The sequence below is a fragment of the Dromiciops gliroides genome, chromosome 1 (genome assembly GCF_019393635.1).
Source record: "Dromiciops gliroides isolate mDroGli1 chromosome 1, mDroGli1.pri, whole genome shotgun sequence".
In the NCBI taxonomy this organism is placed as follows: Eukaryota; Metazoa; Chordata; class Mammalia; order Microbiotheria; family Microbiotheriidae; genus Dromiciops; species Dromiciops gliroides.
In genome coordinates, this window is record NC_057861.1 from 59,518,695 (window position 1) to 59,662,873 (window position 144,179).

At 39.6% G+C, this 144,179-nt stretch overlaps 8 protein-coding genes and 1 pseudogene across 8 annotated transcripts; 3 read left to right on the forward strand and 6 right to left on the reverse strand.

The window, feature by feature from the left end:
* Nucleotides 1-376: 376 nt before the first annotated feature.
* Nucleotides 377-1,318, reverse strand: LOC122735018 (olfactory receptor 1361-like). The gene has a single exon (XM_043976261.1). It carries the CDS (start codon nt 1,316-1,318, stop codon nt 377-379), a length of 942 nt encoding a protein of 313 aa, XP_043832196.1.
* Nucleotides 1,319-28,296: 26,978 nt separating this feature from the next.
* LOC122745097 (olfactory receptor 1361-like) lies at nt 28,297-29,244 on the reverse strand. The gene has a single exon (XM_043990402.1). The coding sequence runs from the start codon at nt 29,242-29,244 to the stop codon at nt 28,297-28,299; it is 948 nt and encodes a 315-aa protein (XP_043846337.1).
* Nucleotides 29,245-43,219: 13,975 nt separating this feature from the next.
* Nucleotides 43,220-44,161, reverse strand: LOC122736103 (olfactory receptor 1361-like). The gene has a single exon (XM_043978124.1). The coding sequence runs from the start codon at nt 44,159-44,161 to the stop codon at nt 43,220-43,222; it is 942 nt and encodes a 313-aa protein (XP_043834059.1).
* A 5,713-nt stretch (nt 44,162-49,874) lies between these two features.
* Nucleotides 49,875-53,801, reverse strand: LOC122736569 (olfactory receptor 1361-like; the record flags this gene model as incomplete). Its single annotated transcript, XM_043978895.1, is given in 3 exon segments — nt 49,875-49,896; nt 53,052-53,566; nt 53,568-53,801. Coding segments are annotated over 3 exon segments (771 nt in total), but the record flags the coding sequence as incomplete, so codon positions are not given.
* Nucleotides 53,802-65,533: 11,732 nt separating this feature from the next.
* On the forward strand, nt 65,534-66,475 carry LOC122734941 (olfactory receptor 1361-like). The gene has a single exon (XM_043976136.1). It carries the CDS (start codon nt 65,534-65,536, stop codon nt 66,473-66,475), a length of 942 nt encoding a protein of 313 aa, XP_043832071.1.
* Nucleotides 66,476-83,883: 17,408 nt separating this feature from the next.
* On the forward strand, nt 83,884-84,825 carry LOC122736192 (olfactory receptor 1361-like). Its single transcript, XM_043978281.1, has one exon. The coding sequence runs from the start codon at nt 83,884-83,886 to the stop codon at nt 84,823-84,825; it is 942 nt and encodes a 313-aa protein (XP_043834216.1).
* A 12,292-nt stretch (nt 84,826-97,117) lies between these two features.
* Nucleotides 97,118-101,625, reverse strand: LOC122745113 (annotated as a pseudogene).
* Nucleotides 101,626-101,695: 70 nt separating this feature from the next.
* LOC122734914 (olfactory receptor 1361-like) lies at nt 101,696-102,637 on the reverse strand. Its single transcript, XM_043976083.1, has one exon. It carries the CDS (start codon nt 102,635-102,637, stop codon nt 101,696-101,698), a length of 942 nt encoding a protein of 313 aa, XP_043832018.1.
* A 21,407-nt stretch (nt 102,638-124,044) lies between these two features.
* Nucleotides 124,045-124,992, forward strand: LOC122736737 (olfactory receptor 10H1-like). The gene is given in 1 exon segment (XM_043979122.1): nt 124,045-124,992. A coding segment is annotated over 1 exon segment (945 nt). The 5' UTR covers nt 124,045-124,047.
* Nucleotides 124,993-144,179: the final 19,187 nt, after the last annotated feature.

Sequence of the window (144,179 nt, forward strand, 5' to 3'; positions counted from 1 at the left end):
GGGCTAAGTTCAAACAATGCCAAAAAAGTTTCCCCACAATTCTCATAATTGAATAAAATTTTCTCACAAGACAGAAATTGGACTAGACCCATAATTAAATAGAGAACTGAGCTAGATACAGAATTGAGGTACAAGATGGAGTCAGTTTGGTTTACTCAATCCCCACAATTCCCTCAGTAGAAAAGCACTAGAACAAGGAATCATGATAACTGGTTCAGTGCTCTACCCATCATGTCACATTGCAACCTGTTCAGGTCAAGAGGGGAACAGACTGACTTCATGTGACACTAGGGAAGACTCATTGGCAAGCTTCTCCCACAGCATTGGGACTGTTGTCTCAGATGAGGGTGCTTAAGCCAAGGAGGATATCTCACAGTCACAGAGACAGGCCTGGTTTCCTGGTGAGGAGCATCCTCAGCGCTCCTTTCATGTCCTTGTTCCTTAGGCTATAGATGAAAGGGTTCATCATGGGGGTGACCACAGTGTACATCACAGCTGCAGCAGTGTCCTCTTGGACTGTGTGGGTGGATGTGGGGCTGAAGTACACTCCAATGAGTGTTCCATAGAACAGAGACACCACAGTGAGGTGGGAACCACAGGTGGAGAAAGCTTTCTGCTTCCCACTGGTGGATGGGATCCTCAGCACCGCCATGAAGATGCGTGTGTAGGAGATCAGAATGCCAATGAATGGGGTGATAATTGGCAGTGCTCCCACTGTGTAGACCATCAGGTCATTGATGAAGGTGTCTGAGCAGGCTAACTTCAGCAGGGGACTCAGGTCACAGAAGAAATGAGGGATTTCATTGTGGCCACAGAATGAGAGTCGGGTCAGCAAGACAGTATGTGTGAGAGCATTAACAAAGGCTGAGAACCAAGACATTGAAAGCATAAGGACACAGACCCTTGGTGTCATGACTGTGCTGTAGTGGAGTGGGGCACAGATAGCCACATAGCGGTCATAAGCCATGGTGGTGAGGATGAAACTGTCTATTCCAGCAAACCAGATGAAAAAGAACACTTGTGTCAGGCACCCAGAATATGGAATCATCTTATTCCCAGACACATGATTTGCCAGCATTTTGGGTACAGTGGTGGATGTAAAGCAGATGTCAACCAGGGACAAGTTGCTTAGGAAGAAGTACATGGGAGTGTGGAGGTGAGAGTCAGTTCTGATGGCCAGTATGATGAGCAGGTTCCCCAGCCCTGTGATCAGGTACATGAGCAGGAATACCAGGAACAGGAGTCTCTCCTGTTCTGGCTGGTCTGAAAGGCCCAGGAGGATGAACTCAGAGATTCTAGAATAATTTCCTCCTTCCATTGGTCTATTGGGAAGTACATGTGGGAAGGAGATAAAAAAAAGAATTTAAAGCGTTCAACTGAAAAATGTTCTCATGAATGAGATGTCAGTTTTAATTCATTAAGTTTCAATCAATGAATCAATAAGCATTTATTAAGCACCTATTATGTGCCAGGTACCTAGGATACAAAAACAAAAAATGAAAGTGTCTTTGCTGTCAAGGAATTTACTTGGCTTTAGGGGAGACAAATTGTTCATAATGTGCATGTATGTTTATGTAGATGAATAAAAATCAATGTAGGGATTTCATTTAATATAAGGTAGTTTGGGAGGTGGGGCTTTAAAAGTTGGAGGTTCAGTAAATGTTTTGGGTAGAAGGTGTAGAGCAAGGTCTTGAAAGAAGTGAATGATTCTATGAGGCAAAGGTGAGGAGAGAGTGCATTCCAGGCTGCTGTGGACACAGAGATGGGAAATTGAGAGCCTTGATGCAAGAGAAGGCCAATTAGGCTGGATTGTTGAAACTAGAAAGGGGAGTAATGTGTGATGATGCTGGAAAGACAGGTTTAGGTCAAGTTGTGAAGGTCTTTGTTTGTCAAACAGAGGGTTTATATTTTATCTTAGTATAAGAGGTATGGGGTATACTCAGTTTGGGAGGTAGCTAGGTAGCTAGGTAGCTCAAGTGGATGGAACACTGGGCCTGGAGTCAGGAAGACCTGAGTTCAAATCCAGCATCAGATATTCACTAGCTGTGTTACCCTGGGCAATTCACTTAACCTCTATTTGCCCTAATCCACTGGAGAAGGAAATGGCAAACCACTCCAGTACCTTTGCCAAGAAAAGCCCATATACAGTATTGATGTGCTATGGCCCATGGAGTTATGAAGAGTTAGACATGACTGAACAATAACAGATTTCTCCTTCCTGGGGGGAATGGACATACAAAGCATGTCTGGTTCCAGTTCATGCAGGAGAGTGGGAAAATATGAAATATCACTTCTTATATTTTGAGATCTAAAATATACAGGAAATTGCTAGTAATATATGTAACAAAAAGGGCCACGCTCCATATTACAAGCTGTAAACAAAAAAGTTTTTAGAAGTATTATAACCCATCAATGAATGCATGAAAACTAGCTCTAAATCAATAAAAGGAATAGAAATGCAAATAAAATTAACTCACACTCCGAAAATTGGCAGAGCTGAGTAAAAACAGTCATGGTCTATGCTGGAGAAGCTGTGGGAAAATAGGCATGTGGAAGCATTGTGAGCAGGGCTGTGTTTGTTTTCAATTTGGAATTATGCAAGAAAAAAGGGTAAGAGAAAGGGTGAGGTTATGAAGAGCCTTGGATGCCAAACAAAGGAGTTTGCATATGTTACTGGCTGTAATAAGGAGCCACTGCAGTTCATTGAGTAGGGAGATGTCAAAAATCACCTTGGTGAGAATAGTGCACATACCAGCAGCCTAGATTTGTGCATGACATAACTAATTGCTTTTCTTTATCCAAAGCTAAGATTCACTCTGGAGGGGTGATTTCAGAAGTGATTGTGGTATAAAGACAAAAGGTCAATATGGATGTTTTTTTTCAAAAAGTTGCTTTAAGGGAACATTTTATGATGTTTACCACGGGCACACAAAATGCTAGTTAAAGCTCTGCTGGCTCTCAAATGTTCAGTGAGCAGAGAGCATGCTCTGACAATTTCAAGATAGAAAAGCTTCAATTATAGGTCAGGTAATGTGATATATGTATGTTGTCTAGGGGACTAGATAATTTGAGTTTAAATAGTCTCTTCACTAGGTTGGTCATAGGATGCTGAAGATCATCTCTGAAGTTAGGCATGGATTGTGATCAGTGGAGGAAGTGTAACATACAGGAAACGACAATGCCCCAAAGCATTATAGTATATCAAGACACACACACACACACACATCAAGTCATTCACTGAGCATTTATTAAGTGATGACGATGTCTATGGTGCTGTGCTTAGTGGTAGGAATACAAGGAAAGGCAAAAAATAGTCCCTGACCTCCAGGAGCTCCAAGTCTAATGGGAGAGACAATATGCAAACAACTATATACAAACGAAGTATAGGCAGGGAAAACTGGAAGTAGACTTAGAGGGAAGGCACTATGGAGAAGAGTTAATATAAGGCAAAAAGAATAAAAGTAGTAGTGAGGATTAGTAAACCATGGGACAGAACAGCCCAAAAGCAAGCCAGTAAATAAGCCTATTGCCTCAGATGTCTATGGTAACATACAAAGTATGGCTAGTAGGAAAGATGAACTAGACATTCTGATGCTAGGATGCAAATTTGAAATCATAAGTATCTCTGAGACTTGGTAGGGTGGGTCCCATTGCTAAAATGTGACTTTGTAAAGGTATAATCTTACACAAAAGGAAAAAAGAAATAAGAGGTTAGTGGTATACACACACAACACATTACACACACACACACACATATACAATACATCCTTACATACATACATACACATATACAACCAAATGCTATCCACCATGTTTCCTCTACTTGGGTCTGAAATTTCCTCATATAAGTATATGTATATACAAGTATACAAGTATATAAGTATATATATATATATATATATATATATATGTAGAGGAAACATGGTGGATAGCATTTGGTTAAGCATCAGTGATGAAAGGGACACAATATTGTGGTTATATGCTATGGAACATCTTTGCAGAAAGATGAAATAGGTGAAGAGTTTGGAAAACTCATTATAAACTTGTTTAGGAGGCATAAAATATGTATATACACTCACACATGTTATAATGGTAATATTTTAACTTAAACCTATGGAGAAAACCTTAAAAATGTGGGGTGTGGTTTGCAATTTTGAACCTGATTACAATCACCAAGGAAGTAGAAATGATGGAAAATTTGAGAGAATGTGTGACCATCCTAATTTATAATTTGTGAGAATGAATGATAGGTAAGGTAGGCAATGTATGATGTATACCCTTGATTTTGGAAAAGCAACTTTCAAAAGGTTCATTAAGAATATGGTTTGTATCTCGTGGCCTAAAATCCTATTGGGCAAGGAGAAATAGGAAGATCTAAGGAATAAAATTCTTAAGGTTCAAATAGTTCTGATGAGATAGAAATGAAGTAGTTGTCTGAAGAGACCAAAAATGGTTCACTGAGAATACACCAACCACCTCAGATTTTTAAAAACTCTGGTCAGAACAGGGGCAGGAAATGGAGATTGAATATAAAAATATGCCTCAGTTCCTTAAGCTTTTTTGTTAGGAATGCTAGAGCTTAGAATGAGTTGAGCATAGTGGTATCAATCAATACTGAAAAAGACTTTTGAAGGTCTTTTTTGGAAAAGTCAAAAGAAGGGATGCTACTCATGGTGGATGGAATGATGAAAATGAATGATGGAGAGAAGGAAGAATTAATGAAATCTTGTTGGACTTTTTTCTTTTTCTGCCAAATTGCATGACCTTTAGACAAAGAATTAGTTCTATAGGCTAGAACCAGCATCCTTAAAATGGAGCTAAAAGTCAAGCAAAATGAGGGAATGGTTAGGGAGCATCTGGCTGCCCTTAGTCAATTCTCTAGTGACCAGATCAGGATGAACTACATCCCAGGGTCCCCAAATTCATAGGAGATATGATTATTGAACTGCTGGTATTGATCTTTGAGAGATTATGGAGAATGAGAGAGTCCTGTGGCAACAGGACTGGGTAAAGAAAAATGTTCTGCTTATCAAATAAAGAAGACAGATTTTTGAACACTAAAGGATTTTGACCTTGAACTTTGATTACTCACCAAATTCTTAGGCATGATTGAAGAGATAGTTTATGGACATTCTGGAAGGGCAATAGTGATCATTTAGAGTTAGCATAACTTCATGAACAACACAAATCAGACAAAGCTCTTTTAATTTTTTTATCTTATTAATAGCATTCAAAAAGTTTCTCTTGCTATCATGGTGGACACCAAGGAGTAATGTTGGCTAGATGATTATATAACATCACACTCTAGTTTTAGATGCGATGAGCTCCCAATCATTGGAGTTATTAAAGTGGAAGTGACTCAGTAAAGTTTATCTTTTAAGATTTCAACTTTTCAGAGTTTTTTGAATCTTCATCCTGTCATCAACATATATGCTATTCAAACACTTTCGAGGAGGGAAAGGGTAAAAGAAGATAGAAAATAAAATAAATATCATGGGGAATGAATAGGATAGAAGGAAACACAGCAATAGTAACTGGGAAAAAATCTGAAGCAAAGGCAAGAGCAATGGAAGAAGAAGAAGAAGAAGAAGAAGAAGAAGAAGAAGAAGAAGAAGAAGAAGAAGATGATGATGATGATGATAGCACTTACTTTGCTAGGCTATTGTGAAGAAAATTCTTTGTCAGGTATATGGTACTATATAAATGTAAGCTATTGTTGTTGCAATAATCAACCTCATGAGTGTGTTGCAAGGAAATATCCCTTTAAAGTACCATATAAATGTAGTTTACTATAAAAAAAAAGATGAGCAGGATGCTATCAGAAAAACCTGGAAAGACTTACATGAGCTGATGCAAAGTGAAATGTACTGTATACAATAACAGCAATATTGTTAGATGATCTGCGAATGACAGTTATTTTCAGCAAATACAATGATCCAAGATGACTCTGAAGGACTTATGAAAAATGCAATCAATCTACAGAGAAATACCTGATGGTATCTGAATACAGATGGAAGTATATTTTATTGTTGTTAATTTCTTTTTCTAAAGTTTTTTGGTCTGCTATGTTTTTCATGACTTCACATGTATAACATATTGAATTGCTTGAGTTTTTAAGGGGTGATAGAGAGGAAGGAAGAGAATTTGGAACACAAAGTTTTAAACATTGATGTTACAATTTGTAACATGTAGTATGTAAGGTGGGGAAAATTCTAAATAAATAAATATTTAAAACACATACGCTATTCTCTGGAGTGTCTTATCCCCCAATCTGATAAGTGTGTCATCTATGGCTTCACTCAACCATTGATAAAAATGTTGAGCAGACAAGAAACAAGGACAGAGGACTTATTTTCAGGTTTGTTATAGAGAGGACTCCTACTAAGGGATAAATTAGACTCCATGATCTCTTTGGGATCCTTCCCCTCTGAGTTTCTAATAGTGACCCCCATATTGATAGGGAAGGACCTTGATTTCTTAGAATGGATAATTACTTGTATGGACATTGGAGGAAGGGGCTGGGTTATGACTTTTAAAAAAAAATTTTTTGTTTTTGTTTTTTGGCAGGGCAATGGGGGTTAAGTGACTTGCCCAGGGTCACATAGCTAGTAAGTGTCAAGTGTCTGAGGCCGGATTTGAACTCAGGTATTCCTGAATCCAGGGCCAGTGTTTATCTACTGCGCCACCTAGCCGCCCCCTGGGTTATGACTTTTAATTACAGTTTTTTTTTTTTTTTTGCAGGGCAATGAGGGTTAAGTGACTTGCCTAGGGTCACACAGCTAGTAAGTGTTGAGTGTCTGAGGCTGCATTTGAACTCAGGCCCTCCTGAATTCAGGGCCAGTGCTTTATCCACTACACCACCTAGCTGCCCCTGGGTTATGACTTTTAATGTCTCTCACATCTCTGAGAAGCTTTAATAATATCATTATTATCATCATGGTAGCTGACTCCAATACAATACTTAGACATTAGCAACATATTTCACATCCTGAGGTTCTATGAAATATCTATGAGAGATCTTTTTTCATTTGGTCCTCACAACAACCCCATGGTTAGTACACTTGTATTAATATAGGTATTGTTATCCTCGTTTTACTAAAGAAGAAACTTACACTAAAAGATAAAGTGATTTTATCTTTAACATAATGTTTCTTTTTTTTTAAAACAGTGTATTTATTTTTTCACATTAACATTTTTTTTTTTGTATCCTGGAATTTTTTAGAAGTAAGGCGAAGTCTACAGATCCTTCTCACAAGGTTTTAAAATTGATCAAATAATGGAATGAAATGCTAAATTTCATTTAGAGGTTGGTGAAAATAAAGATGTGATTTTTTTCCTGTTCAAGCTTACAGACTTGAAATCTATCCATGGACCCCTAGGTTAAAAACCCCTGCTATAAACACCTCTTCCTTTCTCTACTCACACACATAGCATCTATGGTTCAGACTCTCAACACTTCTTCCCTGGACTGTTGCAATAGCTTCCTAACTGGTCTCTCTGCCTCCAGTTTTTACCCTCTCTAATCCATTCTACGAACAGCTGCCAAATTATTATTCCTAAAATGTCCATCTGTTCATATCGCTCTCTTCCTCAAAAACAATCAACAGCTCTCTATTTCCCCTATGACACAGCCCCCCATTTCTGGGGAAATTATATGGGGGAAGAAGTCTAAGTCCAGATTTGAACTCATGTTGTCCTGATTCCAGACCCAGGGCTCTATCCACTGCATCACCAGCTGCCTCTGTTATGTGATCAATAACTCTCTTAGGATTTGAATTCATTCTTATCAGTCCAAAGTCTAGTATTCTATTCATTACACTATGTCAACTATTTTTAGATCTTTGGAGTTGGAATGGTGGCACCCTTCATTGCTTTCCCCATGATCATAGACACAAGACACTTAATTATTGGATTGACTAAAGATATGTTGGAAAAGGGAGCAGGGCATAGATAATCCTAAATAAAAATTAGAAAGGACAATTTACCTCTTCCTATCCAGTAATTGTATTCTTCTTTAAAGCTTCAGATTTGGGAAATAAAGGCAATGTTGTGGAGTGGAAAGAGCATTGGCATGTCATTCAAGAGATTTGGGTTCCAGCCCCAAATCTTCCCGTAGTGGGTGGTGTGACCTAGATCAATTCATTTTTGCACCTAACTGAGATGCTTTAATGAGTTGGTCTCTAAGGTTCTTTCCATGTCTGATATTCTATTATGTAAGTTCCTATCCACCTTTGCTCTTCCAGCTCTAGGAGATTTTTGTTCTAAAGTCCTTTCAATCGCATTAGAGATCAACGTTTTCCATACTTGGTGTTCTTCCCTCTGCCTTTTCTTTAATTGGTTCCCTCTTTTGGGTTTCCCATTCTCGATTCTTGGGCCTCCTTCAGCTCTGGTAGTCTGTGTTTTCAGATGCCACCTATCTCTGTTCTTTGTTCTAAAGTCCCTCCCAGATCTAAATCCTTTGACCTTTTGTACTGTTCCATCATAGAACATTTCACCCCATTTCTCCAACTAACAACTAAATTCCTGACACATTGAATTTCATGTCACTGGTCTCCTTGTGGTCAAGCCAGGTCTAGATCCGATATGTTCAGAATGCCTTTGGATTCTCAATAGGGATGGCAATAGTTCATTATCACTTTCCTTCTATGGAAATATTCCTTTCTTTTATCAGCATAAGAGAGGGACAAGCTGAATTTGGCATTTTCATGTTTTTAGAAAGTATCATATTCCTTCATAAGGAAATTAACAGCAAAGCACACATATTAAAAAAATTTTCATGTCATATTTATTGGCCTCATTGCTTTTCCTGACACATATGATTCTCCTTATCCTCTCTTTGGGGGCAGCTAGGTGGCACAGTGGATAATGTGCTGGGCCTGGAGTCAGGAAGACTCATCTTACTGAGTTCACATCTGGCCTCAGACACTTACTAGCTGGGTGACCCTGGGCAAGTCACTTAACCCTCAGTGCCCCACCAAAAAAAAAATCTGTATACTAAAGTCTTTCCAAAATCTGAAATTCTGTCTCCTATTTCATAAGATCCTTCTTGAACATATTATGTTCTAAGATCCTTTCTAGCCCTATGCACCTCTGATGTTTGAGATTTTAAATTCTCTTTGATGGTGAACATTTTATATTCCTCACAACACTACCTTTTGCGATATTTCTCCCTTGAAATAAACAGAAAGTGCCTTCTGTAGATCTTCCTACTTGGCTGTTGCATCTGGAGCTTTTGTTCTGCTCCTGAGAGACTCGGCTATGTTTCCTCACCTGGTCTCCTTCTCACAGCTGAGAGTTTCAGTCAGGGAGCCAGCTCAAGCTGCGAGTTCTTGCAGGTGAAAGAGGTCTTGAGATTTTGGATGAGGTTGTGTACATGAGAACAGGATTCATTTCTGTGTCCAAGGAAGGGTATATGAAGATCATTGTAGGTGCTTTCATAGGAAGTCCCTGGACCCTAGCCTCTAATTCCCTGAGCTCCTTGTTAGAGAAAAGCACCAAATAATTGTCCATTCTCTAAGCTAGCCCCTCAGCACTGGGGCTTGTTTGAGAGAAAAAGTTGGCCCAAGTTCAATTTATTTTCACAATGCTGCAATGTTAGAAATATTGAGATCTCTTTGTATTTCTAGCTCATTTCTAGGGAAGAAACATTAGATTTCAGAGGACAGAACATAATCACTGGCTAAGGAATGTTTTGTGGCTACTCTTCTATATTAGTGCTTCCATTTATTCCTTTCGTTGTCTGTGCAGTATTGATTTTCTCTTGGTTCATTCCTTTAGCAGCTCCAAGCAGGTGTGGCCAGTCAATGTTGTCCTCTATGGCTCTTTCCCACTGTCCTCTATCGATTCCATGAGTCATGATTCTTGTACTTCTTAAAATTTTCCAGAAGGTGGCAATAGTTCCTTTCCCCGGGAGACTAGATCTCAATCTCTGGATTCCATGGCAATCTGTCTGGATTTAAAATGCAGCTTCTGCCAATGAATGCCTCTTCTCTTGTGTTAAAGTTCCTGTGGCACTTGAGTTCAAATGCACAAGTTCTTCAGGGATGATGTAGGGTCTAAGGGAAACAATGTCTCCTAGCATCTTTCAAGTATTCTCTCTTCCCAGTTCTGTTTAGGTTTGTGCGGTCATCAATGTTTGGTGTCTGCTGTGTGGTCTGTAAATTAAAAGTTTCACCACAAATATGAAGACTGACTCAGTAGCTCATCTGCAGATTTGGCTTTTTTCTTATAAACAGATGAATTTCCAGTTGTGCTGTTTTGCCTGCGTTCATCCACATCAAATGATTATCAGAGTTGTGTGAATTGTGTGAATGCTTGGTGAAAAACACAACCACTGCGGAAATATTCAGGCTTAAATACCTTATTTTTCACTCTCTTGGGTTTTCCTGGAACAAATGGGTCAACATTGGTACTGGAGGTACAAAATCAATGGTGGATAAACCTGGTAAGTCTTAGCATGAATCAAGGCAGTGTCACCAAATTATATCAGTGGTCATAGTATTCTTCACCATCATGTACTTCTAGAAAAAAGGAAGTTTTGTTTAATAATGTCCTTGATGAAGCAATAAAAATGATTAATTTTATTAAATCTTGATCCTTGGGTACGCATCTTTTTAATATCCTGTGTGATAAAATGGGAAGTATGCATAAAGCATTTTTTTTTTTTAGTGAGGCAATTGGGGTTAAGTGACTTGCCCAGGGTCACACAGCTAGTAAGTGTTAAGTGTCTGAGGTCGGATTTGAACTCAGATACTCCTGACTCCAGGGCCAGTGCTCTATCCACTGCACCACCTAGCTGCCCCCATAAAGAACTTTTGCTATATGCACAAGTATGAGGGCTCTCTTGAGGAAAATCACTTGTGTCATTGGTTAAGTTGCAAGAAGAATGAGGCGCTTTCCCCATGGATGCCATTGATACCTGGAAGAATAACTTGGCAGAACAACTATGGTTACCCAGACTTGGGTATTTGGTACACATTTTCTCAAAAATGAATAAAATATACTTATCACTTCAAGGAAGATACGGAGAGTAATGGATCGAGAGCTGGGCTTGGAGTCAGGAAGGCCTGAGTTCAAATCTTCAACTCTTGGGCCATTTTAGAAGGAAAAGGGGAGGATGGGGTGGAGTGAATGGGTGCAAGATCAGTCCTCTTCCATCCATAGCTCCTACTTCATCAGAAGATACACAATAAATATGCTACTTTGAAAAAGAACTGAAGTTTGTGGAAGTGGGCGTTGGAAGGGTTCTATCTTGTGAGGATAAGGATGGAGTGCTGTTTTATTTTTGCTTATGCAGTTATATGGGTCCACATAGGTCTGTCTAGATGTAGCTCACAAGGAGGTAAGAACAGACATCTCCAGCATCTTTTCCCTCTACCATTCTCTAAGGGAGACTTTAATTCCTGCAAGGAAGGGAAGCAGGAGGTTGAAGCCAGAGGATGTCCACTCTCCTCTCATCAGAGAGAGGGTAGAATTATATCTATCGGATTCCTTGAATATTATTAGTCTGTGGGAAGTAACTTTCAGGTTCAAACTAAACTCTTGGTTGCTATGGAATGAGTGTCCCTACATGTCTTCCCAGAATCTTTCTCCCTTCATGGACCTGGAGAGAAGTTCATGTGTCTTTGCTCTTGATGCTGTAAACCAGAAGAGTTTGGATCTCTCTTTTCTCCTTGCATGGGGCCACATGTTTGTTGAATGTGAATGTTTAGTTTGGAGAGGATAAGTCTATGATTGGTGCAATAATAGTCTGTACCATACATCTTTGTCACTCTCATGTCCTGTCTCTTCTGACAATGACATAGTGTATTTTTACATTATCTATCTTTTATTTTATTTTCATTAATTTTGTTTAATATTTACTAATTACATTTTTTAAATTATGAAAGTATTTTATTATTTTTGAGTTACATGTAGAGATAGTTTTTGTTTTTTTTTTTTTTGGTGAGGCAATTGGGGTTAAGTGACTTGGTCAGGCCCAGGGTCACACAGCTAGTGTTAAGTGTCTGAGGCTGGATTTGAACTCAGGTCCTCCTGACTCCAGGACCAGCTCTCTATCCACTGTGCCACCTAGCTGCCCCCATGAAGGTTTTTTTTTTTAAAGAAAAAGAGATAAAAAATTAGCAAAGTCAATCAATACATCAAAATTATCTGATATATGCCACGTTATACACCCATTGACCTACCACCTTAATAAAGGAGTGTGTGTTTGTGGGATGTGTCCTTCTATGTCTTCTTGGAGTTGATCTTGTTTTATGTAACTTCTCAGATTCCATTTTGGATTATTTTGAAGTTGTTGTTCTTTCCATTTACATTGTTGTAGCAATTTCAATACTGTTTTCTATTTTTCTTTTTTTTAGTGAGGCAATTGGGGTTAAGTGACTTGCCCAGGGTCACATAGCTAGTAAGTGTTAAGTGTCTGAGGCTGGATTTGAACTCAGGTCCTCCTGACTCCAGGGCTGGTGATCTATCCACTGTACCACCTAGCTGCCCCTCAATACTGTTTTCTTAACTCATTTCACTATGTATCAGTTCATGTAAGTTGTTTCAGGCATCTTTGTATTTTTTGTTTCTTCCAGAATAGTAATATGCCATTATATTCATGTCCCACTATTTGTTTATCCAGTACATGGTACATACAGTACCTGTAAGAAGGTAATTTAAAAGATACATGTTAATTGGTGCTATAGAAGGGATTTATTCTCCAATAGAAATTAGATTCTATGATCTCTGAAGTCCATTCAATTGAAGATATTCTGTGATTTTTCTTTCTCTTTTTTTTTTCTTTTTCCCTGTGGGGCAATGAGGGTTAAATAACTTGCCCAGGGTCACACAGCTAGAGGCCAGATTTGAACTCAGGTCCTCCTGAATCCAGGGCTGGTGCTTTATTCACTGCACCACCTAGGTGCCCCCTGTGATTTTTCTAAATGGGGACCTAGAACACTGAAATTATTCATATTCATACAGTTAAGGAGTGACCAAGGAAACATTTGAATGTAGGCCATAGAGTAATAAAATTTCAGAGATGAAAGGGACCTAGTTTCTCCACTGAATTTTAAAATAATTTAAATTTCTTTGGTTGATCTTATGTTTTATATCACCTTAATTTCTGGTTGTATCTCTACCTCTTCTACTCATTGAGCTGTCCCTTGAAACAAAGGGAGAAACCCAAATGTTTCATTCTGCTTCTAGCTCTGTTTCTGGCCCTCAGGACTTTGCCACAATGCCTCAACTGCCCTCTCACCCTGAAGCTTCCCTCAGCACCTGGGGCCTTCTTGCCCTGGAAGATAACTCTGCTCTTGCCATCCTCCTCCCATTTGCAAGTACCTCCTAGGATCTTGGCCTGTTGGCTAGACTTCACTCCCTTTCCAGTTGCACTTCTGACTCTCAGAATTTTGTCACCATTCCCCCAAGCAGATATATTACCTGACACCCTCAACACCCTTTTGGCTCTCTTTTGTCCTGTTGTGTGTAAAATATATGTGGTTGCCCTATTTCTGTCCCAAGCGTAGGAAAAATTAGCTGGGGTTTATCATATATTTGCTACTTAGAAATTAGAGGGGCATTAAGCATTTATTAAAGTATATTAAATATTAGTAAAGACATCGTGCATGACTCTGAAAGATAGAAAAGCCTAGCTAGGAAATAGAAGAGAGAGAAGAGAGAAAATGGGGAACCCTAGTGGGCTGTGTCTGCTCTCACCAAGTCCCCTGGCCAAAAAAAAAAAAAGAGATCGGCTAGTGTAAGCTCTCTGAGGGAAGGGACAGAGTCTGCCCTAACACACTGCTTAAAGCTAATTGGTTAGCATCATTCAAATCTATTGGTTCATTAGATTTGAGAGTGGTTTGGAGCAGTCATGCTGATTTCAGAGCCCAGAGAACAGATCCCCTGGTGGGAACAAGGCTTTCAGGTGGGTGTGGTTTTGAGTGAGGTAATTTCCTGACTTTGGGCTGGCCTTAAGAAAGGTCAGGCCAGGGTCTCTCAGTAGGGGGCCTCTGGGAGTCCCCAAACCCCATTATTTTCTCACAGACCTTTGTCTTCCCACACGAACACTGAAATTGTACATTTTTTGGCTTGCTTTAATAGTGATTTTGCTTTCAAAAATGTGTTGAGGAAACCATAAGGAAAGGGGGGTATATGATTCTGAATCTAATTATAACCAACATTGAGAAAATGTGTTTTGAGGTTCCAAAGGGTTCATAAAGAAGGCGGTTTGTATCCCAGAGTTAAAATGTTGTAGGGCAAGGAGGAATGGGAAGTTTTCAAGAATGAATTTTTTGTTTTTGTTTTTGTTTGGGCAGAGCAATGAGGGTTAAGTGACTTGCCCAGGGTCACACAGCTAGTGTCAATTGTCTGAGGCCAGATTTGAACTCAGGTCCTCCTGAATCCAGGGCCAGTGCTTTATCCATTGCACCACCTAGCTGCCCCCAAGAATGAAATTCTTAAAACACGAACAGTTGTGATGAGAAAGAGAAGATATAATTGTCTAAAGAAACCAAGAAAAGGTACAATGGGAATACAGTGGCCACCATAGATTTTAGAAATATCTTTTCAGAAGATGAAAACAAGGGCAAGTAATGGAAGATGAACAAAAATGTGTGCCCTAGTTCCATGAAAATACTTTATCAGGAGTACTAGAGCTTAGAATGATTTGAGCATGGTGGTGACATCCAATAACAGTTATTCAGTCATTTCAGTAATGTCCAACTTGTTTCTGTTCCATTTAGAGTTTACTTGGCAATGATACTGGAGTAGTTAGTTTGCCATTTCCTTCTCCAGCTCATTTTAGAGGTGAGAAAACAAAAGCAAACAGGGTTAAGGGACCTGATCAGAGTCACACAGCTAATAAGTCTCTAAGGCTGGATTAGAATTCAGGTCTTCCTTACTCTTGGACTAGCACTCTATCCACCGTGCAACCTAGCTGCCCCCCAAAATGAAAAAGGACTTTTAAACTCTTTTTGGAGAAAAAGGAAGACAAAATAAATGATAGGATGGTCATTCGGGGTAGATGGAATAATGAAAATGCACCAAAAAAGAAAGGACTCATGAAATCTTACTTTACTATTGTTTTCTCTATGAAACTGTATGAATGGTCATTAGACAGGGAGCAAGTGTAGAAGACTAGAACAAGTGTGTTTACTATGGAGCTGAAATTCAAGGAAAGTGAGGGGTCGGTAAGAGAGCACCTGGCTGCCTTTAGTGAATTCTCCACTGAACTGGCCTGGATGAACTACATGCCAGAGTTCTGAAGGTTCTAGAAAATGTGACTGTTGAGCCACTGGCAGTGGTCTTTGAGAGAAAGTGGTCTTTTGGAGAAAGGGGGAGGTGCCACAGGACTGGATAAAGAAAAATGACCTGTTTGTCCAATAAAGGAAGAGGATAGATTCTGAACACAATAGGATGCTGACTTTGACTTTGATTCTTGGGCACATTTTTGAAGGCATGATTAAAGGGATGATTTATGACCCTTTAGGAGAAGAGTCAGTGATCATCAAGAGTCAGCCTTACTTGATGAAGAACAGCTCATATCAAATTAAGGTTATTTCATCTTTTGATAGCATTGCAGGGGTGGTAGATCAGGCCACTGTTGTATTCTTGAAATACCTAGGTTTTTAGTGCCTCCTTTATCCACAGTCTCTCATACTATTATTGTGGTCACCAAGCCGAGGTGTGGGAAAGAGAAAAATTAGATGCAGTTGACTGCCATAGATTTGGTGGGTTCCCCATCTCTGGGGTTCTTTAAATGGAGGTGGCATGGCCCCTTATGAGGAAGTTACATGGGGCATCTAAGTGTGGGTGACACTATATAGCCCTGGAGACTCCTTCCAACTCTGAGATTCTGTGATATTGGTTCAGTAAAATGTGGCACCCAGAAAGAACGCAATAGACTCCATGTATGGTTTAACAATGGTAAAAGGCAGTGCCATTCCTTCCTTTGTTCTGGACCTCGTGGTTCTATTTGTGATTCATTAGCTTGTTTTGGGGTTGATTAATATTGAGCTGTTGTTGGTTGTTCATTCATCTTAGTCATGTCTGACTCTACTGTTCATGACCCCATTTGGGGTTTACTTGGCAAAGATACTGGGGTGGTTTGTCATTTCCTTCTCTAGCTCATTTTACAGAGGAGGAAACTGAGTCCAACAGGGTTAAATAACTTGCCTGGGGTCACATAGCTGCTAAGTGTCTGAGGCTATATTTAAACTAAATAAGATGAATCTTCTTGACTCCAGGCCTGGCACTCTATCCACTGTGCCACCTAGCGGTCCAATACTGGGCTAGCAGTTGACTAATTTCCTATCTTTTTTTTTTTCTTGAGAAACTTCTGTTTGGACACATCTGTGTTAGTACAATTGTTTTTTTGGAAAAAAATATGATTTTATATGGATTACTCATAAATTTCTAGTTTACTACTATATTTCTTTACTACTAGTACTATTAAATCACTAGTAAATTTCTTTTCATTAGATTCTATCTTTTTAAATGTTTTTTGAAACCTGATTTTGTCATCAACATATATGCTATTTCTCCAAAACTCCCTGATATGATTACATTCATAAACATACTATTTCTGAGGTGAGCCTGTGAAAATTCTCAGGTTGGAGAGATAGAGGGTCTTGTGTGAGAAATAACAAAGTAGCCAGTATCATCAGATTGCAGAGTATTGAGGGGTGAGAAAGGTATAAGAAGACAGAGAAGGTAGGAACAGATTGTCTAATGAAGGTTATGAAGTCAAACAAGATTTCGTATTTGATTCTAGGGGCAATAGGGAGCCGCCATAGTTTATCAAATTGGAGACAGGGGTGACATGGTCAGAAGTATGCTAAAGGAGGATCAGTTTGATAGCTGAATGGAGGATGGACTGGAGGGAGGAGAGACTTGTGGCAGGGAGACCCACCAGTTGGTTACTTTTATTGTTATTGTTTTTGTGCTTGTTTGTTTGCTTGTTTTTTTCAGGGCAATGGGGGTTAAGTGACTTGCCCAAGGTCACACAGCTAGTAAGTGTCAAGTGTCCGAGGCTGGATTTGAATTCAAGTACTCCTGAATCCAGGGCCGGTGCTTTATCCACTGTGCCACCTAGCTGCCCCTTACTTTTAGCCCTTTGCAACTTTGATATTCTATGTTCCAAGTTACCTTTGAGCACAAACATTTTATATGCTAAGATCTCCTCTAGCCAGTTTATATACTAAGTCCTTTCTGTTTTGGAATTTGAAATTCTCTTGTGACCTCTTTCTTCCTCCTCCTCCTCTTCCTCTTCCTCCTCCTGTGGGAAGGTTTCCTTCTTTCTCCAGTCTTCCCATTTCCAGACTCCCTTCCCCAATCTACCATCCTGGCTCTAGAGATCCCTGAGTTAGTCCACACATTATCTCCTCCCTCCATGCTCTATCTCTTTATTTATTTTATTTTCCAGTTACATGTAAGGGTAGTTTTCAACATGCATTTTCATAAGATTTAGAGTTCCAAATTTTTCTCCCTCCCTCCCTCCCTCCCTCCCTCCGTTTCCTCCCCCTCCACAAGATTGAACCAGGTTATATATGTACAATACACAAGTATTCTTTTTTTTATCAGTTCTTTCTATAGGGGTACATACTAAGCTTTCTCATTAGTTCCTTGGGATTGTCCTGGATCACTGCACTGCTGAGAGTAAAGTCATTCACAATTGTTCATTGAACAATACTGCTGTCACTATACACAATGTCCTTCCAGCTCTGCTCACTTCACCATACATCAATGTTCATTAGTCTTTCCAGGTTTTTCAGGGATCATACTGTTTGTCATTTCCTGTAGCACAAGACCATTTCACTACAATCATATAGCACAGCTTTTTCCATCATTCCTTAATTGATGGACATTCCCTTGATTCTCAATTCTTAGCCTCCACCAAGAGTTGCTATAAATTTTTCTTGTACAATTCCCCCCCCTTTTCTCTTTTTCATGATTACTATTGTAAACTGTTTCCCTTCCATCCTATTCCCTTCCCCATGATATTTATTCTATTATTCATCTTCTTTCATCCTATCCCTCTTCAAAAAGGATTTGTTTCTGACTATTCCCTCCCCTACTCTGCCCTTCCTTCTTTTGCCCCTCTCTCTTTATTCCCTTCCCCTCCTATTTTCCTGCAGGGTTAGAGAGATTACTCCACCCAATTGAGTGTGTACATTATTCCCTCCTTGAGCCAATTCTAATGAGATTGAGGTCTTTGAGCCTATTCTGATGAGTGTTAGGCTCATTTACTGCCCAGATTAAATAGATTACTACACCCAGTTGGGTGTGTCTGCTAGTCCCTCCTTGAGGCAGCTCTGATGAGTTTAAGGTCTTTGAGCCTTTTCTGATGGGTGTAAAATTCATTTACTGCCCTGATCCTCTCCCCTCTCTTCTCACACTCCATAAGCCTTTTCCTGTTTCTTTCATGTAGGATTTCACCTCTGCCCTTCCCCCTCCCCCAGTGCATTCACTTCAACCCTCAATATAACCCTAAAGATGTCATCACCTAGCTAAGTGACACAGCGGACAAAGCATCATCCCTGGACCCAGGGGAATCCCAGCCAAAACCTGGCCTCAGACACAAGCCCACTGTACGACCCCAGGTATGTCTCCCAGCTCCAAATTTTTATGGTTCTCTAGGGTCTTGTATTTGAAAGTCAAATTTGCCATTCAGTTCAGGTCTTTTCATCACAAATATCTGAAAATCTTCTTTTTCATTAAAGTCCCATTTTTTTACTCTGAAAGATTATGCTGAGTTTTGCTGGGTAGGTGATTCTTGGTTGTAATCCCATTTCCTTTGCCCTTTGGAATATAATATTCCATGCCCTCTAGTCCTTTAATGTAGAAGCTACTAGATCTTGTGCTATCCTGACTGGGACTCCACAGTACTTGAATTCTTTCTTTTTGGCAGCTTGCAATATTTTCTCCTTGTCCTGAAAGCTCTGGAATTTGGCTATAATATTCCTAGGAGTTTTCCTTTTGGGATCTCTTTCTGGAGGTGATCTTCTAGAATTTCAGGGCAATTTTCCCTGAGAATATCTTGGAAGATGGTGTCTAAGCTCTTTCCTTGATCATGGTTTTCAGGTAGACCAATAATTTTCAAATTATCTCTCCTGGACCTATTTTCCAGGTCAGCAGTTTTTCCCAGAAGATATTTCACATTGCCCTCTATTTTTTTATTCATTTGGATTTGCTTTATTGTGTCTTGGTTTCTCATAAAGTCACTGGCTTCCATTTGTTCAATCCTAATTCTTAGGCAATTATTTTCATCAGAGAGCTTTTGTACCTCCTTTTCCACTTGGCCAATTTGACTTTTCAAGCTGTTGACTTTTTTCTCATGTCTTTCCTGCATCACCCTCATTTCTCTTTCCATTTTTTCCTCTACCTCTCTAACTTTATCTTCAAAATCCTTTTTGAGCACCTCTATGGCCTGAGACCAATTCATATTTTTCTTGGAAGTTTTAGATATAGGGGCCCTGATGTTGACATCTTCCTCTGAGAGTTCCCCTTGGTCTTGTTACTGAAGAAACTTTCTATGGTCCTCACCTTTCTCTGTCTGCTCATCTTGCCTTTCTTTTACTAGACTTTTAACTCCTTAAAGTGGGACACTGTTTCCAGGCTGCAGTATCCCAAGCTTAAGAAGTCCCAGGTGGTATGATTTAAGGAGAATCAGGTTCTTCCCTTGCCTGGCCTGTTTCCTGGTCCTAGATGACCCCAGACCAACTTGCTAATCAACCAGCTTTGTGTTTTGTGCTTGTCAGCTCTGATGAGCCTGTGCCCCTCCCCCACCTGGGCCACTGCTACTCAAGCCTACTTCCTGGTTCTCAGCAGGGGTGTAAAATCCAAGTTCTGCCTTGGCACCCACATAGACCCCTGTAGTCTCTCCCCTTCCCAGGGCTCAGCCCACTCACCAGACTGTGAGCTTTGTTCCAGACAACACCGGTGCTTCAGCTGATTCAGAGGCTCTGGGGGTCTCCTTCTCTGGTGAGGCCTTCCTGGGACTGGATCTGTGTCAGGGTGACTGTAGGGTTGGGCTCGACTCCTGTATCAGCACAGCAGATCCCTCCTTCTGACCTTCCAAGCTGTTCTTGGTTAGAAGATGATTTTAGCACATTCTTCTGTGAGTTTTGTTGCTCTGGGCATTTTCCTATGATGTTATTTGGATGTTTTTTGGAGCGATTGTGTCATGAGTTTGGAAGCTCACTGCCTTTCCTCTGCCATCTTGGCTCCACCCCGGAAGTCTCCCCCTCCATGCTCTATCAATGGCCAGTAACTTGGCTACCTCTGCCAACAGTTTCCTCTTCAGTGGCCACCAGAAAAGCAAGGGAAACTTACTGGATGAAGAGGTGGTAAGTATGGGGAATTCTTACTCTTGTGGGTAGTTGAAGATTAAAGACCTTACAGAGTAAAAATCCAGGGCTAAAACTTTCTTTAAAGCCAATATACTCAGCAGAAAGAACCCATTTTTAAATGGAATGTGACTTTGGGATGAGAATTTTAGGTCATAAGCTCTGAGGAAGAATCAGGATTTCTGGTGCAGTAGGGAGAGTTCTAGACTTGAAGACAGGAAGATTTTGAGATCAAATCCTGCTTCAGACACTTACCAGCTGTGTGACCCTGGGAAAATCACTTAAATTGTCTGTACCTCAGTTGCTTCATCTGTAAAATGGGGATAATAGCACCTACCCTACAATTTTGTTGTAAGGATCAAATGAGCTAACATGTAAAGCGCTTTGTAAACCTTAAAATGTGATATAAATACTATCTCTTATAATTATTTAACTCAGATGACTTTGTTTACCAAAAACTGAAGATTTGAGATTTACATCACTTTGAGATGGAAGGAATGTCTCCTATTCCTAGATGGAAAAATCAAGGCCGTCAGTGGTCCTTCCTTTGCTGGGGTCTTCTACATCTGCTTCTACAAATCAGAAGCCTCTAGACAGAACTATTACTACCATACAAATACATAGGTAAAAGACCCTAAATCTGACTCATGTTCTTGAAAACAATACTCCCATTTGTGAATTCCTTGTGATGATTGACTATTCAGAATAATAAATAAGTAAAATTGAGTTGGAGAGAAACGATTCCATCAAGAGAATTATGTAAGAACCAGAAGTTGGAGAATATGTATTTCAGTCCCACAGTGAGCAGATGCGTTAGAAAGCATTGATATTAACTCATAGAACAAAAGAAACGTGGCTGACCATGGGTATAGGAGGAAAAAGAAAAAAATTCTTCCTTCTTCTGAATGACAATTTAATTTTAATCTGTTTGAAAGGAACCTTTAAATGCATTTTTCTTTATTGCACAGTTAACTCCTATATTGCGAATATCCTTTCCCCCCCATTCTAAATCCAAGCTGACTCTGTAGCTTTCAGCATGCTGTGAGCACTGACTTGAAATATCACTTTCCAATCAGAGATCTTTGGCTGTCCCTTAACCCCCCAGTGCCCTCAGTCTAACACTTTGGTAGCTCAACAGAAACCAGAGGCAAATATATTTGTGCCCCAACAAAGCTTCATGCAGGAAATCAATTGAACCACTAAGAGTTCTAATGAAGCACATGCTTGATTCTTGAAGAGCCTAATCAATCTTTAATTCTGATTGGTTAACCCAATTGGGGTTCAACTCAAGCTGAAAATGCTAGAATATTAACAACTCAAGGTTAAGTAGTTATTAGTTTGTCTGAACCCACCATTAGGAATAATTACATCTTAGACTTCCAAGCCCTCATGTTGAAATGGATCAGAACCCTGTTTACTCAGTACACGTGCTTGAACTTACAGACTTGAAGGTAAAATGAAACTCGGTAACAATAAGAGATTTTTTTTTTAATTATAAAAATATTTTTGTGGTACCTTTAAGGACTCTAGAAAATGCGCAATAGATTAGAATTACATTTTATTGTTTTCACTTTGAAAACTGAAGGTTAACATGAATCTTTATACCTGTACACATGTATATTTAATAAGAAAGTTGTTTTTGAAACTAATTGTCTTGGTCTAAAAGTTTGCCACTTTGCATAAATTAGTGCTATTCAAGAGAAGTGTTTGTTGGTTAGTTTTACATTTGTGCCTCCTTTTGCTACATAAACTTTTCATCTAGACAGAAGGGGGCAGTTGTTCTATAACAATGACTTTGAAATATTGGAGAATGAGGAAAAGCTTTTAACTATGTTCAAATAATAATGAGGCTTGTGGACCAAAGTGTGCATATTTTTTTTGTTTGTTTTATTATTTTTCTTTTTCTTGTTCTTTTTTTTTTTTTTTAAAGATTTGGGGAACTTCCAAGTTGGAATTTTGGAAGCTTCGTTGGTTGCATATATGATGTACAGCTATCAGCTATGTACAGTGCACAATAATACATAAAATGTGTTTGGTTTACTTATTTTAGCAAGTGATGTTTAATTCCAATCATTCCTCATGTTGCATTTTTTCATCACTTAGTACAACGCTTGTGAACAACCTGCGGTATGTTTGAAAACACAGAAAAAATCTCAACTTTATGAACCTCCCATAGAACTAAAGTGGTATAAAAAAATGGAATGAGACTGCCCTCCTGAGTTTGTTGGGTGCAAGAAGTTATTTAGCAGAAATATTGGTTGAGGGTTGGCCAAGTGATATTAATGACAAATCACCAGTTATAATCAAAAGATGTATAACTAGTGATACCTCATTGGATCTTTTGGACATCTTTATTGAATATTGGGCGATCTAAAAATCTGTCTGATGGGAACTGAGAAAAAGAATTAAGTATTAAATTTGATCTCCTTTTAGTTAACATCTTTAATCATTTATTGTGACCCTTCCCTCACACACGAAGATTTTACCTCTTCCCACTGTGTTTCCTGAAAGAACTTTGTAAAACTTAACTCTGAAGTTACTTTTATTTTTTGTCTGTCAGTCATTTAAATGACTTTGTTACTATATGCAGTAATTTTAGCTGACACGCGTTCATAATTAAGAAATTATTGCTTATTTCAAATTTTCTATTGTGTACTTTCATAGCAAACATGCAAATCTAGCCAAACATACCAGTTAGAGATGCTTTGAAGAATTTGGATATTTTATTCTGTGGTTAGTAGTCTTTTTAAAAAAAAATTATTTTTGCAGGGCAATGAGGGTTAAGTGACTTGCCCAGGGTCACACAGCTAGTAAGTGTCAAGTGTCTCATTCCAGATTTGAACTCGGGTCCTCCTGAATCCAGGGCCGGTGCTTTATCCACTGCACCACCTAGCTGTCCCTATGATCATCATTCTTTTTTTTTTTTTTAAGCAACAAACATTTATTTTATTTTTTCTAGTTACATGTAAGGGAGTTTTCAACATTCCTTTTCATAAGATTTAGAGTTCCAAATTTTTCTCCCTCCCTCCCTCCCTTTCCTCCCCCCTCCACAAGATTGAACCAGGTTATATATGTACAATACACAAGTATTCTTTTTATCAGGTCTTTCTATGGGGATGGATAGTAAGCTTCGTCATTAGTCCCTTGGGATTGTCTTAGATCATTGCATTGCTGAGAGTAGTTAAGTCATTCACAATTGCTCATTGAACAATACTGCTGTATGACCATCATTCTTGCAACAAGCCGCTGATTCCTCTTTTCCTCATCTTTTTTTTTTTTTTTGGTAAAGCAACTGGGGTTAAGTGACTTGCCCAGGGTCACACAGCTAGTAAGTGTTAAGTGTCTGAGGCCAGATTTGAACTCAGGTACTCCTGAATCCAGGGCTGGTGCTTTATCCACTGCGCCACCTAGCTCCCCCTCTTTTCCTCATCTTAATTCCCTGGTGAACTAGTGTGACTCTACACTGTTCTTTTCTCTTGAGTCTTGGCCCACTTATCATATTATAAATTTTATCCTGCCAAGTCTGCCCCTACTTGAAATTATTTTATTATTTCTTTTTTAGTGAGGCAATTGGGGTTAAGTGACTTGCCCAGGGTCACACAGCTAGTAAGTGTTAAGTGTCTGAGGCTGGATTTGAACTCAGGTACTCCTGACTCCAGGGCTGGTGCTTTATCCACTGCGCCACCTAGCTGCCCCCTCTTTTCCTCATCTTAATTCCCTGGTGAACTAGTGTGACTCTACACTGTTCTTTTCTCTTGAGTCTTGGCCCACTTATCATATTATAAATTTTATCCTGCCAAGTCTGCCCCTACTTGAAATTATTTTATTATTTTTTTTTTTAGTGAGGCAATTGGGGTTAAGTGACTTGCCCAGGGTCACACAGCTAGTAAGTGTTAAGTGTCTGAGGCTGGATTTGAACTCAGGTACTCCTGACTCCAGGGCCTGTGCTCTATCCACTGCACCACCTAGCTGCCCCCCTACTTGAAATTATTAATAAAGTTGCAAGATAAGAAATAAACCCACATACATCATCAGCATTTCTATGTATTACCAACAAAGTCCCACAGCAAGAGATAGAAAGAGAAATTCCATTAAAAATAACTGTAAAGAGGGGCAGCTAGGTGGCACAGTGAATAAAGTACTGACCTTGGATTCAGGAGGACTTGAGTTCAAATACAGCCTCAAACACTTAACACTTACTAACTGGGCAAGTCACTTAACCCTCATTGCCCCACAAAAACAAACAAGCAAACCCAAAAAACTGTGCAGAATACTTGGGAGTATACCTGCTAAGACAAACCCAGGAACTATATGAGCACAACTATAAAACACTTCTCACACAAATAAAGTCAGATCTAAACAACTGAAAAAATAAGACTTGCTCATGAGTAGGCCAAGACAATATAATAAAAATGACACTCCTACCTAAATCAATCTATTTGTTCAGTGCCATACCAATAAACTATCAAAAATTATTTTATATATGCATCCCCTTATTTTAGCTCTATGTGTGTCTCTCTGTTTAAAGTGGGTTTCTTGTAAACAACATATTGTTGTGTGGTAAAATTTATTTGTGGTAAAGATTAATATTCCCATGTTTAGCTAACTCATTTGGGAGGGGCCACACCTGGCCCACCCCAAGGTTACATATGCTACTGAACTGAGAAGGAGAACTCTCCATAGGCAGTTTTTGAAGGACCTCCCCTTTTGGGGAAGGAAAGATTGAATGCTCCCTGAAGAGAGGGGGAGGGTTGCTTCCAGAATGCTAGACTTCTTCCGGAACGCGAGCTCGCTTTCAGGTCTCTCTGTCTGGCAATTCCCCTTGCGGTGTCGTGTTCTGTCTTGGTGTGGTGTGAGCAACTGTAGACTGTCTGGGGTTGATGAGTTAATTACGGAAAACCCTAAATTCCTTTGAACTAGCTTAATTGGAAATGGTCTGGGGTTGCATAGGTTAAGTTTAGAGTTAAGAGCATTTATCTGTATTTCTATTTTCCTATTTCTTTATCTTTGATTTTTATTAGTTTCACCTTTGTTGTTTAATTAATTCCCAAGTAATAAAATCTGATCCTTTTGTCAACTAAAGATTAGAGGCTGCTTTCTTATTGGCCTGGGAGAAATATCTAAAAAGGGCAGTTCAGAGGGGAGGGAGAACCTAAAAGGTCCCTCATATTTCCAGGACCCCAATATTAAGGTGAGTCACCCAAATGCTCCATATATAAAATTTTGGCCCTCATAGTTGGATTCTGGTTTCTAAGCTATTCTACTACCTAATTCTGTTTTACAGGTGAATTCATTCCATTGCCATTCCCAGTTATTATTAACTGTGTATTTCTGTCATCTTATTTTTATTCTATTTATCCTTCTCTCTCTCTTTTTTACCATGTCTTTTCTCAAAAGTCTCTTCATCTGGGCACTGCTTCCCTTAATCTGCCTTCTCTTTTATTATTGCCCCTTCTTTCTCTTATACCTTTTTTTCCCTTCTACTTCTCTGTTGGATAAGATAGGTTTCTTTACCTGAGTGTTCATTCTTTGAACTAATTCAGATGAGAGTGAGGTTCAAATGTCCCCTCCTATATTTCCACCTTTTTAGTAAAAGTTTTTTCTTGTATACCTCTTTTATATGAGATATTTCCCCACATTCTTCCTCTCTCTTCTTCCTTCTTCCAGTGCATTCTTCTTTCTCATCTATCCATTTTTTTTAGATTATCTCAACATAATAGATTAACTCCCATGTCCTCTCTCTGGGTAGACTCCTTATACCTTCCCTAATAATTGATAAAATACTTAGGAGTTACATGTACTAGTTTCCCTTATAGCAATGTAAAGAATTCAATATTATTAAAGACCTTATGATTTCTCTTTCAAGTTTGCCTTTTTATGCTTCTTTTGAGTCATATTTGAAAGTAAAATTTTCAATTTAGTTCTGGTCTTTTCCTCAAGAATGCTTGAGGGCAGCTAGGTGGCGCAGTGAATAGAGCACTGGCTCTGAATTCAGGAGGACCTGAGTTCAAATACGGCCTCAGACACTTGACACTCATTAGCTGTGTGACCCTGGGCAAGTCACTTAACCCCAATTGCCTCACATAAAAATAAAATAAAATAAAATAAAATAAAAAAGTCACTTGGTTCAGCTTCCTCATTGGGGCAGCTAGGTGGCGCAGTGGATAGAGCACCAGCCCTGGAATCAGGAGGACCTGAGTTCAAATCCGGCCTCAGACACTTGACACTTACTAGCTGTGGGCAAGTCACTTAATCCCAATCACCTCACCAAAAAAAAAAAAAAAAAAGAAAAAAAAAAGAAGTCATTGAAAAAAAAAAAGAATGCTTGAAAGTCTTCTATTTCATTAAATGTTCATTTTCTGCGCCCCCCCCCCCCAAGGATTATACTCAATTTTTCTGGGTAGGTTATTTTTAGTTGTAATCTTAGCTCCTTTGCCTTCTGAAATGTCATATTTCAAGATCTCTGCTTCTTTAAGTTGGTAGCTGCTAAATCTTGTGTGATTCTGATTATGGCTCTATAATATTCAAATGGTTTCTTTCTGGATTTTTAAAGTATTTTCCTCTTTGACTTGGAAGCTCTGTAATTTGGCTACAATATTCCCGGGAATTTCATTTTGGATTCTCAGGAGTTGATTGGTGGATTCTTTCAATTTCTATTTTATTCTTTCCTTCTAGGATACTGGGACAGTTTGCCTTTATGCTTTCCTGAAATATAATGTTAGGCTTTTTCCTTTGATCATGGCTTTTGGCCAGTCCAATAATTCTTAAATTGTGGGGGAAGCTAGGTGGCACAGTGGATAAAGCACCAGCCTTGGATTCAGGAGGACCTGAGTTCAAATCTGGCCTCAGACACTTGACACTTACTAGCTGTGTGACCTGGGCAAGTCATTTAACCCTCATTGCCTTGGGAGGGGAGAAGCTTGTTGATTGATTAAATATGTAGAGAGGATTGCTCCTCCAGTAGGAGTTATATTAAATGGTCCCTGAAGTCAATTCAAATGAGAATATTCTGTGATTCTAGGTGGTGAAGGGAATGCATGAACCTATTTTGTGGAATCATAGAATGCCAGAACTGAAGAGAATCTTGAATCTAGTCTAGACCTTTTATTTTATTTCCCTTTACATTTTGCTGATTTCTTTGGTTTTACCTCACATTCATTTCTGAGTATATCTTTCCCTCTTCTCTTACCCATTGAGTCATCTCTCGAACAAAGAAAAAAAAAAGAGAAAAAACCTTAGCAAAACCCAATATTTCCTATAGAACATATGATATTCCACACACATATTTCCCCGGCTCTGCAAAGAAGAGAGGGTGGCACATTTCTTAACTCTTCTCTTGTGCCAAACTCCATTGTTATAATTACAGAGCATTCAGTTTTATTATTTCCTTCTTTTTGTTTATATAATTGTAGTTATTGTGTATGTTGTTCTGCAGGTTCTGCTTTATTCACACCTCATTAGTTCCTATAAGTCTTTCCAAACTTGTATGAATTCCTTATTGTCATATTTTATTAGAAAGAACTAGCTAAAGAACTAGTTTCAAAACTAGGAAGATCAGAGTTCAAGTCCCATCTCTGATGCATTCTGGGTATGTGACTCCAGGGGGGGGTCCCTTCATCTTTCCATGCTTTAGCCAACTCTCTCATTCTATAAGCTGCAGGACTTACTGAACTTGTGGGGCTCTATTTTGTACCCCCAGAGTAGTTGCTTTTCATTTTACAGATGAGGAGCATGAGGCTTAGAAAGATTAATCAATTTGTTCAGCTAGGAAGTGGTAGAACCAGGAGAAGCAAAATGCCTGATAAAGAATCCGGTGTTGTTTCCATCCCACCACATTATCACTGGTGCGAGGAGAAAGATGAGCATTTGACTCCATTCATTGAACTTCTAAGAAGTCTTACTGTGAATCTATGCATTCACTGGGGTTGTTGTCTGAGATACAGGCACCTAAACGCAGAAGGATGTTTCACAGCCACAAAGAGAGGTCTGGTTTCCTGGTGAGGAGCATCCTAAGGGCTCCCTTCATGTCATTGTTCCTTAGGCTGTAGATAAAAGGGTTCAGCATGGGGGTGACCACTGTGTACATCACAGCTACCGCTGTGTCCTTTTGTGCTGTGTGGGTGGATGTGGGACTGAAGTACACTCCGATGATTGTCCCATAGAAGAGACAGACCACAGTGAGGTGGGAGCCACAGGTGGAAAAAGCTTTCCTCTTTCCACCAGCAGATGGGATCCTCAGCACAGCCACGAAAATGTGAATGTAGGAGATCAGGATGCCAATGAAGGGCACGACGGCTGTCAGTCCTCCCACTGTGTAGATCAGCAAGTCGTTGATGAAGGTGTCTGAACAGGCCAACTTTATCAGGGCACTGAGATCACAGAAGAAGTGGTGGATTTCATTGTGGCCACAGAAGGAAAGCTGGCTCAGGGCTGTAGTGTGTATAAGGGAATTAATGCATGTCCAGATCCAGGACACTGCTACCAGGAACACACAGACCCTTGGAGTTATGATCATGGAATAGTGTAGTGGGGCACAGATAGCCACATAACGGTCATAGGCCATGGAGGCCAGGAGGACACTGTCAGTTCCTATAAGCCAACTGAAGAAGAATGTTTGTGTTAAGCACCTGCCGTAAGGGATTGCTTTGATCTTAGATATGTGATTTACCAACATCTTAGGGATGGTGGTGGATGTGAAGCAGATGTCAACCAGGGACAAGTTGCTGAGGAAGAAGTACATGGGAGTATGAAGGTGAGAGTCGATTCTAATGGCCAGAATAATGAGCAGGTTCCCCAGCACTGTGATCAGGTACATAAGCATGAAGAAGAAGAACAGGAACCTCTCCTGCTCTGGATCATTTGAAAGGCCTAGGAGGATGAACTCAGAGACTCCAGACTCATTTCTCTGTTCCATGGGTCTATTGGGAAGCACATGTGGAAGAGAGACAAAACACACATTTTAAAAAGTCCATTTGGGGCAGCTAGGTGGCACAGTGGATGAAGCACTGGCTTTGGATTCAGGAGGACCCGAGTTCAAATCTGACCTCAGACGCTTGACACTAGCTGTGTGACCCTGGGCAAGTCACTTAACCCTCATTGCCTCACACAAAAAAAAAGTGCATTCAAAGTTGATCCAAATGGTTTTACAGGAATAAAATTAGTGAAGACAGAATTAAAAGAGAAATGGGATAGTGGGAAAAGAAAATATCACTGCTAATCATCTGAAACCCAACATTTTCAGGAAATGTACAGAGATGTACAACAAGAGGTATACCCTCCAGAAAATAAGGGGCCAAATGATGGAAACAGATAGTTTTCTGAACAAGAGTTGCAAAGTATAAATGACCACATGAAAACATGCTCCAAATCACTAATAATAGTAATAGAAATATAAATATAAATGAAAAGAACCCTGAAGTTTTACCTCCCATACTGATAATAGGGAAAGAAAGTTAAAGACAGGAACAGTTAGTCCTGGGGGACTTTGGTAAGTTAGGTATGCTGATGCACAGTTAGACCTGTGGACTGATATAAATACTTTGTTTTTCAATTTGGAATTGAGAAAAAGTGAAAAAACCCCTGTCCATATCCTTTATCCTAGAGATCCTGATCCAATGTGTGTATCCCCAAGTAAGTCAAAGACACCAATAAAAGTCCAATAGATTCAGAGATTTTTTAATAGCATCTTTTGTAAAATGAGGATAATAATAGCATCTACCTTACACTTATCAGATTGGCTAATATGGCAAAAAAGGAAAACAATAAATGTTGGAGAAGCCGTGGAAAAATTGGAACACTAATGCATTGTTGGTGGAGTTGTGATCTAATCCAGCCATTCTGGAGAGCAATTTGGAAGTATGCCCAAAGGGCTATAAAGCTGTGCATACCCTTTGACCCAGCAATACCACTATTAGGTCTTTTCCCCAAAGAGATCATAAAAAAGGGAAGAGGACCCACATGTACAAGAATATTTATAGCTGCTCTCTTTGTGGTGGCAAAGAATTGGAAATCGAGGAAATGCCCATCAATTGGGGGATGGCTGAACAAATTGTGGTATATGAATGTAATGGAATACTATTGTGCTGTAAGAAATGATGATCAGGCAGATTTCAAAAAAACCTGGAAAGACTTAAGTGGACTGATGCTGAGTGAAGTGAGCAGAACCAGGAGAACATTGTACACAGTAACAGCAACACTGTAATGATCAACTGTAATAGACTTAGCTCTTCTTAGCAGTGCAATAATCCAAGACAATTTCAAAGAATTCATGATGAAAAATGTTCTCCACATCCAGAAAAAAGAACTGTGGATTCTGAATGCAGATTGAACCATAGTGTTTCTACTTTTGTTTTTGTTGTTTTGAGATTTTTTTCCTTTTGTTCTGATTCTTTCACAACATGACTAATGCAGAAATATGTTTAATGTGATTGTACATATATAATCTATATCAGATTGCTTTCTGTCTTGGGGAGGGGGAAGGGAAGGGAAGGGAGGGAGAAAAATTTGGAACTCAAAATCTTATGAAAACTAATGTTGAAAATTATCTTTACATATAACTGGAAAGTAATAAAATATTTTATTTAATAAAAAAATAAAATGAATATTCCACCTTTCCATCAGATAGAACTGGTAAACTAGCAAAATATCAAATATTGTGCCAGCATCTATCCCTTAAGGGATACAGAGTACATAGTGACACCATGATTGTGGAAGCTTGGGGAGGTTGGGACCCAGATAATGAGTCTATGTTGTCCAGACTAACATCCAGGCCAAAGTCTGGAGGAGAAAATTAATGAGGTGGAACAATTAAGTAGAACAGGGTCATATACAACTAACATCACAGGAATAAGACAGTAAATGGACTGAATATATATGAATGAAAATATATTCTATACTATTTATAATGGCAGAGAATAACCACTTTGATTTCTTTAGAGAACCTAGTATCTGTTTACCTTATGGCTATTATAATGATTATTTTTATATGCTATTGCTATTATTATTATTAATATTTTTGGTGAGGCAATTGGGGTTAAGTGACTTGCCCAGGGTCACACAGCTAGTAAGGTGCTATTGCTATTATAAAATTGATATTGACTAATGACATATTATTATATATGTTTTTATATTTGTTCACTTTTTAATTTTAGACAGAATGAGAATTTATGAATAGAATGATTATGATGTAGAGACTGTAATATATATATATATATTTAATATATTTTAAAATGTTACTTGAAAAGTGTCTACCAAGCCAGACACCAGAGAGAGTAGTAAATGTGAGACGGGAAGAATTAGAGCAATAGAGAGGACCAATGATTCATAGGAGAGAATATACAGGAAGGGATCCAATAGTTAAACATATGCTCTCAGGTGACTATGAAATTACATAAAGAGTTGAACTAGAGGTCCTAATGCTCGGATGCAAATTTGAAATCAGAAGTATCATTGAGACTTGGTCAGGGGAGACTCAAGGCTAAAATATAGCTTTGAAAAGAAATTCCTTACTTAAAAGAAAAGAAGATACAAAGGATTGGTGGAGTAACCCGGTATATTCAGACAATATACTTATGTGAAGAAATCAAGGAGCTTTTGGGTTACTTGTTGACTTGTTGTAACAGGATTTCATAGTTACAAGGAATCTCAGGGGCCAGATAGAATCAGCTGTATTTGAGCAGAAATGCCCTCTATGGGGCAGGTAGGTGGCATAGTGTATAGAGCACTGGCCCTGGAGTCAGGAGGACCTGAGTTCAAATCCGGTCTCAGACACTTAACACTTACTAGCTGTGTGACCCTAGGCAAGTCACTTAACCCCAATTGCCTCACCACCCCCCCCCGCCAAAAAAAAAAAAAAGAAAAAAGAAGAAAGAAATGCCCTCTATAATATTCTCAGAAATGATCACACTACCCCCACTTAAAGACCTCCAGAGATAAGGAACTCACCATATTCTAGGGAAGCAACTACACTGCGCTTTCATCTAACTTACATATCTCCTTGCTGTTCAGTGGTTAAAAGCATGAGAGATTTTCACAAATGCTTTGCTAAAATCTGGGTGCATTAAGTCTGTAGCAATTGCAGCTAGGTGGGGTAGTGAAGAGAGTGCTGAACTTTGAGTTCAAATTTGACCTCAGAGGCTTAGTTAGTTGTATGATTTGGGGCAATTCACTTAACCCTTGTTTGCCTTAGTTTCCTCATTTGTAAATAATGATAATAATAGGGACAGCTAGGTGGTGCAGTGGATAAAGCACTGGCCCTGGATTCAGGAGGACCTGAGTTCAAATCCAACCTCAGACACTTGACATTTACTAGCTGTGTGACCCTGGGCAAGTCACTTAACCCTTATTGCCCACAAAAAATAAAAAAAATAATGATAATAATAGCACCTACCTCCTACGGTTGTTGTGAGGATCAAATAAGACAATTGTAAAGTGCTTGGCACATATGATTAGCATTATTTAAATGTTAGCTATTATTATTATCATCTATATGCCTAGTAATCCTAGAAAAAATGAGATCATCCCTTTAACTATGTATTTGTGACTGTCCAGGAATCAAAGTCAAGGTCAGTATGGGGTTTGGAATCTCTTCCTTTATTTGATTTTTTTTTTTTTTTTTTGCGGGGCAATGGGGGTTAAGTGACTTGCCCAGGGTCACACAGCTGGTAAGTGTCAAGTGTCTGAGGCCGGATTTGAACTCAGGTACTCCTGAATCCAGGACCCGTGCTTTATCCATTGCGCCACCTAGCTGCCCCCTCTCTTCCTTTATTTGAAATGCAGGACAACAGGTTTCCTTATCAAGCCCTGTGGAAGCTCTCCCTTTTCCACTGTCTAGAAAAGATCACTGTCGGTGGCACAGTAGTCACATCCTTTAGAACTTTTCATGACCCAGGGATGGAAATTCATCCAGTTCTGGTCACTGAGATTCATTGTGGGCAATTGGGTACTCTCTTACTATCCTCTCACTTATGCTGACTTTCAACTTCATGTTAGAGATACTTGCTCTGTCTTTCTGAATCTACTCCTTGTCTAAAGATCATTCAACTTGGCAGAGAAGATAAGAACAAAATAATAATTCATGAATCCTTCCTTTGCTGTCCTGTATGTCTGGAATGATCTCTTTCCCCATCTCTACCTCCTGCTTTCCCTGGTGTCCTTTAAGTACTGACTAAAATCCCCTCTTCTACAGGAAGCCTTTCCCAACCCCTCTTAATTCTAGTGCCATCTCTCTCTTGATTATCTCCAATTTATCTTGTATATATTTTGTTTGTACATAGTTGCTTGCATGTTCTCTCTCCCATTGGCGTGTAAGGTCCCTGAAGGCAGGGACTGTCATTTGTATCCCCAGTGCTTAGCATAGTGTTTGGCGCATAGTAGGAGCTTAATACATGCTTATTAACTGGTTCTCAATTATTCATTTTCATTATGCTAGTCTCCCTGACTCGACTGATAGTCCCCCTATATTCTTTCTTTTGTCTTCCTCTCTTTCTTAAAAGACCTTTAAACGTTCTTTTTTCCTTATTAGACTTCACCATGTCCAACTCTAAGGTCTAGGATTCCTGAAAAAAATTCTTGTGGAATTGGGACATTTCTATCCATTATGTCCTTCTTTCCATCTCCTGAATAGATCTTTTCAAAATCTAAGGTGGTCAGTACTTTCCCTTTGGACCTTTTTCATTCTCTTTAGACAGCTACCTCTTCTTTTCCTCCTTAGACTGTTTGCATCTCAAGAATTCCATTTTACAGAGCTTCCCAATCCTCCTTTCCCTGTAGCATTTTTTTTTTTCAGGACAATGAGGGTTAAGTGACTTGCCCAGGGTCACACAGCTAGTAAGTGTCAAGTGTCTGAGGCTGGATTTGAACTCAGGTTCTCCTGAATCCAAGGCCAGTGCTTTATCCACTGCGCCACCTAGCTTCCCCCTCCCTATAGCATTTTAAGACATGGCTCCCAAACCATTCTCCTTCTTAACCTATTGAAATCTCCTCTCCCAAAATGCTTCAGACAATGCCAACATTTCTTATCCTTCTTTATCACAAATTTTATGTTGTTGTGGTCACATCTTCTCAAGATTCCCATTACTTCTACCTCAGCAACCAGTTATTCCTTCTTAGTTATAATTGGGTTCAGAATTGTAATTTCTCCCAACACCCACCTTACGGTTTCCTCTACATTTTGAGAAAACAGTTACTATCACAGTAGATAAAACTATATCAGCTGGTGTGCTTTGGGCAGAAAAAGAGTATTTTTTGGTCCAGCACATGTCTCAAGAATCCCTATCATTTCATACCCAGCTGCCAAAATTGTGATTAGTTTCCCTAACTATTCTTTTCTTCTGGACAAATGGCCTATAGCATGCAAATACAGCATTATGTGTCTCTTTCTCTCTCCACTGATCCTAAACAAGTCAAAGCAAATCAAGTTAAGACAAGCATTTATTAAACGTCCACTCTGTAACAGACACTATTCTATGCTTTGGGCATTCAAAGACAGGATCTCAAGAACCTCACAGTCTAGCAGGGGAGACAATATTTAAACAATTATGTTCAGAGAAGATAAATACAGGATAAATTAAAGACAGTCTCAGAAAGAAGGCACTAAGATTTAGGGGGATAAAAAAAAGCTTCTTGCTGAAGGTGTGAATTTATCTGAGACTTGAAGGAAGTTGGGAAATCTAGGAGGTAGAGATTAAGATGGAGAGGGTTCTAGGCACAGGGAACAACAATTGAAAACATCCAGAGTCTAAAGATAGTGTCTTATGGGAGGAACAGCAAGGAGGCCAGTATAACAGAATCACAGAAGGGCAGTGAGATGTAAGAAGATTGGAAAGTTAGGAAGGAGTCAGGTGATGAAATGCTTTAAAAACCAAAGAGAGGGGGCAGCTAGGTAGCGCAATGGATAAAGCACTGGCCCTGGATTCAGGAGGACCTGAGTTCAAATCCAGCCTCAGACAATTGACACTAGCTGTGTGACCCTGGGCAAGACACTTAACCCCCATTGCACCACAAAAAAACCCCAACAAAACAAACAAACAAAAAAAGCACCGCCACCACCACCACCACCACACACACAAAAAAAAAACCAAAGAGAGCATCTGTCACCTGGGAGATGGAGTGTCTTGTGTGAGGTATAACAAGGAGGCTGGTGTGACTATATCATGGGGCATATGGGTGGGGGGAGGGAAGAAAGATTTAGGTTCAGAAGACTGGAAAGGTAGGAGGGACCCAAGTTATGAAGGGTTTTGAATGTCAAAAAGAGAATATTATATTGGATTCTGGAAGTGATAGAGAGCCATTGGAGATTATTGACTAGGGGTGCTTTAGGGTGATCAGTCAGATTTGCACTTTAGAAAGATCGACCTGACATTTGAATGGAAGATGGACTAGAATAGAGAGAGACTTGAGGCAGAGAGACCAAACATTAGACTATCACAATAGTCTAGGAATGAGATGATGATGACTATATTATGGTGGTGGCAGAAGAGGTAGAGGTAAGAAGGGGGAAAATAGGAGTTGTTATGAAAGTGGAATCAATAAAATTGGGCAACAGATGGGATATAGGGGGTTATAGAGTTAGGAATTGAGGAGGGTATCTAGGTTGTGAGCCTGGGTGACTGAGAGCGTAGTGGTGCATTGTCTAGTAATAGGAAAATCAGGAAGAAGGGAGGGTTTGGAAAAAAGAAGACAAGTTCAGTTTTGGATGTTGAGCTTAAGATATCTAAGGGTCATCCCACTTGAGATATGCAATAGGCAAAAGGAGACATGAGATTAAAGGTCAAGAAAGAGGTTGGGGCTCATGATAATCATCCGCCAAGAGAGGATAATTGTAGCAATGGAAGCTGATGAGATTGCCATGTGAAATAGTATAGAGAAAGAACAGTACTAAGGACAGATGCCAGGTGAACATCCATGGTTAGTGGATGTGACCTGGATGAAGATAACAGCAAAAGAGACTGAGAAGATGCAGTTGGACAGGCATGGGGAGAACCAGGAGAGATCAGTGTCACCAAAACCTAAAGAGAGGAAAATATGAAGGAGAAAGAAGGTAACAGTGTCATAGGTTACAGAATGATCAAGAAGGATGATGACTGAGAAACGGCCATTACAATGGGCAGTGAAGAGGTAGTTGATAACCTTAGAGAGAGTGGTTTCAGTTGAATGAGGATGTCAGGAGCCAGATTGCAGAGAGTTAAGAAGAGAATTCGAGAAGAGGAAGAGAAATCATCAATTGTGGATGACCTTCTCAAGGAGTTTAGTGAAAAAGGTAGGAGAGACATAGGATAATGGCCAGCTAGGATTGATGGTGAGGATTTTTTGAGGTTGGGGGAAAACAGTTCGCAGGAGGGAAACAAGAGACAAAAAAAGATTGAAGATGTCAGAGAGTAGGGATAATTCAGGGAGCTATCTACTAGAAAAGATGGGATGGAATGGTCTCCCTTGTTAATGTAGAGAGGTTCAATGAAATAGAGGTACAGGAGGAGATCACAGCAGAAGGCATCTGAATGATGTGAGAAGAGGAGGAGGAGGAGGAGGAGAGAAGAGGGAGCTCTCATCAAATGACCTCATTTATTGCCATGAAATCAGAAGCTAGGTTCTCAGCTCAGAAGGTTTGGGGAGGCAGAACTGAGGGAGGTTTGAAAAGGAATGAAAAAGCTTGAAAAAGAGATTGTGTTAAGTGGGACAATGAATTTATTAGGGAGATTGCTTTACCTCAATGAAAAACTAGTTGACACTATATAAAATAAACATGTAGTAACCCCATATAGCATGATTTGATGTTGTTTTTTTGCCAACTTCATTTAGTAACCATTGAGTAGGGTCGAAGGCAGAGAGTGGGGGAAATAATTGAAGGGAGAGGTTTGGCAGGGCATGATCTTCCATATTCTATCCATAGGATAAGGTAGAAAGGGGTTTTCTAACAGAAGAGGAGAATATAGAGTTGAAATCACCTGGTAATTTATGAGAATATAGCAAAGGGGACTTTCTATTCAAGTCGGGGTTGATATTATATGGTCTTCCAATTCTGAAGTCTCTTATACTGATTCAGTAAAATGTGGCACCCAGGAGACATGTCAGGAAGAACTGAGTCCAAATCCAGCCTTAGACATTTACTATCTGTGTGACCCTGGAAAAGTCACTTATCCTCTCTCTGCTTCAATTTCCTTAACTGTAAAATGGGGATAATAATACTACCTACCTCTCAGGGTTGTTGTTGATGATCAAATGAGATAATATTTGTAAGGTACTTAGCACAATGCCTACTAGTAGGTACTTAACACATCTATCCATCCTTTCTTCCTTCCTTCCTTCTTTTCTTTTTTCCTTTCTTTCCTCCTTTCTTCTTCCTTCCTTTCCCTTCCCTCCCTCCCTCCTTTTTTCCTTCCTTCCTTCCAAATATGATTTAACCATGATAGAATGCAGTTCTTTGTCTTCTGTTGCTCTGGAATTCATGCCTAAGATTTTTGTGGGTTGTGACTCACGGTTGATGCACATTGATCAAGGAATACATTAAAACCCTGATATATTTTTAAGATGAATAGTTGTTAGGATGCTCCAGTGCAATTGCTTTTTTGAAACTAATTATAGGATTTTATATTTTTTATATTAATTTCCACTTAGATTCTATATTGTTAAACATTTTTAGGATTCAGATTCTGTTATCAAAATCAGTGATATTCTACTAAAATTTCTCACTATTCACAAATTTGAAAAACATGCCATTTATGGCTTCATTCAAGACATCAACAAAAAAACATTAAAAATCATAAGATCAAGGGGGCAGCTAGATGGTGCAGCTGCCCCCTGTCCTCTCATTTTAAAATGAGGTAACTAAGGGCCAGAGAGTTTAAATTCTGTGTCACTGGTCATGTGATGGCCAAGCCAGGTCTAGAATTCATGTTTAGATTTCCAGACTGAACTTGGTTTTTATGATGATGTAGCATTGTTTCTGTCTTTCTCTGCTTCTTTTGCTTCCTCTCCTCGAGATGAGGAGAGGGATAGGATGACTTTGCATTCTTAAGAAATCATTACAATCTTATATCAAAGGAATTGCAATAGCAAGAGACAAAAATTTTTTTTCTATTTCAACGACAGTTCCTGGCATATTTGCTCTTCCTCACATATATGGTTCTCAATCTCTTGTTTCCATGTCTTTGTACTGACTGTGCCCCATACCTGGAATTCTCTGCTTTCTTACCCAGACTTGTTGCAATCCTTGGTATCCTTGAAAACACAACTGGCATATCTCTTTACATGAAGTCTGATGCCTCTAGAAACCTGAATTCTATTCCCTTATCTCTCTTAAATGCCTTGCATTTTATCTAGTTAGAATGTGAACTCCTTGAGGGTAGCTTCTTGTGTCCCAAACACATAGTAATGACTTAATAAATACTGATTGATTCTAAGGCTCCTCAAATAATGTTCTGTGATCTATGTTCTAGGGTTCCTAGTTTGCTAGGTCTAACATTCCAGGTTTTATGTTCTAACATCTCTTCCAAAACAAATATTCTAGGATGAGAGTTTTTTGGATTCTGACATTATATCCCCTATATTCCAAATTCCCTCTTAATTGGAACACTTTATTTTCTAAGCTCCTTTCCAGTCCTACGCATCTCTGACATTTTATGTTTTCAATTCCTTTAAATCTTGAATGCCATATTACATGATCTAAGATCTCTAGTATTGTTTACAATCTTTGTCCTTTCAAGTTCTGATATTATGTCCTGTGTTCCATGGGTCCTTCCAGCTCCGAATTTCTATATTCTTAAGTTCCTTTTAGCACAAGTTTCTATGAGACTCCTTCACAACATTGCTTTGTAAGATAATTTCCCCCTGGAAATGAAGAAAAAGTGATGTCTGCAGATGCACTTACTTGGGTGTTTGGTCTGGCTCTTCTGTTCAGTTCCTGAGGAAGCCAGCTCTGTGCTTTCCCTATTCCCCCTTACGCAGGATATTCATCTAAGCCGTGGGTCCTTCCTGGTGAAAGAGGGCTTGAGACTTGAGCTGATGTAGTGTGTATGAGAGCAGGCATCCTCCTAGGGGACCCTAGGAGGACTGTAGAAGGTTTTTGTCAGAGCTTTTACAAGGACTCCCTGGACCCTAAGCCATAATTCCCTGAGCCCCTTGTTAGAGATCAGCACCAAATAATTGTCCATTCTTCACTCTAACCCCTTTGGACCAAACACACTTTTGGATAGGATTTGGCCCAAGTTTTTCAATTTGTTTTTCACAACACAGAGCTTCCAGGAATGTGGAGAGAACATGTGTTCCCAACTGTCCTTCAAGGAAGGGACCTTAGATCTTGACGCATAGAACACTAGAGATGGAAGGAGTCTTAGAACAGAGAACAGAAGATATTAGCAGTGAGAGGGATCTTCAGACATGGAATACATGTACTCCTGTGTCAAATGCTCTCTTGTGACATATTATCACAGGATTACAGATCTGGAGTCAGAAGGACCCTTAGAGGCCATCCAGTCCCAACCCCTCATTTTATGAATGAGGAAGCTTTAAAAAAAATAATAATAAGCATTGAGGGCAGCTAGGTGGCACAGTGGATAAAGCACCAGCCCTGGATTCAGGAGGACCTGAGTTCAAATTTGGCCTCAGACACTTGACACTTACTAACTGTGTGACCCTGGGCAAGTCACTTAACTTTCATTGCCCTGCCAAAAAAAAATAATAAGCATTTTTATTTATAGTTTTGGGTTCCAATTTTTATACCTCTTTCCCTCCTTCCCCTGTCTGGACCCCTTGTTGAAGAGGCAAACAATCATTTATGAGTTATACATGTATGATTATGTAAAACATTGCCATATTTGTCATTTTGTACAAGAAAACTTGATTAAAAGAAAAAAATGAAAGAAAGTGAAAAATAGCAAGCTTCAGTTTGTTCCAGCAATATCAGTTCTTTCTTTGGAGGTAGATAGTATGTTTCAAAAATAGTCCTTTGGGATTGTCTTGGATCATTGTATTGTTGAGAATAGTCAAGTCATTCACAGTTCTTCATCAAACAATATTGGTGCCTCTGTGCACCATGTTCTCTTGGTTCTGCTCACTTCATATTACATCATTTTATACATGTCTTTCTAGGCCTTTCTGAAGTCATCCTGCTTGTCAATTCTTATAGCGTAATGATATTCCATCACCATCATAAACCATAGCTTATTTAGCCATTTCCCCAATTGATGGGCATTCCTTTGATTTCCAATTCTTAGCCACCGCAAAAAGAACTGCTATTTCTCTCAATTTCTTTTCTCTCTTTTCATTCCCTTTACTTTGTTAGCTATAAGTATCTGTAAAGTTATTGTTTCATTTAAGGAAACCCTATTTCTTAATGAAGCACAGGGAGCAGTGTGAGAATATTATTACCAGGGGCCTCCTGCTGAGAGAGCATGGGTTGACCTTTCTAAGGTTGATTTAGTGTCTGGAAGTATAAGGAATTAATTGTGATTTGGGGTTTCTATGACCCCATCTTTGGCTAAAATTAGAAACCTCTGCACACGCCCATGCTTGCTGACCTAATACGGACACCCGAATGCCTACATGGACCTGGCCAAATTATAATGAGGGAAGCCCCGCCATGACGAGAAGCCTGGTGACGACAAGTCGGGTGGTCTTCGGCGTCCAGGAACTTGTCTTTGTACAGCCGCCTGTTAGTTCTGTCAATCAGGCCTGCCAGCCAATTAGCTTGGGGCTGTGAGTGTGGACATCCCTGTTTCCTGTGGGAAAGGGGGCTTCTGGGAGAGAGAAGTGAAGAGAGCACACTTTGGCATGCATGAGAGAGAGGGAGAGATGCTGCGCAGCTGGTTCTCTTTGGAGCTGCTAATTCTGGGTGGTGGTGAGTTTGCAGGTTGTATTTTTTTCCTTCCCCTATTCCGTTTTTCACTGTCCCTAGCTTTATTTTTTTTATTTTTTAATTTTTTTGCGGGGCAATGGGGGTTAAGTGACTTGCCCAGGGTCACACAGCTAGTAAGTCAAGTGTCTGAAGCCGGATTTGAACTCAGGTACTCCTGAATCCAAGGCCGGTGCTTTATCCACTGCGCCACCTAGCTGCCCCTGTCCCTAGCTTTATTAACTTCACTTGTGTTTTACATTTGTTCCCATTAATAAACCCTGTTTTGTTTATTGAAAAGAGGCTGTTAATCTCTTTTCTTACCCAATATTATGGCGAGCCACCCAATTAACTCTCCCCATACTAAATTTGGCCCTTACAGAAGTTACCACACATCAACATGAGACTACCCTCAACCAATCATCTTGAAACCGTGTGTAAGGCTGTTCCTGCTGGTGGTTGGAACCTCCTGGTGGTGGCAGAAGAACCAGGCTGGGTTGAACTCTGATCTCTCCTCTAGGATAGATAGATTTTCCTATTCTTTCAGAGACACTTGTTCTCTCTCTGCTAACTTCTAATATACTTTAATAAATGTTCAATGCCTAAACTGTTGCTAAAACTTCTAATTTATAAGTAAATCCCAGCAAGCTTTCCCCACACAGGGGACAGGTAAGGTGACTACACACATTTAGTTTTACCCGTCACACTGCCAAAGTGATAATTTCAAAGCCCAGATTTTACCATATGGCTCTTTTGTTCAATGATCTTTAGTGGCTTCCTATTCATTTTAGGATACAATATATATCCCTCCATTTGGCTTTTAAAGCCTTCACAACCTGACTCTAATCTACCTTTCTAGCCTTATTTTATATGATTCCTTTTCAGTCACTCTTCAATACACCCAAACTTACCTTTTTGCTGTTCCTCACATATCACTCTCCACCTCTTATCTCTGTCTCTTTGCACAGATAGTCCCTCATTCTTTGAATGCACTAAAGTACTCTCTAGTATGGTTGAGTCAATTCACAGCCCCACCTTTCTTTCCATAGCACCTCTGACCCTGACTATTTACATATTTATCATTTTCAATTTGCTGGATATGAGTTGAAGCTTTAGATTTATACTGATTTTCATTTCATTTCTTCTTTGTGACATGGAGCAATCTTTTGTATGGTGGATTATAATTCACAGTCTCTCTCTCTCTTTTTTTTTTTAAAGAAATCTTTGTTTAGAGATTCCCTTATTGATGGGGATTTACTTTGTTTTCAGGTCTTTGCTACCACAGAAGTGCAGCTGTTAATATTTCATTGTATATATATGAAGGTTTTCTTTATATAAGATGATGCCTCTCCCTCCTTAAGGTGTATACTTAGCTTTGGAAATTAGGGGTCAATGATACTTTAGTCTCTTCATTTGCATGATTTCAAATTGCTTTCCAGAATGCTTAAAATAATTTGTAGCTTTACTAATAAGTAAGGAGTGTTCCTTTATTTCCACAGTTATTTTTAAATTAAAAAAAATATTTTCCTTGAGATTTTAGATCTTTTGTACCTCTAAATTAACTTTTTTTATTATTTTGTCTAGCTCTAAGAGCTAGGTAGCATAGAGTGTCAGGCCTGGGAACAAGAAGCCCTGAGTTCAAATCTGGCCTCAGACATTTACTTTCTATGTGACCTTGGCCAAGTCACTTAACCTTTGTTTGCCTTAATCCACTGGAGAAGGAAATGGCAAGCCACTCCAGTATCTTTGACAAGAAAACACCAAATGGGGTCACAAAGAGTAAGGCATTATAGAAACAAGTGAACAACACCACCAAGTACAACACAAGGAGTTGTCCCTTTACTTTATAAATAAGGAAACTACAGACCAGGTTAGGAGCTGGGAAGAACTAAAACCATGCATTTGGACAATTGGTTCCATGCTCTATCCATCACAATGCACTGCCTCTTGGGCAAGTTAAGAGGTGAACAGTTTGAATCTCACACTAGAGAAGACTCAATGAAAATCTTTTGTCACAGCAGTGAAATTGCAGTGTGAGAAAGCCCAGGAGGATGTCTCATAGTCACAAAGAGAGGTCTGACTTCCTGGTGAGGAGCATCCTCAGGGCTCTTTTCATCTCATTGTTCCTCAGGCTGTAGATGAAAGGGTTGAGCATGGGAGTGACCACAGTGTACATAATGGCTGATACTGTGTCCTGTTGTGCTGTATGGGTGGATGTTGGGTTGAAGTACACTCCAATTATTGTCCCATAGAAGAGACAGACCACAGTGAGGTGGGAGCCACAGGTGGAGAAAGCTTTCCATTTCCCATGAGCTGATGGGATCCTCAGCACAGCCACAAAAATGTGAATGTAGGAGATCAGAATGCCAATGAATGGGATTAGGGCTGTCAGTCCTCCCATTGTGTAGATCAACAAGTCATTGATAAAGGTATCTGAGCAGGCCAACCTTATCACCACACCTAAGTCACAGAAGAAATGAGGGATTTCAGTGTGGCCACAGAATGAGAGTTGGGTCAGCAGAGTAGTATGTGTCAAGGCATTAGCACAAGCCCAAAACCAGCACATTGCCACCAGAAGGGCACAGACCCTTGGGGTCATGACCATGGTGTAATGTAATGGGGCACATATAGCCATGTAGCGGTCATAGGCCATGGAGGCAAGGAGGGTGCTATCTAATCCTGCAAACCAACTGAAGAAGAACACTTGTGCCAGGCAACTGATGTAAAGAATTGCTTTGTTCCCAGATATATAATTAACCAACATCTTGGGGATGGTGGTGGAGGTGAAGCAGATGTCAACCAGAGACAAGTTGGTAAGGAAGAAGTACATGGGGGTGTGGAGATGTGAGTCAGTCATAATGGCCAGAATGATGAGCAAGTTCCCTAGCCCTGTGATCAGATACATAAGCAGGAACACAAGAAACATGAATCTGTCCTGTTCTGGCTGATCTGAAAGGCCCAGGAGGATGAACTCGCAGACTATTGAATGATTTTCCCCTTCCATGGGTCTGTTGGGAAACAGATGAAGAAAGAATGAAATAAAAATTTAAAACAGTCCATTCAAAGTTCATTTGAAATCTTTTTTTCCCCATTATAATCAGAGAATATGGAGTTAAAAGACATATAGGATAGTAGAAAAATATTTGTACTAAAGAAAGTATCAAAGCTAATAGACTATGATGTGAAATATACAGGAAATCAACAAGATCCTACCCAAGGGCCATTTACCAATTGATAAATGGCAAAAGGATAAACAAACATTAAAAATAAATAACCAGGGGCAGCTAGGTGGCACAGTGGATAGAGCACTGGCCCTGGAGGACCTGAATTCAAATCCAGCCTCAGACACTTGACACTTACTAGTTTTGTGACTCTGGGTAAGTCACTTAACTCCAATTGCCTCACCAATCAATCAATCAATCAATCAATCAATAACCATATGCTAATTATACAATTATAGCAAATAACATATAATAAATTATAATTATAACAAAATTATAAATAGCCACATGATATCATGCTCTGAATCACTGATAATAATAGAAATGTGAATGAAAAGAATTCTTAGTTTATACTTGACACTCTGAATATTGGCAGAGATGACAAAAGAAAAGAATGCTAAGTGTTGGAGGTACTATGGGAAGATAAGCATGGTTATATACTTTTGGCAGAGATGTGAAGTGACCCAAATATATTCATTTTCAATTTGGAATTGTTCAGGGTATTTGACTAAACTGCTCATGTCCTTCATCACACAGATCCCATTACTGAGCATATATCCCAAGGAAGGCAAAGGCAACTATAAATATCTAGTACATACCCCAAAATTCATAACAACATCCTTTGTGGTAGTAAATACATGAAAAGAAGGTAAATAAATGACTCTTAATCTTGGAAGTTTCTTATTATTTTGTCTTACTCTAGTAAGTAACCCTTTAATAATTTTCCCTTAATTTTATAGATAAGAAAATTAAGGACCAGGAAGATAAGTTCAGGATCATACAGCTAGGAAGAAGTAGAAGAAGAACTGGAACCAGGAATTCTGATAGTTTGTTCTATGCACTGTCACAACAGGCTCTTTTGTGTGTAAGTCAAGTGGTGAACAGAATGATTCCCAAACTAGAAAACTCACTGGAAAAGACAGGGAGCTAATGGAGCACATTGACCACAGAAATGTCATATTCAGATGTATATTTTACCCGAAAAAAATTACTTTAGATTCAAGGTAAGAATAATGTGTGAGCCATCAGCATAGGTTTATAATTGGTTGATTTGACTTAAATATTTTTGTCAAAATCTAGGGTTCAGTCTGGAAAGGTGGGGTAGGAAAATGACCCTAGTGGTCAGGGAATGTGTGTCTGATGTTTAAGAACCAGTCAATTTGAGTTGAGAGAGTCTCCTCACCAGATTGCACACAAGATGTTGTTTTTTAAATCACAGCATCACTCAACAAAGTTATAGAGGAATTGCAATCTACATCGGTGGAGGGAGTATTATGTACATGAAATAAGGGAGTTTAATGTTCAGTTGGTCATCTCTACCATTTTCACCTCAAAATTAGGTGGGGTCATTTATTTGGTTCCTTGACAGGTATTTTATCTACAGAGCCATGTTATACTCTAATCCTTTGCATTGGATGGGAAGATTTGGATCTGGAGACAATACCAACTTCTGGTATGAGGCACAGAAAGGTTCCTCTGAGTCCTTTGTGCAACACCTGATAACATGGTACTGGATTTGTAAAATTGATAAGCATGCCAGAGACCACCAAGTTTCAGGTGTGCTCAACTATTCCTGTACTTAAGGAGACCCATGTAGTTTGGATTCTAAGACTGTAATAGCCATAGACACTGATGTGCTTCTTTCCTTTGAAAGCAGATCTCTGCTTTGGAAATGACTAGATCTGTTGAATGATGGAAATACCAAATAATTTGGCAACATTTGACTAATGAGGGGTACATTAATACAAATACCAATGCCATCACTGGGGGAGCTTTGTGAGTCTGGGACTTGGGCAATGAATAGTTTTTTGAGACTAAAAATTGGGTTGAAGTGTTTCAACCTTATGATGGTGTGGGATAGTATTAAGTAATTTAGGGGTATCTGCATAGAGGATGTCATGGAAGTGAGAAAGCAGAGGACTTGAGCAGATATAGACTAGTATACACACATGTATATTATAGCTGAGAAGAGATTCTTTGCTTTTCTATAATGAACTTGTAGGTCTTGATTTTATTGCTTTGTATTTTGTTACAGTATGAGCTACTACCAGAGCAGGTAGGAAACATAGGCCAGGGAGCATAAGAGCATTAGAGAAACAATAATTCACAGGGGAAAGTGTCCTAAAAGGAAGCCTACAGTAAAGACTATGGCCTCATATGTCTATAAAAAGCACAAAGTGAGGCTAAGTACCAAGATAAATTAGAGGTCTTAACAATAGTATGCACATTTTTAATTGTATCACTGAGACTTGGTAGGGTGAGACCCATGGCTCCAATGACTTTGCTAAGGGATACCTTATACAAAAGAACAAAAGACACCAAGGGATGGCCAAATAGCACCATATATTTAGACAATATACTTATGGGAGGACATCTAGAAAATAGATAGGAGTAACCAGGTGGATGCAACTTTCATCACTATGGGGATGTCTCAAATCCTCTTATCTAGCCCTAAGCTTTTTCCTGATTTCTAGTCTTCTATTACAACTGCCAACTGGACATCTTGAAATGGACTTCTCTTTTTAGTTATTTAGTTGTTTCAGTATGTCTGATTCTTTGTGATAACATGCAAATAACAATGTGCAAACCATATACATACAGGATACATTTGGGGTGGTCTCATTGGGAAGGCACTAAGATTAAGGAGGACTGGAAATAGCTTCTTTGAGAAGATAGGACTTTAGCTGAGCCTTGAAGGGAGTCACAGAAGCCAGGAGGTGGAGATGAGACTGGAGAGAGTTCTAGGCATGGAGGCCACCCAGTGAAAATGCTTATATTCAGGAGACAGAGGATTTTATGTGAAAATAAAGAAGGAGGCCATTGTCACTAGGTCTCAGAGTACCTAGACAGGTATATGCCCCTGCAGACTTCTCACTTGGAACTTCCTTCTGCCCCTGTGGTCTCCTCTTCTAATTGTTGAAATCCTCCTGCAGAGGTGTAAGATGTAAGAAAGTGGAAAAGGTAGAAAGGGTCCAAATTATGAAGGGTTTTAAAAGCCAAGCATGAGATTTTATACTTGATCTTGAAGCCAACTGAGAACCATTTCAATAGAGGCAGTGATGTTGTCAGGCCTGTCTCATAGGATGACCAAGCTAGCAGTTGAATGGAGGATGAACTGGAGTGAAGAGAGACTTTAGATAGGGAGACTAACCAGCAGCCTCTTTTTCATCTTATGCAGCTGTGATGTTCTATATTCTAAGTTCCCTTTGAGCTTGAATATTTTACATTCTAAGATTTCCTCTGGCCCTATTCATATTTTGAGTCCTTTCTGTCTTTGAAATCAAATATTCTATGTTCCAACAACCCTTCCAGTCTAGAACTTCTGCCTTCTCAAATCCCTTTTAGCAATAAGTTTCTGAGATTCTTTGAGACACATTCACAACATTACTTTGTGAGACAATGACCTTCAAATGAACAGAAAGTGCTCTCTGCCTCTGTACTTACTTGGGTGTTTGGCCTGGATCTCTTCTTCTGTTCTTGAAGGACCAAGCTGTTGGCTTCCCTGGACCCCTACTGATACTATAAGAGTTTCAAATTGGTAACTAGCCCATGCTGTGGGCTTTTCTAGGAATAAAAGGGCTTGGGGCTTTGACTGAGGTGATGCTCATGAGAGCAGGAGTCTATTCTGTTCCCTAGGAATGATGTGTGGGGATCATGGTAAGTATTTTACAGGGAATCCCTGGACCCAGGGCTCCAATTCCCTGAGCCCCTTGTTAGAGACAAACACTAGATAATTGTCTGTCCTCCACACCACTTTGGGCTCTGCTTCCTTTGGGGAAGAAGTTGACTTAAGTTTTAAAATTGCTTTTCACCATGCTGCTCTTTCAGGAACATGGAGAGCAACTTGTGTTTCTGGTTCTCTTCCAGGAAAGGGATTTCAGATCTTGGAGCACAGAAAAGTTGGAAGTGATACAGGTCTTAGCACAGAGAGCATAGGATATAAGTGCTGGGAAGGGCCTTAAGACATAGAATTGTGTAACTTTCATATCAGAGTCTCATTTGGAACACAGCATCACATGATTATAGGTCTAGACCTGGAAGGGAGATCAGAGACCATCTATGTAGTCCCAATACTCGTTTCAGAATTGAAGAAACTGAGGGTGCAGCTAGGTGGCGCAGTGGATAGAGCACTGGCCCTGGATTCAGGAGTACCTGAGTTCAAATCTGGCCTCAGACACTTAACACTTACTAGCTGTGTGACCCTGGGCGAGTCACTTAACCCCAATTGCCCCTCAAAAAAAAAATCAAAAAGAAAAACAGAATTGAAGAAACTGAGTTTTAGGCTCAGTGATTGGCCCAAGGTCTAAAGTCTCTCTTCACTCCAGTTTATCCTCCATTCAACTGTTCACTTGGTCATCCTATGGGACAGGCCTGACCACATCACCCTCTCTATTGAAATGGTTCTCAGATCAAATATAAAATCTTCTGTTTGGCTTTTAAAACCCTTCATAATTTGGCCCAAGGTCAAACAGGTATACCCTTGAAAGTGTTTTAAAGCATGTCATCTAACTTCAGGATCAGTGATCTTTCCCCTGAATCTCACTGTCTCCCAAATCATGTGCAAGGACCACTAAGAGCCTGGTTGCATTTTTTTTTTTTTTACATTTGCAATTCATTCCTCCCACCCAGATAAAATGGAAATTTTACTATTTGACAACACCCCAACTGGTGACCAACCAGTTTCCCCTCCCATAGCACAGATTCACAGAGCTGAAAATGTAGGCTGATATCACAGATTTAGTGTTTAAAGGAATGTTAGTGATTATTTTACAGATGAGGAAACTGATCCCTAGAGAAGTTAAGGGACTTACCTAAGATCATGCAACTCCACAAGTATAAGAGTTGGATTTCAAACTGGAATCCTCTGACTCTAAATCCTAGATTCTTAGAACTCATATCAGAGTCTATAAAATATAAAAGTATAAGCAGTTAGTGACCTCCCCCAGAGGCCTTTCTTTTTTTTTTTTTTGGTGAGACAATTGGGATTAAGTGACTTGCCCAGGGTCACACAGCTAGTAAGTGTTAAGTGTCTGAGGCTGGATTTGAACTCAGGTACTCCAGACTCCAGGGCTGGTGCTCTATCCACTGCACCACCTAGCTGCCCCATCCAGAGGCCTTTCTAATCTCAGTTACTTATAGGTTAATCAAAATATTTTTAAAAAGCAATTTTTATTTATTTATTTATTTTTTGGTGAAGTATACAGTTTATTTAGCATTCCAACAATAAGCTGTATTTACATATTATATAAATTTATGAAATCTTAATATAAAATAGAAAAAACTGCATGTGACTGAAGTAATCACATGCCATATGGAGTTACTTTACTTATTTAAGACCACTTATTTATGAAAATTTCCCAAAATTAATTTGTATGAATTATTCTTTTCCAAATTAGATGATTTTTTTTTAGTAGTAATAGTAGTAGGCTTCCGGCAGTCACAGAAGACCATGGATCAGTGCCTTGAAGAACCACAGGCCACAGTGTGGCTGTGCAGTCCGATATGGGAGCCGAAGCTCCTGCCGCAACGATGACATTGGAAAACTGCACTCCTGTGTCTCATTCGTTTTCCTTCCTCCAGAGCTTGAAGGCTCATCTCAGCTGTGCGCAAGCTGCTCCTGAGTACTGAACTCCATCGGGCAAGGTCCTTGGCCATCTCCTCCCAGCTGCCAATGTCTATTCCCAGAGCCCTCAAGTCTCGCTTGCATACATCTCTGTAGTGAAGCTGGGGGTGTCCAGCAGGTCTTTGGTCTGAGGCTACCTCGCCATAGAGTAGGTCTTTAGGAATGCACCCCTCTTGCACGCAGTGCACATGACTGAGCCAGGGCAGCTGTCTTTGTTTCAGTAGTGTGTAGATGGTCGGAAGTTGCGCCCGTTGGAGCACTTCTGTGTTGGTGATCCTATCTGACCAAGATATGGCAAGGATGCACCGAAGGCAGTGCATGTGGAAGCTGTTAAGCTTCTTCTCTTGTCTAGTGTATGTAGTCCATGTTTCGCTGCCATACAGTAAGGTACTCAGGACGCATGCTCTATAGACAGCAAATTTGGTTTGTCTTGTCAGTTTACTGTTTGCCCAGACATGCTTGACAAGCTTAGCCATGGTTGAAGTAGCTTTCCCAATCCTCTGATTGATCTTAGAATCAAGTGACAAATTGTCACTGACAATAGAGCCAAGATATGAGAATTGGCTTACAACATCCAACTGGTAGCTACCGATGTGTATCAATGGAGGGAGTTAACCCTGAGGAAAAATAAGGAGCCGGAGTCCCTTAGGCAGTTGGATGTTGGACATCACATCCCTCTGGCAACTCCTGCGGCTGCACTGGTACCAAACTGTACTGGCTCTGCCTCTCCTTTGGATCCACCAATGTTGCGGAGAGGGAAAACCTGTTGCATGGGCAACAGCTTGTTTTCCATATTGATCCACCCAGGCCAGCTCCCTGGAGAGGATACTCCAGCTACTCCTCATAGGGTAGATACAACATGGGATGTGGCAGATACCGGTTATAAGTTACTTGCCCGATTGATGTAGGGCTTGATGCCAGGGGCTGCATTCGAAGGTGGGAGGACTGATCAAGTTCCACTGGACAGCTACTGCCCGCCTTAAGCTGGGCAAACCCCAGTCAGTAAGGTGTTGTCCCATCACAGTTCATCTTCCTCATTGGGTGCATGGGGATTAAGGTTATGGCCTGACAGGTGAACTGAAGCATTGGCACCAGCAAACAATAAAGTTAACTCACATTCCAAGCCACCTGCCCTAAAGTTGGGCAGTTGGAATGTCTGGACTGTGATGACTGGACTCTCAAACGACCTACAAGCAGTCAGAGACTTTCAGAAAACAGTGGTGATAAATAACGAACTACGGAGACTAAATGTTGACATTGCGGCTTTGTAGAAAACACGAATCGCAGACTCTGGAAGGCTGAAGGAAAAGGATTACACATTCTTCTGGAAGGGCAAAACTTCAGCATAACCATGGGAACATGGTGTGGGCTTTGCTGTGAAAACACGTTGCTGAAAATGATTGAATTGATCGGCAATGGTACTGAGAGACTGCTCGCACTTGTCTGAACACAATTGAAGGCCCTGTGAACCTTATCAGCGTATGATTTTTATTAATCCACACAATTCTGATGACTTTACAAACTCGGGTGTATATTAAAAACTTGGAAAAAATAGCATCTTCCTGCATAAAACTTGCTTTAGGAAGGAAGACAGTTTGTTTCTGCTCCTTTGAAGAGTTTTTGTTGTTGTTTCTGTCATCCTTCTTGGCTTGTTCTTGGATGCATCAACTGAGGCTGCCAAGGGAGAAATCACCTTGATTTCTACAGGTGGAGGTGACCAAGAACCTTCTTTTTCTGTGTTTTTGCTTCCTTTTGTTCTTGTTTTCCTGATTCATTTTACTTTTGCTTTTCTGTGGTTTTTACTGATTTGGGGTCTTTTTGGGGTTTTTTTTGGTGGGGCAATGAGTGTTAAGTGACTTGCCCAGGGTCACACAGCTAGTAAGTGTCAAGTGTTAGAGGATGTATTTGAACTCAAGTCCTCCTGAATCCAGGGTTGGTGCTTTATCACTTTGCCACCTAGCTGCCCCAAGTAGCAATTTTTAATGTATCCAGATTATTTTTTTTTACTTCCTCTTCTAGGAGTAACAGAATCCTGGGATACTTTCTGAGATGCTTCTTCAATTTCAGCAAAGGCAATTTCAGATAGCTCAGATTTTTCTTTTGTTTTCCTGGTACTTCTCTTTATAGCAGGAAGTTCTATACTTCAGGTGTTGGAATGTCTCAGGTGTTTATCTTGGCTTTAGATTTTCTGATGCTTTGTTCTCTCATTTGTGTTCTAGAAGGTATCATGTCATTACATTAGCTATCATTTAAATCTTCTAGACTTGTTTCCTTCTCTGCCTTGGTGGAACGCATCATCTTCTGAGTAATTAAAGGCATGGTTTCAAGGATAGTTTGTTCTACTGTGTCTGAAGTAAATTCTTTATTCCTTGTGTCTTTAATTACATCTAGTAAATTTTCAGCAATAGCTACCTTAATTGGTTCTGGCACATATGGTAATGTCTCCACAACATTTTGGGATTCCTGATCATTTATTCTGACAGATGCCGAACTTTTAGCATGCTTGTGTTTACCACTGTCATCATTGTAATCTTTCCCTTTCTCAGTTGCTATATTAGCTGTCTTAGCGGACACATCAGATGGGGCACAATCTCCTGTTTCAACTTCTCCTTTTTCACCTTCTAATACCAAGGTAAAGTTGCTCTGAGCCACAAAAAGCTCTCCATCCACTTCAGCCATATCACATTCAGCCATAAGTGAACTATTGATTAATGGTATCAAAGTTATACTGAAGTTTTAGAGTTCTTGGAGGATATAGCTCATTCAACGAAAGTATCCTGATGCCAAGGCTTCAACTCTTTCATGTTCGATTACATGAATTTCTCGAGATTCAGAACTGTCAGAAATTAATGTTTTTTCTTCTGGTAAATTAGCATTTTCTTCTGGCACATCAACCTCTATTTCACAATCTTCCTTTCAATCTAAGGCTATTTCTTGTGTAGGTCTATTTTCAGAGGTATCTATTGTAGGATTTTTAGAAGTAACAGGCACAGAACTTTCATTGACATGCAGGTCATGGAATTTTATAAAATAAAAATAAACACACACACAAACAGACCACAGTGAGGTGGGAACCACAGGTGGAGAAAGCTTTCCACTTCCCCACAGTAGATGGGATCTTCATCACAGTCACAAAAATTCGAGTGTAGGAGATCAGGATGCCAATGAAGGGGATGATGATTGTTAGCACCCCCACTGTATTGACCATCAGGTCATTGATGAAGGTGTCTGAGCAGGCCAACTTCAGCAGGGGACTGAGGTCACAGAAGAAATGAGGAATTTCACTGTGGCCACAGAATGAGAGTCGGGTCAGTAGGACAGTATGTATCAGAGCAACAGCGTAGGCCCAAAACCAGGACACTACTATCAGAAGAGCACACAACTTTGGGGTCATGATCATGGAATAATGCAGTGGAGCACAGATAGCCACATAGCGGTCATAGGCCATGGCAGTCAGAAGGATACTATCTATGCCTGCAAACCAAATGAAGAAGAATACTTGTGCTAGGCACCCAGCATAAGGAATTGCTTTGTTTCCAGAGACATGATTTGCCAGCATCTTGGGGGATGGTGGTTGAGGTGAAGCAGATGTCAACCAAGGACAGGTTGCTAAGGAAGAAGTACATGGGGGTGTGGAGGCATGAACTGGCTCTAATGACCAGAATGATGAGCAGATTCCCTAGACCTGTGATCAGATACATAATAAGAAACAGGAAGAACAGGAGTGTCTGCTGCTCTGGCTGTTCTGAGAGTCCTAGGAGGATGAACTCAGACACTGCAGACTGATTTCCTCTTTCCATGGTTCTGTTGGGAAAGATGTATGAAATAGAGGTGAAACAAGAATTTAAAGATTCAACAGATTAATGGTCTCATGGATGTGATATCAATTGTAATATGTTGCTTTAAACTATGTATTAAATGAATATATTGTATTGTAATACATTGTGGGTATTTAATAAGTACAAGAGGTGAGCTGGCTCTAACTCCTTCTGTTCTAGCAGAGTATAAATTCTCAGAGGGCAGGGACTATTTCACTTTTATCTTTTTATCCTCACAACCTGGTACAATGCCTGAAACATAAATGAAGAGATAAATAAAGACTTTTTGTTGGATTCATTGATTACTGACTGTGGATCTGAATTTACCTTAGTTGAGTTTAAAGAACTCATAGGCAGGAATGATGTTGGATTTGGAGACAGGGTCTAGTTTTGTTTTTAGATGACAAAAAATCTGTTCCAACCTTCTAATTTATTCATTTATTTTATCCTAAAAGTATTTTATTATTTTCTGGTTACATGTAAAGATAGTGTTCAACATTTGTTTTTATAAGATTTTGAGTTCCAAATTTTTCTCTGTCTCTTCCCTCCCCAAGACTGAAAACAATCTGTTATAGGATATATATGTATAATCACATTAAACATATTTCTTCATTAGTCATGTTGTGAAAGAAGAATTAGAACAAATGATAAAAACCTCAAAAAAACAACAAATAAAAAAAGTCAATCTGCATTCAGATTCCACAGTTCTTTTTTTTCTGGATATGGAGAGCATTTTCCATCATGAGTCCTTTGGAATTGTCTTGGATCATTGTATTGCTGAGAAGATCCAAGTCTATCACAGTTGATCCTCACACAATGTTGGTGTTACTGTGTACAATGTTCTCCTGGTTCTACTCACTTCACTCAGCATTAGTCCACTTAAGTCTTTCCAGGTTTTTCTGAAATTTGTATGCTCATCATCTCTTATAGCACAATAGTATTCCATTACTCATATACCACCACTTGTTCCTGCCATTCTCCAATTGATGGACATTCCCTTGATGTCCAATTCTTTGCCTTCATAAAGAGAGCTGCTAGAAATATTTTTGTACATATGGGTCCATTTTCCTTTTTATGATTTCTTAGGGATACAGACCTAGTAATACCACTCTATTACTGGGTCAAAGGGTATGCACAGCCACAAAGCCCTTTGGGTCCTAATTGTTCTCCAGAATGGTTGGATCAGTTTACAATTTCTTTTTTCTTTTATTTTGGATGAGGCAAATGGGGCTAAGTGACTTGCCCAGGGTCACAAAGCTAGTAAGTGTCAAGTGTCTGAGGCCAGACTTGAACTCAGGTCCTCCTGAATCCAGGGCCAGTGCTCTATCCACTGCACCATCTAGCTGCCCCAATCAGTTTACAATTTCACCAACAATGCATTAATGTTCCAATTTTTCTACAGCTTCTCCAACATTTGTTATTTTCCTTTTTTGTCATAATAGACAATCTGATAGATATGAAGTGGTACCTCAGAGCTGTTTTAATTTGCATTTCTCTAATCAGTAGCTCAAGAGAGGAGTTTTATATTTGATCTTGGAAAAATAGGAAGTTATTGGAATTTTTTGAACACTGAAGTGACATGGTCGGTCTGGTACTTTAGGAAGATCAATATGACAGCTGAGTGGAGAATGAACTGGAGTGAGGAGAGACTTGTAGCAGGAAGGCCAACCAGCAGCCTATTGCAATAACTCAATTCTGAAGTGATGAGGATCTGAACCATGATGAGGGCAATGTCACAGGAAGATGGGCTAGCTGTACCAAATCTGAAGCTATATTATAAAGTGGTAGTCATCAAAACTATTTGGTTTTGGCTAAGAAATAGAGTGGTGGATCAATGGAATAGGTTAGGCACACGACACACTGTAGTTAATGAGTATAGTAATCTATGGCTTCTGGGATAAGAACTCACTATTTGAAAAAAACTGCTGGGAAAACTGGAAAATTCTATGGCAGAAGCAAGGCATAGACCAACATCTTACACTGTATACCAAAATAAGGTCAAAATGGGTACATTATTTAGACATAAAGGGTAATACCATAGGTAAATTAAGAGAGGAAGGAATAGTTTACCTCTCAGATCTATGGAAAAGAGAAGAATTTATGACCAAAAAGAGATAAAGAATATTATGAAATGCAAAAAGGATTATTTTGATTACATTAAATAAAAAAGTTTTTGTACAAACAGAAGCAATGAAGCCAAAATTAGGGAAGAAGAAAGCTGGGAAACAATTTTTACAACCAGTGTTTCTGATAAAGGCCTCATTTCTAAAATGTATTGGGAACTAAATAAAATAAGAATGCAAGTCATTCCCCAATTGAGCAATGGTCAAAGGATATGAACATGCGGTTTTCAGATGAATACATCAAAGTTATCTATTGCCATATGAAAAAATGCTCTGAAGAAAAACAGAACAACTTGGAAATCTCATCATTCCTGGCAGAAGAATTGGGGAAATAAATTGAACTTAGGCCAAACTCATCCCAAAACTAGTTGAGCCCTAAGAGGCTAGAGTGGAAAATTGACAATTAATTGATGTTTGTCTCTAACAACGCACTTAGGGAATTAGGACCCTGGGTCCAGGGAATCCCTATAAAAGGGCCTACAATTATCTACACACATCCTTCCTAGGAGATACTCTCATAGATGCCACTTCAGCCAAAGCCTCAAGGCTTGTTTCTCCTGGAGGAACTGACATGTTGGACCACTTACCTGTCTGAAAATCTCATCTGTGGGAAGGAAACCAGGGAAGGCAACAAAGCTTAGTTCCTCAGGAAAAGAAGACCCAAACCAAAGAAATGTCCAAGTAAGTGAATCTGTGAATGGCTCTTTCTATTCACTTCAAGTGGGAAATCTTAAACAAAATAATGTTGTAGCTGTCTCCTAAAATCATAGAAAATAAGTGCTTAAAAATGTGGAATGTCAGAGCTTTAAGGGCCCTTGGAACATGTCACATAGAATGTCTAAGCTAAAAAGACCTACAGGGGGTCCAAGCATATGCTACATAAAATGTTTGAGGTGGAAGGACCCCTGGAACATAGAACACAGACCTTAGAACATAGAACCTAAAATGTCAAAGTTCAGAGGGACTTTAAAACAACAAACACAGAATATTAGAGGAGCTGGAAGAGACCTTAGACAATAAAACCTAGAATGTTAGAGCTGGAAGAAAGCCCAGAACATAGAAACCTAGAGTGTTAGGAAGGATGGAAGGAAGGAAGGAAGGAAGGAAGGAAGGAAGGAAGGAAGGAAAGAAGGAAGGAAACAAGCATTTACTAATTTTCTAACAATGCCAGTCTCTGTGATAAGTTCTTTACCAATATTTATCTCAATTAATCCTTACAACAACCCTAGGAAGTACGTGGTATTATCCCCATTTTACAGTTGTGGAAACTGAGGCAACCTGAACTCAGTGATATCCAGAGTCACATAGCTAGTAGAACTTCTTGACTCCAGGCCCATAATGCTATCTCCTGTGCCACCTAGCTGCCTCTTAGAGCATGGAACACCGAACATAGAACACAGCATGTCAGAGCTAAGAGGGACGCTAGAACAAAGTTTCTTAAACTGTGGGGTTTGACCTTATATGGGGTAACTGAATGTGTAGAGGGGGGGAGGGGTGTGAAAAAATTTGGCAGCAGTAAAAGGTTTGTTATATACCTATATACCTAGGGTCACATAAAAATTTCTCAGGAGAAATAGTTTCTCGCCACCCCTTTTCACCTGAGAAATTTTAATTTGATCCCGTGACAGCATACACAGTGCAAAGTGAGCATGTTGTGTGTTTAGAACTAAGGCTGCAGCAACCCCCACATCCAGTTACATGACCTCATATGGGTTGAGACCCATAGTTTAAGAAGCTAGACTCTAGAATACAGAATGTTAGAGCTGAGAAAGATCAAAGCACAAAGATAAACCTTTGGGACTTAGAAAGCTCTTAAAGTACAGGGTATCCTAAAAGTCTTAGTACCTTTTAAAGTTTAATAAATCTTAAAGCTTTGTTATATATTCCATGTATTCCATGTGTGTGTGTTTGTGTGTGTATGTGTGTGTGTGTGTGTGTGTGTGTGTGTTGGAGAGACAGAGACAGAGAGACAGAGAGAGAGATCATATATAGAGTATGATATATTAGAGTTGGGAGGGACCTTAAAACATAGGACATAGAATGTCAGAGTTTAAAAGAAGCAGAGAAGGGGCAGCTAGGTGGTACAGTGGATAGAGCACCGGCCCTGGATTCAGGAGTACCTGAGTTCAAAACTGACCTCAGACACCTAACACTTACTAGTTGTGTGACCCTGGGCAAGTCACTTAACCCCAATTGCCTCGCTAAAAAAAAAAAAAAAAAAAAAAGCAGAGAACACAGAATGTAAGAGTCAGGAGGAACCTTACAATGTAGAATAAGAGGGCTAGAATGGCTCTCAGAAAACAGAAAACATTTAATTAAAGAGCTAAAAAGGACTTAAAATAACAGAGAAAGAGAAGACCTAGAATATTACTGCTGGAATCAGAATTAAAAAGATTATAACACAAAATATCAGAGCTGAATGGGACCTTAGAGGCCAAATTTTTAACTTTTTCATATAACCTTTAGGGAAGCTAAAGCCCATAATGGGAGTCAATCAAGGTCTCACAGTGCATTCATAACAGATCTGGAACTTTAACCCTGACTTTCATTCCAATGGACTTTTATTTTATTTATTTTTTTTTTGGTGGGGCAGTGAGGGTTAAGTGATTTATCCAGCATCACATAGCTAGTAAGTGTCAAGTGTCTGAGGCCAGTTTTGAACTCAGGTCCTCCTGAATCCAGGGCTGGCACTCCATCCACTATGCCACCTAGCTGCCCCTTACCCCATGGACATTTTTAGTACATAATATGGCCTCCCTTCCCCAAATTTTAAGCTTTAGAGGAGAATCCAGTGGAAGAAGATTGTCATTTTCTGAGTTTCCATCTGGCTTCTCCACTTCCTTCCCCATTTTGCAAATAACTTCTTATTACTCATCTATTACCTTGGTGCTATAAGTCTCAAAGGATTATTAATGGCATGGTAACATGAATAGAGAGCTGGATTTGGAATTGGGAAGATCTCTATTCAAATCCTCAGGTAATAATTGACTGTGTGATCAAAGGCAGTTCAAATGAATCAGCATTTATTGTGCCACAGTACAGGTTCTACTGACAAAAACACAAAAAGGAAATACTCCCTACCTTTAATAGGTTGAAATTCTACTGGGATATTGGGATGGGGTCAGGAATGGAACATATACAGAGAAAATAAATAGAAACCATCCCCCCCATCATTTCTCAAATAAGATACAACATCTTCTGACCCTGGGGATTTTCACTAGCTGTCCCTCATACATGGAATGTATGGAATACACTCTCTCCTCTCCACCCCCTAACTTCCTTGGTTTCCTTTAAGTACCAGATAAAATCCTACCTTCTAGAAGGTAGGTAATCACTACCTTCTAGGTAGGTAATCACTCTTTGACCCATCCATTCCGGTTATTTATCATCCCATATCACTTCTCTCTTTTGTGGCCTGAGAAGGCTGCCTGCAACCTATAAAATCATCTTCCCTCTCAGTCTCTCTCTCTCTTTTTTTTTTTAGTGAGGCAATTGGGGTTAAGTGACTTTCCCAGGGTCACACAGCTAGTGTTAAGTGTCTCAGGCCGGATTTGAACTCAGGTACTCCTGACTCCAGGGCTGGTGCTCTATCCACTCTGCCACCTAGCCGCCCCCCTCTCAGTCTCTTCTTAATTGTCTAGAGTCCAACTAGATCATTCAACTGAAACTGTTCTCTCCACTGTAACTAGCAGTCTCTTAAATATCATATCTAGAGTGGATTTTCCTCAGTTCTTGACCTCTCTGCCCACTTTGAGACTCTCAATCTCCCTCTTCTCCTTGATAATCTCTTCTGTTTTTTGGCACTATTCTCTCTTACATTTCCTCCTACTCATGTGACCACTCCCATCCAGTCCTCTTTGCTGGGTCTTCATATAGGACATCCCTGCAAACTGTGGTTATTATCCCATAGAACTTTGTGTAGGATCCTCTTCTTTTCCTCCTTTATACTATTTCACTTGGTGGTCTCATCAGCTCCCAGGGTTTCCATTTCTATGCCAGTGATTCTCAAATCTGCCTTTCCAGTTCTAACTTTTCTGCTGACTTCCAGTATCTTTTTTTTTCTTTTTCAGGGCAATGAGGGTTAAGTGATTTGCCCAGGGTCACACAACTAGTAAGTAGCAAGTGTCTGAGACTGGATTTGAACTCAGGTCCTCCTGAATCCAGTGCTGGTGCTTTATCCATTGTGCTACCCAACTTTCTCCTTAGTCTCTTATTTTCAACTGCCCATTAAGCATGCAGAACTACATGTCCTGTAAACTCAATATGTTTGAAACTAAACTAGTTATCTTTCCTCCCAAACCCTCCCTGTCTCTAATATTACTTATTACTGTCAAGAGTACTACTACTACTACTCTACTACTACTACTTACTCTCTCTAACCCACCCCTCTATCCAATCTGATGCCAAATTTTGTCAATTTTGCCCTCATAAAATCTCTCATTCGCACCTCCTCTTTTCTCCCCTGACATTTCCATCACCTTGATACAGGCTCTCATCACCTTGTACCTGAACTTCTAAATAGCCTGCAGGTTGGTCTACCTGCCACAAATCTCTCCCCATTTCAGTCCATTCTCCACTCAACTGTTAAACTGATATGCCTAAAGCAAAGATCTGACTATATTATGGCTTCTTATCCCATCATGTGATAAACTCTAGCAGCTCCCATCACCTCCAGGACCAAATATAATCTCCTCTGTTTGGCATTCAAAACCCTTCATAACCTTCTTCTTACCTTTCCAGTCTTCTTCCACCTCATTCTCCTCCTCTTCCTTCTCCCCCAAACACATGCTCTACGTTCCAATGACACTTGGCCTCCTTACTATTTCCCCAACGAGATCCTCCATATCTCCAGATGTCAAATACCTTCAGTGGCTATCTCCCATGCCTTGAATTCTCTGCCTCCTAATCTCTGCTTCCTGGGCTTGCTTCAAGTCCTAGCTAAAATCAAACTTTCTGCAACAAGCCTTTCCAGATCTCCATTAATGCTAGCATCTTCCTTCTGTTGCCTATCTCCAATTCATCCCATATGTAAAAGCTTCTTAAACTGTAAGTCATGACTCCATATAGGTTTTACATATATTTATATGTATATACATATATACACACATACACACACATATATATATATATATATAGTGATGGTCATGTAAAATTTCTTGGGTGAAATGGGATTGTAAGTGAAAAAAAGTTAAGAAGCCCTGATATATTCACACAATACACATATACATATAAATATATAAAAATATTTATATAAATTTATATGTGTATGTATACACACACACACACACATACATATATACATATATATATAAATTCATTTGTAATTAAATGTTTGCATACTACTGGCTCCCCCACTAGACTGCTGGGTGCTTGAGACCAGAAAGTGTCTCTTTGCTTCCTTTGTAACTCTAGTGCTTTGCACAGCTCTTGAGACATAGTGCTTAATAAATATATGTTGACTTTTGCCTGACTTTTATCTATGGTCAAGAGCAATATTTACCTATACACATACACATGTATATACATACACATACAATACACATATACATCTCTGTATGTATGTTCAGGGCCATCTCCAGTCATCTTGATATATATATATCTTGCCACTGGATGTAGATGGCTCTAGAGAACAGAATGAGGTTGGTGACCTTGCATAGTCCCGCCTCACTTAAATGCAATTCAGTGCAAGTCATGACATCACTTCCTAAGGTCCTGGTCTTCTTCAAGAAAAAAGGACAAACAGCAACATCAACAACACACACCGTCTGCATGTAGGCAGAGATGTACACATATACTTACATTTTACATATACCCACATTTCACATATATACTCATATTTATATTTTATATACATAAATATGTATGTGTAAACATGTATGTATTCATATACATGTTTGTGTGTATATACATAATAGCTTTGGTCTTGAAATCCAAATTTCATTTAAGGAAACTATCTTCTTAACTCACTATTCACAGCCTAATGCCTCTTTCTCCTCTATTGAGTCACCTTGAATAGACAGAGAAAGAAATAGGGAAATGAACTATTATTTGATGGCTATAAAGAACTCCTGAAGGGCAGCTAAAGTGGCACAGCAGATGAATAGAGTGTGAGGCCTGCAGTCAGGAAGACCCAGATTCAAATTTGGCCTCAGACACTTACTAGCTGTGTAACCCTGGGCAAGACACTTAACCCTATTTGCCTCAGTTTCCTCATCTGTAAAATGAAGTGGAGAAGAAAATGACAAACCACTCCAGTATCTTTGCTAAGAAAACCCCCAAAGGGGTCATGAAGAGTCAGACACAAGTTTAAAATGACTAAACAATAAAGAACAAAAAGAACTCCTAGATGAGAGAGGTTCCTCTACCAAAGCAAGTCAACATCTTCCCTGAAACTTAGGAGTTTAGAGAATTGCCTAGAGGGCTGTGAGATTCAGTGATACTCCAAGGATCATACACCTAGTGAGTATCAAGAGCAGAGCTTGTGTACTGGTCTTTCTGGTTCTGAGGTCAGTTCTTTATTGCCTCTCTCTCTCTCTCTCTTTTTCAGTGAGGCAATTGGGGTTAAATGACTTGCCCAGGATCACACAGCTAGTAAGTATTAAGTGTCTGAGGCCAGATTTGAACTCAGGTACTCCTGACTCCAGGGCCGGTGCTCTATCCACTGCGCCACCTAGCTGCCCTGCCTATATCTCTCAAAAGAAAAGATGAGGAGAAGGAAGTAGAAGGAGGAAGAGGAGGAGAGGGAAGAGGAGAAGGAGGAAGAGGAGGAGGAGGAAGAAGAAGAGGAAGAGGAGCAGGAGCAGGAGGAGGAGAAGGAGAAGAAGAAGAAAAAGAGGAGGAAGAAGAAGGTTTATGTAGTACTTTAAGGTTTAAAAGTGTCTTACATATGTTAACCTCACAACAATCTTGTGAAGTGGGTGCTATTATTATCCCCATTTTACAGATGAGGAACCTGAAGAACAGAGAGGATAAGTGACTTGTCCTGAGTCATACAGCTAGAGGGTGTCTAAGACAGGATTCAAACTCAATTCTTCCTGATTCCAAGTCCTGGGATCCATTTTTTCCATCACCTATTCTACCATCTGTGCTACTATGTAACAAAATAATACTAAAGTCACAGTTTCCTTGCCAAGGACTTCTTCTTCTTCTTCTTCTTCTTCTTCTTCTTCTTCTTCTTCTTCTTCTTCTTCTTCTTCTTCTTCTTCTTCTTCTTCTTCTTCTTCTCCTTTGTGGTTTAATTTCACTTTTATTTGCATATTAATGTCACATTTACTCCCGTGCCATAGGCTTTTGTTTCTTCAATTTCTTTTGGGATATCTTTTTCTTTTGAGCAACCTTCTCTTCTGGTTTAGGAACAATTTGTTCCTTTTCAGTCAATATCATCTCAATATGGCAATGGGAACTCATGTATGGGTTGATTCGACCACGAGCCCTGTAAGTATGCTGTGACATTTTGGGGGCCTTGTTAACCTGGATATGCTCAATGACAAGAGAATCCACATCCAAACCCTTCAGTTCAGCGTTACTTTCTGCATTTTTAAGCATACGCAGCAAGAGCTCAGTAATTTTTTGGGGCCAAAACCCCTGTGTTCAACCCCACTGCTTAGCCTTGGCACACGTGGCAACTTCACTAACACATTGTTTCTTCAATGTGACATCTTTCAAATACTTGGTACCTTTCTGGATATACATGCCCTTGATAGCTTGGGCTGTTTTACGGGTATTCTTGAAGTGGACCCGGAGTTTTGAACCTCTTGACTTGTATGATTTTGTGGGGTTCTCTGGATCCAGAGAGTACCTCACCATTTTAAATGATTACCTAGGATGGCTCAAGGCCCAAAGACTCCTTAATTGACAGCAGTCCTTTTAAGTTCCCTCTAGTGATATCTGTATTCACAAAAATCAGTGGGAATGGGGAGAACATCATCACACTGGAACACATCCAGAGGAGGAATAAGAATGGTGGGAAAGGGGGCAGCTAGGTGGTGCAGTGGATAGAGCACCGGCCCTGGAGTCAGGAGTACCTAAGTTCAAATCCGGCCTCAGACGATTGACACTTACTAGCTGTGTGACCCTGGGCAAGTCACTTAACCCCAATTGCCTCACCAAAAAAAAAAAAAAAAAAGAATGGTGGGAAAACTAGAAATCAGGACATACAAGGTGTTTGTGACTGGGTGTGGCTCAGCACAGTGTCCTGCTACTTGATATTCAATATTAGAACAAAATAAAACACTTGTAGGACAATCAATAATTAAGAAAAGAAGATTCAATTAGTGATGGCATTTGAAAGATATTCAACAAGAATAGGCATAGAGGACACCCTAAGTGGATTCAGCTAAGCCAAGCTCCCTGGCCTGAGTTGCCCCTAGTTGTCCACCAACCAAAAACTAGAGAGAACCTATAGCTCCTCATCACTTTTTGGTATTTGGGGAACAGGAGACAATGTCAGTAGCCTGAGTCTTTAATCCCCTGAACCAACCAAGTCTCAAGGATGCTTTCCATACCTTTTCTTTTCCTTTTTTTTTTTTTTTTTTTTTGCAGGGCAATGAGGGTTAAGTGACTTGCCCGGGGTCACACAGCTAGTAAGTGTCAAGTGTTTGAGGCCAGATTTGAGCTCAGGTCCTCCTGAATCCAGGGTCCATGCTTTATCCACTGAGCCACCTAGCTGCCTCCCTTTCCATACCTTTTAAGGAAAAACTAGACTAACTCACATGGAGGTAGGGGTTAAAATATTACTCCCAGTAAAAAAAATATATATATTGCTCCCGCCACAGAAAGATTGACAGAAGAAACTGGGAATGTGTAGGCTAAAAAAGAAAAGACCAGTGAGGAATATGATAACTGGCTTCTATTTTCTGAAGACTTGTCAGGCTCATTCTATTTGGCCCTGGAAGACAAAAATAGGAGCAATTAGTGGAAGCTTCAAAGCAAAGGATTTTGTATGCAGGATTCTTGCTTTGGCTATGTCAGTGGGATTGGCTATTTGCTTGAGATGACAAAGGGAGGTGGTGTGAGCTCATAGACTTGGCATTTGAAGAGACTTTAGAAGTCACAAAGTTCCACCTTCTTGTTTTACAGTTCAGTAAAATGAAGCCCAGTTGGGATAAGTGACTTGACCAAGTAGTGATGGAACTATGTTTCAAAACTAGGTCCTCTGTCTCCAGATCTAACACCATTCCTGCCCATGAGTTCTTTAAACTCAATTGAAGTAAATTCAGATCCACTGTCAGCAGTCAATGAATCCAACAAAAATATTTATTTAACTTTTCCTTTTTGTTCCAGGCATTTTACTAGTCTCTGAGGATACAAAGATAAAAAAGTAATAGCCCCTGTCCTCTGGGAGCTTATACTCTGCTGGAACAGAAGGGGTAAGAGCCAGCCCAACTCTTTAAAAAATTTAAAAAAAATTTTTTTTTAGCTCAACTCTTGTACATATTAAATACCTATAATGTATTACAATATAATATATTCATTCAATACATAGTTTAAAGCAACATATTACAATTGATATCTTATCCATGGAACTATTAATCTGTTGAATCTTTAAATTCTTGTTTCACCTCTATTCCATACGTCTTTCCCAACAGAACCATGGAAGGAGGAAATCAGTCTGCAGTCTCTGAGTTCATTCTCCTAGGACTCTCAGAGCAGCCAGAGCAGCAGACACTCCTGTTCTTCCTGTTTCTTATTATGTATCTGATCACAGGTCTAGGGAATCTGCTCATCATTCTGGTCATTAAAGCCAGTTCATGCCTCCACACCCCCATGTACTTCTTCCTTAGCAACCTGTCCTTGGTTGACATCTGCTTCACCTCAACCACCATCCCCAAGATGCTGGCAAATCATGTCTCTGGAAATAAAGCAATTCCTTATGCTGGGTGCCTAGCACAAGTATTCTTCTTCATTTGGTTTGCAGGCATAGATAGTATCCTTCTGACTGCCATGGCCTATGACCGTTATGTGGCTATCTGTGCTCCACTGCATTATTCCATGATCATGACCCCAAAGTTGTGTGCTCTTCTGATAGTAGTGTCCTGGTTTTGGGCCTACGCTGTTGCTCTGATACATACTGTCCTACTGACCCGACTCTCATTCTGTGGCCACAGTGAAATTCCTCATTTCTTTTGTGACCTCAGTCCCCTGCTGAAGTTGGCCTGCTCAGACACCTTCATCAATGACCTGATGGTCAATACAGTGGGGGTGCTAACAATCATCATCCCCTTCATTGGCATCCTGATCTCCTACACTCGAATTTTTGTGACTGTGATGAAGATCCCATCTACTGTGGGGAAGTGGAAAGCTTTCTCCACCTGTGGCTCCCACCTCACTGTGGTCTGTCTCTTCTATGGGGCAATCATTGGAGTGTACTTCAGCCCCTCATCCACCCACACCACCCAGGAGGACACAGCAGCAGCTGTGATGTATACAGTGGTCACCCCCATGCTGAACCCTTTCATCTACAGCCTGAGGAACAAGGATATGAAAGGAGCCCTGGGGATTCTCCTCACCAGGAAACCAGGCCTCTCTCTGTGACTATGAGGCATCCTTCTGGTTTGAGGGACTGTGACTCAGACAACCTCAATTCTTGGACAGATTTGCAGTAATGCTTCTCAAGTATGAAATGAATGAAGTTAACTGCTTACCTCCCTACCTGTACCAGCAGCAATGTGGTATAATGAAAATAGCATAGGCCCCTTCATCAAAAGATTTGCTTATGGCTCTGTTCCACTTCCTAGCTGAGCGAATCACATGACCCTCCTGGACCTCACTTTCCTCATTCAGAAAATAAAGGGGTCACTTGGGACACTATGTAAAGTTCAACCAGGCAAAGATCTGCAGCTTATAGAACTAGAGAATTGGGCACATCACTAAAAGGTCAAAGGTGTTAGTTAAAGTCTCATAGACAGGATATGTCAGAAATGGGACTTGAACCCAGACATTCCCAGTTTTGAGGGGAGCTCTCTAGCCACTACACTACACTGCCTTCAGAAAGTCATAAAGTATGACTATATGGAATTCAAACAAGCTTGGGAAGATGGATAGGAACTAATGAGAAAGGAAGGAAGCAGTACCAAGAGAACAATATACACAGTAATGACAGCAATGATTGATGATGATTGATGATGATTGATGATGATGATCGTGCTTATTGTATGGCAGATACTGTGCTAAGCACTTATCAATTAAGGTCTCATTTGATCCTCACAACAACCCTAGGTGGTAGGTGCTATTATTATCCTCATTTTACATAAGTAGAAACTGAGACAAAGAGGGATTAAGTAATTTGCTTAGGGTCGTACAGCTAGTAAGTGTCTGAGGCTGGATTTGAACTCAGATCTTCCTGACTCCAGATCTGGTGGTCTATTCATTGCACCAACTATCTTCCCATGTAAGTAGAAAGAACAAACTAATTAAAGAGGATATTCTCTAATCACAAGGACCAAGTTTTCAGTTGAGAAGAGTTGAGAAAATGTCACACACACCTTTTTGCAAAGGTGGGGAAATATTAGTATGGAATATTATATAGTCTCTAAGACATGATATATTTTGTCAAATTGAATTTTTTTCTCTTTTCTTTTTTTTCTTTGTTACAAAGGATAGCTCAATGGATAAGAGAGGAAGGGAAGGAAATAAGCACTTATTAAGTGCCTACTATGTACTAAGTATAGTAGGAGAAGAGGGAGGAATATGTCAGAAATGAAGGTGAGATAAAACAAAATAGATCAACAAAATATAAAATTAAATAAAATAAAGAGAAGGGGATAGATTGGATTCAAGATTCCCTTTAGCTCTGATATTCTATGATTCTACAACGTTGATTCAAGTGCTCTATAATACTGTTTACCTGTGTGATTGTGAACAAATCATTCAATCTCCCTGAGTCTCCATTTCATAGTCACAGAGTATCCTCATTTCAGGGACCAGCTAGTCTAACCCCTACTAGAAAAAAAATCTTCTCTACACATTCAACTAATCAACAAGTATTTCTTTAAAATCTACAAAGTTCCAGGCACGGTACTAGATTCTGGAGACACAAAGACCAAAAGGCAACAGTTCCTGGCCTGAAAGATCTTATACCCTAGAAGACACAGTGAATATATGTGCTGGAATCAGAGTCAGGATGACTTGAGCTGAAATGCTTCCTAAGACACTTGGTACCTATGTACCCTTGGGCAAGTCACTTAACCAATCTATGCCTCAGTTTCCTCACCACTAAAATGAGGGGATGAACAGGATCGCATGCAAGGATCCTTAGAATTCTACAATGGTCCTATGATTTTATAAGGTAGGTAACATGTGTGTGTATGTGTATATATGTATTTATGAGTATAAGTACAAAATAAGTACAGAAAAAAAGAACTCAAAACATTTTAAAATTTAATTTTCATTATCAACATTTTAGTCATCATTTTCTTAAGTCTTGACAATACACAAAACAAGAATCAAGCCCTAATTTGTAGCATCTGCCAATTTCTTATGTGGGAATACTCACATTGCAAATTTAACAATCAGGTATAATGAGCTAACGTGAACTGGCTCCAGCATGCCACTGTTGTATTGTGCATGGATATACAACAGAAATAAAAAGATATCCAAGGTCATTTAGATGGGACAGGCACTAGCTACTGAAATAATCAGAAAAGATGCTACGTAGGAGGCACTAGAGATTAGCTTTGGCACAAACTAGGAATTCTACGAGGCAGAGATGAGGTCAGTGCCTTCCAAGAATGAGGGACAATCTATTCAAAGGCACAGAGATAGAAGGAGGAAAAATACCCCATGAGAGAAATGGTAAGGTCAGATTGGCTGGATTGAGGAGCTCTTGAAAAGAAGCAATAAATATATAACGAATATGGAACGTTCATGGGTAAATTTGTGACACCTTTTTGCCTAGGGCTAATGGGCAGGGGGGAGTGTTAAATGAGTAAATTAGGGTTTATGAGACTTCTATGTTGTTAATTCATCAGGTTTTTTTTTAACTCATTTGGGACTTTGGGGTCTTAGACCATAGAGAAAACTGAAATTGTTATGTCCTTTACATATAATTCCTATTTCAGAAAGCTTTAAGAAGTTGTGAGGATCACAACAAATTTCTAGTCTGCCATCTTGTTGTTCACATGACTCAGAAGTCCAAATTGGCTTCATTTAGATACTTGAACTTAGTTTTGAAAGAAACTAGGGATTGTAAAGAACAGAGGAGAAGGAGTTGCATTCCAGGAATGGGAGACAACTTGTGCAAGGTCAAAAGGATGGAGAAGGTAGAGCACCAGACTTGAGAATGGCAAGGTCAAGTCTTGGACAAGTGATTTGCTCCCTACTCCATAATTTCTTATGTAGCAGGGGTGGTGAGGGGAACCCATGATTTGTTGGTTTAAGCACCTCTCTTGGGTGAACAAATAACCTGTCTCCTTGCTGAGGGACATATGCTTTGCAGATATGACACATGATTGGTCTCCAGTTACTAAGAGCTATTTCAATGATGATTGGTGATTGTATCGGAAAGGATAGATTCTTATTTAGTAAGCACCTTCCTCTGTAATCTAGAAAAAGATTTGTGGAAGTAGTTCACTTCTCTTTTGGGACTCATTTCCAGTGCTTTCTCCCCCTTGGACTTCCAACAAAGTGGGGGAGGAATTTCTCACCCCACTTCCCACCAATGCAATTCTAAGATGGACCTTGAGTCTCTAGTTGCCTTCTTCTGCCTTTCTTTTTTCCTTCCTGAGCACAGACCAGGAATTAATTCTAAGAAATGGACATTTCCAAGCTTGGCAGCTGCCTCCTGAATTATAGGTTATCTGAGTCATGGGTGAACTACCTATCGAAAGATTTCCTTAACTGTATTCTTCTTGGGGGAAACAATCAAACAAACAAAAACCACAGGCAGAATCATCCTCCAACTGAAGGATTAAGGAAGTCATGCTTTGGACTAGCCAGGAGATCTGGACCTTGTGACCTGGCTGAACAGTCCAGATCTGAGGTAAAAGCAAATCCCACAAAGTTGCCTTTGCTTCCCAAGAGTAGTGTAATGAGTTTAATGGCCTATTTGAGATGTTTGTACTTTGGTTTAGAGAGATTTCACTTAAGGTACTCTAGATGCAGATAAAAAGAAGCCTCACCTTCCCTTTTGTATTGGGACTTCAAGATTAAAGGAGGCTCAATATGAGCCTGAATACCCTTGTAGGAAAGGAGAAATGTACCCTATAGGTTACAGCATACAATTCTAATGAAGGGGCTTAATCCACATGACCTCTATGGTTTCTTCCAACTCTAATATTTATAATCTATGTTCTAAGGTTTCTTTCTGTTCTCACTTTCTGTACTCTGCTCTAAAGCCCCTTCCTATATTCTGTGATCCAGATCGACAAGGCAGTTGAGAAATAGCATAGCCTAGGGAATGGGGCAGTAGATTTAGGAGTCAGGAAGATCTGGGTTCAAACCCCACCTCAAAAACTCACTAGCTATATGATCCTGGGCACATCTTTTAAGCTCAGTGGACCTCAGTTCCCTCAACTGTAAAATAAGAGGCCTCGATATAATGGTCTCTAAGGCCTCTCTTACAAATGTCATTATATGTTTCAAGGTTCCTTCCTCCTCTAATATTCTATGGTCTAAAATAATTTACATTTTGAAATTTTTGTGTTATTTATGTTCCCCTCTAACTGAGGTAGGAGGCAAAAAAAAAGGGTTTAACATAAAAACCTAAGACCCAAGCTCTAATTTAGATATGAGCTGTAAGAGGGATTCAGACCCCAGTTAATGGATAACTTAAGACTTGAGTCTTCATTAAAACAAGTCAGGGCCTAGGTTCTTGTTACCAACATTAACCAGCACTCATAACCAGGCCTCATAAAGAGACAGGTCATTGAGACCTTAACTTTAACAAAGACATAGAGACAGCTTATAAAAATTTTAATTGATAACCCAGAAACGAGGTCTGGGAATGAAACACAGGGACACTAAACTTGGCAAGTTGAGGTAATATGTGCAGAAAAGGCCAAATTTGTCCCCAGATTCACCTTATGACATGTAAACCCCCAAAACACACCTCCAAAGCAAAAGGTACTTGCCTCAGGGGTTGGTTTAAGGCCCCAGGAAATCCAAATTAGGATAAGCCCTCCCTTGTACCTCCCTAAAGTGGAGATTATTATAATGAGAGTGATAATCAGTTTATCCCTACTATAAATATAACTGTCTTTTCTTTTCCTATCTGAGAGATACCTTTCCACTTTTCTGGTTCACTCCCTGTGGTCACTCACAGTATTGCAATAAAACTTGGGAAACTGAGTCATTGAGTCTTGTAATTCTTTTGGGACCACTCACGATCAATTTGACCCTAAATCCATCCCACATCATAACTATGATGTTCCATGTGTAGAAAGAACTATCTTTCTCTCCTCCATGTGTAGTAATTAGGATTTGGGGAGGTATTTTGCAGATAATACATCCATGATTCCCTTTTATTCCCCCAGTTTTAGGAAGAATCCCAAGGTTATTCAAATACTGTCACTAAATACCCTAAGATTACTTCACAGAGACTGGTAGAGGGAGAAAAATTAGGGTATTCTTCAAAGCCATAAGAACTATGGAAAATGCTAATGCCAGGAAGACATTTTTAAAAGAAGAGTGCTAAGGAGAGAGGATAGCATTCTAAGAAACATGAAACTGGAGAAAGAGAACTACTTGTAAGGTGCAGGGGGAAGTTAATTTTCCTAGCTTGAGGTCTTTCAGTGAAAAACCTCATGAGTGTGAAACCATAGCCACAGAAATAGTAACACAAGAGAAGACATTAAGAAATAGAAGTGAGATGTATAGTCAAGATGGAAGAGTGATAGGAAGAAATATAGTCTGTTTTCCATACCAAACCTTCTCCACAAAAATCTAGAAAACATATAAGACCAAATTCTCATTGTGAATTCCAGGTCATTAAGTAATTTTCCAGCTCAGGTCTGCTTAGGGAGACAAATAGAGAGCTTTTCAGACACTGGGGATGGGATCTAGCTAGGAGCATGCCACATGCAGAGTATTCCAGTGGCTAGGGCCAAGTCTGGGCACCTGAGCAGGAAGCACCAAGGCAAGAAGAGATCCCAAGGGATTCCTGAAGTAGCACAGGGCACAGGAATAAGTGCCAGATGGTAGCTCTGTCATGCACTGTTCAGTTCTTGGTCCAGGTTGGACTGAGCACGAGAACTACATTTAGAAGTGGAGAGAGGCAAGTTCATAGAGGAGTTTTCCCAGTGGGCTTCGCTCCTTGCTGTTCTCAGTAAGGAACAAGTTCAGATGCAAACAATACCTGCCTACTTCTGATATTAGGAGTAGAGAAGAAATTCAATTCTAGTCTCCAACCTAGGCTGAATCTAGAAGTGGAATAACCAGGGAGGAAATCCTAGCCCAAAGGGCATCTGCAGTTCAGTCACTTTGAACTGAAGAACCTCCCAGCAGGATAGTAGTTGCTGATTCAAGCTGCAATCTACTGAAACTTCAAACCAGAGAAAAACCAATAAATTCAAGCCTGGGTCAGGACTTTCAGAGTTCAGAGCAATGAGTAGATTTTGCACAGGATTGTATCATTTTGAGAGCATAAAAGCTTGCAGATCCTTAGCCTAAGCATCAGAAGGACACAAGAGGACAGATGCTCAACCCAAATATTGTCCTGGAAGTGTACTATGAATTCCAAAGGCAAGAAGTAGGCTGGGGAAGTAAGCAATTAAAAAAAAAAAGAATACTGCCATAACGAGTTATTACATCAACAGGGAAACTTAAGACAAAGCCAGGCAAATAGAATAACTTCTAAACACCTACAAGAAAATCCTCAAAGTAAAATGCACCTTAGAAACAATTTCAAGCAGCATTTCTGAATAAGATAAAGGAATATTTTTTTAAAAGAAAAAAAAAATGAATTAAAAAGATCATATGAGGGGCAGCTAGGTGGCGCAGTGGATAGAGCACCGGCCCTGGAGTCAGGAGTACCTGAGTTCAAATCCGGCCTCAGACACTTAACACTTACTAGCTGTGTGACCCTGGGCAAGTCACTTAACCCCAATTGCCTCACTAAAAAAAAAAAATCATATGAGAATAGTAAATGGAAAAATGGGAAAATAAATTAAAACTATGGAAGAAAAAGTATTGAAAGACAATTAACACCCACCATTTGGGGTGAATACTAATGGTGATGGGTGAGCAGAAATTGTTTTTGAAAAAAAAATGTTTCAAATGCTTTCAGGAAGGAAAGAACAAGAAAAGTTATTCAACCCTCTTGAGGAGTTTCTATGATTAAAGAAAAAAACATCTCCCAAGGCATCTGAAATGATAGCTATGTGGCAAATGAATCCATCTTCTGTATGTCCACAGACCTCAGTTCCTCAATTGCACATTTGAGATGTGCTAAAGCTGTACCATACAAGCTGTAATATGTTAAATGGAGTTTGAAAAGGAAAGCAGATATTTTATGTTGTTCAATCATTTCAGTAATGTCTGTCTCTTTATTACCTCATTTGGAGTACTCTTGGCAAAGATACTGGAGTGGTTTGCCATTTTCTTCTCCACCTCATTTTACAGATGAGGAAACTGAGGCAAATAGGGTTAAGTGACTTGCCCAGGGTCACACAGCTATTACTTGTCTGAGGCTGAATTTCAACTCAGGTCTTCTTGATTCCAAGTCCAACATTCTATCCACTGCTCCAGTGGTCATTTGAGTCCGTAGAACCATGTTTAAGGAATTCTAATCCTGATGAGATAGAAATAGACTTTGAAACACTGAAAGCCTTAACCCTGAGAGAACTAGAAAAATACAATAGGTTCTGTCTGAGAAAAAGACCAAGAAAAATTCACTCTGAGAAATCTTTATTTTATTTTATTTTATTTTTTTTGGTGAGGCAATGGGGGTTAAGTGACTTGCCTAGGGTCACACAGCTAGTAAGTGTTAAGTGTCTGAGGCTGGATTTGAACTCAGGTCCTCCAGACTCCAGGGCCAGTGCTCTATCCAGTGCACCACCTAGCTGCCCCTCTGAGAAATCTTAATTGTCCAAGGAACCAGGAGGGGTGACAGGGCAGAGTGAGAGCAACAGCAACAACAGTGGTGGCAGCAGCACCTTGGACTTGAACAGCAGTAGCAACTCAAGCTATTCTGATAACAGTGATTCCCAATCAGATCAGCTGCCTTTTTGTGGTCTCTCTGTGTAGGTGGCACATCTATTCCTTGAAAGGATGGAATCGATATCTTTAAGGAGTAAGTTTGGTTTGTGACATAGTTTTAATTTTCTGTATTAACTTACTAGATGCCTCACTGAACTACCATACCTTGGCCTTTCCTGACTTTTTAACCTGAGATACAACTATCTCCTACCCTGTTTCTTAGCATAAGGCCATCACTGTCAAGAAGGTCCAAGGTCACCCTATTTCTTGGCATAGAGCCATAAGCATCAAGATGGCCCAAGATTAGGCAATTCACTTACATTGCACTTGAGATGAGCCCCATCACTATGCATATGAGTGGAAGCAACATTCTCTTTGTATGTGTATGTTTATTTTTATTTTATAAAATTCCTTTTTCTAAATTTTGAGTTCCAAATTCACTCTTTTTCTCCAGCTTCTCCCTGACACGTTTGAATTGACTTTTAAATTCTTATTTCATCTCCTTTCCACATGTGCTTTTAACAGATCCATAGAAGGGGAAATCATGCAGTAGTCTCTAAGTTCATGCCCCTTAGCCTTTCCTACCAGCCAGAGCAGAAGAGGCTCCTGTTCTTCTTCTTTCTGCTTAGGTACCTGATGATAGGACTGGGTAACTTGCTCATCATGCTGGCATTTAGGACTAAGTCCCACCTCCACACATTCATGTACTTCTACCTCATAAGCTTGTCCCTGGTCAAAATTTGCTTCACATCCACCACCATCCCCAAGATGCTATTTAATTACATATATGGGAACAAAGCAACTCCTTATACCGGGTCCCTGACAGAAGTGTTTTTTAGTTGTTTCACAGGATTAGATAATATCCTAAAATGAATTCATGTAAAAATGAAGTGAGAACTAGAAAAACTTTTCAAATAATAACAGTATCATTGTAAAAAAAAACCCTTTGAAATAGTTAAGATCTCTACTCATCACAATGACTAATAATGGTTCCAGAAGAAAAATGATAAACCATACTACCTACCCAGCTCCCCTCCAAAAGAAAATTATGTAGTCAAAATGCAAAATGAGACATATATTTTAGGGTATGGGAATTTGTTTTACTTGGTTATGTATATTTGTTTTTATATGTGAGGCTATAGTGTTTTGTGGAGTTTTTAGAGAGTATGAGAGAGAAAAAATGCTTATTAACTGAAAAGAAATAAAATAAAATCAATGGGGGAGAGAAGAAGAAAAAGGAAGTGGAAAAGGATGAGGAGGAGGAGGAGACGGAGGAGGAGGAGGAGGAGGAGAAGGAGAAGGAGAAGGAGAAGGAGAAGGAGAAGGAGAAGGAGAAGGAGAAGGAGAAGGAGAAGGAGAAGGAGAAGAAGAAGAAGAAGAAGAAGAAGAAGAAGAAGAAGAAGAAGAAGAAGAAGAAGAAGAAGAAGAAGAAGAAGAAGAAGAAGAAGAAGGTGGTGGTGGTGGTGATGATAGTAGTGGAGTATTTTTCCATTTTTCTAGTACTCTCCCTGTGGTCCACAGTCTCTCAATAAAACTTGGGAAACTGAGTCACTCAGTCTTATAATTCTTTTGGGATGACTCATGATCAATTTGATCACCTTAATTCCATCCCACATCAGATGAGGAAAGAAAGGAGGAAGGAAGGAAAGAAGGAAATAAGAGAAATAAAAAAGAAGAGAAGTAAGAAAGAGGAGAAGCTGCATTTTCAATTTTTTAGCTGTGCCATAGACTACCAGGGATTCTAGATACAAATCATTGGTCCACTGAAAAAGGGACATCTGGCCACCTTCTGGGAAATTAGGATCACCACAATAATCATAGCCTAAATATTAGAAATCAATGTTGTGCAGACAGTGAAAGAAGCCATGAAGGAGAATACCAGTATGGAAGTTACCTATAAGTAAATGAGATCAGAAAGGCCTCTGGGGGGAGGTCACTAACTGCTTATACTTTTATATTTTATAGACTCTGATAGGAGTTCTATGTATCCAGGATTTAGAGTCAGAAGATTGGGGTTTGAAATCCAACTCTTACACTTGCAAGTTGCATGAGTTTAGGCAGTTCCTTTAACTTCTCTAGGGATCAGTTAAAATGATCACTAACATTCCTTTAAACACTAAATCTGTGATATCAGCCTACATTTTCCACTCTGTGAATCTGTGCCCTGGGAGGGAAATTGGTCACCACACCTGGGTTGGGGTGTTGTCAAGTGGTGAAATTTCCATTTTATCTGGGTGGGAGGAATGAATTGCAAATGTAAAAAAAAATAAATAAGTAAACCTGGCTCTTAGTTAGTGGTCCTTGCACATGATTTGGGAGACATTGAGATTCAGGGGAAAGAATACTGATCTCTGAAGTTAGATGACATGGTTTAAAACCCTTTCAGGAGTTTGAAAGTTTGTTTGACCTTGGGCCAATCACTTAGCCTAAAATTCAGTTTCTTCAATTCTGTTTTTCTTTTTGATTTTTTTTTTTGAGGGGCAATTGGGGTTAAGTGACTTGCCCAGGGTCACACAGCTAGTAAGTGTTAAGTGTCTGAGGCCAGATTTGAACTCAGGTACTCCTGAATCCAGGGCCAGTGCTCTATCCACTGCGCCACCTAGCTGTGCCCTCAGTTTCTTCAATTCTGAAATGAGTATTTGGACTACATAGATGGTCTCTGATCTCCCTTCCAGGTCTAGACCTATAATAATGTGATGCTGTGTTCCAAATGAGACTCTGATATGAAAGTTACACAATTCTATGTCTTAAGGCCCTTCCCAGCACTTATATCCTATGCTCTCTGTGCTAAGACCTGTATCACTTCCAACTTTTCTGTGCTCCAAGATCTAAAATCCCTTTCCTGGAAGAGAACCAGAAACACAAGTTGCTCTCCATGTTCCTGAAAGAGCAGCATGGTGAAAAGCAATTTTAAAACTTAAGTCAAGAGGGGCAGCTAGATGGCGCAGTGGATAGAGCACCGGCCCTGGAATCAGGAGTACCTGGGTTCAAATCCGGCCTCAGACACTTAACACTTAACTAGCTGTGTGACCCTGGGCAAGTCACTTAACCCCAATTGCCTCACTAAAAAAAAAAAAAAAAAACTTAAGTCAACTTCTTCCCCAAAGGAAGCAGAGCCCAAAGTGGTGTGGAGGACAGACAATTATCTAGTGTTTGTCCTAACAAGGGGCTCAGGGAATTGGAGCCCTGGGTCCAGGGATTCCCTGTAAAATACATGATCCCCACACATCATTCCTAGGGAACAGAATAGACTCCTGCTCTCATGAGCATCACCTCAGTCAAAGCCCCAAGCCCTTTTATTCCTAGAAAAGTCCACAGTTGGGGCTAGTTACCAATTTGAAACTCTTATTGTATCAGTAGGGGCCCACGGAAGCTAACAGCTTGGTCCTTCAAGAACAGAAGAAGAGATCCAGGCCAAACACCCAAGTAAGTACAGAGGCAGAGAGCACTTTCTGTTCATTTGAAGGTCATTGTCTCACAGAGTAATGTTGTGAATGTGTCTCAAAGAATCTCAGAAACTTATTGCTAAAAGGGATTTGAGAAGGCAGAAGTTCTAGACTGGAAGGGTTGTTGGAACATAGAATATTTGATTTCAAAGACAGAAAGGACTCAAAATATGAATAGGGCCAGAGGAAATCTTAGAATGTAAAATATTCAAGCTCAAAGGGAACTTAGAATATAGAACATCACAGCTGCATAAGATGAAAAAGAGGCTGCTGGTTAGTCTCCCTATCTAAAGTCTCTCTTCACTCCAGTTCATCCTCCATTCAACTGCTAGCTTGGTCATCCTATGGGACAGGCCTGACCACTGTCGCGAAAAAATTTTAAGTCCGACGGAAGAATGAAAATAACAAAGTTTCCAGGTTGAGGCAAATAGGTTTATTGAGAGAGGGCCAGTCCCTCAACAAAACCGGTCATCCAGGCTTTGGGCCTGAAAGACCCAGAAGTACAAACTACGTGAGTTTATATACCCTTGGAGACATTTTCTAAAATTAGAACATAGTCTTGAGAAATAACAGCGGGTCAGCGTTATGATATCAATAGGGCGGATCATTGGTAGGCCAGTGGACAGCGGCGTGAACAGGATTGCTGACCACCTCCAGACCCTGTGATATTTCCTAAGGCGGATATCACAAGATCAACTACACTATGTCATAGGAAAATTGAGAAATATGGGAAAAGGACTTGACCTTCTAACCTTATGCAATCTATATGAATCACAATTTTTTTTGTTAATATATTGATTATTATTTTAATTAAATCACTTAAAACTATAGTAAATCTCTTATAACTAAAGGATGGGGAAAATCTCACTCACACCACATCACTGCCTCTATTGAAATGGTTCTCAGTTGGCTTCAAGATCAAGTATAAAATCTCATGCTTGGCTTTTAAAACCCTTCATAATTTGGACCCTTTCTACCTTTTCCACTTTCTTACATCTTATACCTCTGCAGGAGGATTTCAACAATTAGAAGAGGAGACCACAGGGGCAGAAGGAAGTTCCAAGTGAGAAGTCTGCAGGGGCATACACCCCTCCAGGTACTCTGAGACCTAGTGACAATGGCCTCCTTCTTTATCCACATATAAAATCCTCTGTCTCCTGAATATAAGCATTTTCACTGGGTGGCCCCCATGCCTAGAACTCTCTCCAGTCTCATCTCCACCTCCTGGCTTCTGTGACTCCCTTCAAGGCTCAGCTAAAGTCCTATCTTCTCAAAGAAGCTATTTCCAGTCCTCCTTAATCTTAGTGCCTTCCCAATGAGACCACTCCAAATGTATCCTGTATGTATCTGTTTTGCACATTGTTATTTTCATGTTGTCTCCCCCATTCAAGTGAAAGCTCCCTGAGAGCAGAGATTGTTCTTTGTCTTTGTATCTCTGGTCCTTAGCACAGTGCCTGGCACATAGTAAGAAATGCTCATTGACTTACTGAAAAGTTTATTTGAACATAAATGTTCAAGCTCAGAGGGACTTTAGAATGTAGGCAATATAATGACTAAGTCCAAGATGGCTCTCACACATAGTTCATAGAATATTCATGTTGGAAGGAACTTTAGAACCTAGAAGAGAAAATGTTACATCTAGTGGGAAAAGAAATCTTTTTTAGAACCCAAATTTAGAAGTGGGAGAGAATTTAGCATCAAGCTATCACTCAATATTCATTAAGTAGCTATTACGTGGAAGGCAATGTGCAGATGGCTAGGGATCCAAGACAAAAGCTCAATAGTTCCTGCCCTCAAGCAACTCTCATTCTAACTGTGGAAAGGACATGTACATGTGTAAACATTTACAGAATAAATGAAAATAAACGAAAAGTGATTTGGGGGAGGAAGGAGACAACCCATTGAGCTGGCCACTCAGTATGTCAAGGGTGTGTGGGGTGGGAGTGGGGGTTCATATAAAAAGTTCTAAGGCTGAATTTGAAAGAAAACCAGTAATTCCACCAAGCAGAGGAGAGAAAGCCGAACCTTCAAGGCATGGAGTGCTCAAAAGGAGTTGAGACCAGAAAGCATTCAATTGTGAGAGCCAGAGCATCAGATCTGGATACAATAGACCATGAGACCTGGAAAGGACCAAATACCAGCCGGGGAAAACTCAGATACCAGGTGTAAAAGTTGATCCAGGTCACAGAATCCATTAGTGGAAGAAAAGTCTAGGGTTAGGACCTAGATCTCAAGTCCCATTCTGTTACTCTTTCCCCCATATAACAATAACTGTTTCTCAGATCTTAAAATTTAGAGAGCAATTCAATTTCTAGATGGGGATAGAGAAATTGTCATTTTCAGACTCTCCTGTCTTACCTCCCCCCCCCCCAAATCACCCTCACCCAGCAGCATAATTCATTTCCATGTGATATTAACTTGAGGGAACAATGAAGGGCTTTCCCCTCCCAAACTCAATTTAATAGATTACAACTGACACGCTCTAATGAACTGAGTACTGGGCTTTGCCCTGGAAAGAACTGGGCTTAAAAACCACAGGCTTAGTACACCTATATTTCAGGAAAGCATTTGCAAAGTCTTTCATGCAATTACCGTGTTTAGTGAGGATATATGTGGGCTAGATCTTAGCACAATGAAATAGTCCTCCTTAGGATGTGGAGGGTTCCCTGTCTCAGAAGGTCTCTTTTTTTTTTTAAATTAAAATTTTATTTTTTTTTAGTGAGGCAATTGGGGTTAAGTGACTTGCCCAGAGTCACACAGCTAGTAAGTAGTAAGTGTCTGAGGCCTGATTTGAACTCAGGTACTCCTGATTCCAGGGCAGGTGCTCTATCCACTATGCCACCTAGCTGCCCCTCAGAAGGTCTTTAAATGTAAGTCAACATGAATATTTGGGAGAAGATTATAGAAGGGATTTCTCTTCAAGTGTGGGTGAACTGTATGATTGAGACTATAATGCTATTTTAACCAAGAATTAAAGGAATTAAAGGCAATTAGAAGGTAGAGATGAGAAGGAGAGAATGGCACCCTGGATAAGCAGGGAAAATGCCCAGAATCAGAGGATGCAGTATCTTGTCTAAGGAATAGCAAAGGTGTCATTGTCATTAGATCACAAAATGGAGGACATAGGGAAGTAAGGTGTAAGAAGACTGGAAAGGTAGGAGGGGGGCATGTCATGAAGAGGTTAAAAGAGGAGTTTATATTTGATCCTTAAAAAATAGGAAGTCATTGAAGATTTTTAAATATAGAAGTGATATGGTCAGTCTGGCACTTTAGGAAGATCAATTGGACAGCTGTGTGGAGAATGAACTGGAGTGAAGAGAGACTTGTGACAGGAAGACCAACCAGCAGCCTATTGCAATAACCCAAGCGTGAGGTGATGAGCATCTGACCCACGATGGGGACAATGTCAGAAGGGATAAGGCTGCATAAAAGAGAGATGTCACAAAGTAAAAATTGACAGGACTTGGCAAAAAGATTTTTTATGGGCTAGGGTAGGGTGAGTGAGAGTGAGGAGTGGTGACTGGGAATATGGTGGTGCCTTTGATTGTAACAAAGAAATTCAGAAGAAAAGGGAGTTTGGGAGGAAGGAAGAAGATAATGAGTTTAAGTATCAGACCTCAGACACTTACTACTGTGTGACCCTGAAAAGTCACTTAACTCTGCCTCAGTTTCTTCATCTGTAAAATGATCTGGAGAAGGAAATGGCAAGTTACACTAGTATCTTTGCCAAGAAGATCCCAAAAGAGGTCACAAAGAGTCAGACATCACTGTAACAACTAACAAACAAAAATAGAGACATTCATTTCAAGATGTCTAGTTGGCAGTTGTGGATGGGAGATTAGAGATCAGGAGAATGCTTAGGGCTAGATAAGAGGATTTGAGCCTCATCCCTATAGTGAAGATAATTGCAACCACCTGGTTTCTCCCATCAATTTCCTATCTTTTGTCTCTCTACATAATACTACTTGACCATGCCTTCATGTTTTAGTTCTTTTGTACGAGGTATGCCTTAACAAAGTCATTTTAGCCATGGGTTTCTTCCTACCAAGTCTCAGTGATACGATTAACAATGTACATCCTATTGCTAAGACCTCTAATTTATCTTGGTACTTAGCCTCATTTTGTACATTTTATAGACATATGAGGCCATAGTCTTTACTGTAGGCTTCCTTTTAGGAAATTCTCCCCTATGGATTATTGTTTCTCTAATGCTCTTATGCTCCCTGGCCTATGTTTCCTACTTGCTCTGGTAGTAGCTCATACAGAATCAACAAATACCAAAACAATAAAATAAAGACCTACAAGTTCTTTATAGAAAAGGAGAGAATTTCTTCTCAGCTATAACATATGTGTGTGTATACTTGTCCATATTTGTTCAAGTCCTCTGCTTTCTCACTTCCATGACATCCTCTATGCAGATACCCCTAAATTACTTAGTACTATCCCACACCATTAACAGTCTCATAAGGTTGAAACACTTCAACCCAATTTTTAGTCTCAAAAAACTATTCATTGCCCAAGTCCCAGACTCACAAAGCTCCCCCAGTGATGGCATTGGTATTTGTACTAATGTACCCCTCATTAGTCAAATGGTGCCAAACTATTTGGTATTTCTATCATTCAACAGATCTAGTCATTTCCAAAGCAGAGATCTGCTTTCAAAGGAAAGAAGCACATCAGTGTCTATGGTTATTACAGTCTTAGAATCCAAACTACATGGGTCTCCTTAAGTACAGGAATAGTTGAGTACACCTGAAACTTGGTGGTCTCTGGCATGCTTATCAATTTTACAAATCCAGTACCATGTTATCAGGTGTTGCACAAAGGACTCAGAGGAACCTTTCTGTGCCTCATACCAGAAGTTGGTATTGTCTCCAGATCCAAATCTTCCCATCCAATGCAAAGGATTAGAGTATAACATGGCTCTGTAGATAAAATACCTGTCAAGGAACCAAGTAAATGGCCCCACCCAATTTTGAGGTGAAAATGGTAGAGATGACCAACTGAACATTAAACTCCCTTATCTCATGTGCATAATACTCCCTCCACCAATGTAGATTATAATCTCTCTATAACTTTGTTGAGTGATTCTGTGATTTAAAAAACAACATCTTGTGTGCAATCTGGTGAGGAGACTCTCTCAACTCAAATTGACTGGTCCTTAAATATCAGACACACATTCCCTGATCACTAGGGTCATTTTCCTACCCCACCTTTCCAGACTGAACCCTAGATTTTGACAAAAATATTTAAGTCAAATCAACCAATTATAAACCTATGCTGATGGCTCACACATTATTCTTACCTAGAATCTAAAGTAATTTTTTTCGGGTAAAATATACATCTGAATATGACATTTCTGTGGTCAATGTGCTCCATTAGCTCCCTGTCTTTTCCAGTGAGTTTTCTAGTTTGGGAATCATTCTGTTCACCACTTGACTTACACACAAAAGAGCCTGTTGTGATAGTGCATAGAACAAACTATCAGAATGCCTGGTTCCAGTTCTTCTTCTACTTCTTCCTAGCTGTATGATCCTGAACTTATCTTCCTGGTCCTTAATTTTCTTATCTATAAAATTAAGGGAAAATTATTAAAGGGTTACTTACTAGAGTAAGACAAAATAATAAGAAATTTCCAGGATTAATAGTAATTTATTTACTTTATTTTCAGGTATTTACTACCACAAAGGATATTGTTATGAATTTTTGGGTATGTACAAGACTTTTTTTTTTTTTTGGGTTGCCTTTGCCTTCCTTGGGATATATGCTCAGTACTGGGATCTGTGAGATGAAGGAGATGAGCAGTTTAGTCAAATACCCTGAACAATTCCAAATTGAAAATGAATATATTTGGGTCACTTCACATCTCTGCTAAAAGGACATAACCATGCTTATCTTCCCATAGTACCTCCAACACTTAGCATTCTAATCTTTTGTCATCTCTGCCAATATTCAGTGTCAAGTATAAACTAAGAATTCTTTTCATTCACATTTCTATTATTATCAGTAATTCAGAGCATGATTTCATGTGACTATTTATAATTTTATTATAAGTATAATTTATTTTTATTATAATTTTATAATTAGCATGTGGTTATTTATTTTTAATGTTTGTTTATCCTTTTGCCATTTATAAATTGGTAAATGGCTCTCGGGTGGGATCTTGTTGATTCCCTGTATATTTCACATCATAGTCTATTAGCTTTGATACTTTCTTCAGGGCAAATATTTTTCTACTATCCTATATGCCTTTTAACTCCATATTCACTGATTATAATGGAAAAAAAAGATTTCAAATGAACTTTGAATGGACTATTTAAAATTTTTATTTCATTCTTTCTTCATCTGTTTCCCAACAGACCCATGGAAGGGGAAAATCATTCAATAGTCTGCGAGTTCATCCTCCTGGGCCTTTCAGATCAGCCAGAACAGGACAGATTCATGTTCCTTGTGTTCCTGCTTATGTATCTGATCACAGGGCTAGGGAACTTGCTCATCATTCTGGCCATTATGACTGACTCACATCTCCACACCCCCATGTACTTCTTCCTTACCAACTTGTCTCTGGTTGACATCTGCTTCACCTCCACCACCATCCCCAAGATGTTGGTTAATTATATATCTGGGAACAAAGCAATTCTTTACATCAGTTGCCTGGCACAAGTGTTCTTCTTCAGTTGGTTTGCAGGATTAGATAGCACCCTCCTTGCCTCCATGGCCTATGACCGCTACATGGCTATATGTGCCCCATTACATTACACCATGGTCATGACCCCAAGGGTCTGTGCCCTTCTGGTGGCAATGTGCTGGTTTTGGGCTTGTGCTAATGCCTTGACACATACTATTCTGCTGACCCAACTCTCATTCTGTGGCCACACTGAAATCCCTCATTTTGTCTGTGACCTCAATGTGGTGATAAGGTTGGCCTGCTCAGATACCTTTATCAATGACTTGTTGATCTACACAATGGGAGGACTGACAGCCCTAATCCCATTCATTGGCATTCTGATCTCCTACATTCACATTTTTGTGGCTGTGCTGAGGATCCCATCAGCTCATGGGAAATGGAAAGCTTTCTCCACCTGTGGCTCCCACCTCACTGTGGTCTGTCTCTTCTATGGGACAATCATTGGAGTGTACTTCAACCCAACATCCACCCATACAGCACAACAGGACTCAGCATCAGCCATTATGTACACTGTGGTCACTCCCATGCTCAACCCTTTCATCTATAGCCTGAGGAACAATGAGATGAAAAGAGCCCTGAGGATGCTCCTCACCAGGAAGTCAGACCTCTCTTTGTGACTATGAGACATCCTCCTGGGCTTTCTCACACTGCAATTTCACTGCTGTGACAAAAGATTTTCATTGAGTCTTCTCTAGTGTGAGATTCAAACTGTTCACCTCTTAACTTGCCCAAGAGGCAGTGCATTGTGATGGATAGAGCATGGAACCAATTGTCCTAATGCTTGGTTTTAGTTCTTCCTAGCTCTGTAACCCTAACCTGGTCTGTAGTTTCCTTATTTATAAAGTAAAGGGACAACTCCTTGTGTTGTACTTGGTATTGTTGTTCAGTTGTTTTTATAATGCCTTACTCTTTGTGACCTCATTTGGTGTTTTCTTGTCAAAGATACTGGAGTGGCTTGCCATTTCCTTCTCCAGTGGATTAAAGCAGATTTTGCTAAGGTCACATAGCAAGTAAATATCTGAGGCCAGATTTGAACTCAGGTCTTCCTGGTTCCAGGCCTGGCACTCTGTCTACTATGTTACCTAGCTATTAGAGCTAGACAAAATAATAACAAAGTTCATTTAGAGGAATATAAATTCTACAATCTCAAGGAAAATAAATTTTTTAAAAATCCAAAAGTAACTGGAAATAAAGAAACACTCCTGACTTGTTAGTAATGCTACAAATTAGTTTAAGTATTCTGGAAAGCAATTTGAAATCATGCAAATGAAATTACTAAAGTATCTTTGACCTATAATTTCCAAAGCTAGGCATATGTCTTAAGGGGTGGGGGTGGGTCACCATATATAAAGAAAACCTTCAAAAAAAATTTAAAAAAAGAAACCCTTCATATACAACAAAATATTGATACCTGTACTTCTGTGGTAGCAAAGACCTGAAAACATAGTAAATCCCCATCCATAAGGGAATCTCTAAACAAACATTTCTTTACCCCCCCCCCCAAAAAGAGTATAAATTATAATCCACCATACATAAGATTGCTCTTTGTCATAAAGAAGAAATGAAATGAAAATCAGTATTAATCTGATGCTTCAACTCACACCCATCAAATTGAAAATGATAACAAATATGCAAATAGTCAGGGTCAGAGGTGCTATGGAAAGAAAGGTACACAGGTAGCCATTTGGTCGAGCTGTGAATTTACTCAACCATACTAGAGAGTACTTAAGTGCATTCAAAGAATGAGGGACTATCTGTGTAAGAGACAGAGACAGGAGGTGGAAAGTGATATGTGGAATAGCAAAAAGGTCAGATTTGGTGTATTGACGAGTTATGGAAAGGGAATCATGTACAATAAGGCTAGAAAGGTAGATTGGAGTCAAATTGTGAAGGGCCTTATTTTTTTCCATTCATTTAATTTTCATTAGATGTATCACTAGGGATGTTCCAGGTAATTTATTTTCTCTGCATGTCCCAGGAAAACCAAAGCCACCAATCCTTCCCCTATCCCCTACACACCTCAAAAGTATGGTAACTCTTTGTAGACCAGAGGGCCAAGATTTTTTCTTTTTCCTTTTTTAATCTTAATTGTATTTTGTTTTTTTCCAGTTACATGTATAGATAGTTTTCAACATTCATTTTTTGAAGGTACCATTCCATTTTATTTTAATTTAAAAATTTTTTAAATTATATGTAAAGATACTTTTTGACCTCCAAATTTTTCTCCCACCCTCCCTTCCCTCCCCCTCCCAATACCAGCAAGCAATTTGACATAGGTGGTACATTACAGTCATGTTAAACATATTTCCACATTAATCAGAACAAAAGGAAAAATGCAAGAAATAATAAACAAGAACAATAACAAAAAAACAACAACAAAAGTGAAAATAGTATTCTTCAGTCTGCATTCAGACTTCATAGTTCTTTTTCTGAATGTGGAGAGCATTTTCCACCATTAGTCTTTTGGCATTGTCTTGGATTGTTGTATTGCTGAGAGGAGTTAAGTATATCACAGTTCATCACAAAATGTTGTTGATACTGTGTACAATGTTCACTTGGTTCTGCTCATTTCACTCAGCATCACTTCATGTATGTCTTTTCAGTTTTTTCTGAAATCCCTCTGCTTATCATTTCTTACAGCACAATAGCATTCCATTGCATTTATATACCACAACTTGTTTAGCCATTCCACAATTGATGGACATCCCCTCAATTTCCAGTTCTTTACTACCACAGAAAGAGCAGCTATAAATGTACATGTGGGTCCTATTCCTGTTTTTATTATCTCTTTGGGATATAGACCTAGTAGTGGTATTACTATGTCAAAGGGTATGCACAGTTTTAAAACCTTTTGGGCCTGGTTTCAAATTGCTCTCCAAAATGGTTAGAACAGTTTACAGCTACACTTAACAGTGCATTAGTGTTCCAATTTTCCCACATCTTCTCCAACATTTATCCTTTTCCTTTTTTGTCATATTAGTCAATTAGATAGGTGTGAGGTGGTACCACAGAGTAGTTTTATTTATTTATTTTTAGAACTTCTACCCCCCATCCCTGAGGGGCAATGAGGGTTAAATGACTTGCCTAGGGTCACACAGCTAGTAAGTGTCAAGCGTCTGAGCACGGATTTGAACTCAGCTACTCCTGATTCCAGGGCCGGTGCTCTATCCACTGTGCCACCTAGCTGCCTCCAGAGTAGTTTTAATTTGTATTTTTTTAATCAGTAATGATTGAGAACATTTTTTCATATGGTTGTAGTTTTAATTTCATCTTCTGAAACTGCCTGTTCATATTCTTTGATCATTTCTCAATTGGGGAATGATGTGTGTTCTTATATATTTGACTCAGTTCTCTATATGTTCTAGATTCAACATTCATTTTTTATAAGATTTTGAGTTCTGAATTTTTCTCCCTCTCTCCTTTCGCTCCCCCTTCCCCAAGATGCTAAGCAATCTGATATAGGTTATATATGTACAATCACATTAAACATATTTCCTCATTAGTCATGTTGTAAAAGAAGAATCAGAGCAAAAGGGAACAACCTCAAAAAAAGAATACAACAACACAAAAATAAAAAATAGTATGATTCAATCTTCATTCAGATATCACAGTTCTTTTTCTTAATGTGGAGAACATTTTCCATCATGAGTCCTTTGGAATAGTCTTGGATCATTGTATTGCTGAGAAGAGCTAAGTCTATCACAGCTGATCATCACACAATGTTGCTATTACTGTGTACAATGGTCTGCTGGTTCTGCTCACTTCATTCAGCATCAGCCCACTTAAGTCTTTCCAGGTTTTTTGAAATCTTCCTGATCATCATTTCTTTCTTAATTTTTTTTTTTGCTTTTTTATATTTAGAATTTTATTTTCCAAATTACATGTAAAATACAAATTTTGACATCAACTTGTTTTTTAAAAAACCTTGTGTTCCAAATTCTCTTCCTCCCCCACTCCCAAGAACTCAAGCAATTCAATATAAGCAATACACGAACAGTCATGCAAATCATTTCCACATTAGCCAGGTTGTGAAAGAAAACAGACAAAAACAAAATTTCAGATAAAGAAACTAACAAAAAAATTATGATTCAATCTGCATTCAAATACCATCAGTTCTCTCTTTGTAGATGGACTGCATTTTTCATAAGACCTTCAGAGTTGTCTTGGATCATTGCACTGCTGAAAATAACTGAGTCATTCACAGCTGATCATCTCACAATATTACTGTTATTTTGTATACAGTATATTTCACTTTGCATCAGTTCATTCAGGCCCTTCTAGGTCTTTCTGATAGCATCCTGTTCATCATTTAAAAAATACTAAACTACATTTATATAATACTTTAAAGAGAGATTTCCTTACAATAAACTCATGAGGTTGATTATTGTAACAACAGTAATAGATAACATTTATATAGCACTTTCTAATTAACAAAGGATTTTCTTCACAATAGCCCAACAAAGTACCATACATTTTGCCACCATCAATTAATCAGTCATCAATCCATCATCATCCACCAATCATCATAATCCTCAGTCAATCCTCATCAATGTCAATACATCAATATCTTCTTCATTCAATCCTTCTCATCATCAATCAGTCCTCCTCATCAATCAATCCTAATCTTTCTCCAATCATCATCAATCCAGTGATTAATCAGTCCATCACCATCAACAACAATCATCATCATAATCTTACCTTACTCTTGCCTTTGCTTCAAATTTTTTTCACAATTACTATTGTTAACCATTTCCCTCCATCCTATTCCCTTCCCATGATATTTACTCTATTTTCTATCTTTTATCCTATCCCTCCTCAAGAGTGTTTTGCTTCTGACTGTCCCTTCCCCCACTCTGCCCTCCCTTCTTTTGCCCATCTCTCCTTATTACCTTCCCCTCCTACTTGCCTTCAGGGTTAGATAGAATACTCCACCCAATTGAGTGAGTATGTTATTCCCTCCTACTCTGATAAGATTAAGGTCTTTGAGCTAATTCTGATGTGAGTAAGGCTCATTTACTGCCCCACTTCTCTCCTCCCACTCCATAAGCCCTTTCTTGCTTCTTTCATATGAGATTTCATCCCATTCTTCCTCTTACCCCCCTCCCCCAGTGCAATCCTCTCCCCCCTCAATTTTACCCTAAAGATGTCATCATGGGGCAGCTATGTGACATGGTGGACAAAGCACCTGCCCTGGCCCCAGGAGGACCAGGGTCCAAATCTGGCCTCAGACACAAGATACTCACCAACCCTGTGACCCCAGGCATGCTACTCAACCCCAACTGCTCCACAAAAAACCACAATAACCCAATAAAAAACAAATGCTTTTCAGATATCATCTATTCCTATCATCTGCCCTAATACTGAGAAAGCTCTTATGAGTTAGATGTATCATCTTCCCATGTAATAATGTAAACAGTTTAACCTTTTAGCATTCCTCTTGGGGCAGCTAGGTGACATAGTGAACAAAGCACCAGCCCTGGACCCAGGAAGACCAGAGCTCAAATCCATCCCCAGACATAAGACAATCACCAACCCTGACTGCCCCCCCGCACCTCAAAGATAAACAAAAAAAAATGCTTTACAGATATCATCCCTTCATAATCAATTCCCACCCCTGCCCTCTGTTTAAATCTATCCTTTCATCTGCCCTAATACTGAGAAAGCTCTTATGAGTTCGATGTATCATCTTCCCATGTAGGAATGTAAACAGTTTAACCTTTTAACATTCCTCATGATTTCTTTTTCCTGTTTACCTTTTTATGCTTCTCTAGGGTGTTGCATTTGAAAGTAAAATTTTCTATTTAACTCAGGTCTTTTCATCACAATTCCCTGAAAGTCCTCTTTTTCATTGAAGTCCCCCCCCACCCCCCAAGATTATACTCAGTTTTGCTGGGTAGGTGATTTTTGGTTGTAATCCCAATTCCTTTGCCCTCTGGAATAACATATTCCATGCCCTCTGATCCTTTAATGTAGAAGCTGCTAGATCCTGTACTATCCTGACCGTGGCTTCACAATATTTGAATTATTTCTTTCTGGCTGCTTGCAATATTTTCTCCTTGACCTGGGAGCTCTGGAATTTGGCTATAATATTCCTGGAAGTTTTCCTTTTTTGATCTCTTTCAGGAGGTAATTGGTGGATTCTTTCACTTTCTATTTTACCTTCTGCTTCTAGAATATTAGGATGGTTTTCCCTGACAATCTCTTAGAAGATGATGTCTAAGCTCTTATTTTGATAATGGTTTTCAGGTAGTCCAGTAATTTCCAAATGATCTCTCCTGGATTTATTTTTCAGCTCAGCAGTTTTTCCAAGTAGATATTTCACATTGCCTTCTATTTTTTTTTTTTAGTCATTTGGATTTGATTTATTGTGTCTTGGTTTCTCATGAAGTCACTAGTTTCCATTTGTTCAATCCTAATTTTTAGGCAATTATTTTCTTCAGAGAGCTTTTCCATTTGGCTTTTCAAGCTGTTGACTTTTTCCTCATGACTTTCCTGCATCACTCTCATTTCTCTTTACATTTTTTTCCCTCTACCTCTCTTACTTTATCTTCAAAGTCCTTTTTGAGCACCTCTATGCTTGAGACCAATTCATATTTTTTCTTGGAAGCTTTGGATATAGGAGCCCTGACATTGCTATCCTCTTCTGAGGGTGTACCTTGATCTTCCTTGTCACTAAAGAAACTTTGTATGGTCCAAATCTTTCTCTGTCTGCTCATGTTGTTCACATATTTCTTGACTTTTAACTCCTTCTTAAAGTGGGGCATTGCTTCCAGGCTACACTGTCCCAAGGTTCAGGAGGTCACAGGTGGTATGATTTAAGGAGGGGCAGGTTCTTCACTTGCCTAGCCTATGCTCTGGTTTGTAAATAACCCCAGGCCAACTTGCTAATTAACCTGGAAGCAATTTTTTTTTTTTTTGCTGTGGTTGTTAGCTCTGATTCTGCTCATAATTTCTTATAGCACAATAATATTCCATTACATTAATATACCACAACTTGTTCAGCCATTCCCTAATTAGTGGGCATCCCCTCAATTTCTAATTCATTGCTACCATAAAGAGAGCTGCTAGAATTATTTTTGTTCATGTGGGTCCTTTTGCCTTTTTTTTAATGATCTCTTTGGGATACAGACCTAGTAGTGGTATTGCTGGGGCAAAGGGTATGCACAGGGGCAGCTAGGTGGTGCAGTGGATAGAGCACCAGCCCTGGAATCAGGAGGACCTGAGTTCAAATTTGGCCTCAGACACTTAACACTTACTAGCTGTGTGACCCTGGGCAAGTCACTTGTGAAATATTTTTGAATTGACTAGGCTAATTTTGGGGGGCTAAACTATGGATGACTAGACTGGGGACTTTGGACTATTTGGCTATCTGACTGCGTTTAATTTAACGTGGGCCGTTTATAAAGTTCCACCACACTACTCCCAAACCGATAGACTAAAGATTAAGAAGCCTCTAACTAAATAATCAAAGCAAGTTTATTTATGAGATACTATTTCAGATTAGAAATACAGGGAAATAAAGTGTACAACCTGACTGCTTTCCTGCAGTCTCTTTCCACTGCATCTCTTTCACCCCTGCTGAGCTTTGAACTTCTTGAATACAATAAGGGCCTTAGCCGCCTCCGGCCTCAGGGCAAGTTACACTTTCCCTAGTTTGTATTAAGGCCGGTAACCTTGTCAGCCCGTCTCTCCTTTTCCGAACCGAACTCTCCTCCGTCCTTGTCCAGCCTCTCTCCTAGTCCTTCCTCGAGTCTCCTTCCTCTAGTCTGTCTCCTCCATCCGTCCCCTTCCTTCTTTATCTAGTCCGTCTCCTTCCCCGTCTCCTTCCTTTTTCTAGTCCGTCTCCCTCTAGTCTCCTTCCTTAGTCTGTCCCCCGTAGTCAGCTTCCATGCTCTAGTCAGCCGTTCTCTCCTTAATCTTGTCTCTCTATCTAGTCCGTCCAATCCATCCTTCAAGTCTCCTCCCTTGCTCTTCCTTCCTAACTCCCAGGTCTATATATACCTTTTCTTCTCTCCACTCAAATCTCGGGGCTTCCTTTGCCCCCACAGACCAAGCTAATCCACCAGCCAGAGCTGCAGCTGGTGGGGGGTGCTCTTGAGCCTTATGCCTCAGCACAGGCCATCCGGGATCCTTCAGATAGCTCCGCTCAGGTCGGAGCTGGGGGCTTTTTTTTCCCCCCAGCTATCTGACCTGGCATCTTGTATAGCCCACGGAGCTTTTTCACTCAGCTGAAGCTGAGGAGGAGGGGGAGAGACCCCGAGGGCTCAAGGCTTTCCAATCTCAGCCTAAAGGTAGGGTCCCCAAATCAAAATAAATTTCCACACTCTTAACCACAATTGCCTCACCAAAAAAAAAAAAGAAAAGAAAAGAAAAGAAAAGAAAAGAAAAGGGTATGCACAGCCCATAGCCCTTTGGGGGGCATAGTTCCAAATTGCTTTCCAGTATGGTTGGATCATTTGTGAAGGGCCTTAAAAGCCAAATGGAGGGATATGTATTTTATCCTAAAGGGAATAGGAAGTCACTAGAGAACACTGAACAAAAGAGCCAAATGGTAAAATCTGGATTTGGAGATTATCACTTTGGCAGGCATATAGACAATAGATTGGAGAGGGAAGAAATTTGAGTCAGGGACCTGGTATAAGGAGTTGATTTGTTCCCAGATATGTAATTAAATAGCATCTTGGGGATGGTGGTGGATGTGAAGCAAATTTTGACCAGGGACAAGCTTATGAGGTAGAAGTACATGAATGTGTGGAGGTGGGACTTAGTCCTAAATGCCAGCATGATGAGCAAGTTACCCAGTCCTATCATCAGGTACCTAAGCAGAAAGAAGAAGAACAGGAGCCTCTTCTGCTCTGGCTGGTAGGAAAGGCTAAGGGGCATGAACTTAGAGACTACTGCATGATTTCCCCTTCTATGGATCTGTTAAAAGCACATGTGGAAAGGAGATGAAATAAGAATTTAAAAGAGTCCATTCCAACGCATGGGGTAGAGGCAGGAGAAAAAGAGTGAATTTGGAACTCAAAATTTAGAAAAAAGAATTTTATAAAATAAAAATAAACACACACACACACACATAAAGAGAATGTTGCTTCCACTCATATGCATAGTGATGGGGCTTATTTTCAAGTGCAATGTAAGTGAATAGCCTGATCTTGGGCCATCTTAATGGTGATGGCTCTATGTCAAGATATAGGATAACCTTGAACCTTCTTGACAGTGATGGTCTTATGCTAAGAAACAGGGTAGGAGATAGTTGTATATAAGGTTAAAAAGTCAGGAAAGGCCAAGCTGTGGTGGTTCAGTAAGGAAGCTGGTAAATTAATACAAGAAATTAAAACTTTGTCACAAACCAAAGTTACAAGATAGATCCCAGGTTACAAAATAGAGTCCATGAAATATAAAAGATTCACCCAGCCATGCATATTTCTAGTACATCAATAAGCCCCTGAAGACTTCTTACTTGGACTTTCCTTCTGTGCCTGTGGTCTCCTCTTCTAATTGGTGAAGTACTCCTCGAAACTGGAGCTGAAGTTTATGTATCAAACTTGATTTTACAGATCTCAGTATGATGTGTGACCTGATTAAGTAAACAATGTCAGAAAGTTCAAGATAGAGTCTGAGGCAGAGTTTTTCTTAGCACAATAACAGCAAGAAATCTGATCCAGAAATTCCATTATTTATGCCTCAATTTATTTTCTTTTTTTGGGGGGGGGGGAGAGATGGGTCTTATTCCTACAGCTAGCATTTCTAAGCATTATACTGATGAGGAATGGTAATGATGGACATCCTTGCTTTAATTTTTGTTAAATCTTTAGCTTATCCCTATTACAGATAATACTTGTCCTCAGTTTTAGATAGATATTATCATTTAGCAAAAACTCCATTTATTCCTATACTATCTAGTGTTTTCTGCATCTATTAATATAAACACACCATTTTTGTTGTTTTGTCATTAAAATGGTTAATATAGGCTTGACAGGTTTCCTAATGTTGAACTATCCCTGTATTCCTGGTATAAATCAAGTCTGCTTATAGTGTATTCCCAACTCTCCACTCCCTTTAAGGTGTTAGCTGCTAATCTTGTGTGATCCTGTTTCTGGTTTCTTAGTTTTTAAATGGTTTCTTTCTGACTGCTTTCAACATTTTTCTTTGACCTAGGAGCTCTGGATTTTGACTATAATATTCCTAGGAGTTTTTATTTTGTGGCTTCTTTCAGGGAGTACTTGTTAGATTTTGCAATTTCTTCTTACCTGCAGCGAGTAAAACTATATGTGGTCACCTTATTTCTGTCCCAAGTTTAGGGAAAATTAGCTGGGGTTTCTAATATATTTGTTACTTATAAATTAGAAAGTTTAGCACCAGTTTTGGGCATTAAGCATTTATTAAAGCATAACAAATATTAGCAAAGAGAGAACACTTGGCTCAGAAAATTAAGAAGTCTATCTAGCCACCATGAGTGCATCCAAGAGCCTGTCTGAGTGTGGAAGCTTCCTCTGGGTCTGGAGGAGAGGCAGTCCTTACACACAGCTTCAAGCTAATTGTCTAGCATCACCCAAATCCATTGGTTCACTGGATTTGAGGGTGGTCCATGAGGAGAATGTGCTGAGGTCAGAGTTTAGAGAACACACCCCCTGAGGGCCAGGCTCTCAAGTAGATGTAGTTTCAATCAAATCAACTTTAAGTGTGTTAATCAGCAAAGTCAATCCAATCAATCCCAATATTATCCTCTCGAGCAGGGGCCTCTGGGCATCCCAAAACCCATTGTTTTCTCACATATCCTTTGGTTCTGAGAGAGTTGGGTAGTTTTCTTTTATGATTACTTGAAATATAATGCCATCTCTCTGTTTTGGCCATAGATTTTGGTATTCCAATAATTCTGATTCTGAAATTATCTTTCCTTGATCTATTTTCTAGGTCAATTGTTTTTATCCTATGAACATCTTTTGTCTATTTTTATTTTTTTGTCTATTTTTTGTCTATTTTAATATTTTTTTATATCACTGAGATATTAGCTTTTATTTGCTCAATTCTAATTTTCAAGGAACTACTTTATTGGATTAAAGTTATGTACCTCTCCTTCCCAGATATTAATTCCTTTTTGCTTTTTTAAACTTTATCAGTTCACAAGCTCTTCATTGGATGAAATATTACAAAGAGTAAGTACAATTTTAAAACACTAAATTCAAAACAGTAATTTAATTCAGAATGAAGTGTAACAAGACTGAGAATACATTTTGCAACATTGCTATCCACAATAAACCAGATTACTGTCACAAGTAAGATTATTTTGTGATAAGCTAATGTGAATTTAATATCTTAAAATGCTTTAAAAACAATTATCCTTATTTTATTCAACTGTTAATTATCTTTTGGACATTATAAACTTATCTAATACAAGTTCAAATATTTCAAGATGGAAAGATATGATTGGGATGGAAATCAAGGCCAATGGATCTGGCAGTACAAATCATATTTCCTGATAGATAGATGCCACAAATACTTCTTGTTTGTTTGTTTTTTGTGAGGCAATTGGGGTTAAGTGACTTGCCCAGGGTCACACAGGTAGTAAGTGTTAAGTGTCTGAGGCCAGATTTGAACTCAGGTACTCCTGACTCCAGGGCTGGTGCTTTATCCACTACGCCACCTAGCTGCCCACAAATACTTCTTAAAGATATCAATTCTATCCTTTCAAGGAATAGATGTGCCAGAGAGACCAAAAAAGGGCAGCTGATCTGATTGGGAATCACTGCTATCAGAATATCTTGAGTTTCTACTGCTGTTCAAGTCCAAGGAGCTGCTATTGTTGCTGTTGCTCTCACTCTGCCATGTCACCCCTCCTGGTGCCTTGGACAATTAAAATTTCTCAGAGTGAAATTTTCTTGGTCTTTTTCTTTTCTTTTTCTTTCCTTCCTTCCCTTCCTTCCTTCCTTCTTCCTTCCTTCCTTCCTTCCTTCCTTCCTTCCTTCCTTCCTTCCTTCCTTCCTTCCTTCCTTCCTTCCTTCCTTCCTTCCTTCCTTCCTTCCTTCCTTCCTTCCCTTTTCTTTCTTTCTTTCTTTCTTTCTTTCTTTCTTTCTTTCTTTCTTTCTTTCTTTCTTTCTTTCTTTCTTTCTTTCTTTCTTTCTTTCTTTCTTTCTTTCTTGGCCAGGGCAATGAGGGCTAAGTGACTATAGCTAGTAAGTGTCAAATGTCTGAGGCTGGATTTGAACTCAGGTCCTCCTGAATCTAAGGCCAATGCTTTATCTACTGCTCCACCTAGCTGCCCTTCTTGGTATTTTTCTCAGACTTACCCTGATATATTTTTCTAGTTGTCTCAGGGTTGAGGCTTTCAGTGTTTCAAAGCTGATTTCCATCTCATCAAGATTAGAATTCCTTAAACATGGTTCTGTGCACTCTATTGACCACTGACCCAATCTTGCCTCTAGGGGGTTTGTTCATAGCCAAGTCTAATTGTCTTTTCTCATCATAATCTATAGGCTTAGCATTATCTTCATTTTCAAATTTATATATCAAAATTTGTTGCTTGGCCTTTTTTGACTGAATTTTTTCAGTTTTTTCTTTAGTTTCATTTAATTAATTTTTTCCCCTTTGATTTTCCTCTTTGTTGATAAATTTTTTCATTCTTTTCCCCTCTCTTATAGGGGCAGCTAGGTAGCACAGTGGTTAGAACACTGGGATTGGAATCAGGAAGGTCTGAGTTCAAATGCAGCCTTAGACACTTCTTAGCTGTGTGACCCTGGGGAAGTCACTTAACCCCTATTTGCCTCAGTTCCTCATCTGTAAAATGGGAACACATTGAAGAACAAAATGGCAAACCACTCCAGTATCTTTGACAAGAAACTTCCATGGACAAAGTCTATGGGGTCAAGAAGAGAGTTGTACATGACTTGACAACAACAACAATAAAAGTTAGGACAGAATTTGTAGTTGTTGATGAACAGCTTTAAATTGCTACTGAAGCTTTGCAAGGTGCTTTACTCTTTCATCAGGTGACTCTTATAAAAGTTGTCTTCAGAGGTAACATCACTACTAATTTCTTTACTAAAAACTTTTGTGATACCCTTTTTAGTATGATGTATAGGCATTCTTTCAATAGGTTCATCTGAGATCTTAGCTAATTGCATCCCCAAAACATCCTTGAATGTTCTTACCTTTGCTACAACCTCATTATGTGTAGGGTTATACTTATAGCAAATCATAAACATTGACTGAACATCTGCAGAAAATTCATGTGCATTAAAAAATTTTCCAAAATCCATAAGATATTTGACAACATCATTGTAGTTATGGATAACTGAAGTGATAACATCAACAGGTTTATAAAAAGGTCAAGCACATGCTCATGTTTCTTTGAAAACCTTTCTTTAAAAATATTATTACAATATTTTAGTTGCTTAGTTAATGTAAAAGAGTTAACTGTTTTCACAACTTTATATTATTGTTGAGAATCTGGTACAATATTCTTCACTACTTTTTCTTTTAAAAATGGAATTTTAGCAGATTTGTGTTCAACTAGAATGAATGTGACTGAAAGTGAAGATTCACTTTCTGTAAGTTTGGGAAGTTGTAGTAGGGGTTCTATTATCTACTTAGGGATGTTAGGTGGTGCAATGGACAGAATGTTGGATCTAGAGTCAGGAAGACCTGAGTTCAAATTCAGACTCATACACTTATTAGCTGTGTGACCCTGGGCAAGTCACTTAACCCTATTTGTCTTAGTTTCCTCATCTGTAAAATGAGGTGGAGAAGAAAAGAGCAAACCACTCCAGTATCTTTGCCAAGAGTACCCCAAATGAGTTCACAAAGAGACAGACATTACTGAAATGATTGAAAAACATAAAGTATCTGTTTTCCTTTTCATACTCCTTTTAACATATTACAGCTTGTATAGTACAGCTCAGCAGAGCTGCTGTAGGCATGTGCAATTGGGAAAGTGATGTCTGTGGACATACGGAAGATGGAATCACTTGCTACCTAGCCTTTGGAGATGGTTTTTTCTTTAATAATAGAAGCTCCTGAAGATGGTTGAGTAACTTTTCTTGTTCTCTCCTTTCTGAAAGCATTTGAGACATTTTTTTTTCAAAAATAATTTCTGCTCACCCATTACCATTAGTGTTCACTCTAAGTGGTGGGTGCTATTTTTCTTTTGATATTTTTTCTTCCATAGTTCTAATTTCTTTTCCCATTTTTTTCAATTTTCTACTCTCATTTGATTTCTTTTGGGTGGGGGAATGAGGGTTAAATGACTTGCCCAGGGTCACATAGCTAGTAAGTGTCAACTATCTGCAACCGTATTTGAACTCAGGTTCAAGAGTAAGAAGCCTTAGAGACCATTACATCAAGGGCTCTTATTTTACAGTTAAGGGAACTGAGGCCATTAAAGCTTTAAATGATGTGCTCAGAATCATAGATCTAGTAAGTTTTTGAGGTGGGGTTTGAACCCAGGTCTTCCTGACTCCTAAATCTATTGTTCTATTACTTATGCCTTGTTATTTCTCAATTGCCTTCTCAATTTAGGTCATAGAATGCAGGATCTCAGCTGGAAGGGGCGTTATAACAAAGAGGACAGAAAGTGTGAGTAGAAAGAAACCTTAGAACATAGATTATAAAATACTAGAGTTGGAAGAAACTGTAGAGGTCATGTGGCTTGAACTCTTTTATTAGAAATGTACTCTATAACCTATATGATACATTTCATCTTTCCTACAAGGGTATTCAGGCTTACATTGAGCCTCCTTTAATCTTGAGGTCCCAATACAAAAGGGAGGGTGAGGCTTCTTTTTATCTGTACTAAGGATACATAAAGGGAAGTCTCTAAACCAAAGTATAAACATCTCAAATAGACCATTGAACTGATTACACTACTCTTGGGAAGCAAAGACAACTTTGTGGGATTGCTAAGTGGATGATTTGTTTTTTACCTCAGATCAGGACTTTTTAACCAACTCACAAGGTCCAGATCTTCTGGCCAGTCCAAGGCACTACTTCCTTAATCCTTCTGTTAGAGGATGATTTTGCCTGTGCTTGTCTTTTTTTTGAGCATTATACCATTAGGGAAATCTTGCAATGGATAGTTCACCCAGGACTAAAAAAACTTGTCATTCAGGAGGCTACTGCCGAGCATTTCTTAGAATTAATAGTTGCTCATCTGTGCTCAGGAAGGAAAGAGAAAGGCAGAAGAAGGCAATGATAGACTCAAGGTCCATCTTAGAATTCCATGTGCTTCTGCTACAAGTCACCATTGCCAGTGGATGTGAAGTAGGGTGAGAAATTCCTCCCCAACTTTGTTGGAAGTCCAAGGGAGAGAAAGCATTGGAAATGAGTCCCCAAAGAGGAGTTAACTACTTCCACAAATCTTTTTCTGGATTACAGAGGAAGGTGCTTCCTCAGTAAGAATCTATCCTTTCTGATACAATCACAAATAATCATTGAGACAGCTCTTAGTAACTGGATACTAGGCATGTGTCATATTTGCAAAGCATATGTCCCTCAGTAAGGAGACAATTTATTTGCTTGATTATTGTTTTGTGCATTGTGCATTGTCAAGACTTAAGAAAATGAAGAAGAAAATATTGATTATGTAAATTAAACTCAAAAATTTGTTTTGAGTACTTTGTTTTGGCTGGAGAGTTGGTTGTTAAATTTTGCTCTTATACTCTTATACACACATATACACACATATACACACATAGACACACATAGACACACATAGACACATGTATATGTATATATATAAATATATAAACACACATGTATGTTGCCTCCCTTATAAATTCATAGGATCATTGTAAAACTCTAAGGATACTTACATGCTATCCTGTCCATCGCATCATTTTACCAATGAGAAAACTGAGACAGAGATAGGTTAAGTGACTTCCCCAAGGGCACATGGGTACCAAATGTCTTAGGAAGCATTTCACCTCATATCATTCTGAGTCTCATTCTATCACATTATTCACTGTGTCTTCTTGTGTATAAGCTCGTTCAGGGCAGGAACTGTTGCCTTTTTGTCTTTGTATCTCCAGCATCTAGCACAGTGTACGGAGCTTTGTAGATTTTAAAGAAATGCTTGTTGGTTAATTGAATGTGTAGAGGAGATTTTTTTTTTCTAGTAGGGGTTACACTAGCTGATCCCTGAAATGAGGATAGTCTGTGACCATGAAATGGAGACTCGGGGAGACTGAATGATTTGTTCACAATCACACAAGTAAACTATTATAGAGAGTACTTGAATTGATGTTATCAAATCATAGAATATCAGAGCTAAAGGGAATCTTGAATCCATTCTAGTCCATTCTCCTTATTTTATTTACTTTTATTTTTTGTTGATTTATTTTGCTTTATCTCACCTTCATTTCTGAGCATATTCCTCCCTCTTCTCCCACTATACTTGGTGCATAGTAGACACTTAATAAGTGCTTATTTCCTTCCCTTTCCTTTTTATCTATTGAGCCATCCCTTGTGACAAAGAAAAAAAAGGAAAAAAATTCAATTTAACCAAACCTACCACATCTTATAGAATATATGATATTCCATACTTCTATTTTTCCACCTTTGTAAAAAATAGTGTGTGACATTTTCTCTACTCTTATCTACTGCAAACTTGGTCCCTGTGATTAGAAAATATCCTGTTTTATTAGTTTGTTCTTTCAATTTACATGGATAGATAGGTGGTGCAGTGAATAGAGCACCAGATATGTAGTCAGGAAGATCTGAGTTCAAATATGTGACCCTGAGCGAATTAATCCCTCTTTGTTTCAATTTCTTTATATGTAAAATGAGGATAATAGTAACACTTACCACCTATGGTTGCTGTGAGGATTGAATGAGATGGTAATTGTGAAGTGCTTAGCACAGTGTCTGACACCCAATGAGCTCTATAATAACAATCATCACCACCACCATCATCATTGCTGTCATTACTGCGTATATTGTTCTCTTGGTACTGCTTCCTTCCTTTCTCATTAGTTCCTGTCCATCTTCCCAAGCTTGTTTGAATTCCTTATAGTCATACTTTATGACTTTCTAAAGGCAGTATAGTGTATTGACTAGAGAGCTCCCCTCAAAACTGGGAATGTCTGGGTTCAAGTCCCGTTTCTTTGTCTGACATATCTTGTCTATGAGACCCTAGTCAAGACCTTTGACCTTTCAGTGATGTGCCCAACTCCCTAGTTCTATAAGCTGCAGATCTTTGCCTGGTTGAACTTTACATAGTGTCCCAAGTGACCCTTTTATTTTCTGAATGAGGAAAATGAGGTCCAGGAGGGTCATGTGATTTGCTTAGCTAGGAAGTGAAACAGAGCCATAAGCAAATCTTTTGATGAAGGGGCCTATGCTATTTTCATTATACCACATTGCTGCTGGTACAGGTAGGGAGGTGAGCAGTTGACTTCATTCATTTCATACTTGAGAAGCATTACTGTAAGTCTGTCCAAGAACTGAGGTTGTCTGAGTCACAGTCCCTCAAATCAGAAGGATGCCTCATAGTCACAAAGAGAGGCCTGGTTTCTTGGTGAGGAGAATCCCCAGGGCTCCTTTCATATCCTTGTTCCTCAGGCTGTAGATGAAAGGGTTCAGCATAGGGGTGACCACTGTATACATCACAGCTGCTGCTGTATCCTGCTGGGTAGTGTGGGTGGATGAGGGGCTGAAGTACACTCCAATGATTGCCCCATAGAAGAGACAGACCACAGTGAGGTGGGAGCCACAGGTGGAGAAAGCTTTCCACTTCCCCACAGTAGATGGGATCTTCATCACAGTCACAAAAATTCGAGTGTAGGAGATCAGGATGCCAATGAAGGGGATGATGATTGTTAGCGCTCCCACTGTATTGACCATCAGGTCATTGATGAAGGTGTCTGAGCAGGCCAACTTCAGCAGGGGACTGAGGTCACAAAAGAAATGAGGAATTTCACTGTGGCCACAGAATGAGAGTCGGGTCAGTAGGACAGTATGTATCAGAGCATTAGTATAGGACCAAAACCAAGATACTACTATCAGAAGAGCACACAACTTTGGGGTCATGATCATGGAATAATGCAGTGGAGCACAGATAGCCACATAACGGTCATAGGCCATGGAAGTCAGAAGGGTACTATCTATGCCTGCAAACCAAATGAAGAAGAATACTTGTGCTAGGCACCCAGCATAAGGAATTGCTTTGTTTCCAGAGACATGATTTGCCAGCATCTTGGGGATGGTGGTTGAGGTGAAGCAGATGTCAACCAAGGACAGGTTGCTAAGGAAGAAGTACATGGGGGTGTGGAGGCATGAACTGGCTCTAATGACCAGAATGATGAGCAGATTCCCTAGACCTGTGATCAGATACATAATAAGAAACAGGAAGAACAGGAGTGTCTGCTGCTCTGGCTGTTCTGAGAGTCCCAGGAGGATGAACTCAGAGACTGCAGACTGATTTCCTCCTTCCATGGTTCTGTTGGGAAAGACGTATGGAATAGAGGTGAAACAAGAATTTAAAGATTCAACAGATTAATGGTCTCATGGATGAGATATCAATTGTGATACATTGCTTTAACCTAGGCATGGAATGAATATATTGTATTGTAATACATTGTGGGTATTTAACATGTACAAGAGGTGAGCTGGTCTTTACCTCTTCTGTTCCAGCAGAGTATGAGCTCCCACAGGACAGGGGCTATTTCATTTTTATCTTTGTATCCTCAGAGCCTGGTACAATGCCTGGGATAAAAAAGAAGAGTTAAATAAATACTTTTTGTTGGATTGATTGATTACTTACAGTGGATCTGAATTTACCTCAGCTGAGTTTAAAGAACTCATGGGCAGGAATGGTGTTAGATCTGGAGACAGAGTTTTGAATCATGGTTCCAACACTCCTTGGTCAAGTTAAATATCCCAACTGGGCTTCATTTTATTGATCTGTAAAACAAGAAGGTAGAACTTTGTGACTTCTAAAGTCTCTTCAAACACCAAGTCTATGAGCATTCACCACCTCCCTTTGTCATCTCAAGCAAATAATCCCACTGACATAGCCAAAGCAAGAATCCTGCATACAAAATCCTTTGCTTTGAAGCTTCCACTAATTGCTCCTATTTTTGTCTTCTAGGGCCAAGTAGAATGACCCTGAAGTCTTTTCCTTATGACAAGTCTTCAGAAAATAGAAGCCAGTTATCATATTTTTCATTGGTCTTTTCTTTTTTAGCCTACACATTCCCAGTTTCTTCTGTCAATCTTTCTGTGGTGGGAGCAATAATTTTTTAAACTGGGAGCAATATTTTAACCCCTACCTCCATTCGAGTTAGTCTAGTTTTTCCTTAAAAGGTATGGAAAGCATCCTTGAGACTTGGTTGGTTCAGGGGATTAAAGACTCAGGCTATTGATATTGTCTCCTGTTCCCCAAATACCAGAAAGTGATGAGGAGCTATAGGTTCTCTCTAGTTTTTGGTTGGTGGACAACTAGGGGCAACTCAGACCAAGGAGCTTGGCTTAGCTGAATCCACTTAGGGTATCCTCTATGCTTATTCTTGTTGAATATCTTTCAAATGCCATCACTAATTGAATCTTCTTTTCTTAATTATTGATTGTCCTACAAGTGTTTTATTTTGTTCTAATATTGAATATCAAGTAGCAGGGCACTGTGCTGAGCTACACCCAGTCACAAACACCTTGTATGCCCTGATTTCTAGTTTTCTCACCATTCTTATGGTCCTCCTCTGGATGTGCTCCAATGTCATAATGTTCTCCCCATTCCCACTGATTTTTGTGAGTATAGATGATACCACTAGGGGTACCTTAGTAAGTATTGCTATGGATTAAGAAGTCCTTGGCAAGGAAATTGTGACTTTAGTGTTATATTGTTACATAGTGGCACAAGTTGTAGATAGATGATGGAATGAATGGATACTCACTATCTGTATGATCCTTGGAGTATCACTGAATCTCACAGCCCTCTAGGTAATTCTCTAAAATCCTAACTTTCAGGGAAGATGTTGACTTGCTTTGGTAGAGGAACCTCTCTCATCTAGGAGTTCTTTTTGTTCTTTATTGTTTAGTCATTTTAAACTTGTGTCTGACTCTTCATGACCCCTTTGGGGGTTTTCTTGGCAAAGATACTTGAGTGGTTTGTCATTTTCTTCTCCAACCCATTTTACACTTGAGGAAACTGAGGCAAATAAGCTTAAATGGCTTGCCCTGGGTTACACAGCTAGTAAGCGTTTGAGGCCAAATTTGAATCTGGGTCTTCCTGACTCCAGGCCTGGCACTCTATTCATCTGCTGTGCCACCTTAGCTGCCCTCCAGGAGTTCTTTATAGCCATCAAATAATAGTTCATTTCCCTATTTCTTTCTCTGTCTATTCAAGGTGACTCAATAGAGGAGAAAGAGGCATTAGGTTGTAAATAGTGAGTTAAGAAGATAGTTTCCTTAAACAAAATTTGGATTTCAAGACCAAAGCTAATAGGTACATACATGTATATAAGGACATACATGAATACAATCATATACATACTTGTATAAAAAAACCAAACCAGTATCTAAATGTGAGCCCACACAATATGCATACACGTACACATGTCTACACACATAAACACATACATGTCGATATTTTTATTTGTCCTTTGTTCTTGCAGAGGACCAGGACATCAGGAGGTGATGTCATGAATTGCACTGAAATGTATTTAAGTGAGAGAATGCTGTGCAAGGTCATAAACCTAATTCTCTCCTCCAGAGCCAACAGATATATCAGGATGACTGGAGATGGCCCTGGAACATACATATAGATATGCATATGTATGTGTATGTGTGTATTCATATATGTATGCATGCATATTTGTTTGTGTATGTGTTTACATATGTGTATGTGTGTGCATGTGTATGTATATGTATATGCATACTTATATGTATATGTAAATATGGCTTTTGGCTATAGATGAAGTCAATCAAAAGTCAACATATAGTTATTAAGTACTGACTATGTCTCAAGAACTGTGCTAAGCAGTGGAGTTACAAAGAAGGAAGAGACACTTCCTGCTCTCAAGCACCTAGCAGTCTATTGGGGGAGCCAGTATGCAAACAACTAATTACAAATTATATATATATATACACACACAAATACATACATACATATATATGTGTGTGTATGTATGTATGTATCAGTGCTTCTTAAATTTTTTCCACTTTCAAGCCCTTTTCGCCCAAGAAATTTTTACATGATCCTGGGTATATAGGCATGTAAAATAGGTATACAAATCAAACATTCACTGCCCAATATTTCAGTTGCATGACCCCATATGGGTCACAGTTACATAGTTCACTATGCCTGGAACACACCCTGACTCTTAAAATCCCTCTCTTTCTTCAAAGCACTGGTCAGGTGCTTCCTTCCATTCCTTGTCTTTCTTGAACCTCTCAGCTGATGACACTTTCTCCCTTTGGAAATGATTTTGTGTTGCTTTGTATGTAGTCATTCAGTCAATAAACATTTGTTAAGCACCTGCTATGTGAAAAGCACTGTGCTAAGTTTTGGGGATACAAAAAGAGGCAAAAGATAGTCCCTGTATATTGAGGAATTTACCATCTAATGGAGAAGACAACATGCAAGCAAGTATGTACAAACAAACTATATATTGGATAAACTTGAAATAATCAGCAAAGAGAAGGCATTGGGAAAAGAGTGATTACCTACCTTCTTATAGAAGGTAGGATTTTATCTGGTACTTAAAGGAAGCCAGAGAAGTTAGGGGGTGGAGAGGAGAGAGTGTATTCCATGTATGAGGGACAGCTAGTGAAAATCCCCAGGGTCAGGAGATGTTGTATCTTATTTGAGAAACAACAGGGGGGATGGTTTCTATTTATTTTCTCTGTACATGTTCCATTCCTGACCCCATCCCAATCTCCCAGTAGAATGTCAACCTATTGAAGGTAGGGAGTATTTCCTTTTTGTGTTTTTGTCAGTAGCACCTGTACTGTGGCACAATAAATTCTGACTCATTTGAACTGTCTTTGATCACACAGTCAATTATTACCTGAGGATTTGAGTAGAGATCTTCCCAATTCCAAATCCAGTTCTCTATTCATGTTACTGTGCCATTGATAATCCTTTGAGACTTGGGTCTTTTCTAGCACCGAGGTGATAGATGAGTGATAAGAAGTTATTTGGAAAATGGGGAAGGAAGTGGAGAAGCCAGATGGAGACTCAGAAAATGACAATCTTCTTCCTAACCATTTTAGGCCACTGGATTCTCCTCTAAAGCTCAAAATTTGGGGAAGGGAGACCATATTATGTACTAAAAAAGTCCATTGTGGGGGAGGGGAGCTAGGTGGTGCAGTGGTTGGAGCGCCGGCCCTGGAGTCAGGAGTACCTGAGTTCAAAACTGGCCTCAGACACTTGACACTTACTAGCTGTGTGACCCTGGGTAAGTCACTTAACCCTCACTGCCCCATCAAAAAAAAAAAAAAAGGTCCATTGGAATGAAAGTCAGGGTTAAAGTTCCAGATCTGTTATGAATACACTGTGAGACCTTGATTGACTCCCATTATGGGCTTTAGCTTCCCTAAGGGTTATATGTAAAAGTTAAAAATTTGGCCTCTAAGGTCCCGTTCAGCTCTGATATTTTGTGTTATAATCTCCTTTTTAGTTCTGATTCCAACAGTAATATTCTAGGTCTTCTCTTTATTATTTTAAATCCTTTATAGCTCTTTGATTAAGTGTTCTATTTTCTGAGAGCCATTCTAGCCCTCTTATTCTACATTGTAAGGTTCCTCCTGACTCTTACATTCTGTGTTCTCTGCTTCTTTTAAACTCTGACGTTCTATGTCCTATGTTTTAAGGTCCCTCCCAACTCTAATATACCATACTCTATATAGGACATCTCTCTCTCTCTCTCTCTCTCTCTCTCTCTCTCTCTCTCTCTCTCTCTCTCTCTTTCTGTCCCTCTCTGTCTGTCTTTCCAACACACACACACACACACACACATGTAATACATGGAATATATAATAAAGCTTTAAGATTTATTAAGCTTTAAAAGGTACTAAGACTTTTAGGATACCCTGTAGTTCAAGAACTTTCCAAGTCTCAAAGGTTCATCTTTCTTTGTGCTTTGATCTTTCCCATCTCTAACATTCTGTATTCTAGTCTAGCTTCTTAAACTATGAGTCTCAACCCCATATAGGGTCATGTAACTGAATATGGGGGTTGCTGCAGCCTTGGTTCTAAACTCAAAACATGTGCACTTTGCACTGTGCATGCTGTCACAGGATCAAATTAAAATTTCTTGGGTGAAAAGTTGTGGTGAGAAATGTTTATGTGACCCCAGGTTTATAGGTATATAACAAACCTTTTACTGCTGCCAAATTTTTCACACCCCTTCCCCCCACATTCAGTTATACCACCTCACATGAGGTCAAACCCCACAGTTTAAGAGGTTTTGTTCTACAGTTCCTCTTAGCTTTGACATGCTCTGTTCTATTCTGTGTTTCATTCTCTAAGAGGCAGCTAGGTGGCACAGGAAATAGAATTATGGTCTTAAAGTCAAGAAGTTCTACTAACTATGTGACTCAATATCACTAAGTTCAGGTTGCCTCAGTTTCCACAACTATAAAATGGGTATAATAGCACTTACTTCCCAGGGTTGTTGTGAGGATTAAATGAGATTGAATTTGTAAGACACTTGTCACAGAGACTAATACTAGTAGGAGATTAATAAATTCTTCTTTCCTCCCTCTCTTCCTTCCTTCCTTCCATCTATTCTTCCTAACACTCTAGGTTTCTATGTTCTGGGATTTCTTCCAGCTCTAACATTCTAGGTTTTATTGTCTAAGGTCTCTCTCAGCTCCTCTGATATTCTGTGTTTGTTGTTTTAAGGTCCCTCTGAACTTTGACATTTTAGGTTCTATGTTCTAAGGTCTGTGTTCATGTTCCAAGGGCCCTTCCACCTCATTTTACGTAGCATACACTTTGATCTCCTGCAGTTCTTTTCAACTTAGACATTCTATGTGGCATGTTCCAAGGGCCCTTAAAGCTCTGACATTCCACATTCTGATGTCTCTTAGCACTTACTTTCTATGATTTTATGAGACTCAGCTACAACATTATTTTGTATGAGATTTCCCACTTGAAATGAATAGAAAGAGCCATTCACAGATTCACTTACTTGGACATTTCTTTGGTTTGGGTCTTCTTTTCCTGCCTTCCCTGGTTCCCTTCCCACAGTTGAGATTTTCATACAGGAAACTGGTCCAAGGTGTCAGTTCTTCCAGGAGAAACAAGCCTTGAGATTTTGGCTGAAGTGGCATCCATGAGAGTGGGAGTCAGTTCTGTGTGTAGATAATTGTAGGTCCTTTTATAGGGATTCCCTGGACCCAGGGTCCTAATTCCCTTAGTGCGTTGTTAGAGAAAAACATCAAGTAATTGTCAGTTTTCCACTCTAGCCTCTTAGGGCTCAACTAGTTTTGGGACAAGTTTGGCCTAAGTTCAATTTATTTTCCCAATTCTTCTGCCAGGAATGATGAGAATTTCCTTGTTGCTGTGTTTTCCTTCAGAAAAAAGAACCTTAGAACATGGAACTGGAAGGATCTTTAGAGTATAGGATGTCACAGCCGGGAGAGTCCTTGGAACATACAACATAGAATCCTCAGGTTGGAAGGTGACTTACAACATCGTGTCAGAAGCTCTTTTAGATAAGTGGCATGGTTACAGTTTGGGAGGCTTCTTATTTGGTTCATTGATAGGGGACAGATCGTCGGTATTGGACACTGTCTACCCCTCTCTTTCACAAGCAAATGGACTCATAAGGCTCAAAACACAAGTTTACAGTATTGTAGATTTAGAGCAGGAAGGGACTTTTGCAATCATGTAGTCTCACCTCCTCATTTTCCATATTAGGAAACTGTCAAAGGTTGATGAATTAACTAATATATTGTAGAGGCAGGATCTGCAACTATATCTTTTGACTCCAAATCTAATGCTTCGAGAAACTCATATTTGAAAACAGAAAAAACAAAACCACCAGTGAGTATCCCATCTGCCCTCCCCCAAGCTTGTCCAATTCTTGTCATGGGATAGGGAGATGTTTGGGGGTTTCTTTTCCTGATTGCTGCTTCCCTTTCATTATCTATACCATTGGTTTTCTTGAAGTTTATACTTTTGGCAGATCTCAGGAGGTGTGGGCAGTTAATAAGGATTTTTTTTCTCTTGCCTGTGGCCCATGATACTTCTAATTTATTAGATGTTGTCAGTAGTTCTCTTTTTTCTCTATCTTCAGAACCCCTGACAGCCTAGAGAATAGCTCAAAATGCAGATACTGCTCAGGAATCTCTGAATTCCTTCTTCTTTTTTTTTTCTTTCTCATAATTTCCCTTTGTATCTTTCCCCCCAGTTTATTATTTATTTATTTTAAACATTCTTTTTTGTTCCTTGAATTTTGAGTTCTGATAATTACAAATTTACCGAGAACTGAATGATCCCCCACCTACTCTCATTCCCAGGCCCCTTCCCTCCCCCCTCCCCAAGACAGCAAGCAATCTGATATGGGTTATATATATACAATTGATGAAGGAGGCAAAAAAAGGGGTTAGCAGAAAAACCTAAGACCCAAGCTCTAATATAGGTCTGAGCTCCAAGAGGGGCTACAACTTACAGGCCCCAGTTCTGAAAGGGATTCAGACCCCAGTTAATAGATAACTTAAGACCTGAGTCTTCATGAATACAAGTCAGGGCCTAGGTTCTCCTGTACCCACATTAATCAGCACCCATAACAAGAACATACAGAGGCAGGTCATAGAGACCTTAACTATAACAATGACACGTAGACAGGTATAGAAATTCTAACTAATAAATGAAAATGTTTTTAAACTAGACATGGGAATCAGAAAGTGACGTGTGCAGAAAAGGCCAAATGTGTTCCCAGGTTCACCTTATGATGCATAAACCCCCAAAATACACCTCTGCAGAAAAAGGTACCCACCTCAGGGGTTGGTTAAAGCCCCCAGGAACTCCAAATTAGGATAAACTCTCCCCTGTACCTCCCTAAGGTGGAGATTATTATAATGAGACTGATAATCAATTTATCCATACTATAAATACAACTGTCTTTTCTTTCCCTGTTTGAGAGATACCTTTCCACTTTTCTGGTTCTTTCCCTGTATTCAATCACAGTTTTGTAATAAAACTTGGGAAACTGAGTCACTGAGTCTTGTAATTCTTTTGGGATGACTCATGATCAATTTGACCCTAAATTCCACCCCACATCACAATCAATTAAACATATTTCTGCATGTCACGTTGTGAAAGAAGAATCAGAACAAAAGCGGGAAAACCCCCAAAAGCAAAAAAAAAAGTAGAAACAGTATGATTCAATCTACATCCAGATTCCACAGTCCTTTTTTTCTGGATGTGGAGAGCATTTTCCATCATGAGTCCTTTGGAATTATCTTGGATCATTGTATTGCTGAGAAGAGTTAAGTGATAGCTTTGATTTCTTTTGAACATTGCCTGTTCATATTCTTTGGCCATTTATCAATTGGGGAATGAATCCTATTTTTATTAATTTGTTTTTGTTTTTGTTTTTGCAGGGCAATGGGGGTTAAGTGATTTGCCCAGAGTCACACAGCTAGTAAGTGTCAAGTGTCTGAGGCTGGATTTGAACTCAGGTACTCCTGAATCCAGGGCCAGTACTTTATCCCCTGCGCCACCTAGCCGCCCCCTATTTTTATTAATTTGACTCAGTTCCCCATGTATTTAAGAAATGAAGTATTTTTAGAAAAATTTGCTGTAAAATCCCTCCCCTCTCCCTAAGCTTCCTGCTTTCTTTCTAATTTTGTTTGCCTTTTGCTTTTTTGAACCTTTAAGAATCTAATGCTCTATTGTCTGATGCATATATATATATTTATTATTGATATTATTTCACTGTCCATGGTACTTTTTTGTTTGTTTTTAGTGAGGCAATTGGGGTTAAGTGACTTGCCCAGGGTCACACAGCTAATAAGTGTTAAGCGTCTGAGGTCGGATTTGAACTCAGGTACTCCTGAATCCAGAGCCAATGCTCTATCCACTGCGCCACCTAGCTGCCCCTGTCCATGGTACTTTTTAAAGCAAAATGTAACTTTCCTGATTATCTCTTTTTAAAATTATGTTTATTTTTATTTTCGCTTTTTTTGAGATCATGATTGCTACTCCTCCCTTCTTTTATCTCACTGAAACATAATAGATTCTGGTCTAATTCTTTATTTTAATTCTTTATATATCTCTTTAAAATTTCTTGAGAAATTTGAGAAATTCTTGAGAATTTCTTGTTGGATTCTGGTTTCTAATCTATTCTGATATCCACTTCTATTTTGGGGGGTGTTTATCTCATTCACATTCATGATTACTAACTTTCCCTCCATTCTATTTTCTTCTGTTTATCCTTCTTTGTGTCTTTACCCTGTCCCTCCTCAAAAATCAGTTTTGCTTCTAACCACTGCTTATCTTAATTTGCCTTCCCTCTTATCACCACTCCTTTCTTATCCCCTTTCCCTCCCTGTTGGGTAAGGTGGATTTCTATGAACAATTGAGTGTGTACACATATTTTTCCCTCTTTGAACCAATTCAGATGAGGTAAAAATCACCTCAGGCACAAAGGTATCTGCTGCCTCCCTATTTTCCCTTCTACCTGTAAAAGTTCTTTATGTACCTCTTTAATGTGAGATAATTTCCCCCATTCTTCCCCTCCCTTCCCCCTTCTCCAAGTATATCTCTCTTTCTCACTCCATTTTTTGGAGATTATCCTGACATAATCAACTCACACCCATGGCTTCTGTATACTCTAACTGCTGAAATAATGATAATGTTCTTAGGAATAATATATATCATCTTCCCATATAAGAATATAAACAATTCAGTCTTATTAAACACCCTGTTATTTCTCTCTCATATTTACCTTTTTTATGCTTCTCTCAAGTCTTGTGTGTGAATATCAAAATTTCTATTTAGCCCTGTTCTTTTTATTAAAAATGCTCGAATGTCTTCTATTTTATTAAATATTGATTTTCCCCTGAAGGATTATACTCAATTTTGCTGGTTAGGTTATTCTTGGTTGTAATCCTAGCTCCTTTGCCTTCTGGAATATCATATTATAAGCTCTCTGTTTCTTTAATGTAGTAGTTGCTAAATCTTGTGTATCTTGACTGTTGCTTTATGGTATTCTAATAGGGTGTATCTGACTGCTTGCCATATCTTTTCCTTGACCTGGTAGCTCTGGAATTTGGAATATTCCTGGAAATTTTCATTTTGAGATATCTTTAGGAAGTGATTGATATATTCTTTCAATTTCTATTTTATCACGTGGTTCTAGGATATCAGAGTAGTTTTCCTTTATGATTTCTTAAAATATGATGTCTCAGATCTTTTTTTTTAATTATGTCTTTCATATTGTTCAATAATTCTTAAAGTATCTCTCATCAGTCTGATGTAGGAGGCAAAAAGCGGGTTAACAGAAAAACCTATGGTCTAAGTTCTAATTCAGATATGAGCCCTAAAAGGGATTCAGACCCCAGTTAGTGGATAACCTACAAGGCAGGATGCTAAGTTCTCTTACCCACATAAATCAGTACCCATAACAGGAACAGAGGGAGAGAGGCTACAAAGACCTTAGACCATAACAATGATACATTGTGTAACGATTGGAATGACGCCACCTGCTGGATACTTACTGTAGAAGAGTTCTGCCCATGAAGGGAAGGTCTTTGAGGGCAAGACCAGGAGTCAGGAAGTGACGCGGACTAGTGGGAGGAGGAAGGAAGAGACGGGCGCTCGGTCTCACTCTCTTTCCTCTGGACTCTGGCGGAGAAGGGAGCTAGAAATGTGCTCTCCCTTTAATAGATAGGAATCTAGGCCTTTTTCTCTCTCTTTACCAAACTCTTATTCTCCTTAATAAATGCTTAAAAGTCTAACTCTTGCTAAAGCTTATAATTTATTGGCGACCACTCATTAGATATTTTAGACAGTTTAGCTAGAATTTTAGCCCTTAACAGATGGCTGACCACGAAGAGGAAAGCTAACCCTCAGTCTTCTGATCTTCTGGTTGGGTAAGAAATTTCCCCTCCCTCTCCCTTTAACTGCTAAGTACTGGTGTACTGGCTGTGTTTTACCTTTAAATTTTTTCAAATGGACCTTTTAAACTCCCTAATTACCCTATTTTTTATTTTAGTCTGTTTAACCAGACAAATGGGAGATAAGATCATGTTAATGCTTTGTTTTTGTGGATTTTCTATTTTTCTTTTTATTTTTGTTAAAAGAGCCAGCAACTTACTCACACAAGGAAATATCTCTCCCTCTCCCAACCATGCTTTTTCAGAGAAACCTGAAGACATTCCCGCAGCTTTTCCCAGTTCTAACACTAATTGTTGCTTTAATTTTGCATGCCTGGAGGCAATGACCCACCCTCTAGAAGCTTTTAATCCCCTAGCACCTGGAGGCAAAGTGGGGGAAGAGGAATCCAGGCCTGAGTTCAAAATCAAGTCTGATTCAAATTGCTCTGGTCCCTCCCCTCCTCTCCAGACCCCACCCTCTACTCCTCCTATGGCCAAGCCCATAGCTTCCCCTGCCTGGGAAGTCCAGAGATCTGATGCGCATGCTCAACTTTTTCTACCTGCATTTGCAGCTTCAGGCTCAGCCCTTCCCTGGCCTGGCTGTGCTTTTGAGACAATCTTAGAAAACTCTTTAAATTCCAGATATGCTCGTTTTGTTCATAATTTTGCTAACCTGCTTTTGTCTTTAATTAGTAATCTTATAAAGCATTTGTATGGTGAAAAGCCCGACAGACAATATAGAGGGGTTAAAGAAGAAAAACTTAAGCTGAATAAGAATGACAGTCAACATAGTTCAAGACTCTGCTTCTTTTGCCATGGAAGGGTATATATTTTACAGAAATGTAGAAGTAAGCAGCAAGGTATTGATATGAGTATTGGGGATTTTAGATATCGGAATCAAGAGTGTTCTGAATTCACTCAGATTATTAATAGTGTCAGTTCAGAGGTTACATAGGATTTCTATGCTATTACATATACATTTTGAAATTAATGGTATAGGTTTATTTTCATAGAGATTTTAATCCTTTTGAGATTGTGTCTTATACTTAGTTTCTAAAACAAGGAGAATATTTGTAAAAGTTTTTTATAGTCATGTGATCAAGTTTATATTTCATAATACTCATTAATATTAAGTTCATGCTCATTTAGATTTCCTTAGTTTGAATTTCACTGTCTTTTATTGTTCCATGTGTATTTTCTTCTATACATTTATCTAATTTTAAAAAATTGCAAGATGGTTTTGATTTCATAATACAATGTTAATTCTAGGAGTATTGTGCTCCCATGTTCTGAGTTGTTTGTTTTTGTTATTTTTTCTCAACTGATTATTTGATCAAACTCTTTAAAGCATTTCTTTGGCAAATTGGTTGCCATGGCAAGTGTAAAGTTTTCTTTTTTCAAAAAAAAAAAGTTTTCTTTGAGATTCTGTTGTGCTTTAACTTGTATTTAAATATGTTCAGATTTTTCAAAAAAGTAATTGTATACTAAGTTAAAAAAGGGGTATTATTTGAAATTGTTGCATAATTATATATTGTGTTCTGAGTCAAGATGTATTCACATTTTTTGCAATCATTTATTATCCTCAATTTTTAAATCCATATGAGACTTGGATTATGGGAACTTATCATTTAAGACATTAATTGCCTTTATTCTGAGTTATCAGATGCCAGTTGGCCAAGATGCCATCCAATCACAAGAGGAATACATGCAAGAGCAGACACTGAACTGTCACATGAGGGGAGAAATGCATGAAGTCAAGGTATGGCCGAGGGAACAGCTTTTGACTAATGTTGAGGTTGGATTCTCTTGGTTTAATATTTTATTTTATTTTTCCCCACAATATTGTACAGATGGCTGGAAGTATTGATCCCACCCATCTCACTCCTACACCTGGCTTCTATGCTCCCTCCTATATGCCTGATGCCATGGACATCTCAATCCCATGCATCTGATTAAGTCTGACTCAGTTTCCTCCAATATGTTCGGTGGCATGGACATATATTCCATCCACCTATTTTAAGCCTGGCATACTGCATGGACAGTACATATTGCTCAAGTGTGGGAATGCTCATATCCCATCATTTCTCTGTTCTTTTATGGTAACCCCCATAATTATCTCAGGTGTCATGATAAATAACAGTGTTGAATTTGGCCTTGACACCTGTTACCAATTATATTAGATTTTTTAATTTCTCATAATGGCATGAGGATAATTAGGCAGATGATGCAAAAAGTGATGAAACAAAGATAAAAAAATTATTTTTAATAATTAATATCACAGCAATTGTCTTCTCAATTACCCTCCATAAGGGGGGACTATAGTAATATTATAATTTTAAAGAATGTTTCAATTTTTGTTTTATTATATGTTTCATGTGTAACAACTAAGATTCTGAATTCCCTTAGACATGTTTTTGAGAACTTTCATTGTTTGATTTGATTATTGACAAAGCTATTTTAAAGTTGTGTTAAGCTCAATTTTGTAGGAAATTTTCCTGGCTGATTACCAGCATCCACACATCAACCCCTGAAAAGACTTCGATTCTATGACTACACCTAGAGGACATCTGAGAAAAGACTTTCAGAGACTTTAAATGAACAGTTTTGATTTGTTGTTTTTGTTGTTTTTTTTCTCTTTCTGTTATAATATACACCATCTGTAACATGTATTCTCTGCAGAGGCCCTCCCTTTGCAAGACTAATGTCAAAGCGTCGGTTCATGAGGACAAAAAAAAATCGCCCCTCTGGACAAAACTTTCCTCTCTTCCTTTTCTATATTGTTGTTCACATATTATTAGTTATCAATAGTTATTATATTCTTTTTACTGTTCCGTCAAGGAAACATTTTGTTTCTTGAGGAACAACAGGGGGGACTGTAACGATTGGAATGACGCCACCTGCTGGATACTTACTGTAGAAGAGTTCTGCCCATGAAGGGAAGGTCTTTGAGGGCAAGACCAGGAGTCAGGAAGTGACGCGGACTAGTGGGAGGAGGAAGGAAGAGATGGGCGCTCGGTCTCACTCTCTTTCCTCTGGACTCTGGCGGAGAAGGGAGCTAGAAATGTGCTCTCCCTTTAATAGATAGGAATCTAGGCCTTTTTCTCTCTCTTTACCAAACTCTTATTCTCCTTAATAAATGCTTAAAAGTCTAACTCTTGCTAAAGCTTATAATTTATTGGCGACCACTCATTAGATATTTTAGACAGTTTAGCTAGAATTTTAGCCCTTAACAATTGACAGGCTATAGAAACTCAAACTAAGAATAAATGATAAATGAAGATATTTTGAAACTAAGCATGGGAATCAGAAAGAGACATGCGCAGAAAAGGCCACATTTGTCCCCAGATTCACCTTATGATGTGTAAACCCCCAAAACATACCTCCACTGAAAAAGGTACCCACCTTGGGAGTTGGCTTAGGACCCCAGAAACTCCAAATTAGGATAGGCCCTCCCCTGTACCTCCCTAAGGTAGAGATTATTATAATGAGACTGATAATCAATTTATCCATACTATAAATATGACTATCTTTCCTTTCCTTATTCGAGAGAATAAAACTTGGGAAACTGAGTCACTGAGTCTTGTAATTCTTTTGGGGTTGACCCTAATTCCACCCCACATCAAGTCTATTTCTCGGGTCAGTTCTAATGAGATATGTCACATTTTCTTCTATTCACTCTTTTGACTTTGTTTTATTGTTTCTTGATATCTCATGGAGTCATTAGCATTCAGCTGTCCATTTCCAAGTTTTAAGAAATTATTTTCTTCAGTAAGATTTTATATCTCTTTTTTCCCCATTTGGATAATACTGTTTTTAAGTGTTATTTTCTTATGTATTTCTTGTTCCTTTTTGTTTACCAAGCTGCTAATTTTCATAATTTTCTTTTCCCAGTTTTCTCTCCACCACTCATCTCTTTCTTTAGTTCTTCCAGGAATTCTCACTGGGCTTGTGTCCAATTTACATTTTTTTTGTTGTTGTTGTTGTTTGCTAATTTTCCAACCTATTTCTTGATTTTGGACTTTATATTAAAGTTGGACTCTGCTCACCTTGAGGGTGGGGGTAGTAGTGTCATCTTAAGTGTCATGTTTGTTTTAAGCTATTGTTTACTAAAGTATTTTTCCCCCATTACATGTAAAGATAGCTCTCAACTTTTGTTTATACAAGCTTTCCAATTTCAGATTTTTCTCCCTCCCTCCCCTCCCTCCCCCTCCCCCAGACAGCAGGTAATCTGATATAGGTTATATATATACACACACATAATAACATTAAACATATTTCGGCATTAGTCATGTTATAAGAGAAAAATCAGAGCAATTATGAAAAACTTCAAAATAGAAAAACAACAGCACCAAAAACAAAAGAAATAGTATGGTTCATTCAGCATCTATACTCCACAGTTCTTTTTTTTTTTTTTCCTGGATTTGGAGATCCTCTTCTATCATGAATTCCCTGGAACTCTTCTGTACCATTGCATTGGTGAGAAGAATCTAGTCCATCACAGTAGATCAACACATAATATTGATGATACTGTGTACAATGTTCTTCTGGTTCTGCTCATCTCACTCATCATCAGCCCTCACAGGACCCTCCAGGTTTCTCTGAACTCCTGCTCATCATTTCTTACAGCACAATAGTATTCCATTTGAGCTATTGTTTTAAGAGCTTTGTTTAGGGATCTATACGTTTTTGGTATTTTCAGGGTGTTATGATCTGGAGAAAGGTATGGTCACTGCTCTCTTGGTCTCTGCTCTGGTCTTTGTCCAGGAAGGGCCCTTCCTCCCCTTCAAGTGAAAGAGCTAGTGCTCCTTTCTTCCCTGGAATGTCTCTGGGCTGAGAGTTCCAGAAGCTGCTGCTGCTATCATGGTCTCTAAGGCCCATCACTGGTATTGCTGCTTTGTGTATTCTGGGATGATACTCCTTCTCTGCCTCCTGATATCAAAGATTTCTTCTGCTTATCTCCCAAGTTGTCTTGGGCTGGAAAAAATGTCTAATCCTGACCTTTTGTTTGCTTTGTCATTCCAGAATATGATTTGACATGTTATTTTAAAGTTGTTTGGTGATGGATATTTAGAGAATTTGACTGGGTTGCTGCTTTTACTCCACCATAATGGATTTGCCCTAACATTCTCCCCTTGCACCTTACAATTGGTCTTCTTTTGCAATTTTATGTCAGTTTAGGGTGAATTATCCCAGACCAATATCCTCTTTCCTTCAGCACCTATGTTATGGACCTCTTTCCAATGTTAGCATCTCTTATGGTTCTTAAATTTGGGAGATCATCCTAAATTCTCCCTTCATTTGACTCAGTGCATCTTAATTTCCTTTGGAGTGGTGGGGTGGAGTTATTCAAATTGTCTAGGACTACTTCCCAAAACATGTTGGGAAAGAATGGAGGGAATCTCAATCTCTCTCTCTCTCTCTGCCATTTCCACCGCAGTATTTCACATTAGGGATAGTGAAGAGAGAGAGAGAGAGAGAGAGAGAGAGAGAGAGAGAGAGAGAGAGAGAGAGAGAGAGAGAGAGGTGGTGTATTGGAAAGATGTAGACTTGTACTCAGAAAGATGTGAGTTTAAATCCCATGTCAGGCACTTACTAGCTATGTGATCCTGACTGAGTCACTTAATTTTTGTTTGCCTCAATTTCCCTACCTATAAAATGGAAATAATTATTTTACCTGTATCCCAGGGTTATTATGAAACTCAAATGAAAGAACATACATAAAGTGTTTTGCAAACCTTAAAGTGGTATGTAATTACTAGCTATCCTAGCTGGAAGGGACCATAAAAAGAAAAACAGAACTTTAGAACTGGAAGGGACCTTTAATGATAAAAATCTTAGAGTAGAAAGAGACCTTAAAACATAAAAAATAGAGCTAAAAGAGATCTTAGAACAGAGGTTAGATCAAGAAGTCACCTTAGGACACTAATACGCTGTTGGTGGAGTTGTGAACAGATCCAATCATTCTGGAGAGCAAATTGGAACTATGCCCAAAGGGCTGTAAAACTGTACATGCCCTTTAAGTGAGCAGAACCAGGAGAATATTGTACACAGTAACAGCAACACTATATGATGATTAACTGTGAATGCCTTAGCTCTTCTCAGCAATGCAATGATCCAAGACAATTCCAAAGGACTCATGATGAAAAATGCTATCTACCTCCAGAGGAAGAACTCAGAGTCTGAATGCCGATTGAAGCCTACTATTTTTCACTTTTGGTATTTTTTTATGTATTTTTTCCTTTGAGTCTGTATCTTCTTTCACAACATGACTAATATGGTAATATGATTTGCATGATTGAACATGTATAAACCACATCAAATTGCTTATGGTTTTAGGGAGGGGAGAAGTGAGAGAGGGAGAGAGAAAATTTGGATCTAAAATATTTTAAAAATATTTTAAACATTTAAAATGAATGTTAAAAATTGTCTTTACATGTAACTTAGGGAAAATAAAATATTATTTAATGTGTGGTCAAGAGAAGAAGTCACCTTAGAATGTTTTTTTTGAGGATTTTTTTTGGGGGGCAATCAAGGTTAAGCAACTTGCCCAAGGTCACACAGCTAGTAAGTATCAGGTGTCTGAGGCCGGATTTGAACTCTGGTCCTCCTGAAACCAGGGCCGGTGCTTTAAACACTGTGCCCCCCAGCTGCCCCAGAACTTTTTTTTTTTAATCGGTTCCTTGATTTCATTGTTATAGGAGACTCTTAGGAAGGAAAACTCTTTCACTAAAGCATATTGGGCAATTGTCCTGCAATTTATGTGCCTGAAGGATTATCTGGGGGCATTGAGAGATTTGGTGGTTTTGAATGGGTCACCCAACTGTTATGTGTCAGAGAGGCAGGACTTGTACCCAGGTCTTCCTGACTCCAAAGCCAGATCTCTACTCACTATGACAGACTGCTTAGAACTTCAGATCTGGAAAGGATCTTAGACCATAGAACATAATATGGGAGACCTATAGACTTTAGAACATAGAACACAGATGATTAGAACTGAGAGAAATATTAAAATCCAGAATGGCTGAGCTGGAGAAAACCATAAGAGATTAGAGAGATCAGGGATTTTTCACCCTTTTGGTGTCATAGACTCCTCTGACAGACAGAACATTTTCTCTGAATAATGTTTGTAGTTTATATTCTGGTAGTCAGGGCTGGGACCTATGATCCTTGGTTATTAGCTCTCAGAGTCCCAGTGACTGGAGTTCAAGCCTGAGCTCCTCAGCCTAATTGGTGCACTCTTGGCAGCAATCAGCAATTAGCAATTAGCGAGAAGGGGTGCAGACTCAGCTCTATCTGTTCCTTGAAGCTTCTCTAGGGGGCATGTGTGTTTCCAAAAGCTGGGAATTGTGACCTGAGGGAGCTGGGACCTCCGTGGCCTGGGGAAAGCAGCAGGTCTAAAGAAAAGGAGAGGTATAAATATCCTGATCTCTTCCCACTTTGGCTTTATCTACAGATCACTAGTGGACAAACTGGCCAGTCTTCTCTCTTTAGTCTGTAGCCAGGCTTGAACTTACTACCCTCATATCCCTTGCTTCAGGGGAAGCACCACCAAGTTGGGTAGCTATAAGTAGTCACTCAGGTCCTGGACGCTCATTGCCCCTCAGGTGAGCCATTTTCTTCTCCCCATACTCCAAGGAGAAGGGAATTGTCCTTCTCTACTTGATGCCGATAATCAGAACACTTTCCAGATCCACTGCAGGTGGGAAGAGAAGCATGGGCCTAGGTAGTCTGCAAATGACATAGTTGCTAGATCCAGGGAAGAGAAGGCAGGTAGGAGAGAGGAGGCAGTTTATGCCAGGCCCGGAGGTTTTAGCTGCAAAAAGATGGAGGCATCCTCTGACCTGGTCAGGACTCATCAGGATAGTTGTGGCCATTTCTGGCCACCACTAAGAGTGATAGAATTATGGCATGTAAGCACTGGGAGAGACCTTAGAAAGTGGAAGGAATATGAGGGACAGGAAGGAACTTGGAGTACAAGAAGTCAGAGCTGGGAGTGCCTTTGGAACACAGGTTGTCAGAGTTGGGAAGGTACTTAGAACACAGAATGTCAGACCTGAGAGGGCTCTTAGAATATAGGATATCTGAGCTGGGAGGGCCCTTAGAATACAGGATGTCAGATCTGGGAGTGCCATTAGAATACAGAAGGTCATGGGGCGGCTAGGTGGCACAGTGGATAGAGCACTGGCCTTGGAGTCAGGAGTACCTGAGTTCAAATCTGGCCTCAGACACTTAACACTTACTAGCTGTGTGACCCTGGGCAAGTCACTTAACCCCAATTGCCTCACTAAAAAAAAAAAAAAGAATACAGAAGGTCAGAGATTGGGAGGGTCTTTAGAAAAGAAAGTGTCAGAGGTGGGAGGGTCCCTAGAAAAGTGAATAGCAGGGCTGGGAAGGACCTTCTACAGAGCGATCCCTAAAGAAGCATATTGGCCAGCTGGAACACTTTGGGAGGAAGGCAATTGGTGTGACTCAGACACAGCAGAGGAAAGGAAGAAGGCACCAAGGGGAGGAAGTCAGGGAGGAAGATAACCTGACTGGGGATGTGTGTGTGTGGTTTACAATTCCAAATGTGGGAAAGAGGTGAAAGCAAACATTGTAAGAATAAAAATCAGTGTAAACAAGGTGTGGAGACATGTGACAGGAAGGACAAAGAGCTGGCAGGATCCTGTGATAGAACAGCCATGAAAGGAAGGAACTAGTGTTTGGGGTGAGGCTGAGATGGAACATGTCGCCTTGGAGGAGAAGGCTGGGAGTCAGTGAGTTACAGTGAAAAAAGCTCTCAATCTGGAGGCTGAGAAACCGGTTCAGGTCCTTGCTACTAGTGGGAATTTGGACAAACTCTTTTCTCTTTTTGGGCCTCAGTTTCCTCATTTGTAAAACGAGAGGCTTAGACTAGACAGCTTCTGAGATCCTTTCCATGTCATTGCCTATGACCTTCTGAGCAGTATCTGTAAAGGAAGGGGCCTCCCATTCTCCAGTGGTCGGAGCTCTAGTGGAGGAGGTCAGCAGAGAAGGGTCAGAGGGAAGGACATCCCTGTTTCCTGGGGCAGCTGGGGCAGGTGATGTGAGATATAGACCTGCCCAACTCTCTCAGGAACCAGGGCAGCTGGGGTGGGTTATGGAGGACACCAGAGGAGGAAAAGTTTGAGTGATGCCCTGGGACCTGTTGAACCTGAGAAATGCTAGAAGGGGACACATGCTTTGTCACTTCATTCCTGTGCTGGAAAGTCACCTTGGGACCAAATTTAATAAAAATGAGATTCAGTATAAACTGTGTTTTGTATATACAAGATCAAGGAAACTAATTGATAATTAAGACTAAAAGTGGGCAGCTAGTTGGTACAGTGGATAAAGCACCGGCCCTGGATTCAGGAGGACCTGAATTCAAATTTGGCCTCAGACACTTGACACTTACTAGCTGTAACCAAGAAAGTTATAGCAATCTCAGCTTACTTGGCAGCTTTTAGAATGACCCTGGGCAAGTCACTTAACCCTCATTGCCCCGTGCAAGAAAAAAAAAAGACTGAAAGTGGGTGTTATTGTACACCACATATGTAGTATAAAGCAACTATGTGGTATAGTAACCAAGAAAGTTATAGCAATCTCAGCTTACTTGGCAGCTTTTAGAATGACTTAGAGATCACTGAAAAAAGATCATAAATTCTGAACTGGAAGGGACCTTGAATGTCATCTAGTCAAATGCTATCATTTTACAGATGTGGAAATGGAGGCCCAGACAAATGAAGTGATCTGCCTTAAGTAAAGGTAAAGTCCTATATGTTGATTCAAAAAATCAATTGCAGAATTTGAATATTTCAGATTTGAATCCTGTCTCTGTCACTTACTAACTGTGTGACTATAGATAAATCAATTAATTTCTCTGATCTTCAGTTTCCTCTTCTATAAAATGATAGACTTTGACTCAAAATCTTCTAAGATCTCTTTCAGTTCTAAAGGAAGAACAACTAGAAATTAAACAAAGTTGGGGTTTTAGTGTATTATAAGCTCAGTGGAGATAACAATGTGACATGGAGGCTAAAAAAATCCACCTGAAGTTCTTAGGCTGTTTTAAGAGACATAGAGATCAGAAATCATACAATTACAACTACAGTGGGCTTTAGAGGTCATCCAGTCCAATCTCCTGATTTATTTATTTATTTTTAATTTAAAAAAAAATTTTTTTTTGGGGGGGGCAGCTAGGTGGCATAGTAGATAGAGCACCGGCCCTGGATTCAGGAGGACCTGAGTTCATATCTGGCCTCAGACACTTGACACTTAATAGCTGTGTGACCCTGGGAAAATCATTTAACCCCAATTGCCTCACCAAAAAAAAAAAATTCTTTGTGGGGCAATGAGGGTTAAGTGACTTGCCCAGGGTCACACAGCTAGTAAGTGTCAAGTGTCTGAGGCCAGATTTGAATTCAAGTCCTCCTGAATCCAGGGCCGGTGCTTTATCCACTGTGCCACCTAGCTGCCCCTAAACCTCTGATTTTATAGAAGAAGCCTAGAGTGATTAAGTCACAGGTAGTAAGTAACAGAGCCAACATTTGAGCCCAGATCCTTTCCCTCCAGTTCCCTCTACCACTCTTTATTCAAAACAAGAGGAGACACTTGCCCTGGTCCTTTTCTCTCTGCTCAGGTCAAATTTGATGCATTATGCTCAGACCCAGGTATCAGCAGGCCATTGACACATCTATAGTATACTGCTGTATGTGGTAGGGGTCCTTGGCAACTTTAAGAGTCTGTGATTCAGTGATAACCTTGTTTTTCTCACATCCTACTTTGGCATAGCCTCCATGCTGGGGCAAAACCAAACCACAGTGACTGAATTTATCCTCATTGGATTCTCACCATTCCCCCACCTTCAGCTGCTGTTCTTCGTGCTCTTTCTGCTGATGTATTTGTTCACACTGTTGGGCAACCTTCTCATCATGTTGGCTGTGTGGTGCGAACGGAGTCTCCACAAGCCCATGTATTTCTTCCTGTGTACTCTTTCCATCTCAGAAATCTCCTACACTTTGGCTATTAACCCCCGCATGCTTGCTGACTTGGTCTCCACTCACCACACCATCTCCTTTTGGGGTTGTGCCAACCAGATGTTTTTCACCTTTGCTTTTGGTCTCACTCACTGATTCTTGCTCACCATCATGGGCTATGACCGCTATGTGGCCATTTGCCACCCTTTACGTTACAATGTGCTCATGAGCTCTTGGGGCTGTGCTTGGCTGGTGGCGTCCTCGTGGCTAAGTGGCATAGTCATGGGGCTAGTGATCACTCTTCCCATTTTCAACCTGACCTTCTGTGGGCCTAATGAGATCCATCACTTCTTCTGCCAAGTACCCCCCTTGGTGAAGCTAGCCTGTGGAGATGTCTCAGCAGTGGCCATAGGGATTGGTCTGGTCTACATCATAGTTCTGCTGGTTTGCTTCCTCCTTATCCTTCTCTCTTATACCTTTATTGCAGCCACCATCTTGAAGATCCCTTCAGCTGAGGGCCGGCACAAAGCCTTTTACACATGTGCCTCCCATTTCATTGTGGTGGTTATACATTATGGCTTTGCCTCTGTTGTACACCTTAAGTCCAAGGCTTTAGAAGCTCTGGAAGGAGATACCTTGATGGGCATTTCCTACAGTGCTCTCACCCCCTTCCTCAGCCCCATCATCTTCAGCCTGAAAAACAAGGAACTAAAGGATGCCCTCAAGAAAGTCCTCTTCAGGAGCCTGTGCCCTTCAAGACTGTAATGGAGAGATTATAAGATGGTCAAGAATTAGAATGTACTTTGTGTGATGAGCAACTGTGATAGACTTAGCTCTTCTCAGCAGTCCAATGATTCAAGACAATTCCAAAGAACTCATGATGGAAAATGTTCTCCACATCCAGAAAAAAAGAATTGTGGATTCTCAATGCAGATTGAACCATCCTGTTTCTGCTTTTGCTTTTGTTTTTTGATGTTTTCTCCTTTTGTTCTGATTCTTCTTTGACAACATGACTAATGCAGAAATATGTCTGATGTGATTGTACATATATAACGTATATCATATTGCTTTCTGTCTTGAGGAGGGGGAGGGAAGGGAGAAAAATTTGGAACTAAAAATCTTATGAAAATAAATGTTGAAAACTATCTTTACATGTAACTGGAAAATAATAAAATACTTTTATGACTTAAAAAAGAATTAGAATGTATTTGATTTTTGATTCAAGTCTTGTGACACTTCCTAGATGCATAGATGAATGAATGGATTAATGAATGAAAATCCATTTTAAGCACATACTATATACTCTCTTTTGGATCTGTACCCTTCTCTTTTCTGACTAGTGGGAGAGAACTACTGGTTTTCCCTGGTGCAAGTTCTGATCACTTCATGCCTAGAGTATTGCTATAGCCATTACTTGATCTCACTGCCTCAAGTCTCTCCCTGCCACGGTCCATTTTCCATTTATTTGTCAAGGCAATTCTTCTAAAGCAGCGTTCTGTTCATGTCACCTTCCCCCCTCCCCCCTTCCCCAACCTATACTTTAAAAACTCTAGAGGCTTCTTCTCACCTCCAAGATTAAATTCAAAATCTTGTTGGGCCTTCAAAATCTTTTCACACTTTAGCCTCTTTCTACCTTTCCTGACTTCTTACAATCTCCTGTGCACTCTTTTATCTAGTGATGCTGACCTCCTTGCTACTCCTTGAACAAGACACACCATTTCTCGCCTTTGGTCATTTTTACTAGCTATTTCCAATTGCCTAGAATGCTTCTTCTCTGCTTCCTAGCTTCTTTCAATTACTAGCTAAAATCCTACCTTCTACAGAAAGTCTTTACCAATCCTCCTTAATTCTAGTGCTTTCCTGCATATAACTTGTTTGTGCATTTGTTTTTCAGTTGTTTCAGTCATGTCTAACTCTTTGTGACTCCATTTGGGTTTTTCTTGGCAGATAACGGAGTGGTTTGTCATTTCCTTCTCTAGCTTATTTTACCGATGAGGAAACTGAGGTAAACCGCTAAAGTGACTTGCTCAGGGTCACACCGCTGTTAAGTACATGAAGACAGATTTGAACCCAGGAAGAGAAGTCTTCCTTATTCTTGGCCTGACGCTATTCACTGTGCTACCTAGCTGCCCCTATGTTTGCAACAGTCTTTTTGTATATCAAATGAGATATTATTTGTAAAGTGCTTAGCACAGTGCTTGGAACATAGATGCTACATAAACTCTTATTCTCTTCCCCCTTTTGTCTCCCTCATTTAACTATGAGCTCCTTAAGAAAAAGAACTATACTTTCCTTTCTTTGTATCCCTAGCACTTAGTACAGTGACTCGCACATAGTAGGTGCTCAATAAATATTTATTGACTGAGTTCATATAATTCAGCTCTTCATACACAGATGCCAGCTTATGTCATCCAGACAGCTTTTTACTTTAGAAATGTAAATCCTGGAGTCAAATTCTTTTTTTTTTCCCTTCTTCACTCATTTATTTATTTATTTAAATTGTTTTTCTAATTTCATGTAAAGATTTTTTTTTTGAGTTCCAGATTTTTCTCCCTCCCTTCCTGTCTCTCCCCCATCCTGAGAACAGCAAGTAATTTGATATAGGTTATACATTACAATCATGTTAAACATATTTCCACATTAGTCATGTTGTAAGAGAAGAATCAGAACTAAAGGGGATAAAACTCAAGAAAGAATAAACAAGAACAATAACAAAAAAGTAACAACAAAAGTGAAAATGTTTGCTTCAATTTGCATTCAGACTCCAGTTCTTTTTCTGAATGTTGAGAGCATTTTCCACCATAAGTCTTTTGGCATTGTCTTGGATAATTGCATTGCTGAGAAGTCACAGTTGATCATCCACATTGTTGTTGATACTGTGTACAATATTCTCTTGGTTCTGCTCATTTCACTCAGCATCATTTCATGTAAGTCTTTCCAGGTTTTTCTGAAATCCATCTGCTTATCATTTCTTACAGCACAATAGTATTCCATTGCATTCATATACCACAACTTGTTTAGCCATTCCCCAACTGATGGGCATCCCCTTGATTTTCAATTCTTTGCTACCACAGAAAGAGCAGCTATAAATATACATGTGGGTCCTTTCCCCTTTTTCATGATCTCTTTGGGATATAGACCTAGTAGTGGTATTGCTGGGTCAAAGGGTAAACACAGTTTTATAGCCTTTTGGCCATAGCCTGGAGTCAAATTCTTATGCAAATCCTGGATTCACATTCCATTGATCCATGAGTAAACAAAATAAACTGGATCTGGTACCCAGACACACGGAGGTTTTGGTTTATTCATTATGCCACTATGTAAGAATCTTGTTACTGTACTTATGTTTCATGCATCATTAAAACTTAACATTTTCCCTGCTATCTTGTGAGCTATGAAACTTGTTGACACAGAGCTATCAAATAATTAAAAGAAGCAGAAAGTTATGTATGAACAACACATTGTCTTAAAGAGCTTATTGTTAAGTGTTTCAGGATATAAAATTTTCTGTTGCCCAGTCACACAGGCATTTGTCACCATTTTCACAGCATCTACATCTAGTTCTAAGATCAAAAATCTCCCCTTGAAATATGTTAAGTACTTAGAGGAAGAGCCTGTTTCCATCTGTGGTTTAGGAACTTTTCATTCAATATCCTGAATATAGTTTTCCTAGAAACATTTGTCCCTTTGTGCTAAACATGTTTTCTCAGCTGAAAGTAAATGAGCATGTAATATTGGTCATAGAACTAGGGATTCTTTCTCTGGCTCTCACTGATCTCTAATAATGTATAGTTTTTGTTTGTTTGTTTTTGTGGGGCAATGAACCCACACAGCTAGTGTCAAGGGTCTGAGGCAGGATTTGAATTCAGGTTCTCCTGAATCCAGTGCCAGTGCTTTATCCACTGCACCACCTAGCTGTCTCCCCAATAATATTTTAATGGAGTTGCTTTATGGCAGTGATCATACTCCTCATTAAAGTATATTGGGATTCATGGTATCCATGTTGTGCTTCTTTTGATCATTTGTCTTCTCTGCTACAGCCATTTAAAATCTGCTCTTTATATTACAGGTTAAATAAATCTATGTATTTGTTTATCATTCTCCAGTGTAAAAAAAAAAAGGTAAATAGAAGTTTGAAGGAGTAAAATGCAAAAATTGGACTTGTGACTTGGTAGATAGCAAATTGATCTCAAGGTCATCGTTCCTTCTGATTTTTAAAAATTGTGCACAGATGATTATGTTGTAAAACAGCAAATAAACAGTGAAGACCAAGTATTTCTACACAGAATTGTTGTAGTATGGCAATAAAAAATTCAGTGGAGCTAATTAGACATACATTGTTTTTGTGTTGAATGGTAGTTTGGCATAAGTGGCAAACAAAATAGGAGAGCTCTTGAAAATTGTTCACAATTTTACCTAGGACCAACCTTGATAACTTGGTAGCTATTCTGATTTCAAGGGCCTAAGCTTAACTTCCCAGCACTTGGGTTAAATCCCAGATGGTCTTGGAGCACTAGAAAAATCATAGGAACTAGAATTGTGGGAACATTCCCATGGAGCTGAAGGCAAAGAAGAACTGATGAAAGTTATAAGCTCTGAGGTCTTTCTGAAGACCACTGAGGTAGGGATGGGGGTGGTTCAAGGAGAATAAGAACCTAGACTGTCCATTTTTTGGACAGGAAGCCCCCTCCTTCTATGGGGTAATTATTCACCTCTTTCGTTGAGGAATAGAGATGATCAGATGGGTGGCCAAAGCCTTAGGCTCTGGACAAGAAGGTGATAGTTGAAGGAGAATGAAGAATAGTAACCTACTCCTCTCACCAAAGGGCTGAGAACCACTAACGCCCTGCTTTTCCATCCCAGAGCAGGCAGGTGATGTGATTTAAGGATTGATAACTACAAATTTACTGAGAACTGACTGATTCCCTACTCAGTCCCCCTACCCCGGCAGGTGAATTCCTGGGGCTAACCAGTCTTTGTGAATTCCAGACTCTTGATCAACTTAGGGACCTTCCCCCAAGCAAAATGATCCCCCACCTTACTCCGTGCACTTTATGTTATTATGTAAAAGGGTCCACCTACATTAAGTAGTTTCTATTTAGAGTTAAGTAGAGTCTATACTTAACTCAGGAGCAGTTCTATAGTTTCTTTGGCTAAAGGTTCATTTACATTAAGTAGTTAGTATGGTGACTGTGGAGCAGCCTTTTGGTTCCCTTTGTTCTGTTACCCCATAAAAACCCTGTCCTCAGTTCCCATCTTTAGGTATTCCTAGCTTCTTGCTTTATGATACCATGAGCTATAGTTCCTTTGCCCCGATTAAAGACCTTATTTCTCCTATATTGATTGTATTTCCTTAATTTCCAGTTTAACAGGATCAATAAGAAAGTCCCTCCAACAGCGACTGAAGTGATACCAGAAATTCTTTTGGTCTGTAAGAAAGTTTTCCTGGAAAAGTGAAGAGGAACTATCATTCATTCCCATCTTAGTGTAAATTATGTTAATGGGTGCTTTCCTAATCCTTTGTTTGGCTTGTAAAGTCCTTCACAACCTGAACTCTTAGTGGGTTTCCAGTCTTCTTGTATTTTACTTTCTTCTTTGTACTCTACTATCCAGCAATACTGGCCTGATGCTCAATTTCTCAGCTTTGAGCTCTTCCATTGGCTGTCCCCCTTTCCTAAAATGCTCTCCTTCCTCATCTCTACCACCTGCCTTCCCAGACTTCCTTCAAGACTTAGCTCAAACCCAACCATCTTGTAAGAGGACTTTTATGTACCCCTCCCCCCAAATCCCCCATCCCAGTGCTAGTACCTTCCCTCCAAGATTATACCCACTTTACTACCTCTCTCTCTCTCCCTCCCTCTCTTTCTGTTTTATATATACATAATTGTTTGAATGTTGTCTAATTAGAATGTGAGCTCCTTGAGGGTAGAGACCTATCTAATAAATAAAATAAACATTTATTAAGTACCACCTATGTGCCAGGCACTGTGCTAAGTGCTGAAGATACAACTAATAAAAAGAAAGACAATTCCTGCCCTCAAGGATCTTACAATCTAATGGGGGAAGAAAACATACAAAAGGAGGAAAGCAGGAGGATGATACCAGGGAATACCCAGTTCAGGGGAATCTTTTTTCATGGAGATGAAACCAGCAGAATAGTAAATGTAGTGGAGTGAGTCCAGAAGTCTGATTTTTTTCCCTCTATAAAGGAAGGCACTGAGAAGAGTTTGGTATTCCACCCTCCAGCCCTCTAATTAGAGGGGAGAGGAGGCTAAGGTAGGCAGTGTAAGCCAAGATTTGTGTTAGAAACATGGTGATGATATTAGAGGTTAAGAGCTTAACTTGGGAGGGACATTTTATTCTGTAGATTTGACAAAACCAGGCAGGGTAGCAGATATAGAGGACCCTGTTTTTGCCTTTCTTCCTGTCCCCAGCACTTGGGTGTAGGGTATTCAGAGAAGTCTAGTACTTCTGGAGAGAGGGCTGATGAGCCCCTTTCAGGGCTGCTTTCCACCTTTGGTGTCCATTTGAATCACCCAACTCTCACCTGTGGATCCAGCAAGCTATAGCATGTGCAGCAGCCACACACCAGAACCATTTGAGCAGACAGACTAAAACAGGTTAAGGGTAACTTAAGGGTCTTAAACCCATCAGTGAGTTAGGGGACTATCTATTCCAGGCATAGGGTGGAAGACTTCCCTTGATGGATGGGCAGATGAGAACAACTTGCTCCAGTGGCCATGAAAGAGGATGAAGCAGGCACTGTGGAGCACTTAGTAGGCTTCCACCAGTCGAGGACGACCATGGATCAGCACCTTGAAGAGTCACAGGCCACAGTGTGGCTGTGCAGTCCGATATGGAAGCTGCAGCTCCTGCCGCAATGAGGACATCAGAAAACTGCGCTCTCTGTTGCCTGTCGGTTCCTGCATCTCATTCATTTTTCTTCCTCCAGAGTTTGGAGGCCCATCTCAGCTGCGCACAAGCTGCTCCTGAGTACTGAACTCCATCGGGCATGGTCCTTGGCCATCTCCTCCCAGCTGCCAGTGTCTATTCCCAGAGCCCTCAAGTCTTGCTTGCATACATCTCTGTAGCAAAGCTGGGGCTGTTCAGCAGGTCTTTGGCCTGAGGCTAACTCACCACAGAGTAGGTCTTTAGGAATGCGCCCATCTTCCATGCGGTGTACATGACCAAGCCAGAACAACTGTCTTTGTTTCAGTAGCATGTAGATGGTCAGAAGTTGCGCCCGTTGGAGCACTTCTGTGTTGGTGATCCTATCTGACCAAGATATGCCAAGGATGGACTGAAGGCAGTGCATGTGGAAGCTGTTAAGCTTCTTCTCTTGTCTAGTGTATGTAGTCCATGTTTCGCTGCCATACAGTAAGGTACTCAGGACGCATGCTCTATAGACGGCAAATTTGGTTCGTCTTGTCAGTTTACTGTTTGCCCAGACATGCTTAACAGCTTAGCCATGGTTAAAATAGCTTTCCCAATTCTCTGATTGATCTCAGAATCAAGTGACAAATTGTCACTGACAATAGAGCCAAGATACGAGAATTGGCTTACGACATCCAACTGGTAGCTACCGATGTGTATCAATGGAGGTGACATAGCACTCTGACACATGACTTTTGTCTTTTTAAGATTAATGGTAGGGGCGGCTAGGTGGCGCAGTGGATAGAGCACCAGCCCTGGAGTCAGGAGTACCTGAGTTCAAATCCGGCCTCAGACACTTAACACTTACTAGCTGTGTGACCCTGGGCAAGTCACTTAACCCCAATTGCCTCACTAAAAAAAAAAAAAAAAGATTAACGGTTAGGCCAAAGTCCGTGCAAGCTTGGGAGAAATGATCCATCAAGGTCTGCAATTCATGCTCTGAGTGACAGGCAAGTGCGGCATCATTGGCGAAAAGCAGGTCCCTAAGAGTGCTACCTCTCACTCTGGTTTTGGATCTCAGATGTGAAACGTTGAACAGGCCTCGGTCTGACCGGGAATGCAGATAGATGCCATCAGTTGACGTACCAAAAGCATGACATAACAACATGGAGAAGAAAATTCCAAACAGTGTGGGAGCAGGCACGCAGCCTTGCTTGACTCCGCTGTTTATGCTGAATGCTTCAGAGGTATTGCCTTCGAACTGTATGACACCCTGCATGTTGCAATGAAAGGAGTGAATCAGGCTATAGAGTTTAGGAGGGCAACCAATTCTCAAGAGAATTTCGAAAAAACCTTCTCTGTTAACCGTATCAAACACTTTGGTCAGGTCTATGAAGGCAATGAAGAGGGATTTTCTTTGTTCTTTGCACTTTTCTTGCAGTTGGCGAAGCAAGAAAATCATATCAATAGTTGACTTCCCTGCTCAAAAGCCACATTGCGATTCGGGGTAAACATGGCCGGCAAGTTTATGCAGTCGAAGCAAGATGACCTTGGCAAACATCTTCTCAACGATGCTGAGAAGTGAAATTCCTCTGTAGTTATTACAGTCACTCCTGTCTCCACTGTTCTTATAAAGAGTAACTATATGGGCATCACGCATTTCCTGTGGCACTTCACCTTCTTTCCAACACAGGCACAACAATTCATGCAAGGGTTTTAAGAGAAGGTTTTTAGAGCATTTGATGAATTCGGTTGCAATACCATCTGCACCAGGAGCTTTTCCACACCTTAGGGAGCTAATTGCATTCTCAAGTTCCTCAAGTGTGGGTACATTGTCCAACTCCTGTAGTACAGAGAAGGACTCCATGATGTTTAAAGCTGATTCTGTGATAGAATTTCTGATGGTGTACAATTCAGAAAAGTGCTCTACCCATCTTTCCATTTGCTTAACTCTGTCTGTAATGTACTCTCCAGTGCTGGACTTGAGGGGAGCTGTCTTGCTCTGAGTGGGTCCGCAAGCTTTCTTTTTTGTTTTGTTGTGTTTTTTTTTTTTTTTTGCGGGGCAATGGGGGGTTAAGTGACTTGCCCAGGGTCACACAGCTAGTAAATGTCAAGTGTTTGAGGCCAGATTTGAACTCAGGTCCTCCTGAATCCAGGGCCGGTGCTTTATCCACTGTGCCACCTAGCTGCCCCCACAAGCTTTCTTGATGCCTTCGTACATTCCTCTGATGTTTCCCGTGTCAGTAGCAACCTGTATTCCCTCACTGAGCTCAACCCACTTAGAGCTTGATTATACATCAAAGACACCAGGGTCATCTAATGCATCCTGATCCATCACCAGAAGTCTTTTTTAAAAAAATGTAATAAACATTTTTGAGTTTTGAGTTCCAATTTTCTATCCCTCTTTCCCTCCCTCCCCTCTCCCTAAGGTGGCAAACAATCAGATATGGGTTATACATGTATGATTTTGCAAATTATTACCATATTTGTCATGTTGTACAAGAAAACTTGATTAAAAGAAAAAAAATGAGGGCAGCTAGGTAGTGCAGTGGATAAAGAACCGGCCCTGGATTCAGGAATACCTGAGTTCAAACCAGCCTCAGACACTTGACACTTACTAGCTGTGTGACCCTGGGCAAGTCACTTAACCCCCATTGCCCCACAAAAAAAAAAAATGAAAGAAAGTGAAAAATAGCCTGCTTCAGTCTGTTCCATCAGTATCAGTTCTTTCTTTGGAGATGGAGAGTATGTTTCATCAAAAGTTTTTGGGGGGGCAGCTAGATGGCACAGTGGATAGAGCACCGGCCCTGGAGTCAGGAGTACCTGAGTTCAAATCCGGCCTCAGACACTTAACACTTACTAGCTGTGTGACCCTAGGCAAGTCACTTAACCCCAATTGCCTCACTAAAAAAAAAAAAAGTTTGTTGGAATTGTCTTGGATCATTGTATTGTTGAGAATAGTCAAGTCATTCACAATTCTTCATCAAATAATATTTCTGTCTCTCTGCACAATGTTCTCTTGGTTCTGTTTGCTTCACTACATATCATTTCATACATGTCTTTCCAGGCCTTTCTGAAGTCATCCTGCTTGTCATTTCTTATAGTACAATAATATTCCATCACCATCATATACCACAGTTTGTTTATCCGTTCCACAATTGATGGACATAACTTTGATTTCCAATTCTTAGCCACCATGAAAGGAGCTGCTATAAATATTTTTGTACAAATAGGTCTTTTTCTCTTTTTGGCTATGCTTTTGGGATATAAACTCAGCAGTGGTATTGCTGGATCAAAGGGTATGCACAGTTCTATAGCCCTTTGGGCATAGTTCCAAATTGCTCTCCAGAATGGTTGGATCTTTTCACAACTCCACCACATCACCAGAAGTCTTGACTTTTGTTTTGCTACTGGACTTTGATGACTGGAAGAGAGAGTGAGGCTGATGATTTCACACTATTCTCCCTCACAAATCCAAATATAACTTATACCATGTTACTATTTTTACCTACCTCAAAGTCCTATGGAAACAGGCAAGTGATGAAGCAGGAGGTGAGGATACACGGGGAGCTGTAGTCACAACCCTGTACATAGGTGGTCCAGGCCATAGGGTCATCTTCTTACTGGACAGAAGCAACAGTGAGATTTGGCAACCTCCTGGGTATTTGAGCAGCCTTTTAGAGGACAACACTGCCCACCTCTTGGTATGAAGAAGGGGCTAGAAAAAATGTTATAGAAATTATCTGCTTCACCTAACCTAACCTTGGCCTGCTTGCTGTGGCAGGTGAGGATCCCACCCTGTGGTTGAAAGGTGAAATTTTTCAGTAGTTCAAAAGAAACATGAGATGTACAAATCTAGAGCCATTTCCACTCCAAATGTTCATATGAAGTATTTGTGCCCAACATGTGGTAGAGCCTTCCTAGCTTGTGTTGGTCTGCTCAGTCACAGTCAGACAGACTGTACCTTGACCCAAATGTAGTGATGTCATTCTGGTCCTCTTTGAGAACAAAGGACAACCAACCAGCCATCCCCAGCATTTAACACAGTGTCTGGCCTGTAATAGGTAAACTTAACAATGTTTATTGACTGAATGACTGTTTCTTTTTAGTCATCATATTTGGTATTTTTAATTTGTTCAGTCATTTTTCAGTTTTGTCCAACTCTTCATGACCCTGTTTCAGTTTTTCTTGACAAAGATACTGGAGTAGTTTGCTATTTCCTTCTTCAGCTCATTCTTTTTCTTTTCTTTTTTTTTCCTGCGGGGCAATGAGGGTTAAGTGACTTGCCCAGCTAGTAAGTGTCAAGTGTCTGAGACCAGAATTGAACTCCGATACTTCTGAATCCAGGGCCGGTGCTTTATCCACTGCACCACCTAGCTGCCCCTCTTCAGCTCATTGTACAGAGGAGGAAACTGAGGCAAACAGAGTGAAGTAACCCAAGGTCACATGGCTAGTAAGTGTCTGAGACCAGATTTGAACAAAGGAAGATGAATCTTCCTGACTTCAGGTCTGTACTCTATCCACTGAGTCACTGAGCTGCCCTTTGTATTTTTTATAGCACAGTAATATCCTATTACATTCATATAATGTAAAATGTAATGTAAAAATAATTTAAAACTTTTTTCATTTTATAGGATTTTATTTTTCCCCAATTACATGTAAAGATAGTTTTTAACATTCATTTTGGTAATATTTTGAGTTCCAAATTTTTCTCTCTCCTTTTCCTCCCCACTCCCCAAGACAACAAGAAATCTGATATAGGTTATACAGTACAATCATGTTAAACATATTTCCACATTAGTCATGTTGTGGAAGAAAAATCAGGACAAAAGAAAAATCAGAAAAAACAAAAAATCCCACCCAAAAGTGAAATAGTATGCCTCCATCTGCAGTCAGATTCCATAGTTCTTTCTCTGGATGTAAATAACATTTTCCCTCATAAGTCTTTTGGAATTGTCTTGGATCATTGTATTGCTGAGAAGAGCTAAGTCTATCATAGTTGATCCTGACACTATGTTGCTGTTATTGTGTACAATGTTCTCCTGGTTCTGCTCCCTTCACTCAGCATCAGTGCATGTAGGTCTTTCCAGGTTTTTCTGAAATCTGCCTGCTCATCATTTCTATATAACCTATAACAGATTGTTTGCTGTCTTGGGGAGGGGGGAGGGGAGGGAGGGAACTAGAAATCTTATAAAAACAAATGTTGAAAGCTATCTCTACATGTAACTAGAAAATAATAAAATAATTTTGATAAAAAATAAAATAAAATTACACTTGAATTTTTAGGATATTTTAATAAATAATTTCCCCTTTGAGTATTAATAAAAAAAGAATGCAGACTTCTTATGGAACTATGCAGAAGAGTCCTAGTTTAGGAAAGAAGTGGCTTTCAGCTGATTGGATTGAGGTATGCAAGAAGAGAATCATTTGTCAGACTTGTCTTCCAAGCTGAACGAAACTGTGCTTCCTGTCATCTGCTATCTCTTGCTTTTATTTAATTTATAATCACTAAGTTAAGTGGTAAGATAATAATGATGATGGTGACTGTGACTCCTTTGTAAGGCTCTGAGCTCATGCAGACCCATGTTCCTCTTTTGAGTAATTCTTAATAATCATACTCTTTGGCTCATGCTCCTATCCAGGATTTTGCCAGGGAACTTATGAGTTAGACTTGTTTATAGCTCTTGTTTAGGTGTCACTTCCCTAGAAAGAATTAAATTAATAAGGTATAGAATAAAAAGCAAGTTGGTGTGTTTTTATTTTTCTAGGCACTACAAAGATGACAGAATGAACTCATCCTTGAGTTACTACATTATGTAATTACATCAAAAATGCTCCTGTTCCTTCTCTTGTGGCCTAACTTCCCTAGGATCTCTTCAGTCTTCCACCCTAATAGTAGTATCTCTGGGGTTTAGTAGTACCCCTCCCTGCACTCTAAGTGGGAAAAGAACTTGGGTTTCCCTGGAAATATAGCAATTTACCCCAGTAGTGAGTATATACCTTCTCTCAGGATCTGTAGAATGACTCTAGACATAACAGGGCCAATTTCTGGTTGAGTACTAACTCAACAAAGAAAAAAGATGGGGTTCTAGAGAACCTAGCTCTCTTTCCCTAGATTGGCATCATCCATGTGACTCACAGTACCAGTAAAGGGCCCTCAAAGTTTGCTTCTCTTTCTTCTGGCCGTCTTCCTTGCTGCTCCCCAGCACTGCCTTCCATAGCCCCCAGTTCCATCTAGGCCTTTCATTTGGCCCAGGAAGGTTTCCATCTGATAGCCCCTGATATCCCTCAGCTGCTGCCAGCTCATGTTCCTCCATTTCTGTTTGGACCAGGAATGGTTTCCAGAACCTGTCATCCTCTTCCCTTGTTCCCACCCTCCTCCATCCCCCATAAGCACCAGTCCACGTATATTCTCTTGGGGCTCAGAGATGCCCCCAAATTATACTAGGAACATGGCTTCCAGAGGAAATGCCCTTGTGCCCATTATTCAAATGATAATAGGGCCTTCATGGCCAGTGCTCTTCCCATTGTATAATATTATTTATTATTTAGAATCCAGGGCTTTCCAGAAGTGCAATAGGATGCCTCAGGAGATAATGAGCTTCTCATTAGCAGTGGGATAGCTGCTTGTCTGTGTAATGGCAGTCTGGGACATGTGCAGAGTACCTCTGATGGCATATCCCCACATCAAGAGGCAAGGGAGCCTGATTCTGAGAAAACTTCGATTATGTGTAATAGAAGGGCCTCAGAGAGACATTCTGTAACTGTACTGGGGAGCTAGCTTCATGGTGAATTGGAGGCTCTTTGATTGGCTGCAGAGGTCTTCAAAAACTGTCTAGAGACTATGGCCTCAACATTTTCTCTTTGACTGTACTCTGGTGCTTTGATTACTTTGCTGATGGCATCTGGTTATAGTCAATGCTAGAAGGGGAGATGCTTGCACCTTCTCCTTTCTGAGGCCATGTGGCCTCATGACAAATTGGTCTCAGTTCTTTGCCTGACTCAGCATTCATTCTCTCCTTCTAGATAAAGGAGTTTAATATGGAGGCTCCACCTTTGTAAATTTTGAATGGTTAAGGTGGTGAGCTTCCAGGAATATAGGAGTTAGAGTTCATTCAGCATCCATCCCCAAAGTATCTGAGACAAGGGTCTTTCTAGCAATGATTCTGCACTTGGTGCAATCAGTGCCATGGAGGAACTCAACTTAGTTCCTCTCTCTTTGTCTTTGTCTCTGTCTCTGTCTCTCTGTCTGTCTGTCTCTTCTCTCTCCCTCCTTTCTCACTCTCCCTTCTCTTTATCCTTCTCCCTTCTCCTCTCTCTCTTTCATACTTTTTAACTGATATTTATTTTTGAATTGTAGAATCTCAAAAAATATGTTGAAACATATAATTTCTGATTCACATGACATGCTTTTATCTCAGAAGGCTATGATAATGAAGAGAATATGATCCTGAACTAGGTAACAAAACATAGATGGCCACCACTCAATTGAAACTATTTGAAAGTTTAATTAATAATCAATTAATTGTTCAATGTTATAACATTTTAATTGCCAAATACTATTATATCTTTTCTTTTTTTTAATGACATCTTTTCAATCTTCATTTTTTTGGTTAGATTTTTGTCTCATTTGACACTGTTGACCAACACTTGGGGATGGGGTGGGGGGCAGCATCTTCCCCCCCGCCCCCGCCTTTTTCCTTAATCAGATTCCCCAGGCTGGGGCATCTTTAAACTCATCCAGGTCAGAGGAGAGGTAGGAAGATTCACCACCACCATGCATACTTCTCCTTGCCTTACCCTTCCTACTTCCCCTTACCCTGGACCTTGATTGCTCATAAGGCTTCAATGAGACTAAAGTTATCTACCACTACTCCTGGTGAATTGAAGGGATGTTGGATCTTAATATTTGCCTTGGCACTATTTCCTAAGTTCCTCCCATTTTTAATGTTTTCCCCACCTCTGGATACCCAGAACTATTGTCTGACCTACTGGTGTAACCTAAGGAGCCCAGGGCTTTGCTACCCACTCAGAAGCTGTACCCTTAGGATTTCCAGGCCTTTCCATGAAGTCTACAACTGAATTTCCTTTTACGTGTTGTTTTTCCCAATTAGAGCATGAATTATTTGAGAACAGGTACTGTCTCGCTGTATCTATCTATATCTCTAGCACTAAGGAGAGTGCATGGCACATAAATAATTTTTTATTCATTCATTCATTGACTATCTTCCCCTAACTTCACTCTCCCCCAAGACTGAGGTGGCATAGGCAAGAGTGTGTCCCAAGATGTCAGGGCAAAATGATTGTGCTTTTATTCTTACATGTCTTTCAAAGTAAATATCCCTCTGGAAAAGCTAACCAATGTTAAGTGGTTAAAGACACTGAGGGGCTACTGAGTGGCACCTAAAAGTGTGTGTGTGTGTGTGTGTGTGAAAAACTGATGTAAGCCTAGACAACGTGCATGTTTCTCAACCTGGCATTGGTATTTTAGTGATACAAACTCCATATTTCTCAAAATATTCTCATTATCAATACTTGCGCAAGATTAGGTAATAAAGCAGATAATAATAAACATTAAACAAATCAATGAATGTGGGGGCAGATAGGTGGCCCAGTGGATAAAGCACTGGCCCTGGATTCAGGAGGATGTGACTTCAAATCTGGCCTCAGATACTTGACAAGTGCTAGCTGTGTGACTTTGGGCAAGTCTCTTAACCCTCATTGCCCCACCCCCCAAAAACAAAAAACATCAATGAATGCAAAATAATCCCAAAAGAAACTGACTTATAAGGGAAACATATTCCAGAAAAACACATTGCACAATTATACCCTAAAAAAAAGAGGAAAAACCTGCTAATTTCTCTAAGGTCTCACAAATTATGGTATCTAAATTTTAAAGTCTCAGGAAAAAAAATCTCTCTCGGGGTCTTTGCAAATACAAAAGGCCAGATTTTATCCCAGATAAGATCCTAGATCATGTTCCCATGCCTCTCATTTTGACCCAGGAAGTCTTTGTAATGCCAATTACTCTCCCTCACCCCCATGGTAGCATATCTGCTCTGGCTTATTCTCTCAGATTCAAGCTACTATATAGTTCCCTCATAGTTTTAGGGGTGCTTGGAAGGATGGGGGTGGGTCCTCCTCTCTAAAACTATTGGCTCAGTCCACCATGGGTTATGTCCCTCCCTTCCCACTGTTAGCCTCCAATGAGTAGTTTAACCCAGTTCTGTTTAACTACTTAACATCATTTAGCTTTTACAAAGAGATATGTATTTTAAGGAGAGTCACTTTTTTTTTTTTTTATGGTGCCAAATGGCTTGGGAGTAAAGAAATCGCAAGGTCTTCCCCCTTACACGTTGTCTTTCACTATATCCCATCAGTAAAGGAGTCACACCTCAAAAGTGTAGCCTAAGAGAAAATGGCCAAGGCTCTGGTCACTAGTCCTTTTTGAATGAATACGCATCCAAAGAACATCCTCTTCACCACATAGTTGACTGATTGGAACCAGTTATAGAATACCTACATAATTCTCTCAAGTTTTTCTAAGGTGCTCCCGTTGTACATCATCATGAGTCTCTCAGGAGCTGGCTCCCTGTGTACATATTTGTTGACCGACATCATAATAACGTGAGCCTTGAAGAGGATATTGGGAGAGAAGTTCTACATTCTTTTTTTTTCCCCGGTGCTCTATCCACTGTGCCACCTAGCTGCCCTGAGAGGTTCTACATTCTTAGCACCGTGTCTACTGTTGTCAAATCTTGGCGTTTTATACCATCACTCCATCTTTCCCATGTGTCCCCTTCTCTCCTCTGACACTGTCATCCCTCCGGTACAGGCTTCATCACCTCATGCTTGGATGATTGCCATAGCAACTGCAACATTTAGTCTCCCTGCCAAAAGACTCTTCTCATTCTAGTCCATTCTCCACTCAGTTGCCAAAGTGATTTTCCCATAGTCCAGTTCTGACATGTTCGTCCTCTGGTCCCCTCAGTAAACCCCAATAGTTCCCTGTTATCTCCAGGACCAGCTAGAAAAGATTCTACTTTGCACTTCAAGCCCTTCACAACCTGGTCCTTTCCTGCCTGTCCAATCTTCTTATGCATTACTCCTGTCTATGTATGTGTTGTCTAGCTGCACTTGCCTATCTGCTCTTCTTCATACATGACATTTCATTTTTTGACTCAGTGTCTTTGTACTGGTTGTTTCCCATGCCAGGAAGGCTCTTCCTCTTTACCTCTGCCTCCTGGCTTCCTTCCTTTTTTTGGGGGGGGGGGCAATGAGGGTTAAGTGACTTGCCCAGGGTCATACAGCTAGCAAGTCTCAAGTGTCTGAGGCCAGATTTGAACTCAGGTTCTCCCAAATCCAGGGCCAGTGCTTTATCCACTGCTCCACCTAGCTGCCCCTCGGCTTCCTTCCTGACTCAGTTTCACTTCTATCTTCTGCAAGAGACCTTTCTAACCCCTGCCTGTTCTCCCAGTGTCTTCTCACTAAGGTTAGCTCCTAGTTTATCCTATGCATATTCTGTACAATCTAATTATTTATATGGGGGTCCCCCCCATTAGACTATGAGCTCCTTGAGGGCAGGGTCTGTTTTAGCCTTTCTTTATACCTCTAGTGTTTAACATCATTCCTTTTTAAATTTTTTTTTTTTTTTTTAGTGAGGCAATTGGGGTTAAGTGACTTGCCCAGGGTCACACAGCTAGTAAGCATTAAGTGTCTGAGGCCGGATTTGAACTCAGGTACTCCTGACTCCAGGGACAGTGCTCTATCCACTGTGCCACCTAGCTGTCCCAACATCATTCCTTTAACACCATGTCATTCAGTTGTTTCAAATGTGTCCGACTCTTCGTGACACCATTTGTGGTTTTCTTGGCAGATAATGGAGTGGTTAGCCATTTCCTGCTACAGCTCATTTGACAGATGAAGAAACTGAGGCAAACAGGGTGAAGTGACTTGCCCAGGGTCACACAGCAAGTAAGTGTCTGAGGGTCAATTTGAACTTAGGTCTTCTTGAGTCCTGCACTCTATCCACTGTACCATCTAGCTGCCCATAATAGGTTTAACACAATAGGTGCTTAATAAATGCCTTAAAGCACTATATAAATGCTAGCTATTAACTGGCTGATTCAGTCTTAGCACAGCCCTACACAGCTTCACTTTGATCTTGTCAAGCTGCAATTGTGCCATCTTAGGGAAGTTTTTTAAATCAACCGAAGCCTCAGCTTCCTCATCTAAAAATGGAAATGATATTATTCATTCAGCACGTGTTTATTTAGCCCCATTATGCTCCAGACATAGTGTTAGATTTTAGGGATACTTGAATTACCTCCCTCGTAGGGAAAGTGCTAGATATATGTGAGCCATTGTTTTATTATCCTGCCCTCTTGTGGGGATGCTGGGTAGTGCAAGGGAACAGCATCTGCTTTGGGTTTGTTTGAATCTCGTCCCGGCTACTTTGAGGAAGGTATAAGGCCTTCAGCGACTTACTTTTCCTCTCCTGGTTGTAATTCCTCATTTGTAAAATGTATGGGTAGGAATAAATGTGTCCTCTAAGGCCCCTTTCAGCTCTAAACTATGAGCATATGATCTCTCTTTTTTTTTTTTACATATAAGGTATTTTATTTTTTCCGTTACGTGTAAAGATAGTTCTCAACTTTTGTTTATACAAGCTTTACAATTTCAGATTTTTTCCCCCTCCCTCCCCTTCCTCCCCCCTCCCCTAGATAGCCGGTAATCTGATATAGGTTATATCTATATATCTATAGATATATCTATATCTATACACACACACACACACACACACACACACACACACACATATATATATATATATATATATATATATATATACTCATAATAACATTAATCCTATTTCTGCATTAGTCCTGTTATAAGAGAAAAAATCAGAGCAATGATAAAAAACCTCAAAATAGAAAAAAAACACAACAGCACCAAAAACAAAAGAAATAGTATGGTTCATTCAGCATCTATACTCCACAGTTTTTTTTTTTTTCTTGGATTTGGAGATCCTTTTTCTATCAGGAGTTCCCTGGAACTCTTCTGTACCATTGCATTGGTGAGAAGAATATAGCCCATCACAGTAGGTCAACACTCAATGTTGATGATACTGTGTACAATGTTCTTCTGGTTCTGCTCAGCTCACTCATCATCAGCTCACACAAGACCCTCTGGGTTTCTCTGAACTCCTCCTGCGCATCATTTCTTACAGCACAATAGTATTCCATTGTATTCATATGCCACAACTTGTCCAGCCATTCCCCAATTGATGGGCACCCCCTCAACTTCCAATTCCTTGCTACCACGTAAAGAGCAGCTATAAATATTTTTGTACATGTGGGTCCCTTTCCCCTTTCCATGATTTCTTTGGAAAAAAGACCTAAAAGTGGTATTGCTGGGTCAAAGGGTATGCACAGCTTTATCGCCCTTTGGGCATAATTCCAAATTACTCTCCAGAATGGTTGGATCAGTTCACAGCTCCACCAACAATGAATTAGTGTTCCAATTTTCCCACAGCTTCTCCAACATTTATTATCTTCTTTTTTTGTCATTTTAGCCAATCTGATAGGTGTCAGGTGGTACCTCAGAGTTGTTTTAATTTGCATCTCTCTAATCATTAGAGATTTAGAGCATTTTTTCATATGGGAATAGATAGCTTTGGTTTCTTCATCAGAAAACTGCCTGTTCATATCCTTTGACTATTTCTCAATTGGGGAATGACTTGGATTCTTATAAATTTGATTTAGTTCCCTATATATTTTAGAGATGAGGCCTTTATCAGAAGTACCAGCCTCAAAAATTGTTTCCCAGCTTTCTGCCTCCCTTCTAATTTTGGATGCATTGCTTCTGTTTGTACAGAAATTTTTTAATTTAATATAATCAAAATCATCCATTTTGCATTTTATAATATACTCTATCTCTTGTTTGGTCATAAACTGTTTTCCTTTCCAAAGATCTGATAGGTAGACTATTCCTTTGTCTCCTAATTTACCTATGGTATCACCTCTGATGTCTAAATCATGTATCCATTTTGACCTTATTTTAGTATAAGGTGTCAGATG

Coding starts and splice junctions, on each gene's coding strand:
- LOC122736192 (XM_043978281.1), top strand. CDS start 83,884: ATGGAAGGGGAAAATCATTCAATAGTCTGCGAGTTCATCCTCCTGGGC.
- LOC122734914 (XM_043976083.1), bottom strand. CDS start 102,637: ATGGAAGGAGGAAATCAGTCTGCAGTCTCTGAGTTCATCCTCCTGGGA.
- LOC122745097 (XM_043990402.1), bottom strand. CDS start 29,244: ATGGAACAGAGAAATGAGTCTGGAGTCTCTGAGTTCATCCTCCTAGGC.
- LOC122735018 (XM_043976261.1), bottom strand. CDS start 1,318: ATGGAAGGAGGAAATTATTCTAGAATCTCTGAGTTCATCCTCCTGGGC.
- LOC122736103 (XM_043978124.1), bottom strand. CDS start 44,161: ATGGAAGGGGAAAATCATTCAATAGTCTGCGAGTTCATCCTCCTGGGC.
- LOC122734941 (XM_043976136.1), top strand. CDS start 65,534: ATGGAAGGAGGAAATCAGTCTGCAGTCTCTGAGTTCATTCTCCTAGGA.